Genomic DNA, 140948 nt, shown 5'->3' with positions numbered 1-140948 from the left:
TAGGTAACTTGTTCTAGCTCACCGGAACTAGCTAACCTGAACTAGCTCACCTGAACTAGCTAACCTGTTCTAGCTAACCTGAAGTAGCTAACCTGTTCTATCTCACCTGAACTAGCTAACCTGAACTAGCTAACCTGTTCTAGCTCACCTGAACTAGCTAACCTGAACTAGCTAACTGTTCTAGCTCACCTGAACTAGCTCACCTGAACTAGCTAACCTGTTCTAGCTAACCTGTTCTAGCTCACCTGAAGTAGCTAACCTGTTCTAGCTCACCTGAAGTAGTTAACCTGTTCTAGCTCACCTGAAGTAGCTAACCTGTTCTAGCTCACCTGAACTAGCTAACCTGAACTAGCTAACCTGAAGTAGCTAACCTGTTCTAGCTAACCTGAAGTAGCTAACCTGTTCTAGCTCACCTGAACTAGCTAACCTGAACTAGCTAACTGTTCTAGCTCACCTGAACTAGCTCACCTGAACTAGCTAACCTGTTCTAGCTCACCTGAAGTAGCTAACCTGTTCTAGCTCACCTGAACTAGCTAACCTGAACTAGCTAACCTGAACTAGCTAACCTGTTCTAGCTCACCTGAAGTAGCTAACCTGTTCTAGCTCACCTGAAGTAGCTAACCTGTTCTAGCTCACCTGAACTAGCTCACCTGAACTAGCTAACCTGTTGTAGCTAACCTGAAGTAGTTAACCTGTTCTAGCTCACCTGAACTAGCTAACCTAAACTAGTTAACCTGTTCTAGCTCACCTGAAGTAGCTAACCTGAACTAGCTAACTATTCTAGCTCACCTGAACTAGCTCACCTGAACTAGCTAACCTGTTCTAGCTCACCTGAACTAGCTAACCTGAAGTAGCTAACCTGTTCTAGCTCACCTGAACTAGCTAACCTGAACTAGCTCACCTGAACTAGCTCACCTGAACTAGCTAACCTGTTGTAGCTAACCTGAAGTAGTTAACCTGTTGTAGCTCACCTGAACTAGCTAACCTGAACTAGCTAACCTGTTCTAGCTCACCTGAAGTAGCTAACCTGTTCTAGCTCACCTGAACTAGCCAACCTGAACTAGCTAACCTGAACTAGCTAACCTGTTCTAGCTAACCTGTTCTAGCTCACCTGAACTAGCTAACCTGAACTAGCTAACCTGTTCTAGCTCACCTGAACTAGCTAACCTGAACTAGCTAACCTGTTCTAGCTCACCTGAACTAGCTAACTGTTGTAGCTAACCTGAACTAGCTCACCTGAACTAGCTAACTGTTCTAGCTCACCTGAACTAGCTCACCTGAACTAGCTAACCTGTTCTAGCTCACCTGAAGTAGCTAACCTGTTCTAGCTCACCTGAACTAGCTAACTTGAACTAGCTAACCTGTTCTAGCTCACCTGAACTAGCTAACCTGAAGTAGCTAACCTGTTCTAGCTCACCTGAACTAGCTAACCTGAACTAGCTAACCTGAACTAGCTAACCAGAACTAGCTAACTGTTCTAGCTCACCTGAACTAGCTAACTGTTCTGGCTCACCTGAACTAGCTAACCTGTTGTAACTCACCTGAACTAGCTAACCTGAACTAGCTAACTGTTCTAGCTCACCTGAACTAGCTAACTTGTTCTAGCTCACCGGAACTAGCTAACCTGAACTAGCTCACCTGAACTAGCTAACCTGTTCTAGCTAACCTGAAGTAGCTAACCTGTTCTATCTCACCTGAACTAGCTAACCTGAACTAGCTAACCTGTTCTAGCTCACCTGAACTAGCTAACCTGAACTAGCTAACTGTTCTAGCTCACCTGAACTAGCTCACCTGAACTAGCTAACCTGTTCTAGCTCACCTGAAGTAGCTAACCTGTTCTAGCTCACCTGAACTAGCTAACCTGAACTAGCTAACCTGTTGTAGCTAATCTGAAGTAGTTAACCTGTTCTAGCTCACCTGAACTAGCTAACCTGAACTAGTTAACCTGTTCTAGCTCACCTGAAGTAGCTAACCTGAACTAGCTAACTGTTCTAGCTCACCTGAACTAGCTCACCTGAACAAGCTCACCTGAAGTAGCTAACCTGAACTAGCTAACTGTTCTAGCTCACCTGAACTAGCTCACCTGAACTAGCTAACCTGAACTAGCTAACCTGAACTAGCTAACCTGTTCTAGCTCACCTGAACTAGCTAACCTGAAGTAGCTAACCTGTTCTAGCTCACCTGAACTAGCTAACCTGAAGTAGCTAACCTGTTCTAGCTCACCTGAAGTAGCTAACCTGTTCTAGCTCACCTGAACTAGCTAACCTGTTCTAGTTCACCTGAACTAGCTAACCTGAACTAGCTAACTGTTCTAGCTCACCTGAACTAGCTAACCTGTTGTAGCTAACCTGAAATAGTTAACCTGTTCTAGCTCACCTGAAGTAGCTTACCTGTTCTAGCTCACCTGAACTAGCTAACCTGAACTAGCTAACCTGAACTAGCTAACCTGTTCTAGCTAACCTGAAGTAGCTAACCTGTTCTAGCTTACCTGAACTAGCTAACCTGAACTAGCTAACTGTTCTAGCTCACCTGAACTAGCTCACCTGAACTAGCTAACCTCTTCTAGCTCACCTGAACTAGCTAACCTGTTCTAGCTCACCTTAACTAGCTAACCTGAACTAGCTAACCTGAACTAGCTAACCTGTTCTAGCTCACCTGAAGTAGCTAACCTGTTCTAGCTCACCTGAACTAGCCAACCTGAACTAGCTAACCTGTTCTAGCTCACCTGAACTAGCTAACCTGTTCTAGCTAACCTGAACTAGCTAACCTGTTCTAGCTAACCTGTTCTAGCTCACCTGAACTAGCTAACCTGAACTAGCTAACCTGTTCTAGCTCACCTGAACTAGCTAACCTGAACTAGCTAACCTGTTCTAGCCCACCTGAACTAGCTAACTGTTGTAGCTAACCTGAACTAGCTCACCTGAACTAGCTAACTGTTCTAGCTCACCTGACCTAGCTCACCTGAACTAGCTAACCTGTTCTAGCTAACCTGAAGTAGCTAACCTGTTCTAGCTCACCTGAACTAGCTAACCTGAACTAGCTAACGTGTTCTAGCTCACCTGAACTAGCTAATCTGAAGTAGCTTACCTGTTCTAGCTCACCTGAACTAGCTAACCTGAACTAGCTAACCTGAACTAGCTAACCAGAACTAGCTAACTGTTCTAGCTCACCTGAACTAGCTAACTGTTCTGGCTCACCTGAACTAGCTAACCTGTTGTAGCTCACCTGAACTACCTAACCTGAACTAGCTAACTGTTCTAGCTCACCTGAACTAGCTAACTTGTTCTGGCTCACCGGAACTAGCTAACCTGAACTAGCTCACCTGAACTAGCTAACCTGTTCTAGCTAACCTGAAGTAGCTAACCTGTTCTATCTCACCTGAACTACCTAACCTGAACTAGCTAACCTGTTCTAGCTCACCTGAACTAGCTAACCTGAACTAGCTAACTGTTCTAGCTCACCTGAACTAGCTCACCTGAACTAGCTAACCTGTTCTAGCTCACCTGAACTAGCTCACCTGAACTAGCTAACCTGTTGTAGCTAACCTGAAGTAGTTAACCTGTTCTAGCTCACCTGAAGTAGCTAACCTGTTCTAGCTCACCTGAACTAGCTAACCTGAACTAGCTAACCTGAAGTAGCTAACCTGTTCTAGCTAACCTGAAGTAGCTAACCTGTTCTAGATCACCTGAACTAGCTAACCTGAACTAGCTTACCTGTTCTAGCTCACCTGAACTAGCTAACCTGAACTAGCTAACTGTTCTAGCTCACCTGAACTAGCTCACCTGAACTAGCTAACCTGTTCTAGCTCACCTGAAGTAGCTAACCTGTTCTAGCTCACCTGAACTAGCTAACCTGAACTAGCTAACCTGTTGTAGCTAATCTGAAGTAGTTAACCTGTTCTAGCTCACCTGAACTAGCTAACCTGAACTAGTTAACCTGTTCTAGCTCACCTGAAGTAGCTAACCTGAACTAGCTAACTGTTCTAGCTCACCTGAACTAGCTCACCTGAACTAGCTCACCTGAAGTAGCTAACCTGAACTAGCTAACTGTTCTAGCTCACCTGAACTAGCTCACCTGAACTAGCTAACCTGAACTAGCTAACCTGAACTAGCTAACCTGTTCTAGCTCACCTGAACTAGCTAACCTGAAGTAGCTAACCTGTTCTAGCTCACCTGAACTAGCTAACCTGAAGTAGCTAACCTGTTCTAGCTCACCTGAATTAGCTAACCTGTTCTAGCTCACCTGAACTAGCTAACCTGTTCTAGTTCACCTGAACTAGCTAACCTGAACTAGCTAACTGTTCTAGCTCACCTGAACTAGCTAACCTGTTGTAGCTAACCTGAAGTAGTTAACCTGTTCTAGCTCACCTGAAGTAGCTAACCTGTTCTAGCTCACCTGAACTAGCTAACCTGAACTAGCTAACCTGAACTGGCTAACCTGTTCTAGCTAACCTGAAGTAGCTAACCTGTTCTAGCTCACCTGAACTAGCTAACCTGAACTAGCTAACTGTTCTAGCTCACCTGAACTAGCTCACCTGAACTAGCTAACCTGTTCTAGCTCACCTGAAGTAGCTAACCTGTTCTAGCTCACCTTAACTAGCTAACCTGAATTAGCTAACCTGAACTAGCTAACCTGTTCTAGCTCACCTGAAGTAGCTAACCTGTTCTAGCTCACCTGAAGTAGCTAACCTGTTCTAGCTCACCTGAACTAGCTAACCTGAACTAGCTAACCTGTTCTAGCTCACCTGAACTAGCTAACCTGTTCTAGCTAACCTGAACTAGCTAACCTGTTCTAGCTAACCTGTTCTAGCTCACCTGAACTAGCTAACCTGAACTAGCTAACCTGTTCTAGCTCACCTGAACTAGCTAACCTGAACTAACTAACCTGTTCTAGCTCACCTGAACTAGCTAACTGTTGTAGCTAACCTGAACTAGCTCACCTGAACTAGCTAACTGTTCTAGCTCACCTGACCTAGCTCACCTGAACTAGCTAACCTGTTCTAGCTAACCTGAAGTAGCTAACCTGTTCTAGCTCACCTGAACTAGCTAACCTGAACTAGCTAACCTGTTCTAGCTCACCTGAACTAGCTAACCTGAAGTAGCTAACCTGTTCTAGCTCACCTGAACTAGCTAACCTGAACTAGCTAACCTGAACTAGCTAACCAGAACTAGCTAACTGTTCTAGCTCACCTGAACTAGCTAACTGTTCTGGCTCACCTGAACTAGCTAACCTGTTGTAGCTCACCTGAACTACCTAACCTGAACTAGCTAACTGTTCTAGCTCACCTGAACTAGCTAACTTGTTCTAGCTCACCGGAACTAGCTAACCTGAACTAGCTCACCTGAACTAGCTAACCTGTTCTAGCTAACCTGAAGTAGCTAACCTGTTCTATCTCACCTGAACTAGCTAACCTGAACTAGCTAACCTGTTCTAGCTCACCTGAACTAGCTAACCTGAACTAGCTAACTGTTCTAGCTCACCTGAACTAGCTCACCTGAACTAGCTAACCTGTTCTAGCTAACCTGTTCTAGCTCACCTGAAGTAGCTAACCTGTTCTAGCTCACCTGAAGTAGCTAACCTGTTCTAGCTCACCTGAAGTAGCTAACCTGTTCTAGCTCACCTGAACTAGCTAACCTGAACTAGCTAACCTGTTCTAGCTCACCTGAACTAGCTAACCTGTTCTAGCTAACCTGAACTAGCTAACCTGTTCTAGCTAACCTGTTCTAGCTCACCTGAACTAGCTAACCTGAACTAGCTAACCTGTTCTAGCTCACCTGAACTAGCTAACCTGAACTAGCTAACCTGTTCTAGCTCACCTGAACTAGCTAACTGTTGTAGCTAACCTGAACTAGCTCACCTGAACTAGCTAACTGTTCTAGCTCACCTGACCTAGCTCACCTGAACTAGCTAACCTGTTCTAGCTAACCTGAAGTAGCTAACCTGTTCTAGCTCACCTGAACTAGCTAACCTGAACTAGCTAACCTGTTCTAGCTCACCTGAACTAGCTAACCTGAAGTAGCTAACCTGTTCTAGCTCACCTGAACTAGCTAACCTGAACTAGCTAACCTGAACTAGCTAACCAGAACTAGCTAACTGTTCTAGCTCACCTGAACTAGCTAACTGTTCTGGCTCACCTGAACTAGCTAACCTGTTGTAGCTCACCTGAACTACCTAACCTGAACTACCTAACTGTTCTAGCTCACCTGAACTAGGTAACTTGTTCTAGCTCACCGGAACTAGCTAACCTGAACTAGCTCACCTGAACTAGCTAACCTGTTCTAGCTAACCTGAAGTAGCTAACCTGTTCTATCTCACCTGAACTAGCTAACCTGAACTAGCTAACCTGTTCTAGCTCACCTGAACTAGCTAACCTGAACTAGCTAACTGTTCTAGCTCACCTGAACTAGCTCACCTGAACTAGCTAACCTGTTCTAGCTAACCTGTTCTAGCTCACCTGAAGTAGCTAACCTGTTCTAGCTCACCTGAAGTAGTTAACCTGTTCTAGCTCACCTGAAGTAGCTAACCTGTTCTAGCTCACCTGAACTAGCTAACCTGAACTAGCTAACCTGAAGTAGCTAACCTGTTCTAGCTAACCTGAAGTAGCTAACCTGTTCTAGCTCACCTGAACTAGCTAACCTGAACTAGCTAACTGTTCTAGCTCACCTGAACTAGCTCACCTGAACTAGCTAACCTGTTCTAGCTCACCTGAAGTAGCTAACCTGTTCTAGCTCACCTGAACTAGCTAACCTGAACTAGCTAACCTGAACTAGCTAACCTGTTCTAGCTCACCTGAAGTAGCTAACCTGTTCTAGCTCACCTGAAGTAGCTAACCTGTTCTAGCTCACCTGAACTAGCTAACCTGAACTAGCTCACCTGAAGTAGCTAACCTGTTCTAGCTCACCTGAACTAGCTAACCTGTTCTAGCTAACCTGAACTAGCTAACCTGTTCTAGCTAACTGTTCTAGCTCACCTGAACTAGCTAACCTGAACTAGCTAACCTGTTCTAGCTCACCTGAACTAGCTAACCTGAAGTAGCTAACCTGTTCTAGCTCACCTGAACTAGCTAACTGTTGTAGCTAACCTGAACTAGCTCACCTGAACTAGCTAACTGTTCTAGCTCACCTGACCTAGCTCACCTGAACTAGCTAACCTGTTCTAGCTAACCTGAAGTAGCTAACCTGTTCTAGCTCACCTGTACTAGCTAACTTGAACTAGCTAACCTTTTCTAGCTCACCTGAACTAGCTAACTGTTCTAGCTCACCTGAACTAGCTCACCTGAACTAGCTAACCTGTTCTAGCTCACCTGAACTAGCTCACCTGAACTAGCTAACCTGTTGTAGCTAACCTGAAGTAGTTAACCTGTTCTAGCTCACCTGAAGTAGCTAACCTGTTCTAGCTCACCTGAACTAGCTAACCTGAACTAGCTAACCTGAAGTAGCTAACCTGTTCTAGCTAACCTGAAGTAGCTAACCTGTTCTAGATCACCTGAACTAGCTAACCTGAACTAGCTTACCTGTTCTAGCTCACCTGAACTAGCTAACCTGAACTAGCTAACTGTTCTAGCTCACCTGAACTAGCTCACCTGAACTAGCTAACCTGTTCTAGCTCACCTGAAGTAGCTAACCTGTTCTAGCTCACCTGAACTAGCTAACCTGAACTAGCTAACCTGTTGTAGCTAATCTGAAGTAGTTAACCTGTTCTAGCTCACCTGAACTAGCTAACCTGAACTAGTTAACCTGTTCTAGCTCACCTGAAGTAGCTAACCTGAACTAGCTAACTGTTCTAGCTCACCTGAACTAGCTCACCTGAACTAGCTCACCTGAAGTAGCTAACCTGAACTAGCTAACTGTTCTAGCTCACCTGAACTAGCTCACCTGAACTAGCTAACCTGAACTAGCTAACCTGAACTAGCTAACCTGTTCTAGCTCACCTGAACTAGCTAACCTGAAGTAGCTAACCTGTTCTAGCTCACCTGAACTAGCTAACCTGAAGTAGCTAACCTGTTCTAGCTCACCTGAATTAGCTAACCTGTTCTAGCTCACCTGAACTAGCTAACCTGTTCTAGTTCACCTGAACTAGCTAACCTGAACTAGCTAACTGTTCTAGCTCACCTGAACTAGCTAACCTGTTGTAGCTAACCTGAAGTAGTTAACCTGTTCTAGCTCACCTGAAGTAGCTAACCTGTTCTAGCTCACCTGAACTAGCTAACCTGAACTAGCTAACCTGAACTGGCTAACCTGTTCTAGCTAACCTGAAGTAGCTAACCTGTTCTAGCTCACCTGAACTAGCTAACCTGAACTAGCTAACTGTTCTAGCTCACCTGAACTAGCTCACCTGAACTAGCTAACCTGTTCTAGCTCACCTGAAGTAGCTAACCTGTTCTAGCTCACCTTAACTAGCTAACCTGAATTAGCTAACCTGAACTAGCTAACCTGTTCTAGCTCACCTGAAGTAGCTAACCTGTTCTAGCTCACCTGAAGTAGCTAACCTGTTCTAGCTCACCTGAACTAGCTAACCTGAACTAGCTAACCTGTTCTAGCTCACCTGAACTAGCTAACCTGTTCTAGCTAACCTGAACTAGCTAACCTGTTCTAGCTAACCTGTTCTAGCTCACCTGAACTAGCTAACCTGAACTAGCTAACCTGTTCTAGCTCACCTGAACTAGCTAACCTGAACTAACTAACCTGTTCTAGCTCACCTGAACTAGCTAACTGTTGTAGCTAACCTGAACTAGCTCACCTGAACTAGCTAACTGTTCTAGCTCACCTGACCTAGCTCACCTGAACTAGCTAACCTGTTCTAGCTAACCTGAAGTAGCTAACCTGTTCTAGCTCACCTGAACTAGCTAACCTGAACTAGCTAACCTGTTCTAGCTCACCTGAACTAGCTAACCTGAAGTAGCTAACCTGTTCTAGCTCACCTGAACTAGCTAACCTGAACTAGCTAACCTGAACTAGCTAACCAGAACTAGCTAACTGTTCTAGCTCACCTGAACTAGCTAACTGTTCTGGCTCACCTGAACTAGCTAACCTGTTGTAGCTCACCTGAACTACCTAACCTGAACTAGCTAACTGTTCTAGCTCACCTGAACTAGCTAACTTGTTCTAGCTCACCGGAACTAGCTAACCTGAACTAGCTCACCTGAACTAGCTAACCTGTTCTAGCTAACCTGAAGTAGCTAACCTGTTCTATCTCACCTGAACTAGCTAACCTGAACTAGCTAACCTGTTCTAGCTCACCTGAACTAGCTAACCTGAACTAGCTAACTGTTCTAGCTCACCTGAACTAGCTCACCTGAACTAGCTAACCTGTTCTAGCTAACCTGTTCTAGCTCACCTGAAGTAGCTAACCTGTTCTAGCTCACCTGAAGTAGCTAACCTGTTCTAGCTCACCTGAAGTAGCTAACCTGTTCTAGCTCACCTGAACTAGCTAACCTGAACTAGCTAACCTGTTCTAGCTCACCTGAACTAGCTAACCTGTTCTAGCTAACCTGAACTAGCTAACCTGTTCTAGCTAACCTGTTCTAGCTCACCTGAACTAGCTAACCTGAACTAGCTAACCTGTTCTAGCTCACCTGAACTAGCTAACCTGAACTAGCTAACCTGTTCTAGCTCACCTGAACTAGCTAACTGTTGTAGCTAACCTGAACTAGCTCACCTGAACTAGCTAACTGTTCTAGCTCACCTGACCTAGCTCACCTGAACTAGCTAACCTGTTCTAGCTAACCTGAAGTAGCTAACCTGTTCTAGCTCACCTGAACTAGCTAACCTGAACTAGCTAACCTGTTCTAGCTCACCTGAACTAGCTAACCTGAAGTAGCTAACCTGTTCTAGCTCACCTGAACTAGCTAACCTGAACTAGCTAACCTGAACTAGCTAACCAGAACTAGCTAACTGTTCTAGCTCACCTGAACTAGCTAACTGTTCTGGCTCACCTGAACTAGCTAACCTGTTGTAGCTCACCTGAACTACCTAACCTGAACTACCTAACTGTTCTAGCTCACCTGAACTAGGTAACTTGTTCTAGCTCACCGGAACTAGCTAACCTGAACTAGCTCACCTGAACTAGCTAACCTGTTCTAGCTAACCTGAAGTAGCTAACCTGTTCTATCTCACCTGAACTAGCTAACCTGAACTAGCTAACCTGTTCTAGCTCACCTGAACTAGCTAACCTGAACTAGCTAACTGTTCTAGCTCACCTGAACTAGCTCACCTGAACTAGCTAACCTGTTCTAGCTAACCTGTTCTAGCTCACCTGAAGTAGCTAACCTGTTCTAGCTCACCTGAAGTAGTTAACCTGTTCTAGCTCACCTGAAGTAGCTAACCTGTTCTAGCTCACCTGAACTAGCTAACCTGAACTAGCTAACCTGAAGTAGCTAACCTGTTCTAGCTAACCTGAAGTAGCTAACCTGTTCTAGCTCACCTGAACTAGCTAACCTGAACTAGCTAACTGTTCTAGCTCACCTGAACTAGCTCACCTGAACTAGCTAACCTGTTCTAGCTCACCTGAAGTAGCTAACCTGTTCTAGCTCACCTGAACTAGCTAACCTGAACTAGCTAACCTGAACTAGCTAACCTGTTCTAGCTCACCTGAAGTAGCTAACCTGTTCTAGCTCACCTGAAGTAGCTAACCTGTTCTAGCTCACCTGAACTAGCTAACCTGAACTAGCTCACCTGAAGTAGCTAACCTGTTCTAGCTCACCTGAACTAGCTAACCTGTTCTAGCTAACCTGAACTAGCTAACCTGTTCTAGCTAACTGTTCTAGCTCACCTGAACTAGCTAACCTGAACTAGCTAACCTGTTCTAGCTCACCTGAACTAGCTAACCTGAAGTAGCTAACCTGTTCTAGCTCACCTGAACTAGCTAACTGTTGTAGCTAACCTGAACTAGCTCACCTGAACTAGCTAACTGTTCTAGCTCACCTGACCTAGCTCACCTGAACTAGCTAACCTGTTCTAGCTAACCTGAAGTAGCTAACCTGTTCTAGCTCACCTGTACTAGCTAACTTGAACTAGCTAACCTTTTCTAGCTCACCTGAACTAGCTAACCTGAAGTAGCTAACCTGTTCTAGCTCACCTGAACTAGCTAACCTGAACTAGCTAACCTGAACTAGCTAACCAGAACTAGCTAACTGTTCTAGCTCACCTGAACTAGCTAACTGTTCTGGCTCACCTGAACTAGCTAACCTGAACTAGCTAACTGTTCTAGCTAACCTGAACTAGCTAACCTGTTGTAGCTCACCTGAACTAGCTAACTTGAACTACCTAACTGTTCTAGCTCACCTGAACTAGCTAACTTGTTCTAGCTCACCGGAACTAGCTAACCTGAACTAGCTCACCTGAACTAGCTAACCTGTTCTAGCTAACCTGAAGTAGCTAACCTGTTCTAGCTCACCTGAACTAGCTAACCTGTTCTAGCTCACCTGAACTAGCTAACCTGAACTAGCTAACTGTTCTAGCTCACCTGAACTAGCTCACCTGAACTAGCTAACCTGTTCTAGCTCACCTGAAGTAGCTAACCTGTTCTAGCTCACCTGAACTAGCTAACCTGAACTAGCTAACCTGAACTAGCTAACCTGTTCTAGCTCACCTGAAGTAGCTAACCTGTTCTAGCTCACCTGAACTAGCTAACCTGAACTAGCTTACCTGAACTAGCTAACCTGTTCTAGCTCACCTGAACTAGCTAACCTGAACTAGCTAACTGTTCTAGCTCACCTGAACTAGCTCACCTGAACTAGCTAACCTGTTGTAGCTAACCTGAAGTAGTTAACCTGTTCTAGCTCACCTGAACTAGCTAACCTGAACTAGCTAACCTGTTCTAGCTCACCTGAAGTAGCTAACCTGTTCTAGCTCACCTGAACTAGGTAACCTGAACTAGTTAACTGTTCTAGCTCACCTGAACTAGCTCACCTGAACTAGCTAACCTGTTCTAGCTCACCTGAACTAGCTAACCTGAAGTAGCTAACCTGTTCTAGCTCACTTGAACTAGCCAACCTGAACTAGCTAACCTGAACTAGCTAACCTGTTCTAGCTCACCTGAACTAGCTAACCTGAAGTAGCTAACCTGTTCTAGCTCACCTGAAGTAGCTAACCTGTTCTAGCTCACCTGAACTAGCTAACCTGAACTAGCTAACCTGTTCTAGTTCACCTGAACTAGCTAACCTGAACTAGCTAACTGTTCTAGCTCACCTGAACTAGCTAACCTGTTGTAGCTAACCTGAAGTAGTTAACCTGTTCTAGCTCACCTGAAGTAGCTAACCTGTTCTAGCTCACCTGAAGTAGCTAACCTGTTCTAGCTCACCTGAAGTACTTAACCTGTTCTAGCTCACCTGAGCTAGCTAACCTGAACTAGCTAACCTGAACTAGCTAACCTGTTCTAAGCTCACCTGAACTAGCTAACCTGAACTAGCTAACTGTTCTAGCTCACCTGAACTAGCTAACCTGTTGTAGCTAACCTGAAGTAGTTAACCTGTTCTAGCTCACCTGAACTAGCTAACCTGAACTAGCTAACCTGTTCTAGCTCACCTGAACTAGCTCACCTGAACTAGCTAACCTGTTCTAGCTCACCTGAACTAGCTCACCGGAACTAGCTAACCTGTTGTAGCTCACCTGAACTAGCTAACTGTTCTGGCTCACCTGAACTAGCTAACCTGTTGTAACTCACCTGAACTAGCTAACCTGAACTAGCTAACTGTTCTAGCTCACCTGAACTAGCTAACTTGTTCTAGCTCACCGGAACTAGCTAACCTGAACTAGCTCACCTGAACTAGCTAACCTGTTCTAGCTAACCTGAAGTAGCTAACCTGTTCTATCTCACCTGAACTAGCTAACCTGAACTAGCTAACCTGTTCTAGCTCACCTGAACTAGCTAACCTGAACTAGCTAACTGTTCTAGCTCACCTGAACTAGCTCACCTGAACTAGCTAACCTGTTCTAGCTCACCTGAAGTAGCTAACCTGTTCTAGCTCACCTGAACTAGCTAACCTGAACTAGCTAACCTGTTGTAGCTAATCTGAAGTAGTTAACCTGTTCTAGCTCACCTGAACTAGCTAACCTGAACTAGTTAACCTGTTCTAGCTCACCTGAAGTAGCTAACCTGAACTAGCTAACTGTTCTAGCTCACCTGAACTAGCTCACCTGAACAAGCTCACCTGAACTAGCTAACCTGAACTAGCTAACTGTTCTAGCTCACCTGAACTAGCTCACCTGAACTAGCTAACCTGAACTAGCTAACCTGTTCTAGCTCACCTGAACTAGCTAACCTGAAGTAGCTAACCTGTTCTAGCTCACCTGAACTAGCTAACCTGAAGTAGCTAACCTGTTCTAGCTCACCTGAAGTAGCTAACCTGTTCTAGCTCACCTGAACTAGCTAACCTGTTCTAGTTCACCTGAACTAGCTAACCTGAACTAGCTAACTGTTCTAGCTCACCTGAACTAGCTAACCTGTTGTAGCTAACCTGAAGTAGTTAACCTGTTCTGGCTCACCTGACGTAGCTTACCTGTTCTAGCTCACCTGAACTAGCTAACCTGAACTAGCTAACCTGAACTAGCTAACCTGTTCTAGCTAACCTGAAGTAGCTAACCTGTTCTAGCTTACCTGAACTAGCTAACCTGAACTAGCTAACTGTTCTAGCTCACCTGAACTAGCTCACCTGAACTAGCTAACCTGTTCTAGCTCACCTGAACTAGCTAACCTGTTCTAGCTCACCTTAACTAGCTAACCTGAACTAGCTAACCTGAACTAGCTAACCTGTTCTAGCTCACCTGAAGTAGCTAACCTGTTCTAGCTCACCTGAACTAGCCAACCTGAACTAGCTAACCTGTTCTAGCTCACCTGAACTAGCTAACCTGTTCTAGCTAACCTGAACTAGCTAACCTGTTCTAGCTAACCTGTTCTAGCTCACCTGAACTAGCTAACCTGAACTAGCTAACCTGTTCTAGCTCACCTGAACTAGCTAACCTGAACTAGCTAACCTGTTCTAGCTCATCTGAACTAGCTAACTGTTGTAGCTAACCTGAACTAGCTCACCTGAACTAGCTAACTGTTCTAGCTCACCTGACCTAGCTCACCTGAACTAGCTAACCTGTTCTAGCTAACCTGAAGTAGCTAACCTGTTCTAGCTCACCTGAACTAGCTAACCTGAACTAGCTAACGTGTTCTAGCTCACCTGAACTAGCTAACCTGAAGTAGCTTACCTGTTCGAGCTCACCTGAACTAGCTAACCTGAACTAGCTAACCTGAACTAGCTAACCAGAACTAGCTAACTGTTCTAGCTCACCTGAACTAGCTAACTGTTCTGGCTCACCTGAACTAGCTAACCTGTTGTAGCTCACCTGAACTACCTAACCTGAACTAGCTAACTGTTCTAGCTCACCTGAACTAGCTAACTTGTTCTGGCTCACCGGAACTAGCTAACCTGAACTAGCTCACCTGAACTAGCTAACCTGTTCTAGCTAACCTGAAGTAGCTAACCTGTTCTATCTCACCTGAACTAGCTAACCTGAACTAGCTAACCTGTTCTAGCTCACCTGAACTAGCTAACCTGAACTAGCTAACTGTTCTAGCCCACCTGAACTAGCTCACCTGAACTAGCTAACCTGTTCTAGCTCACCTGAACTAGCTCACCTGAACTAGCTAACCTGTTGTAGCTAACCTGAAGTAGTTAACCTGTTCTAGCTCACCTGAAGTAGCTAACCTGTTCTAGCTCACCTGAACTAGCTAACCTGAACTAGCTCACCTGAAGTAGCTAACCTGTTCTAGCTAACCTGAAGTAGCTAACCTGTTCTAGCTCACCTGAACTAGCTAACCTGAACTAGCTAACCTGTTCTAGCTCACCTGAACTAGCTTACCTGAACTAGCTAACTGTTCTAGCTCACCTGAACTAGCTCACCTGAACTAGCTAACCTGTTCTAGCTCACCTGAAGTAGCTAACCTGTTCTAGCTCACCTGAACTAGCTAACCTGAACTAGCTAACCTGTTGTAGCTAATCTGAAGTAGTTAACCTGTTCTAGCTCACCTGAACTAGCTAACCTGAACTAGTTAACCTGTTCTAGCTCACCTGAAGTAGCTAACCTGAACTAGCTAACTGTTCTAGCTCACCTGAACTAGCTCACCTGAACTAGCTCACCTGAAGTAGCTAACCTGAACTAGCTAACTGTTCTAGCTCACCTGAACTAGCTCACCTGAACTAGCTAACCTGAACTAGCTAACCTGAACTAGCTAACCTGTTCTAGCTCACCTGAACTAGCTAACCTGAAGTAGCTAACCTGTTCTAGCTCACCTGAACTAGCTAACCTGAAGTAGCTAACCTGTTCTAGCTCACCTGAATTAGCTAACCTGTTCTAGCTCACCTGAACTAGCTAACCTGTTCTAGTTCACCTGAACTAGCTAACCTGAACTAGCTAACTGTTCTAGCTCACCTGAACTAGCTAACCTGTTGTAGCTAACCTGGAGTAGTTAACCTGTTCTAGCTCACCTGAAGTAGCTAACCTGTTCTAGCTCACCTGAACTAGCTAACCTGAACTAGCTAACCTGAACTAGCTAACCTGTTCTAGCTAACCTGAAGTAGCTAACCTGTTCTAGCTCACCTGAACTAGCTAACCTGAACTAGCTAACTGTTCTAGCTCACCTGAACTAGCTCACCTGAACTAGCTAACCTGTTCTAGCTCACCTGAAGTAGCTAACCTGTTCTAGCTCACCTTAACTAGCTAACCTGAACTAGCTAACCTGAACTAGCTAACCTGTTCTAGCTCACCTGAAGTAGCTAACCTGTTCTAGCTCACCTGAAGTAGCTAACCTGTTCTAGCTCACCTGAACTAGCTAACCTGAACTAGCTAACCTGTTCTAGCTCACCTGAACTAGCTAACCTGTTCTAGCTAACCTGAACTAGCTGACCTGTTCTAGCTAACCTGTTCTAGCTCACCTGAACTAGCTAACCTGAACTAGCTAACCTGTTCTAGCTCACCTGAACTAGCTAACCTGAACTAGCTAACCTGTTCTAGCTCACCTGAACTAGCTAACTGTTGTAGCTAACCTGAACTAGCTCACCTGAACTAGCTAACTGTTCTAGCTCACCTGACCTAGCTCACCTGAACTATCTAACCTGTTCTAGCTAACCTGAAGTAGCTAACCTGTTCTAGCTCACCTGAACTAGCTAACCTGAACTAGCTAACTGTTCTAGCTCACCTGAACTAGCTCACCTGAACTAGCTAACCTGTTCTAGCTCACCTGAAGTAGCTAACCTGTTCTAGCTCACCTTAACTAGCTAACCTGAACTAGCTAACCTGAACTAGCTAACCTGTTCTAGCTCACCTGAAGTAGCTAACCTGTTCTAGCTCACCTGAAGTAGCTAACCTGTTCTAGCTCACCTGAACTAGCTAACCTGAACTAGCTAACCTGTTCTAGCTCACCTGAACTAGCTAACCTGTTCTAGCTAACCTGAACTAGCTGACCTGTTCTAGCTAACCTGTTCTAGCTCACCTGAACTAGCTAACCTGAACTAGCTAACCTGTTCTAGCTCACCTGAACTAGCTAACCTGAACTAGCTAACCTGTTCTAGCTCACCTGAACTAGCTAACTGTTGTAGCTAACCTGAACTAGCTCACCTGAACTAGCTAACTGTTCTAGCTCACCTGACCTAGCTCACCTGAACTATCTAACCTGTTCTAGCTAACCTGAAGTAGCTAACCTGTTCTAGCTCACCTGAACTAGCTAACCTGAACTAGCTAACCTGAACTAGCTAACCAGAACTAGCTAACTGTTCTAGCTCACCTGAACTAGCTAACTGTTCTGGCTCACCTGAACTACCTAACCTGAACTAGCTAACTGTTCTAGCTCACCTGAACTAGCTAACTTGTTCTAGCTCACCTGAACTAGCTAACCTGTTCTAGTTCACCTGAACTAGCTAACCTGAACTAGCTAACTGTTCTAGCCCACCTGAACTAGCTCACCTGAACTAGCTAACCTGTTCTAGCTCACCTGAACTAGCTCACCTGAACTAGCTAACCTGTTGTAGCTAACCTGAAGTAGTTAACCTGTTCTAGCTAACCTGAACTAGCTAACCTGTTGTAGCTCACCTGAACTAGCTAACTTGAACTACCTAACTGTTCTAGCTCACCTGAACTAGCTAACTTGTTCTAGCTCACCGGAACTAGCTAACCCGAACTAGCTAACCTGTTCTAGCTAACCTGTTCTAGCTCACCTGAACTAGCTAACCTGAACTAGCTAACTGTTCTAGCTCACCTGAACTAGCTCACCTGAACTAGCTAACCTGTTCTAGCTCACCTGAAGTAGCTAACCTGTTCTAGCTCACCTGAACTAGGTAACCTGAACTAGTTAACTGTTCTAGCTCACCTGAACTAGCTCACCTGAACTAGCTAACCTGTTCTAGCTCACCTGAACTAGCTAACCTGAAGTAGCTAACCTGTTCTAGCTCACTTGAACTAGCTAACCTGAACTAGCTAACCTGAACTAGCTAACCTGTTCTAGCTCACCTGAACTAGCTAACCTGAAGTAGCTAACCTGTTCTAGCTCACCTGAACTAGCTAACCTGAAGTAGCTAACCTGTTCTAGCTCACCTGAAGTAGCTAACCTGTTCTAGCTCACCTGAACTAGCTAACCTGAACTAGCTAACCTGTTCTAGTTCACCTGAACTAGCTAACCTGAACTAGCTAACTGTTCTAGCTCACCTGAACTAGCTAACCTGTTGTAGCTAACCTGAAGTAGTTAACCTGTTCTAGCTCACCTGAAGTAGCTAACCTGTTCTAGCTCACCTGAAGTAGCTAACCTGTTCTAGCTCACCTGAAGTACTTAACCTGTTCTAGCTCACCTGAGCTAGCTAACCTGAACTAGCTAACCTGAACTAGCTAACCTGTTCTAAGCTCACCTGAACTAGCTAACCTGAACTAGCTAACTGTTCTAGCTCACCTGAACTAGCTAACCTGTTGTAGCTAACCTGAAGTAGTTAACCTGTTCTAGCTCACCTGAACTAGCTAACCTGAACTAGCTAACCTGTTCTAGCTAACCTGAAGTAGTTAACCTGTTCTAGCTAACCTGAACTAGCTAACCTGAACTAGCTAACCAGAACTAGCTAACTGTTCTAGCTCACCTGAACTAGCTAACTGTTCTGGCTCACCTGAACTAGCTAACCTGAACTAGCTAACTGTTCTAGCTAACCTGAACTAGCTAACCTGTTGTAGCTCACCTGAACTAGCTAACCTGAACTAGCTAACTGTTCTAGCTCACCGGAACTAGCTAACCTGAACTAGCTAACCTGAACTAGCTAACCTGTTCTAGCTAACCTGAAGTAGCTAACCTGTTCTAGCTCACCTGAACTAGCTAACCTGAACTAGCTAACTGTTCTAGCTCACCTGAACTAGCTAACCTGAACTAGCTAACTGTTCTAGCTCACCTGAACTAGCTCACCTGAACTAGCTAACCTGTTCTAGCTCACCTGAAGTAGCTAACCTGTTCTAGCTCACCTGAACTAGCTAACCTGAACTAGCTAACCTGTTCTAGCTCACCTGAAGTAGCTAACCTGTTCTAGCTCACCTGAACTAGCTAACCTGAACTAGCTTACCTGAACTAGCTAACCTGTTCTAGCTCACCTGAACTAGCTAACCTGAACTAGCTAACTGTTCTAGCTAACCTGAAGTAGTTAACCTGTTCTAGCTCACCTGAACTAGCTAACCTGAACTAGCTAACCTGTTCTAGCTCACCTGAAGTAGCTAACCTGTTCTAGCTCACCTGAACTAGGTAACCTGAACTAGCTAACTGTTCTAGCTCACCTGAACTAGCTCACCTGAACTAGCTAACCTGTTCTAGCTCACCTGAACTAGCTAACCTGAAGTAGCTAACCTGTTCTAGCTCACTTGAACTAGCTAACCTGAACTAGCTAACCTGAACTAGCTAACCTGTTCTAGCTCACCTGAACTAGCTAACCTGAAGTAGCTAACCTGTTCTAGCTCACCTGAACTAGCTAACCTGAAGTAGCTAACCTGTTCTAGCTCACCTGAAGTAGCTAACCTGTTCTAGCTCACCTGAACTAGCTAACCTGTTCTAGTTCACCTGAACTAGCTAACCTGAACTAGCTAACTGTTCTAGCTCACCTGAACTAGCTAACCTGTTGTAGCTAACCTGAAGTAGTTAACCTGTTCTAGCTCACCTGAAGTAGCTAACCTGTTCTAGCTCACCTGAAGTAGCTAACCTGTTCTAGCTCACCTGAAGTACTTAACCTGTTCTAGCTCACCTGAGCTAGCTAACCTGAACTAGCTAACCTGAACTAGCTAACCTGTTCTAAGCTCACCTGAACTAGCTAACCTGAACTAGCTAACTGTTCTAGCTCACCTGAACTAGCTAACCTGTTGTAGCTAACCTGAAGTAGTTAACCTGTTCTAGCTCACCTGAACTAGCTAACCTGAACTAGCTAACCTGTTCTAGCTCACCTGAAGTAGCTAACCTGTTCTAGCTCACCTGAACTAGCTCACCTGAACTAGCTAACCTGAACTAGCTAACTGTTCTAGCTAACCTGAACTAGCTAACCTGTACTAGCTCACCTGAAGTAGCTAACCTGAACTAGCTAACCTGTTCTAGCTCACCTGAACTAGCTAACCTGAACTAGCTAACTGTTCTAGCGCACCTGAACTAGGTCACCTGAACTAGCTAACCTGTTCTAGCTCACCTGAACTAGCTAACCTGAACTAGCTAACTGTTCTAGCTCACCTGAACTAGCTCACCTGAACTAGCTAACCTGTTCTAGCTAACCTGAACTAGCTAACCTGAACTAGCTAACCTGTTCTAGCTAACCTGAACTAGTTAACCTGAAGTAGCTAACCTGTTCTAGCTCACCTGAACTAGTTAACCTGAAGTAGCTAACCTGTTCTAGCTCACCTGAACTAGCTAACCTGAACTAGCTAACTGTTCTAGCTCACCTGAACTAGCTAACCTGTTGTAGCTAACCTGAAGTAGTTAACCTGTTCTAGCTCACCTGAACTAGCTAACCTGAACTAGCTAACCTGTTCTAGCTCACCTGAAGTAGCTAACCTGTTCTAGCTCACCTGAACTAGCTCACCTGAACTAGCTAACCTGAACTAGCTAACCTGTTCTAGCTCACCTGAAGTAGCTAACCTGTTCTAGCTCACCTGAAGTAGCTAACCTGAACTAGCTAACCTGAACTAGCTAACCTGTTCTAGCTCACCTGAAGTAGCTAACCTGTTCTAGCTCACCTGAAGTAGCTAACCTGTTCTAGCTCACCTGAACTAGCTAACCTGAACTAGCTAACCTGTTCTAGCTCACCTGAACTAGCTAACCGGTTCTAGCTAACCTGAACTAGCTAACCTGTTCTAGCTAACCTGTTCTAGCTCACCTGAACTAGCTAACCTGAACTAGCTAACCTGTTCTAGCTCACCTGAACTAGCTAACCTGAACTAGCTAACCTGTTCTAGCTCACCTGAACTAGCTAACTGTTGTAGCTAACCTGAACTAGCTCACCTGAACTAGCTAACTGTTCTAGCTCACCTGACCTAGCTCACCTGAACTAGCTAACCTGTTCTAGCTAACCTGAAGTAGCTAACCTGTTCTAGCTCACCTGAACTAGCTAACCTGAAGTAGCTAACCTGTTCTAGCTCACCTGAACTAGCTAACCTGAACTAGCTAACCTGAACTAGCTAACCAGAACTAGCTAACTGTTCTAGCTCACCTGAACTAGCTAACTGTTCTGGCTCACCTGAACTAGCTAACCTGTTGTAGCTCACCTGAACTACCTAACCTGAACTAGCTAACTGTTCTAGCTCACCTGAACTAGCTAACTTGTTCTAGCTCACCGGAACTAGCTAACCTGAACTAGCTCACCTGAACTAGCTAACCTGTTCTAGCTAACCTGAAGTAGCTAACCTGTTCTATCTCACCTGAACTAGCTAACCTGAACTAGCTAACCTGTACTAGCTAACCTGTTCTAGCTCACCTGAAGTAGCTAACCTGTTCTAGCTCACCTGAACTAGCTAACCTGAACTAGCTAACCTGAACTAGCTAACCTGTTCTAGCTCACCTGAAGTAGCTAACCTGTTCTAGCTCACCTGAAGTAGCTAACCTGTTCTAGCTCACCTGAACTAGCTAACCTGAACTAGCTAACCTGTTCTAGCTCACCTGAAGTAGCTAACCTGTTCTAGCTCACCTGAACTAGCTAACCTGTTCTAGCTAACCTGAACTAGCTAACCTGTTCTAGCTAACTGTTCTAGCTCACCTGAACTAGCTAACCTGAACTAGCTAACCTGTTCTAGCTCACCTGAACTAGCTAACCTGAAGTAGCTAACCTGTTCTAGCTCACCTGAACTAGCTAACTGTTGTAGCTAACCTGAACTAGCTCACCTGAACTAGCTAACTGTTCTAGCTCACCTGACCTAGCTCACCTGAACTAGCTAACCTGTTCTAGCTAACCTGAAGTAGCTAACCTGTTCTAGCTCACCTGTACTAGCTAACTTGAACTAGCTAACCTGTTCTAGCTCACCTGAACTAGCTAACCTGAAGTAGCTAACCTGTTCTAGCTCACCTGAACTAGCTAACCTGAACTAGCTAACCTGAACTAGCTAACCAGAACTAGCTAACTGTTCTAGCTCACCTGAACTAGCTAACTGTTCTGGCTCACCTGAACTAGCTAACCTGAACTAGCTAACTGTTCTAGCTAACCTGAACTAGCTAACCTGTTGTAGCTCACCTGAACTAGCTAACCTGAACTAGCTAACTGTTCTAGCTCACCTGAACTAGCTAACTTGTTCTAGCTCACCGGAACTAGCTAACCTGAACTAGCTCACCTGAACTAGCTAACCTGTTCTAGCTAACCTGAAGTAGCTAACCTGTTCTAGCTCACCTGAACTAGCTAACCTGAACTAGCTAACCTGTTCTAGCTCACCTGAACTAGCTAACCTGAACTAGCTAACTGTTCTAGCTCACCTGAACTAGCTCACCTGAACTAGCTAACCTGTTCTAGCTCACCTGAAGTAGCTAACCTGTTCTAGCTCACCTGAACTAGCTAACCTGAACTAGCTAACCTGAACTAGCTAACCTGTTCTCGCTCACCTGAAGTAGCTAACCTGTTCTAGCTCACCTGAACTAGCTAACCTGAACTAGCTTACCTGAACTAGCTAACCTGTTCTAGCTCACCTGAACTAGCTAACCTGAACTAGCTAACTGTTCTAGCTCACCTGAACTAGCTCACCTGAACTAGCTAACCTGTTGTAGCTAACCTGAAGTAGTTAACCTGTTCTAGCTCACCTGAACTAGCTAACCTGAACTAGCTAACCTGTTCTAGCTCACCTGAAGTAGCTAACCTGTTCTAGCTCACCTGAACTAGGTAACCTGAACTAGCTAACTGTTCTAGCTCACCTGAACTAGCTCACCTGAACTAGCTAACCTGTTCTAGCTCACCTGAACTAGCTAACCTGAAGTAGCTAACCTGTTCTAACTCACTTGAACTAGCTAACCTGAACTAGCTAACCTGAACTAGCTAACCTGTTCTAGCTCACCTGAACTAGCTAACCTGAAGTAGCTAACCTGTTCTAGCTCACCTGAACTAGCTAACCTGAAGTAGCTAACCTGTTCTAGCTCACCTGAAGTAGCTAACCTGTTCTAGCTCACCTGAACTAGCTAACCTGAACTAGCTAACCTGTTCTAGTTCACCTGAACTAGCTAACCTGAAGTAGCTAACCTGTTCTATCTCACCTGACCTAGCTAACCTGAACTAGCTAACCTGTTCTAGCTCACCTGAACTAGCTAACCTGAACTAGCTAACCTGTTCTAGCTCACCTGAAGTAGCTAACCTGTTCTAGCTCACCTGAAGTACTTAACCTGTTCTAGCTCACCTGAGCTAGCTAACCTGAACTAGCTAACCTGAACTAGCTAACCTGTTCTAAGCTCACCTGAACTAGCTAACCTGAACTAGCTAACTGTTCTAGCTCACCTGAACTAGCTAACCTGTTGTAGCTAACCTGAAGTAGTTAACCTGTTCTAGCTCACCTGAACTAGCTAACCTGAACTAGCTAACCTGTTCTAGCTCACCTGAAGTAGCTAACCTGTTCTAGCTCACCTGAACTAGGTAACCTGAACTAGCTAACTGTTCTAGCTCACCTGAACTAGCTCACCTGAACTAGCTAACCTGTTCTAGCTCACCTGAACTAGCTAACCTGAAGTAGCTCACCTGAACTAGCTAACCTGAACTAGCTAACTGTTCTAGCTAACCTGAACTAGCTAACCTGTACTAGCTCACCTGAAGTAGCTAACCTGAATTAGCTAACCTGTTCTAGCTCACCTGAACCAGCTAACCTGAACTAGCTAACTGTTCTAGCTCACCTGAACTAGCTCACCTGAACTAGCTAACCTGTTCTAGCTAACCTGAACCAGCTAACCTGAACTAGCTAACCTGTTCTAGCTCACCTGAACTAGCTCACCTGAACTAGCTCACCTGAACTAGCTAACTGTTCTTGAGGAAACAAAGGAGAATGGATTTTGTGTTTAAATAAGCCGTTTGAAGAGTTCTTTCGGCGAGTACAAACATTTCATTTATTTAAGTTTTCATATTTAATATTCTTGTAATTGAATTTCATTTATATCGAATCAATTATAACGAAATAAAATGACAAATATACTAAAAATTCTGTTGGTTCTGTTGGCGCCACTCCACGAAGTCAGCCACCAATGCCCTGTACCCCCCCTCATCACCCTCCCGGATACATGCCACAATCGCAGTGTCATCGGAGTACTTCTGTATGTGGCGTGTATCCGAGTTGTGCTTGAAGTCCGAGTGCGATGCCGGCGTGCTGCGGAGTTTGTAAATTCAATAATCCAAATTCTAAACTGACTACAGTTCCTCTAGGTGTCATTTAGCGATGTCACCGTCTTGATGGCCTCATGTTTCTGCCCATTTGGTCATAGAGGGTTGTTATACGGAGAGCTGGCGGTTCTGTCGGTGGAAACAGGAAACACTGTTGAGTGCTTCCTGCGGCGGCCGCTGTCATTTGTGTTTTCATGTGATTTTAATGCCATCCGACTATAATCATGGTTTATACCATATGGATGGGTGTCACTGTGGCTCAGGCGACCGTTGATTTTTGCGTGATGGTTTTCATACATTTTGAATTATGATGATGATTGTTTCACCAGTGACACAGAAGAAGTTGTGACGGTGAATATTCAGCCAATGAGACGACAGCACACACAGATTTAATTGTAATTCTCAGTCTTTGGTTTATTGTGCAGCAGGTGGCAGAATGATGGAGGCACAGCCCCCCCCAATACAGCAGCAGTGACACAAAACAAGCACACAAGACGAAGCAGTCAATTTGAAGAACCAACAACAACAACAAAAATCAACAGAGTCATGTGTAAACATATATTCTCTGAGATTAAGCACATAAAATGGACACAGGTTAATTCTCCACAATGCGATAACACAGACAAGAGAGTCAAACTGTACAGTTTCACTTTCTATTCATTCAACATTGAGCTAAACGCGCCTTAAAATTACATTTTTAGTTAGACATTAGACTAAAATATGGTTCTGGACAGATTTAAAGTGACTAATAAATAATAATAATAATAATAATATTAATGATAACAATAAGTAAATAAGTGTGAAATAGAATGTGTTGACAAAATTTTGATTGCAATTTTTTTAACTTTCATGTTTTGTGAGCTTCCATTTCAAAGCTTCTATTTCACACACAGCGGTGCCCTACTTGTCATAATCTTTCATTTTAAGACATACAGTGTGTTAAAATATGGTTCTAAAATCAAATAAATAGGCAATATATTAGATACATATTATACTTTGCATCCGATTTGCATTTTGAAGCAAAACACAAAAATGGCAGACAACTTATCATAAGCTATAGATTTCAAATGATTTTAAAGTTAAAAAAAAAAAATGGCTCTGGAGCAATCAAGTCTTCTGTCCTATTTATTTAGTATTGCCTAGTTTTGTGGCTTGACTTTGATGAGTTTCCAAGTAGGACACAAAACAGCAGCCAACTTGTCATAAACTCCTAATTTAGAGCTGAAACGCTGAAAGCCAAACTTTGATATTAGACCAAAATAAAACATCGGTTCCAGCTATTGAACATGTCCTGAATGGATAAACTTGGACTGAAAGGGTTTCAGGTGAAGGTTTTGGCATATTTTTTACTCTTTGGTTGGGTGATGTCATCATAAACAGATCAAAATAAGATGCTAATCAGTGCAATTTTCTCAGCAGTCTTCCGGTACTTTCTATTCTGCCTTTGTTTGTGCATAATTTCTATCCAGACATCATCTGGATGCTCAATTAACTTGTCAGGACTTCAGAGTGCTGTGGAGAGTCACTTATGCAAAGTGTTAAAATCAATCTTGGGAGGGAAAAAAAAAAAAGCAAAGTAAAACATTCGTACAGGAGCTTTTAGCATTTGTCTGGAAATTAAATGTGATCCCTGCTACTGAAGCTGTTCCATTTGCTTTATAACAGAAGAAACAGGAAATCGTTTTTTTTATCCCATCGGCCAGTTTTACACATCCAGCAGCAGATGCTGCCCTCTGTGGATGCATCCCAGGAATGATTTTACTACATATAATCAAAACAACTCAGACCTATAATAAAAATACATCATGTAGTGCAGGGGATAGGACAATGATCATATCGCCATCTAGTTGTTTTCTCAATGGGTGTCTGTCAACAATTTAAAGGAGCAGTTTTAAGTCAAGAATAGAAATCTATTGATTATCTCCCCTCAATGATGATTGAAAGTTAGGTGACATTTCTTAGTCCGTTAAAAAAACCATTTGGTCATCATTGTATGAATGAGAGTTTACCTGTTCCCTGAATGTTGCATGTGTCTACCTGAGTAGTAAAATGAAGATTCCAGTTTTAAAAAAAGGTCTAAATAATGTGATTTGTAATCTTGGATTACATGGTATAAACCATGTAATTTGTCATTTCTTCTTGTTTTTCTTATTTTAATAAAGAGGATTCAACACCATTTTGCTTTGACTCGTTTTCATGGGCTAACAAACTTCCACTGACTTTCCATCAACATTGGGGTGAGAAAATAAAGTGTTCATTTAAACCGTTGTAACAATTCAAAATGACCAAATATATACCTCTTCTTCTTCTCATCGCTGTCGAATATTGCACTCCTTCATTTTCAGATGTTCTCTACATTAGGAGAATGACAAAAAGAGGTGTTAGAAAACAAGGCAAAAATTTCCAGAAGTCAGACTGGACGAGATTGATGATTATTCTTTAAAAGCTTGCTCATCACCAGTGCATTCAATCTGAGGCGTCTCCCACTGGCCATCTGATTGACAGTGAATAACAGGATTGTAGCGCTGTGTGAACCCTTTGTCACATCGGTACCTAACGACGCTGTTGACAGGGTACTGTGCCAGTACGTGAGAATAAATTGCGGCGTTGGTCACATGCGGGGGCAGGCCGCAGAGCACTGAAGACAGAACCAGAGGACAGAGGGCACAATATCAAACCATTTATTGTCCCACAACATCTTGTAACCACACTTGACTGATCCGCACTGCTAAACAACCACACAGTCATAAAGTTGGTGTTGATGCTCGGTCTGAACCAACACACCTGTGCCTTTCTTGCAGGTAAACGGCAGCATCTCGGTGCAGAGCATGTCATCCCACCCACCACCTTGAGAGCAGGTTGCTGCAACACAGCGCCCTGCATCGGTATAACTTGGCCTGTTCGTCATCCAGTTCATATATTGCTGAGGAAGAGGAAGAATAAAAAACATACAACAGGTAAGAGAGACCACAACTTTTCAATCAACCTGTCTGTCTTTGGGTTTGTAAGATCGCAGGATTCACCAACACTTCTGTCACAACTCCCTTGTAAGTCAGTAAGTTTGTAATTCTTGGTTTTGGGAAATTCTCTGCTCATACATTATCTTTTCCCTGAAACATCCCGCTCTCTTCCCCCCTTTGAAATGTCCCAATGAACAAATAACAAAACACAGGTGTGATGATACTGCTTACCACTTGGGAGCCATCTACCCATTGGAAGAAAAATGAAATCATCCTGTCACTCATTCCAATCCATTGATGACTTTGTGTAAGTTCTGTGGGGAAAAGTGACTTTTTCATTCTCTCTGGGTCATCATTTTATGGACACAAACACACAACAAATTATGTACTTACTGCTGACAAAGGCTTGTTCTTCAGGGGTGTTTATTACTGCCAGATTGGCAAAGTCAGTCTGGCAAAAGAGCTCTGCATCCTCCCATGGCATTGGATGAGACATGTGAAGGTAGCAGTTCCCTTGAAACTTTGTCCATCCGCTGTCACACTGTTCATTATCTACAGCCATAAAACCAAATAGTCAGCATTCATTCACTGTCAGTTGCTCTGGAGAACCTGCTGTTGGTCTTTATTTGTTGAAGCTGTTTGCATACCCAACTGACAGCGTTCCCCTTCATAGCCAGGTAGGCATAAGCATTCGAAGGAGCCGCCGTTATCCATACAGGTGGCTCCGTTGACACAAGGGTTGCTGGAGCACACATCTCCACCTGCAAAAACAAAAAAAGTGTGATGAAAATATGATGCTAAAAATACCAGAACAGAAAAGCAGGTGATTCATAGACGATCAAGAATACCATAGTTTGCAAAGCAACCATAAAAAACACCCAAACTGCTCAGAGCAAAGAGTTTGGGAGAAACCAAATCAAACCAAAAAACAGCGAGACAAAATGTTGAATGCTGTCAGTTCTTAGAGAAAGGCAACAGTCAATTTAATACCTGCTAGTGTTCTTAGGCTTATGCTGGCAGACAGCAACACTATCCTGGACAATGCATGCAACAGCACCACATGGATTGTCAAAAGTTAATATACCTGTGCTAATGAGGTAAACTTCAACTATGCAAGCAACAGTTGTAGCTGCGATCTTGGGAGAATCCAGCAATGGGAAAACATACCTGAAGCACCTCCATTGTCATTACTGTCATCTCCAAAGTCGAATCCGCATACATTAGGATCAGCTGTTGTAGTGGTTGTTGTGGTTGTTGTGGTGGTTGGAGTGGTTGTTGTGGTTGTTGGAGTGGTTGTTGTGGTTGTTGGAGTGGTTGTTGTGGTTGTTGGAGTGGTTGTTGTGGTTGTTGGTGTGGTTGTTGTGGTTGTTGGAGTGGTTGTTGTGGTTGTTGGAGTGGTTGTTGTGGTTGTTGGAGTGGTTGTTGTGGTTGTTGGAGTGGTTGTTGTGGTTGTTGGAGTGGTTGTTGTGGTTGTTGGTGTGGTTGTTGTGGTTGTTGGAGTGGTTGTTGTGGTTGTTGGAGTGGTTGTTGTGGTTGTTGGTGTGGTTGTTGTGGTTGTTGGAGTGGTTGTTGTGGTTGTTGGAGTGGTTGTTGTAGTTGTTGGTGCTTGAGTGGTTGAACTAGAATCGTCACCGCCAGAGCCAGAGCCAGAGCCAGGATCAACTAAACCAACATCTAAATAAAAAAGTGAAGGGTTAGGGTCAACATTCACAGGCAGAATTTGTTCATTATTTCTTCTTGGTTTTCCAGTTTTGAACACATTAATAAGTGATGTTCTGCATATCTATGATGCCAAATCCAGCTTTATTTACAATGAGTAGAAGGCACGCTGTTAGTATTAAACAATTACTAGCAGTTAAAAAAGATCATTTTCCCTCGACAGTCAAGCATTTAGCATTTTACCTTTGTAACAGTATGCGTCATATTTGTTGGTCACAGGAGGGGAAGTAATCTGGGTGCTGTCAGCGTACACAGTGTGGACTCCTGCTTTTCCAGCTCCACAGTTTTCAGAGGGATTGTTGATTGGATACCGGACGCTTTTATCTGCTAGCCAGCCAGCACGGCATTTGTCAAAACCGGTTTTCCAGGCTGCGTAGAGCTGTGCCGTGGAGGCCAGACTGGCGTTCCGTGCTTCGCATTCAGAAGTAGCTTCATCATAGGTGAAACCGCCCACGGCGCCCACATGCATGACTTCCCCTGTTGACCATGTATGGATTAAATGTCAAGACGATGATACAACAACTACAAACAATATGTTTTATCAAAGGTATTGCATGGTGGTAGCTTATTATATTAAGCTTAGCCATGTTGATAAGACCTGTTGGGATTTTACAGTGGAAGAGTTTTTACCTTCAATCCCATCAATATAGCAGTACACATCATAGGTCTCAATTGCTGGCCTCAAACCATAAGATCGAACTCCAGGTCTAACCCCTAAATTTCCAGCACATTTGGGTCGAGGGAAAACAATGGGATACCTGAAAAAAGAGTACATATGATTATGCATTCTTTTGGGCAAGGATCTCTCAATATACTCAAAAATACAGAACATTTACCTGGAAGTCTGGTCCAAAATCCAACCTGCATCACATTGGTTGTACCCATCTTCATATGCTGCCTGCAACAGACCTGAAGTGGCAATGGTAGCTCCCATGTTGATGCAGACCAACTGGGCCTCCACAAAGGTGAAGGCGTAGCGTTGACCAGTCTTCCGATAATGGAAGACCACACCTGCACAGGAAAATTATTGAATTCTTGTGTGTTGGATTGTCTTTTCCATATTAGGAAGACTTCTAATTTTTGCATAACAATCAAGATTTCTGTCATGGATGATTTATTGACATCATAGAGATGCTGCCTGCAGCGGGTTGGGCATTGATGCTTTATGACAGCTTACCATTGCTTTCTGCATAGTTCTTTTCCACAACAGTAAACTGATCGTCATCTCCAGAATTCCCACTGCTTGTTTCCACAATTGTACCGTAGTCCTCGTCTATGTCATCGTCAGGGAACTCTGGAGAAAGCAATGTTGGAGAGAGTTTAGTAAAGTGAAGCTCAAGGGACTGAGTTTTCAGCGACCCTTGCAATTCAATGATATTAAACATCCAACTTCACAATAGAGGTTGAGCAGTTTATTCAGTCTCTCACTGTCAATGTCTTTGCATAAGAAAATACCGGCACCTTCAGTGAATTTCTTTGTATACCTACCTCTATAGCAGTAGGCATCATATTGCGAATTTGAATCTGGGTATCCTGTCTGGTTTCTGTGGACATAGACTGTTCTCACACCAACAGCACCACCTCCACACTGTGGCCGTGGAACATTGATGGGGTAGCGGACGCTGCCATCTGCCAGCCAGCCAGCATTACAGACATCCATCCCTCCCTGCCAGGCCAGGTAGAGCTGACCAGTAGTAGCCAATGCCGCTCCCTGGTGAAAGCATGCTATTGTTGCATTGCTCATGGAGTACTTTTCAGGAGTGGCGATGTAAAAGACTCTGCCTGTATCAGAGAATGGAGGGTAGATAAATTAAAAGGGGAACATCAAGAAATAACATAAAATCACATGTGAAGACATGGCAGTGTTCAGTGTACCCTTCATAGACTTTATGAAGCAGTAGGCATCATAGGTTTCATCCACGTTTCTCACTCCATATGACTTGATTCCAGTGGTGCCACCACAACTTGATTGAGGATCGTTGTTTGGGTACCTTGAGTTTAATAGAAATGCATCAGTATGAAAGACTCTACATCTTCAGACTCTGCTTATGGCACTGTGTTGTCTGGAAACAATACCGAAGGACGCTTAAACCAATGGATTGCCAATGGAAGAAACCTTTTTGGAAGAGTTGTTGCTCCCAGATTAAAGTCATATTCTGATTGCCAACAGGGTGCCTACTGTTTCCAACAGGAAGCGCGATTGCATTGAAGCGTATGAAAAAGTTAGCCGGCTTTTCTGTTTCCCATTGCTAATGAGTTTATCGTATCAGATACAGTTCAAGTCTTGGACACACTAGTCCATGAGCTAAAGCTGACCTTGAGGTTTGTATTGAACCAGTAATGCTAATGGTTAGAGCCAGTAGCTACACTGATAGCATAAAGTTGTTGAATCTTAAGTTACACTTACCTGACAGTGTGGTCATTAAGCCAGCCAGCATCACACTGGTGAAATCCCTCCTCGAAAGCTGCTTGGAGCTGTTCAGGTGAAGCTACGACGGCGTTGTTAAATTCACATGATATCTCGGCCTGGTTGTAGGTCAAAGCGTAGCGTCCCAAGAGAGACCGGTAGTGGAACACAATACCTGTAGAGACAGACAGGATTTGAAATTGTCTTTTTTTGTTGTTGTTTTGTTTTGTTATAATTTTTAACTATAAACTGATGGATATAATCTATTAATAATAACTAAAAATGCACTGAAATTATGGATAACTTATAAGAGTAATGAAAACAGCTTTTTCATATACTTTTGTTATCTGCTGTGTATCTGTTTTTTTAGGGTTAGGGTTTATAGTTCATATTAAATAAGCCTGCAAGAATATTATCGTAAATGAAAGGAACTGCATGAAACATTGCTGAACACGTTTTTTCCCCTTGTATACTCAGGAGACTATTTCTAAGCTGATACGGTAAGACAGATTTTTACCTTCAACCTGCACGTATACAAAGTCGTGGTTGTCCTCAATGTCATATTGGATCTCACAGCGGTAGAACCCAGCGTCGCTGTACCGGAGCCCAGATATTGAGATGGTGGCATTTGATGGGTTTGCGGGGTACTCCACTAGACTGACTCTGTTCACGTAATTCTCGCTGATTCTCATCGTTCCTGCCATTGCCACAAGGATAGTTGTGACCTTTTCTTTGGTGATGATGCTCCATTTAATACGGTGTTCCAGGTTGTTTAGGCCTGCTTGGCCCTGGGGTGAGGAGTCCTACATGTGGAACACATGAAACTCATTTTAACACACATTTCTCAGGAAATAATCTGCGAATATGTGAAATGTTTGCACGATTAGGGGAAATGTAAAAGAACAAGAAACAAAATTTGGGTCCAACAACACACAACACACTTTTCTTGACAGAGATACTACGACAAATCCTCAGTAAACTGTATTGAGTCTAGTTGAAATTCTTCCAGAATTCAAAGCAATCTCATGATCACACACCTGAAAAGTGCATGGCAGGATCAAGGTTCCTCCCAGTGAAGGATGCAGTGCCTCCTCCGCAGGAATGGTCACGGTCAACACGTCGCTCGCTGTAGCAGAGGTCAGGAAGAGTTAAGAAATCTCTTGCTAATTGTGGTAATTGATCTTTTATGAGTCTCTAATCAATGTAAGACATTGTTAGGTTGTCTTTGATATGTTCTTACCAGCATCTGAGATGACGGGGAGAACCAGGAACAGCAAGACTATCCACCTCGACATCTTGTACCTGAAAAAAAATTCAAGTATGATTTTGAGTCAAGCTGTGAAAGTATGAAATCAATTTTACTGCAAGTTTCAGATATGCAGACTCACGTTTGGAGGAACATGAATTCAAAAATTTAAAGACATGTATTGATATCATGTTAAGATTGCAATTTTTCAGGTCTATCTGAACAATCACTTAAATATTGTTCTTCTTTCAGAAAATATTTAACTTGAGAGAAGGGTCAAAAGTGGCAAGTCAGAGTTGTTCTTTAATTAGTTTCTCATGTCTGTGGTTAGAGTGATCTCTTTTCATGCAGCTTTAGGACAAATAATATCTTCATCTAACGGAAAACTGACAGGATGATGTTGAAGGAGAGTGAAAAATCCAGAAAATACCCTCAGAATTCATCCGTCTTTATCAAAATATGTGGAAAAACTCAAAAGATTTTTTTTTTCTTTCTACAAAAGCAACACATATCTGTGCATCTCTAGTCTTACAACCGTTTCTTATTTTAACAGCCGAAAACAAGGAGCACCAGTTGCATAAAACTCCATCTGAAAAACACTTCCTACTCCTCCTTCTTTTAGTAGTGAAAGAACTTATTAAAAAAAAACTTGTATAGTCTGAAATGAGCACATTGGAGGTCCACACCTCTGTTATGTCTGTTCTATATGGAGTCACGTCTTATTTCAGCTAAACGTGTAAGCTTTGTTAGAAGCTTTAATTTAGTGCTTTAGAGCTCAGTGGGCACATTATATCCTCTCAAATATCGAACAGTTTTTTGGGGTTTTTTACAAGACAAACTTCTATATTTTTCAATAACTTTTAGGTGTTTAAGTAAAAATGTGAGAAATACATTAGAATAACGCTATTTTTAACTATATAAAAGCCTCTACTCCACTGCCAGGGAGTTTTTTTTGTGGTTTTATTATCTTGTTTGTGTTCATGTTTTACACTACCACAGCACAGAATTAGATTAGTTCAGCTTGAAGGTACCAGAGAAGAAGTTTCAATCTTCATCTAAAACCTGAAGCAACAGCATCCCAGGAATAATAATGCAACCAGAGAGACGCAAACATTCAGGCAAGTGAGGCATGATGGGAGGAAGTGAGGTCATGACAGAGATGTCATCACGAACTGTTATTAAAATACATCATCAGATGTATTTCTCATGCTTACTAAGGTCTAAAAACTTAAGAGCTCACATATATGAAATATTTGTACATCACTTGTGGACAGGTTTTAGAGATTATCTGAAGTTTATGATATTTTCAGTCTTTATATCTTCTGAAATATGAAGAAAAATAATAATATTGTGTTGTGATGTCAAACACAAATCAGTTTAATTTCTTTTGCAAAAAAAAAAAAAATCCTTTTAAAAAGGTTTTTCATACTGAAGAATTACAAATAAACTTTTAATATTTTCTCATAAAATAAATAAAACCCAACGATGGAACAAAGTCTGTAACTTACCTCTGGTAAAGGTGAAGTGAACTTCTTCTTCAGTGGTGTGTTTGTGGTCTGCTGAGATCCAGCTCGGAGTTTAAACGTCCCACTGAGCGGCGGCTGCGAGCTCAGGGTGTGTGTGCGGAGGAATGTTACTGCCTCCTTCAAAATAAAAGCAGACGCCTGCTTCCGATAGATCTCAAAGGCAGAGCTGCTGAAGGTGATGGAGTGAGGAGAACTGCTGCCTGAGATATGAGCGTTCAGGTATTATGTAGTCCACTCTGACGCGTCATCACACTCCGTCTTCCACGCCCCTTTCCCCCACTGTCAACGTGCGATGGGTGGTCAGTGCATGAAGAACTAACACTTCCTGCTACGGCTGTGATTAACGGCGAGTGCATCACATTCCCTAATGGAACAGTACAGGTTCAATATGTTTCGCTTTTTGTAAAGTGAACAAATCAGCCTAGTTTCTGATCTTATCTCACAGCGGCAGAAAAATTCTGATCAAATGTGATAATGCAGAGAGGCAGGGTTCACCCTGGAAAAGACCCCAGCTCATGACCCTCTTTAGGAGGGAGATAATCAGCATCTTAGCATATAAACTGCGAAGTGGGCTTTTTTTATGTATGTTTTGGTACAACATTGTTTTATATTAACCTTTTATTTTATTCTTATAAAAATAATATAAAATATATATATATAATAATATAAATATATATAAATATATGTATTTATAAATTTATATTTTATATACATATATATATTTTAATTATATATTTTTTATGTATGAATATAAATATATATAAAATATAAAAATATTTTTTTATATTAACCTTTTATATTAACCTTTCGCACAAGACATTACGGAGGTTCTGGGTTCCAGTCCAGGCTGCTTTGGGTTTCCTATTCAGATCATTTTGGGATGTGGGGGCTTCATGGGTCAGTGGACCTAAGGGAATGACTGCACTACCTGATATCTTACAGGTCAAAACATCAACCAACAGAACGGGACAACTTTGATCCAACTTTAGGGCCACTGAAGGGGTGAGGAATGAGGAGTATGCTGAAGGTGAGGTATATGATGTACTTGTGCTCTCCCTATCTCACTGACCTCATTTAAAGTCCAGTAATGTACAATATCTGCAGTAACGGCCCCTCCTGGTCCAGAATACCAACAGGTATCGGTGGCTGTGCTTCCCATTGGTGCCCCCCCCTGTTAAATCTAAATCCGGCTGTCATGGAGGCTTCAGGGTCAATTTAGTTTCTTCTTCGTCTGTTTCTTAATCTGCTCCATCAATAAAGACCCAAAAACAGACATAAATAATCCGAGACACGACTAATGACGTCTGTTATTCTAAAGAGAGTGGAAAAGTGACGGATTGCTGAAGCGGGTCTCGACAAATTTGTCAAACGAACGATTGGTTGAATGAGGTCAGTGAGATACTGAGAGTACAGCGTACACCTCACCTCTGCAGCATTCTAACCATTCCTCACCCCGTAAATGTGTTGGTTTAATGTTATCCAGTTGTGTTTTGACCTGTGACCTGTGACCTCCTCCTCCATTACCCATCCTTTAATCTTCACATACATACTAGTCATGTCATTAAATCATGGCTTTGATGATGTGCAAACTGTAATTAAAAGTCAGTGCAATGATTTAAAAATCTTTTTAACCCTATATGAAATTTAAAATAGCACAAAAAACATTGAAAGTGAAAAACATTTATATTTTTATTTAGAATCTGATGCCTGCGACTCGTTTCAGGAGAAACTTCCCCTGCAGGTCGGGCGAGTCATCGCCGCGACTGGAAGCATTTTGCTACAAATTCCCATAGCATTTTTAGGAAATACAAACATTTATACCAATTAGCTTTTACTTTAAGAATTCTGACTTATCTATCACAAATAATCAGCTAATAGCTCAAGCTAATCTACAAAATTACAGTCCATTCTGACATTTGTGTCAGAATGAACTGTAATTATTAGGATTATGAGTTTGGCTACTGCTCACTATTGACTCAACAATGGTACAAGTACTTTGAATTCTAAGCCAGTACCAGCGGGTTCCTATTTTTGGTGCTTCACTCTCTTTGTAATTACACTCACTCCCACTTCGATGCAGGAATCGCTTCAGATGAACGCTGATCAAAGACCTGCAGCTGCAGAAACACGTTTAGTCGGTTAACAAAAGAGCTGATAAAGCTTTCCAGTAAAGCCAACAGGTGCAGGTTGGAGAATTGAACCAGGACTGAAATTATCCCATCAAAATAAATAGTTCAATAACCATCGAACACATTATATTTAATCAACTGGAAAAACAGACAACGCCCAAATCAATTAAAACTATGATATATTATCAATAGGAAATATTCATTAAAAGGTAGAGTAACAAACATATAACACCTAAAATAGCATTATAGATCTATCTATTGATGATAATTTAGAGATTTTAGAGAAAGACAACCGTTCATTCATATTTACATTCCCATTTGTGGTCCCGTCATTGGACAGCAACAATTGTTCTCTTTATTTTAATATTTCTTCATTATTTTCTTCATCTTCTTTATTATTCTTTATTATGTTATTATATTTCTTTATTATTTTCTTTATTATTCTTTATTATGTTATTATATTTCTTTATTATTTTCTTCATCTTCTTTATTATTTTTTATTATTATTCTTTATTATGTTATTTTATTTCTTTATTATTTTCTTCATCCTCTTTATTATTTTCTTTATTATTCTTTATTATGTCATTATATTTCTTTATTATTTTCTTTATCTTCTTTATTATTTTCTTTATTATTCTTTATTATATTATTATTACATTTCTTTAATATTTTCCTTATTATTATTTTTTTATATTACACTTTATTGACACGTGATGTAATAAAATAATCTGTGTTATTCAAAAGACAATAATCCAATCATTCTAGATTTTATTTCATTTACCCAGACATGAAACTTTATTTAACACAATCTACATCTTACATAGCAGTTAATTATTGTTATTTTACATTCCAGGTTGTACTGCTGCAGTCGGTTTCTCTTGTTTGCTGAGTTTCTGTTGTTTGACACATCTGATAAAAATAAATCAGATACGATTGACTGATTTCAAACAAACAAGCTTGTTAAACTTCCCAAAGTGAGCGCGATGACCCTCGAGCTTGTAGGGTCAAAGAGCGACATGTGTTCACCAGGCACACGTGTCTTTTTAATATACCAATAACAAGTTTTGTATTATCTCTAATCTTTGCTGAAGTCAATAATGAAGCTGAATTGACGGACGGAAAGGAATCGCCGTCCCCAAGTAGAGAGGGAGAGAAACGGGAAAGTCACAGCAGAGAATTCAAACTATGACAACAAAACGTTTAATTAGGAGCCTCCAACATCCTCCAGATGGTGGCATCTAGTTCCTGCCTCCGAGGATGTTCCTGTCTTCTCCTTCTTCATAAAGTTCACATAAAGCAAGAGGAATTTTTTAAAAAGTATATAATTTTCATTATTCCTCATTACCTACATGATATTCATGTCTGACTGGTTCATCCTTAGGTCTCCGACGTAATTACAATCTCGCATTTAGTTTCAGAATACTGATGAATATGTAGATAATCTGTAATGGATTTAATCTCTGGTGCAATAAAAGTATCAGAAGATTAAGATTGTCAGAAAATCTTGAACTCTGATCTTTGCAAATAACATCCCACAGATTCATATGAAGAAATTCTTTTTCTGTGGGTATAAAACGCAATTTTAAAATAATTTTGAAAGTCAGGCATCAGAGATCGCACTAAATATTTCCATTTACGAAACAGCGTGTAAATAACATCAGTATGGATGGGAAGGGAGACTTAGATTTTGCCGAATGAACTGTCAAATTCATTTTATTTTACATACTTCAACATGTTTTCTGAAAAATGGAGATGTCAATTGTTATTTTCATGAATTTCGGGCAAAATTTAAACCTTCTGCTTTCTTAAACATGGATTTCAGACGCGACATCGCGTTTTAGAGAGGATAACTTGATCACGTGACTTCTCAGCTGTACTTCAAACACTTGAAAACACCTAATTGTAGTTTTTTTGGCCCAGTGTGAGCAAACAGTTTCTGTATTTGAAGGCCACGTTCCACGTGGAGGGTAGCTTTTGTGATCATTCTGGAGGTGGGAGGTTTTCATCAGGATCGTTTTGATATTTATTGATTTTCTTTATCAAATACTGTTTTTCTGATAAGTAGTCATGATGCCTCGATCAAAGTCATGGGACGACTCCTTTTGACCATTTCCTTCTTAAACATACTCATAACTCATTAAAAGGCGGAGGCAGCATGACCGGAGTCAATGACATGCCGGAGGTGGGGGAGTTCACCAGATAAGCGGTGAGGGAGGCCGATGCTCGCCGTTCCGCAGCGGTTTATCGCCGCCTCCATTATGCAGTGAGGGAAACCCGCCGTCATCGGCTGTCGACACGAATAGCACGCCTGCACACGCCAACCTGATGAGGAGGGTAAGGAGGCACAATGGACTCCAGGCCTAATGACCTCAGATTGGTGTTAATCCTGGTCTCTGGTGGAGAGTGATGTCACAGCTCCGTCACAGAAATTATACTGCTTACATTTTTGTTGGTTTTCATCTCTGATAAATATAATATCATTATTTTGATTCATTACGAAACAAACATCATGTCTCACAAAACTGCCATGCAAATTTCCAAATCCCTTGAGTCACAGCAACAATAGTAAAGCATTACGTAGCTGCATTTAATTTATAAAGTACATACTTTTTAAAGTTAAGTCAAAATAATAAAAGAGCTTGACGGGAAAAAAATGAAACAAGAAGAAAATAAGAGAAAACAACAACCCTCGATTAAAACAACCCCAAATCAAATTCAAATATGTGTTACAATTTGTTTGACAGTGGTGTTTCCATTTCTCTAAGTTTAACAATCTTCTCCAAAACATGGGAAGTACTTTTGAGTTTTCTGTCTCTGTTTACTTCATTTAACAACCGAAATATTTGAGGTCTTTGCAAAGAAATGTCTGTTTGTTTTTTGTCAGGTGAATTGGTTTTATGAAAATGAAATTTATTCAACTGACAGATTGGTAATATCGCCTGATCCATGTCACAGTTACTCTTGTTTGAATATGAGAATGAGAACTTTTCTTTTTCCATGTCAAATAACACATTGAAAGATGTGAAGAAAAGCAGAGATATATCATCCCTTTAGAGAAATGGCACTTAAAAAAACTGATGAGAAAAGGATTCAGCTAAAAACATTCCGGTAAAAAAATACTTTAGATAGATAGATAGATAGATAGATAGATAGATAGATAGATAGATAGATAGATAGATAGATAGATAGATAGATAGATAGATAGATAGATAGATAGATAGATAGATAGATAGATAGATAGATAGATAGATAGATAGATAGATAGATAGATAGATAGATAGATAGATAGATAGATAGATAGATAGATAGATAGATAGATAGATAGATAGATACTTTATTAATCCCGGAGGAAATTGCATTATGCGTTATGCATAATGCATTATGCGTTATGCATTATGCATTATGCGTTTTGAAAGGAATAAATTGCAAGGACATTTGATATGAATCTCCTTTAACATAGCATTTATAACTCCTTATGTATGATAAAATATGGATTATTCCCATTTGAATTCCAGCTCTGAGATGAATTTATTTCTGATGTATTTGTTATGATTACTGTATACTGTATATTATAACAAGAGGAGTCTTGAACACTAGAGGTCGCTATGCAAAACACCTGACTGCAGTGTGGGGCCACAAATTCTTTATTATAGAATAAATAACAGATAACAAATGCAAAAAATAAAACCACACAAATTGATCAAATAAAATTTTACAGTATTTTTTTGTGTTCATCAATATTAGGAATGCTTACTTAAAGATTACTCATCAAAGGAAGCATTATTTTAAATATAGGAAGAAAAAAAAATCAGATTTCTTTAAATTTACTACCAGGCGGAAAAATAGTAGTTTGGGATGAAATAATCATTCATATCTGGTAGGAGTTTAAAATAAAATTGTGTTTTTAATGGTGTAAAGCTGAACTACAAGCCCAGAAACTGCAGCTATACTATGAGCGTTTGGTGAATTTAGTCGTTGATGATTGGTCGGTGTTGCTTTTATGTCACGCCTCCGTGACATTATCCTTGTTTCTCATTGGTCGTTTTAGACGTCGTCATACGTGCGTCACCAGGAATACATTGTGTTCGGTTTCGCGTACAAACTGTCAAGAGTAGAGGAAGCGAGCTGATGGCAGCGGTGCCAACCCTCCGGCGTACACTGTGAGTTCAGTTGTTCGCAGGTTGTTCGAATAACATCGACACACTTTCAATATAAAGAGGTTTAATCTTCGTAAAAGACATTTAGTATTTGCTTCAAGTTCGCACAAAATGGCACTGGAGGACTTGTTTACATTGCGGTACGAACCGAGATACTAGCTAGATAGTAACATTAGCTAATATTAGCTAAATGTGTTCGGCACTGCTAAAAGCTAAACGCATACATTTCGTGAAATAACATGATTAAACTCTAACATATGTGTTTTATAGTAAACATATATTACGTGATAACGTAGTGAAATTATCCAATACTCTTTTTTTTTTGGCTAACTTGCAGTTTGTTGCTCGTTAACCTTAAACTTGTTGCTGTCAAGTACATTTTACGATAGCATCAATCAGCGGTGACGCTTAGTAGTCCTGGTTACTGCCTGATTATTTTTAGTTTATTTACCTCCTGCTCTTTCTTGGATTCCTAAAGCTAAATCTGTCTGTCCCTCTTCCAACGGCAACATCAGGTGCAGCCATGTTAACGTTTTTTGACCCTCAAAGACCTGTTCACTGAACTTGTGACGTGTTCTTAACGGCAAATTCTTTTTAAAATGATGGTATTTTGTTTCTAATTTACCTTTATAACCTAAAAAAAACAAAAAAACAATGACAGTTTAGTGCAAGCCCTAAGTTACAATTAAACAGGAATAAATCTGTGAAATGATGACTTGAATGCATGATGTGTTTGACACGTTTACGTCACAAAAACCTCTTGTTTATTTGAGATTCTCAGTCATTTTGTTATTCAGCTGGAAGTCTAAATCTTGATGTAAATCACAGTTGATGTTTTGTAACTCCAGATTATGGAGTCAGGGATAAATTAGTAACAGAAGGGTAAGAGCCTGGGGCAGTTGTTGCTCAAAAACATGTCTATGTCTCCTTTAAGTGATTAGTTCAAATGTAATTTTTGTTTCCTGAGCAGCTTAGCACAGTGCGAGTGGAACAAAGATGAGCATTGAAATCGTTTAAAAATAATTTGACAAACTGTCACATTTAATGACATGAGAAGAAATCAACAGTGCTAGTGTCAATGATTCACTTGTCTTCTGGATGTAGAATTAACTAACTTTTTCCAAAACAGAACTTTTGTTTGGAGATTACTAGTTCTTATTTCTTGGTGATGTTCTGCCCCAAAAATCTGCCCTTTTAAAAGAACATTTCACACACACTAAAAGAAAAAAATTTCTCCCTTCATGCCAAGTGTAAGTTTCTAGCTCCTTCAAACTTTTGTACTTCTCTACAGTAATGTAAGCAGTTATGATACAGTCTCCTAAACGACTAACAAACAAGGTGGCTTGTTTTCAACCACAAAAGACAACCAAAAACAAACGTAAAACCGGCCCCTGCAGCTTCTACATCGTAATCAAGAACCCTCAAGATCTCAGAATGGCAATTAGTTGAAGTGTTCTCACTGTGCCATTGCATGGAACTTCTAAAAATATCAGTATTAAGTTCCCATTTGCCTATGGACCTGCATGTATAAATAGAGATGAGTGAGAGTTCAGTATATTTTATACTATATATAGTATGTATGGTAATGTAAATGAAAGTTACTCAGTAACACGGATGATTTGTTGCCCTTGCAGGACATTTTCCTCATAAAGGATTGGACTGTCAATAGATAATCGCCGCTGCTCGCTGACCACTTCTGAATCACCAACCTTGTCATGAGATGTGAATTTTCCAAATAAAGAAGGAGAAACCGGAGCAACAAACAGGACTGAGGAGCCAACGCCAACATCTGCCACAACATTTAATGCTTGAGCGTCGCTCTTTCATTCTGGACGTCTGCCTCAAACGACTTCATTCACTGGTTCTGCCATCCAGCCCAGGCAGGGTGGACCCGTCCGTCTCCGTCAGCGGCCCACTCCAGCGGTGTGTTGGTGTACAATGGCACCGTGGGACGCTGAGGGTTGCCGTGGGGTATTGTGATGTCAGAGCCCAACAGCCCGGGCGAGAGCGGGCGTGGCGCTCCCAGATTCTTCGTGGGTTGCGAGGACGATGAGACCGAGGTCCTGGAGGACAGCGTGAAGACAGACATGGATGTTTATGTGGACGACGAAGACACAGACTCGGTGAGAGAACATCTTCTATCATCTGTTTCTTTACTTAACCGCTACTGATAGCTGGAAATTAACTTTTTAGACTGGATTGTTGAATATTACCTCATGCAGATCTAAACTTTATGGCATTTTAATATAAGCAGCCCTTTTTATGCACCATCAGTTCCTCACAGATCCTACTGTCGCTCTCTTCTCTCCTCGTTTAGCCCCCAGAGCAACAGATCATCGTGGGGATCTGCTGCATGATGAAGAAGTCCAAGTCCAAGCCGATGACCCAGATCCTGGAGCGGCTGTGCAGGTTCGAGTACATCACCGTGGTGATCTTTCCAGAAGACGTCATCCTCAGCGAGCCGGTGGACCGATGGCCTCTGTGCGACTGCCTCATCTCCTTCCACTCAAAGGGTAAACACAGACACCAGCACACACACACACAGACGCACACGCACGCATACACACACACACACACACACACACACACACACACACACACACACACACAGAGCACACACACGCAGCACACAGATAGGATCTCAAGGTAAATGTGAATTCTGTTAAATGTGCTTCCTACACACCTGATATTAATGTCAGGTTTGATAGCCTTATCAAACAGAGTAATTGCAGGTTCTGTCTTCTATTTACACACCAAACAGAGTGGCAGGCTTCAGGTGCAGCAACCTGATCACAGCTCTGTCCCTGTGCTTTTTCTAAATCACATTGTTTCAGGGTTGACTTTACAATGAGCACATTGGCAGGCAGGCGTTAAATTTAAGTCATTAATAGCACAGCTATGCTGCAGGGCTTGTGCCAGTTACTTCCATTGATAAAGACATACTTGACATTTACTTTTCCAGGACAGGAATAGGGATCAAAACTTCCAAAAGAATGAATTTCGGCCCTTTGAATTACTTGTTAGTCACTGCAGGAACGTCTGGAGTTGATCAGATAAAACTGATGGTGGCCTGAATGAACCGGTTCGATTTGTAAGAAAACAGATTTATTATGGACCTAAAATAATTAACATTCTAATCCACTGCCTGAAAACAAACAGGCATGGATTGACAAATATTTCTGTTTTGTCATCTTGCAGGGAAAAAGTGATCTAATGTCTCACAATAACAGCACAGCTGTATTTTGAATATGAGCTCTTTTTTTTTTCTCTGCCTTGATCCAGGATTCCCATTGGATAAGGCAGTGAGCTATGCCAAACTGAGGAACCCTCTGCACATAAATGACCTGAACATGCAGTACTACATACAGGACAGGTACTCCAGCTGACCAAACTATGCTCGCATTTCTGCTATCGGTTCAAAAATACTGATGCATTGTCAGATGTTCTGACTCAACCAGCCTCATTTTTGTTTTGTCCAACAGGAGAGAAGTGTATCGAATCCTGCAGGAGGAGGGCATTGATCTTCCGCGTTACGCTGTGTTGAACCGCGACCCAGACAAACCAGAAGGTAAGTCTGTCGGATCCATACGACTGATCTGTTATCTCATCTAGGACTGTCCAAGCTTCTCGTACAAGTTTAAAATACTTTTCCTTTCCTTTTTCTTTTTCCTTCATCCTGAAAAAAAATATGAAAAATTTAAATAAATCCAAGCAGCAATAGAAAGAAACTCTTAGATTTCTTACAGTGCAGCACCCAGACGAACATCAGTTACCATGGAGATTACATCTTCACCTGTGTTGGTTGGTTGGTTTGATTTTTAGCAGGATGATACAAAAAAATACTGGATGGACTTCCATGAAACTTAGTGGGAAGATGTTGCAGAAAAGAGAGAAAAGAGGCAGTTTGGATGGAGGGGCAAAAAACCGTTGAAGAGGTCAGGGAAAGATCAGGCGAGCCTACAGAACGCTTAGGTTGAGTCTGTGCCCAGACTGATTAGATGTCTCTGCCCTTTAAGGAGTTTTTTTTAGCCACTAATGTACATTGGTCACATGGCTCAGAGATCAGAGCTGCTTTGTCGCGCTCAAGAATAGCCGTGTGTGTGTGTGTGTGTGTGTGTGTGTTATAAGGACAAATCAAACGTGATTTCATTGTGTGTGTGTGTCTCAGAGTGTAACCTGGTGGAAGGAGAGGATCACGTGGAGGTGAACGGGGAGATCTTCCAGAAGCCTTTTGTGGAGAAACCCGTCTGCGCCGAGGACCACAACGTCTACATCTACTACCCCACCTCCGCCGGGGGGGGCAGCCAGCGTCTGTTCAGAAAGGTTTACTTTTTTTTTTTAGTCTGTAAATCAGAACGTGCGTCATTAAATAGATGAGATAACACTGTTAACTGACTACAAGAACCACCCTTAAATCGTCCCGTCAATACCAGTTTGCTGTTGCCATGACAATCACTTTCAGTCATTTTGCCGACCCCTGGTTGTCTGTGTTGTAGCTCTAGCACACATGTGTCAAACTCAAGGCCCGGGGGCCAAATGTGGCCCTCCACATCATTTAATGTGGCCCACGCATAAAAGGTCAGAGTGTCTAAAAATTAGCTGGTAAACTACATTTCCCACAATGCAGTAATTCAGCCCATTTAAACTCCAACAAAAACACACTATGACTATTTCAAACAAAGTTAACGTCCTAACTTGTGTCTGATGTTATTTTTCTTTATTGATTGATAGTTTGATCCTTGATTGATGGAGTTCTGTGGGGCGGTTTTTTATAACCTGATAAAGTAAAAGGATTTATGTTATAAAAGATTAACATATTTTTTTGTGTAACTATAATGATTGTAACTTGAATAAGTAATAAATCCTTTATTAGTATTAATTTATTATTTATTTAATTTGTTATTTAACATTAAGGAGTAGTTACATTTATTTTACATTACATTGAGTTACTTTAGTTACATTTATAAGTTACATCTGGCCCTTTGAGGACAGCCATGATGCTGATGTGACCTTGGATGAAAATGAGTTTGACCGCCCCGATCTGTTAGCTGTAATGAACGTTTGGACTCTTTCTGTTACCCTTTAAAGTCCCTGTTCTGTCCTGAAGTAACGGCGCTCTTGTTGTCTCTGGAAACAGGCCCATGGCAGGTCTTCACATTTTCCTTTTCATTCATTTAGAAGTAATAGCTGTTCGGCCCAGGCGTTAACCTGAAAGTACGACATGAATCAAGCGCGCTGCTGTCAAACGCGTCGATCCAGAAGTCGGCTCAGATCCTGATGGACTTCACAGAGACGATTCACAGGCGAACGGCGACGCTATGAGAATCAAGGCGTTTTGTTTCTCTCCTCAGATCGGAAGTCGGAGCAGCGTGTACTCGCCCGAGAGCAGCGTGAGGAAGACGGGTTCTTACATCTACGAAGAGTTCATGCCGACAGATGGAACCGATGTGAAGGTAGGAGTACAGAGAGTGTACGGTACAGATGATGAACAGCTGTGTTCAGGTCTGTTGTGTGTGTTTCCTGTCACCAGGTGTACACCGTGGGGCCGGACTACGCTCATGCCGAGGCCCGGAAGTCTCCAGCTCTGGACGGGAAGGTGGAGCGGGACAGCGAGGGGAAGGAGGTCCGCTACCCCGTCATGCTGTCGGCCATGGAGAAGCTGGTCGCCCGGAAGGTCTGCCTGGCCTTCAAGGTGAGCGGAGACCTGGTCTCCATGAGGTCTGGATTGTCCCCGTTTACACGAGCAACCCACTCAGTCCTGTTTTTACCACGCAGCAAACCGTGTGCGGCTTCGACCTGCTCCGAGCCAACGGACACTCGTACGTGTGCGACGTCAACGGCTTCAGCTTCGTGAAGAACTCCATGAAATATTACGACGACTGCGCCAAGATCCTCGGGTACCACGTCTGTTTTTAACCATTTCTCTCTTTTCCTCTGTTTATTTACTGCGGCAGATTTGTTGATTGAAATTTGTGTGTTTTTTTTTCTGCAGCAACCTCGTGATGCGTGAGCTGGCCCCTCAGTTTCAGATCCCCTGGTCCATCCCCACGGAGGCTGAGGACATCCCCATCGTTCCCACTACATCAGGCACCATGTGAGTGTAAAACCATGTAGAGGAGTGTTTTATGTTTCATTCATTCAGAGAAAACCGAGACAAAACAAACTGAATTGTTAAAAACCCCAAATCTGTTGTGACTCCGGTTTGTTCCTGATGTTTCTGTCTTTTCTCCGACCCCCCCCCCCGACCCCCAGGATGGAGCTGCGCTGTGTCATCGCCATCATCAGACACGGAGACCGAACGCCCAAACAGAAGATGAAGATGGAAGTTCGTAACCCGATGTAGGTCACGTCTGTTTGCTTCCTCTTGGATCAAACGACTTGTTAAAAACCTCGGACTCACGTTTGACTCGTCTTCATTCAGGTTCTTCGATCTATTTGAAAAATACGGAGGATATAAAACGGGGAAATTAAAGCTGAAGAAGCCAAAACAACTGCAGGTAAAAACAAATCGGAAGTTTTAATTTGTTAAAGCGGCTGATCTGTAAGATTTCTGACGCCTCCTTTTTCTGAACTTAAACAGGAGGTGCTGGACATCACGCGGCAGCTGTTAGCCGATCTGGGGCAGCACAACGACTGTGAGATAGAAGAGAAGAAGTCCAAACTGGAGCAGCTGAAAACGGTTCTGGAAATGTGAGCCGACAAAGCCTCGATTCAGTTTTACTGATTTGGTGTTTTTATATCTAGCTGATGCCGTATCTGTTGTTACTGAAGGTACGGACACTTCTCTGGGATCAACAGGAAGGTGCAGCTCACCTACCTGCCCCACGGGCAGCCCAAGACCTCCAGTGAGGAAGAAGGTAGGACCGAGTCATGTTTACACACTCAACCTCACGTAAATCCTGAGGTGGCGGTGAAACAGCGGTGCCCCGGTTCTGCTCCTCAGACACTCGTAAGGAGGGTCCGTCGCTGCTGCTGGTGCTGAAGTGGGGAGGGGAGCTGACCCCTGCCGGCAGGGTGCAGGCTGAGGAGCTGGGAAGGGCCTTCCGCTGTATGTACCCCGGAGGTCAAGGTGAGACGCGCACGACTTTAAATCACACTTGTACAAAAATATTTCACGCTAGTTCAGGGAGGAAAAAATTTCACGATTATTTGAGACGATGGTAAAGATAATACTGAGGATGAACGGATGGAGCTTCCATTCAGATCCCCTTCACTGCAACCTCTGAACTGCAGGGAGCTGCTTCAGTGTTCGCTGGGTTTACTACTGCTGCAACATAAAAAAAATCATTTGTTTTTGTCAAATATAGATGTTCAACATAGCTATTTATTCATATTTAAATTATTTTGGCTATCAAAAAGCCTGTTCTTTGTGTTGTTTTTGTTGTATCATAGAAGTAAACAACTGTTTAGATGTTGGAGGCGTCACTAAAGCTTAAATACAGTTTTGATCAACTCACCTCCGTGTACAAAAATATTGTTTTCTCTGGTTTTTTTGGTCAGAAACTTATTTTTTTTGCTACCGATAACTAAAGAACCCAAGAGTAACAAATGTTTTTTCCCTGATGAAAGAAGACAGTCGATAGTTTCACTGTGTGTACAATCATAGAACTCAATATTCTGAAAGATCAGTCCAAACGCTCGAAAACACTGGAAATATGGGGGACTTCTGCTCCGGCAATTAATGTCATCATGAAAATAAATATCTACGCTCCTGGTAATGGATGTAAATTTACACTTTAATATTATGTCATCTTCTTTAAAGCGCCAACATATTTTTTTGCAGCACCTTTTCATCACCCCTGACACTGTTGTGTGTTTTAGGAGACTATGCTGGATTCCCAGGCTGCGGTTTGCTGCGGCTCCACAGCACCTACAGACACGACCTGAAGATTTACGCGTCCGATGAGGGCAGGGTTCAGATGACAGCCGCCGCCTTCGCTAAGGTTTGCTGCTTTAAGAGCTCTGAAAGATATAAATATGTATTTTTATTTTTTAATTTTAATTTATTTGTTTTATTTATTTTTTATTTTATTAAAATTATATATATATATATATATATAAAAATATCTTATGTTTTTATTTTATATCTTTTTGTCACCGGTTCTTCTTCCTATGGCTGGTGACGACTTTTGCTTCACAAATCCATGATTATTTCTTCTGTATTTCTCCTAACTGTGTGTGCGTGTGTGTGTGTTTGTGGATCAGGGCCTGCTGGCGCTGGAGGGCGAGCTCACACCCATCCTGGTGCAGATGGTGAAGAGCGCCAACATGAACGGGCTGCTGGACAACGACAGCGACTCGCTGAGCAGCTGCCAGCATCGCGTCAAAGCGCGGCTGCACGAGATTCTGCAGAAGGACCGCGACTTCATCGAGGAAGACTACGACAGGGTGACTGACGGACCGTTAGGATCAGTCAGCGGGGCGAGAGACGGCCGTCGTCACATTGTTTGTGTGTGTGTGTGTGTGTGACAGCTGGCGCCCACCTGCAGCGCCTCGCTGGTGAATTCCATGAAGATCGTCCAGAACCCGGTGGCCGTGTGTGACCAGGTGTACGCCCTCATCCAGAGCCTCACCTCCCAGATCCGCAAGAGGATGGAGGACCCCAAGTCAGCCGGTGAGAGACGGGGTTTAGCTTTTCATTGTTTCACCGGTACTGGTCCGTGGGTCAGTCGGTCTGTGGGTCAGTCGGTACCGGGTCACACAGGAAGAATCCAGAACTTCCATTATTTCTGTTCTATTTCTGATGTGATTCTGAGTCATGTTTTTCTTTCATTATTATTTAGAAAGAGCCCTTTCAAGTAGCAATGTCACAATCTGTTGCATTCAGTCTCAAGCACACATATATACGTATATACAATGACATTATCAGATAAATAGTTATGTATCTCCTAATGAAATATTTATGTGGTTCTTTCAAATGTGTTTAACATTTTATGTGAACATTGGTGTGAATTATTTACAAAAAGAACGTGGGTAGCTTTCACTTTAAAAGAAAAAGAGTAAGAAAACCAAGAAAAAGAAGAAAAATAAACAAAAAAACAAAAACTTAGGTCGATAAAGCAGTTTTCTTAACCTTTTTTCAATAATTTAAGAGAAGCCCAGTCTTATAGGTATGATATTCTCAGTCCATTTCCTCCAGATTCTGTAAACTCTGTCTTTCTGGATTTTGGTTTTGTTTTAAATGAGTGGATTCTCTCCTCCACGTCTGTCTATGACTCACTCTTGACGCTTGTGGAGATGCTTGCCTCGGTCACATGACTACCTTCTTAAAGGGGCCGCTCCGGCCGCTAACACAGAATACATCACCGCTAAACTGTTGTGATGTTACAAAGATGCTGCTAATAAAGTTGATTTCACATTGGATTCACGTTTCTTAAACTTACTTTATTAATATTATTATATTTAGAGAAAAAAAAATGTGATCCATGAAAATATTGCATAAAAATGGTTACGGACCACTGACTTAACAAATGTAGAACACATCCAGGTGGCTGTTTTTGTTTGATATGCAGCGATTAAATTTTTTTTTTTGTTGGTTCGTTGATTGACACCCCCCCCCACCCACCAGACCTGCAGCTGTACCACAGCGAGACCCTGGAGCTGATGCTGCAGCGCTGGTCCAAGCTGGAGAAAGACTTCCGCATGAAGAACGGTCGCTACGACATCAGCAAGATCCCCGACATCTACGACTGCGTGAAGTACGACGTCATCCACAACGCCTCGCTGGGCCTGGAGGACACGCTGGAGCTGTTCAGGCTGTCTCGCGCTTTGGCCGACATCGTCATTCCACAGGTGGGGGGAGGGGGGGCAAACATGTCCTTGTGCTCTCTTTTTAATAACCTCACAAACAGAAACTTCAGTTGATAGGTTTAGAAATGAACTCTGATCCTGTGTAAATATCTGTGGAAAAACAAATTTCAGAGTTGTAGACTTGAAATGTAAAAGCCAGCAGAGGCTTTCTGGTATTTTTAGGATGTTTGTGAATGTGGTTGCAGGAATACGGCATCAGCAAAGCAGAGAAACTGGACATCGCGTACGCCTACTGCCTCCCGCTGGTCAGAAAGATCCAGCTGGACCTGCAGAGGACCCACGAGGACGAGTCCGTCAACAAGCTGCACCCCCTGTGAGCCCCCGGGATCGATTGTTCATGTCTGTTCAGGAGGAGATCCGTGATGTTTTGTAGAGCGTGTGAAACTGATGTGTGTGTTTCTCAGGTACTCTCGTGGAGTGATGTCACCCGGACGCCACGTCAGGACGCGTTTGTACTTCACCAGCGAGAGTCACGTCCACTCGCTGCTCAGCATTTTCCGCTACGGATGTTTGCTGGACGTAAGCGGACGGATGATCCCGCAGAAATGTGAACGTCGCTCAGACGGGTGTCAGATGTGAAAGTGTGTGTGTGTGTGTGTGTATGCGACAGGAGGAGAAGGACCAGCAGTGGAAGCGCGCCATGGATTACCTTTGCGCCGTTTCTGAACTCAACTACATGACACAGATCGTCATCATGCTGTACGAAGACAACAATAAGGTAGAGTTCTGCAGCGGTTCACCTAATGTCATCTGGAGTTACAGTGTTCTCCATTATACATCCGTTTTTATAAAAAATAGATCATTTTCGCAAAAAAGAAAATACACGGAAAAATGAAAATAAAGTTTTGATCATTTTACTCCATTTTATGTTTGTCTGCCACAAATATTGGAACCATAAAAACACTAGTATGAAGTGTAAAGCACATATCGTGTTACTGTACAATTAGTCTATTATTATTATTATTATTACTAGCCTGTAGCAACCCCCGTGACCCACAATGAGGAAGAAGCAGCAGAAGTCAAGACGGCAATGTTTTTTCTGCTTTAAATTATGGAAATGTTTATCTTCGGTTTATCCTGGAGACGAGTTCATTCGACTTACGTCGTTTTGTTTTTTTTTACTTACATCCCGTCTCCTGGAACCTGATTAACGACGCGATCTGAGGTTTACCTGTTTATTGTTATTTTTTTGACTCGCCACACGTTTTGTATCACAAATTTATTTATTGTTCTTTTCAGACCCACTGATACCGGTCACAAGGTTTCCATTACCGTAATCCCTCGTAACTCGTGGTTAATGCGTTTGGGTAGTATAAAAAAGTTGCAGGAGGAGCCGTGCATCTTGAAGCACGAATGAGCGAGGGATGACTGTATTCGCTCCTTTTATTTTGAAGCTGAGAGAATCTTCCATCGCGTCAGAGATGCTGTGGTTTAACCCCTGCAGGACATTTCCTCTGAGGAGCGTTTCCACGTGGAGCTTCACTTCAGCCCCGGCGTCAAAGGCGTGGAGGAGGAGGAGAACGCGCCCACCGGCTTCGGCTTCAGGCCAGCTTCAGCAGAAGTCGCTCGCCAGGTAGAGTCAACTTCAGAAGAGCTTCATTTTTGTCACAATGCCTTCATCCTGCAGATATCCGAGAGTGTCTTCTTCTTCTTCTTCTTCTCGTTCTTGTTCTTGTTGTTGTTGTTCTTCTTCTTTTTCTTCTTCACCACCTTCACCTTTTTCTTCTTCTTCTTCTTCTTCACTCAGAATCGGGGGAAGCAGACGGATCCCGGCAGCCTGGAGGACCTCCTGAGAGACGAGACTGACCGCGCAGTGCCACTGTCTGAGCCAATCACCATCCAGAGGAGGTCGCCGCTCATTCGCAACCATAAGACCGGATCCATGGAGGTGACTCACACTCTGTGTGTGTGTGTGTGTGTGTGTGTGTGTGTGTGTGTGTGTGTGTGTGTGTGTGTGTGTGTGTGTGTGTGTGTGTGTGTGAGATCAGAGCTGCTTCAGTTCGTTGAGATCAGAGCTGCTTCAGTTCGTTGTGTGATTAGTTATGTCTTAACTTTGACCTGCTCTCATCAGCATCACCTTTACCACCCCCCCCACCCCACAGGTTCTGTCAGAGACGTCATCCTCTAAAGTCGGCAGCTACCGTCTCTTCTCCCTCTGCTCGCGTCAGTCACCGGAGATGAAGCAAAGCGGATTAGGTAGGTGCTTTTAAAGCCCCGGTTTCCATGACGACCACATGTATAGATGACAGTGTGAAATTGTTTCTGAGTGGGCAGGATGAGCTGGGCTCGACTCGATGACCTTTTCGCTGGAGACGAGGCATCGTCGTTAGTTCGAACCAGAACTCTGACGGCTGTTTTTGCCGTGTGTGTGTGTGTGTGTGTGTGTGTGTGTGTGTGTGTGTGTGGAACGCGTGCAGGTGTGCACACTACATACGTGTGCTCAGTGATGCGTTCACTTGCTTGTGTAGAAAACTCTTCACCAAGCAAATGACTGACTGATGATGAAACGGTTGTTGCGTTTTAGAGCCTCTTTTATTATCGGGATTTAAAATGATTCCAAATTCTTAAATTCAATCTTCAATTTTCCGGTTGTGTTTCATCCAGAAACGAGTCCCTTCACATCTTTTTTTCACTACTCAGAATGAGTGTGAACTCACGTTCCGCTGCTCTGCTGAGCTGTCCCAACATTTGTTAACCCTTTAAAATCCCAGTGAAAAGACGCCTCTGCAACCGTTCAGCTCTGACGGTCGCCGCTGCTAAAAAGAAAAATCCACCCCGAGTTGCATTTTATGTGTCGGGTTTGTTTTTATTAGTTTCCTCAGATGTAATGATGCATATCTCACACACTATACTCACTATTTTCACTAATCTTAATGCACATTTTTAACCCAACAAACGGTTTTGTGTTTGAGAAGTTTCTGAATGTTCTACTCTACTCTTGTTTCCATGGAAACAGCATTTTTGAGGTGCGTTTGATGTGTAGTTATCTCATCTAACCAACATTATGGCTTCACCTACTTAATATTCACAGCTACGTCTGCCTTTATAATACTTAGATTTTTGAACACAAACATTTTCTTTAAATATTCCTGAGGTGACTTGAAGTTCTCCATCACTCATAACTAATCAACACGACTGGATTTGTTGAATCGTGGATAAATAGGACTGAATCTATATGTGACATTCATCTCCTGATGGTTCTGAGTGAGTTGTGTTAAATCACACACGATCTGTGCAGAACGTCGGTGTCCGTCTCTGTTTTAACCGTTTCTTTTTGCAGCTGCTGGTTTAGTTGTGGTTCAGCCATCTCACAGGAACAACTTTAACATCCAAACCAATCTGTTCATCTCCATTTTCTCTCTCTCTCTCTCTGCTGCTCTGTGCTTGGACGTACTAACGCTAAAACGAGTCACACTGGACGTCACGAATGATCGGGAAAAGGATTTTTCAGGGTGGATTTTTCTTTTCAGCCTCTCAGAAGCACAGAGACGCCAGAATGAGATGCATGTTCTCTCTCGTGCAGTATGTCTGTTTCTGTTTTCCTGTCTCTTTTTTTTCCTCTCTCTCTCTTTCTGTCTTTCTCTAGTCATTTAAAGTAACAGCATGTTATATGTAGCAGTCACTAACCCCCCCGCCCCCCTCGCAGGCTCTCAGTGTGCCGGGCTCTTCAGCACCACCGTCCTAGGTGGCTCCTCTAGCGCCCCTAACCTGCAGGACTACGCTCGCGCTCAGCGCAAAAAATTCTCCACCGGCAGTCTGTCCTACAAAGACGGTACGTGTTCGAGAGTGACCCGCGCAGAGTTAGCACACAGTTAGCATCACGGCCCCAGGGCCGCCTGAGCACACTGACACGTCACTGTAGATCAGTCTGGAATGAGATGAGAACAACTATGTGTGTGTAGACATATATGACAGTCATGGTTTGAGGCATCTCTGTGTTTTTTAGAGCTCATGCACATTCGAGCACATTCCATCTTTTTTTTTTTCTTTTTCCAAACCATTTTGAGTCAGATTTGTTTTTTTGGAGCTTTGTATGCATCCCAGTCAAGCTCCTAAACTGGAACCAGGAAAACCCAAAATCCAGAGTTAATCCTGAGTGCATAAAGCACATTTTAATAGAAGGAACCGCACCCCGTCTCCTTCAGAAACAGTTGCACCGTTAGCATTAGATCAGGGGGGGTCAAACTAATTTTCACCAAGGGCCACATCAACAACATGGCTGTCCTCAAAGGGCCAGATGTAGCTAATAAATGTAACTCAATGTAATGTAACATAAATGTAACTACTCATTAATGTTAAATAACTGAATTTATTACTTGTTCAAGTTACAAACATTACAGTTACACAGAAAAAATGTTTTTTGTTTGTCTGTTTTAACATACAGTATTTTCCGCACTATTAGGCGCAACTAAAAGCCTTTAATTTTCTCAAAAACCAACAGTGCGCCTTAAAATCCAGTGCGTCTTATGTACGAAAAAAAGTTTTAAAATAGGCCATTCATTGAAGGTGCGCCTTAAATTGCGGAAAATACTGTCAATCTTTTTAATTTATCAGGTTATTAAACCCACAGAACTCCATCGATCAAAGATCAAACTATCAAAGAATAAAGAAAAATAACGTCAAACACAAGTTAGGACATCAACTTTGTTCAAAATTGTGCATTGTGGGAAATGTAGTTTTGCTCAAAGCACACTTTTTACCTTTTTTTTTTTTTTTTAAGACACTGACCTTTAATGCTCTCGTGGGCCACATATAACAATACGGTGGGCCACATTTGGCCCCCGGGCCTCTGAATTTATTACTTGTTCAAGTTACAAACATTACAGTTACACAGAAAAAATGTTTTTTGTTTGTCTGTTTTAACATACAGTATTTTCCGCACTATTAGGCGCAACTAAAAGCCTTTAATTTTCTCAAAAACCAACAGTGCGCCTTAAAATCCAGTGCGTCTTATGTACGAAAAAAAGTTTTAAAATAGGCCATTCATTGAAGGTGCGCCTTAAATTGCGGAAAATACTGTCAATCTTTTTAATTTATCAGGTTATTAAACCCACAGAACTCCATCGATCAAAGATCAAACTATCAAAGAATAAAGAAAAATAACGTCAAACACAAGTTAGGACATCAACTTTGTTCAAAATTGTGCATTGTGGGAAATGTAGTTTTGCTCAAAGCACACTTTTTACCTTTTTTTTTTTTTTTTAAGACACTGACCTTTAATGCTCTCGTGGGCCACATATAACAATACGGTGGGCCACATTTGGCCCCCGGGCCTTGAGTTTCACACGTGTGCATTAGATGGTCCACGATGACACATGCCTGGTCTCCTTTTATCCATGTTGGTCTTGCTAACTGAAAATTCCAAATCCACTTTTAATATGTAATTTACCCACTGTTATTTTAAGGCAAGCTGAAGACCTTTTAAAGGCTGTCTGGTTAGCTAGCTCCTCCCCCAGGTCCTGGTGAAAGCTTCTTATTGGCTGGGCAGCTTGAAGACGTTCAGTTTTACATCTTACTTAATGACACACACGTTAGTTTGGATGTTTAATGTGTGTAAGGATCTGAAGAGCGTCATTAAACCCAGGACTCAGATGTGTTTAACCAAACTCTAACATAGTACAGTATGTACTAGAATACTTGTGGCTAAACAAGTGAACAATAAAGTTTTTTTGTCAGTTTTTAACGTTACTTAGAGCTCATATGTAGTTTTTTTTTCAGACATTCTGCATCCTGCTTTTATGAAGCAACTTCTTCATCCATGTGTGTCCATGACCTGCCCCTCATTCTCAAACTTCATGACCTTTCCATGTGTGTGTGTGTTTTATTTTGTAATGCAATGTATTTCTTTTCTTTTTATTTATCTGCATGATCCATGGCTGCACTGACTTCCTGTTACAATCTGCTGGGCGACAGACTTTTTGTCATGTTGACACGCTGAGGAGATTCTTTGCTTTTTAAACGGTACAACCGAGAAACGCTGGCGATACTCGACTCCTGAATCGACTGTTTTGACTCAAAAAGCAGAAACCGAACGTCTCATTTTTCACTGTTTGTTCATGCATGGTAAAGTAAGGAAGCAGCAGCATTTAGCCATGACGTTAGTGAAAAGGATTCATCGGATATTGGATATTTAATATCCAGCTTGGTGTCGTCTGCTTGGCTCTGACGGAGTCGGTGACGTCGTTCTCTGTTTGTCCTGTAGGTGTCGCTGTTGTCTCATCTTTGTCTCCTCTCAGCTGCCATCCTCCTGCTTGTTGTCATCTCGCCGTCGGTCATCCATCTTGTTTCACTTCTATTCCTAGAAGCAAAGGAGGGATTTGTGTTCACAACGTAGTCAGTGGCTCCATCCTCTCCGACGATTAAATGTTGTCGTCATTTTGAAAGAAAAGAGCGGCTGTCTTTTCCGTGGCGATGCAGAAAATAGAGACTTAGTGACGTTGGTGTTCAGGAAATGAGAATTCGGTCTGAAAACAGATTGTTGCATCCCGTGCGCTTTTCGTCTCCTCAGTTGAAGCATTTTCATCTCACCTCGTCACCAGGAGATGTTCCATCCATGTCCCCATCTTCCACCATCAGATATGTCTGTTTTAACACTCGAGTCAGTCAGGACGTCCTGAAACACATCAGTCTGATCCAAAACCCACGCTTCCTGACACAGTAGGAGTTTGCTTGGTTCTCCATTTCTTTCACCCACATCAGGAAGAGAGACCAGGGGTTTCAGAATTAAACATCACACACAAGTCAACTGTGGCTCAAAGTAACAGTTAGTGATTTTTATTTTTTTTTATTTCCTCAGAGTTGTTGTCTATGCCGGCAGTAAAACGATTTTCTGTGTCGTTTGCAAAGCATCCGACTAATGGTACGTCTGCTTCTTTCAAGTATTTTTCCACTTCACCTCCCTTCGTCTTGCATGTCTTCAAGCTTTTATTTATTGGGGTTGTTTTTTTTCCACATGGCCCTCCAAGCATTCCGGGTTTCAGTTTTTGTTTTCTAATGATTTTTAAAAAATTTGTTTGTGACCCATATGCTTCGGACTCTTACTTTTCTAACACTACCTGACATTTTTCTTCCTAACCAGGGTTCCCACTGGTCATTTGAATTTGTGATTTATCGAGAAATTAGGCGACGACGAACGTCATCAAAAGCCACAGAATCGTCTCAACGATTACAGCTGTGATAAAAGATATCAGCAGGGATTAGTGGGAATCATATCTAACATATAATCATTTAACACTTTTTACCAGGTGTCTGTTCAGTTCAAAGGCCTTTAATTCTAACCAGTAGTCAAAAGAACAGTTCACTGAAAATAAAATTTCTTCGGCCACATTTCTGGAGCTTGACGAGAAAATGTTGTGGCTTCTTCCTGCACGCGTTTAAGTATCATGAAAACTGAAATGAACGGAACTCAAAATGACTCCATGTGGTTTGTGCACCTTCCGCTGACTTGGGTGTGCAGTATCAGGTTTGAAATCGGCGCGTACGCTGACGACTTCAGCATTATTAGGGTGAAATTCCAATCTTTTCCAATCAATTTTGTGTCTCAGGCCTTCCAGAGACTTTTGATTACGCTGCACAAGCTGTATGGAGTCACGTTTTTAAGTTCCTCTGACGCTCAGCGATGAACAGATAACGATCCATCCTTCTGTTTTTGAGTGTGAACTGTTCCTTTAACGTCCTTTTTACTACTTTTGACCGTAGCTAATAGCGTTATTTTTCTTATTTAAGTGTGTCGTAACCAACATTCACTAAAATCATTTGGTTACTACTGCAACACTTGTTCTCTGAGTTGCAAAGGTCAGATGTCTGCAATGGGACACGACCCCCAAAACGCTTGAGAATACACTCGAAGGGGGCGTGCCTTTTTTAGTGAGAGAATGCGTTTTAGTTGTGTTAATAGCTAAACAGTTAATAGCTAATAGGATTTTACAGATTAGCAAACAATTAATCAGTCTTGTGCCGCGATAGCGATCTATTCGCTAGACATGCAGAGGAGTTTTTACATGACGGTGGCTGCAGGGATTAACAGGAAACTCTTCAGAAGTCAGACATCTAATCATCATCGGTTTTTTGGCATCGTCACTTCCATCCGCGAAGTCACTCCGCATTTATTTTCTCATCTTTAAAATGCCTGATTGTTTCAACCCCATCGACACAAATTTGGGATTTGACACATGAAACCTAAAGTATATTGAAGTTTCACGATGCAGTACATTAAGAGTCTGTGGTGCATTCATGTGTTGTCAATGCAATCAGAAAAATGAGTTCCTGATGAGGAAACTCTGCTAGACAACATTCAGGTTGTAGATGCAGGAACATGGCAAAAATAAACGTCTCATTGATGTCTTTGAAACGTTCCCATTAATTCATACAACAAAGGGCCATTTTTATTGCTCTCACGTGTTTTGTAATCAGGCTATAAGTTTTAAATGATTCCTTGACCAGATATTTAATGCACATTAAGGCAAAAAGGGAAGCATGAAGTCTGGTAGAAAAGGAATTTGTCCATATAAAACAGGGTATCATCTGCAAAAAGAGTCTCCAGCGAACGGGTCTTAAAGATGTGCATCTCATATTTGGTTCCCTTATTTCGCTTTTTCTTTACGTTTTTAGCCACATTTCATTGATTCTCATGTCAGTCTGCTCTCATTTACCTGTAAACGAGGAATACAGCCCATAATGAGTCCTACGGGGGGGGGGGGGGCATTAGGATGTTTTGCTCATGTTGTGTTCTCAAGTTTACTGCCAGAGTTCTCTCATCCAAAATCAGAAGCCAAATGTTTTAATCAAGATTTTTCTGAAAATTAATCTGAACTTAGTTATTTAAATAATTTTTGACAAAATACAGAAACATAAAATGACCTCGTGGGCAGAAATGTCTGTTGATCAAAAATGAGCAGCGTTTTCCTTCAGTTAAGCCTGTTATCATCTTACTTCGGTTTAAAAACGGGAGCATAATAAAAACAAAACTCCGATGATCAAAATCAAGGTGAACCAGGGGTGGGAACCCTGCTCGCCATCCTGCATACAGCCTCTAAACGGATCACCGTTACTCCGTGGGTGAGTGTGAGCATGTGAGCACAGTGGAGAACATCAAACACACCTCTTGCCATCGCCGTCGAGGGTGTGTGTGCGCAGCTCATCGTCAGGATGACACATGAATGTTTAACTCTTCCCCTACTCCCCACCCATCCACTACCACCCCCAAATACGACTACTCTCCAGCAGGGGAAGGGTTAAAGCATGGATCATCCCATCTCACACAGACGGCACTCCCATTCGTAGGCTCACACATGCTTGTCCATGTCCCCAGAGCACAGGAATGTGATCACGTGACCTGTTTAGGACCTGCTGATGGTGACGAATGCGATGAATGAAGAAATGCGGTTTGTCGGGGCGACTGTTTTTTTGGGGTGATTGCTTCGGACACGACTGGTCACACATGTTTGGGTCAATCTCAGCTGAAACGGGAGAGTTTTGGTGGTTTCTGTTTAGGAATAAGAGTTTTTTGATTGGTTAACTGTCTGACTGGCATTCAAGAGCTTGTTAAGCGAGAGTGATCACCGATCAACCAGATCGTTGATGTGCGAATGGATGCGAATTAGGCATCAACATCATTGCATTATAACGATTATTTGAATTAAACGCGATTATATCTATTGTTAATCTGTATAAAAAGAGCCGGACCAAACAAGAAATGACGTATTTCCATTTTGCTGTCGATGCCCGGTCTTGTCATTGATGTCAGGCGGTTTCTCTCATTCTGATTGGAGGATTAAATTAGCTTTCAGCGCCGCAGCGACCTGTCGATGAGCATCGATGGAGTGTTTTTTTGTTTCCAAGCCAGAGAAAAAGGTCAAAAGCACAAAATATAAATCTATCCTCCATCCAGTTTTCAGATTCTTCCTGGGATTCAGATGATAAACCAATCGTAAAGCACCAATAAACGCTTCTGCTCGTCAGTCGTGTTGTGATTGACGCCCCCCCCCCCCGATGCCGGTACAGAAAGCCTCCCACGCCCTTCATCCGTGTGTTTGTTCACCACAGGAACACAAGACGACACGTCGGCCGTAGCAGCGGCTCCACCCCTGTGGTGCGCCGCCAAAGGTACGACAGACCCCCACCCCCCCTCCCTCCGTAGTTTGTCGTGTGGTTGTCATCACGGCTGTAGCCGTACCTGCTAGCGGGGGCCATTCTGGAGTTATCTTTGCACATTTAACAGCTTCCTGCCGTGTTGCTTCACAGAGCTGGCTGCCAAACCCCCCTCCCCCCCCGCCGCCACGGGTTTGCTCCTCGGTGGGTTCTCTCGCATCGGATCGATTGTTAGACAAGAAAGACATTTAAAGTCAAGTGGAGAGACCACTGGGGGGCAAAGTGACGTCATATTTTTAGTGTCTTGCTGGAGCAGAGTGTGATTTTTTTATCACAGGAAGCTGCTTGAAATGATTTGCTGCTGTGTTTTGTTTTTTGTTTTTTGACGTTTCGCTGTTTGACAGCCGAGACGAGACGCTGGCTGCCTCAGAACCTTCACCTCTCCTCAGTCCTGATCCATCGCTCATTCTCCTCTCTCTCTCTCGCTCTCTTTTCACTCTTGTTTCTCCAGGAAGCTCATTTATACCTGCATGATAAAATTAAAAATATCCTCAAAGTTGTTGGAATAAGGAATATTCCCGATATAATGCAACAATTATATCTTTGTAATTAAGTGTCTCAAAATAGCAGTTTGGCACATAAAAATAAAGTGTTAAAAAAATAGATAATATCGTGGCGGAATTTTCTCAACTGTTTCAAAATATTTCAGATTTTTAGATAAGTTAAGTTTCTCGTTATTTTTGAGACGTTCTCGCAACATTAGCACCATCTAAAAATAAGAAGCCTCAAATTGACGAATTTTCTCCAAAAATTTCTCAGAATTATTAATTTGAGAAACTATGATCTTATTATTAATAGTGTATTCTGTTAAAAAATATAGCAGCCCACTAGGTGGCGCTGTCACCTCACAGCTAGAAGGTTCGATTCCTTACCTTGTGGAGTTTAAATTGTCCGTAGGCGTGAGTGAGTGTGTGTGGTGGTTTGTCTTTCGTGTGGCTGCCGCGATGCACTGGCGACACGTCCGGGGTGTACCCTGCCTCTCGCCCATAGTCAGCTGGGATAGGCTTCAGCAACTCCCGTGACCCGGATGAAGACGAGACGATTACAGTCGTCTCGTCTTCAAGAGAATGGATAGATGTCAATAAATATTTTGAGAAACTAATAATTTCTTACGATTTCTCGCAATTCTTAAACAAAAACGCTAATTATTGAACTCGAGCTTTAATTTCTTTGGGATTATTTCAGCACAAATGGGCTTCCGTAATCTCCTCTAATCTCACCGTACTTGAACCATTCTCACATTTCCTCCCTGCTCCCGGCTCATGTTCCTGTTGTTTCCTTTCTGTTTGTACTGCTGCTCCTCCTCCTCTTCCTCCTCAGAGCCGCTGCAGCGCCACCATGTGGCCCAGTTGTTGAGGTGTTTCTCCACCGACCTCAGCCTGGGCCGCCACCTCTCTCTGGACGGGGCGCTCGCCCACCACCTCCACCTGTGCTCCTACCACCTCCGTCTCTTCCGAAACTGGCTCATCTCCGGCCAAGGGCCCCTAGAGTACCTCCACGGTCAGCCCCCTGGCCCCGCCCTCCGCCCCCTGCGTCCCCCCACGCCCTGTTTCTCATGGTTTCCTTGGGGCTGTGCTTGTTGACCCTCATGCTTTTGCCTCGTGATGTTTCTGCATGTTGCCTGTTTCTGTGGGTGTGCAGGTTTCTGGCTGGACTGGCCTGAGCTGTTGGGGAGTTCTTGGCCTTACTTTGTGACCTTTAGACCCCCCCTGTGGCAGACCGTAGCTCCTCCCCCCACTCCCACCCACCCCCTCTTTCCTCCAGTCTGTAAACTCTCAACAATCAGAGTTTGATTCTTTTTTAGGATCTCAAATTCTTCAAAATTATTACCCAGAAGTCATATTTATTCCTAATTAATTGTTAGTAATTTAATTATTGAAATTATTAATTTAATTAATAATGATTTATTAAAATGAACTATTATTATTATTATTATTATTATAATTATTATTATTATTATTAATAATAATAATAAAAATGTTGTTATTGTTGTTGTTGTTATTATTATTAATTAATATTATAATACATTGTTAATAATTACTTATTCATTATTATTCCTCATTAATTTTTAAACCTGTTGACTAGTCTCTGTTAATCCTGTAGGTAATCAAATTTCCCCGTCAAATGTTTTCGTCTGAAAAACAATCATTACAGAATGTATTAATCGTCTGTCAACAGAATTAGAAAACTTACTATTTCAATTTAATTTGGTGCATTTCATATTTTTCATTAGGGATGAAAGTATTATATAAATACACCTGTTGTTTAACTTCATAAAAAAAGAGCCTGAACCTCTCATTCATGAAAATAATACAGCAATGAAGTCAAAACATTTGACGTCTTATTGAGACTTATGTCACAGCAAAAAAAAACATTAATTCTGTTAAACCCCAAAAAATGTAGTTTGTTTATTGTCAACTCAGAAGAACTGCCGTTAGTCGTAATGTTTCACACAATAACACAAACTTTTCACGCTGGAACGTTGACGATTGAGCCCATAAATTTTGGGATGGCGGGGTTTGACCACGTGGGGAGAGCTCAAACAGGAAATCACATTTTCTAACATCTAGGAAAAAAATCCCGTTGATCTCCCAACACTCTTCTCTCGGCTTCAGGACTCACAGATCTGCGTTTCCCCACTATGACTCCGGATTCATCATCTTTACCAGCGTCCGCTGGTGTTTTCCAGACCGTCGGACGCCTGCAGGTCTACATATCAGACCTCAGTGGGAGAGGAGCGGAAATATTCTGTCATCTTGTTCAACTTTCTTCCTGATTCATCTTCTTTTTTTTTCCAGGACACTTTGCTATTTTTGGGCCGTTTGGCGCATCAATTCACAAGAAGCTCAAACACGTTTACGCCCCAAAATATCGTTATTAATACGACACAAATAGTGATAAGTCATCTTAAAGAACCTCCATCAAGATGAAATATTCCGCTCTACTTCCTGCAGATGTTCTGACCCTCCGTGTTTCCATCAGTTCTGATCTTCGGAGGCTGTTTTTTTTTTATATATATATACTGTATATATAAATCTGAATGCCAGTTTCCCTCCAGACTTTTAACCAGCATGCGTTTCCTGCTTGTTTGATGTCCGTTTCGGCGCCTTTGGCCCTCTGTGATCGTGAGCGCAGTGGAAAAAAAAGCCCGTCGTTTTGAGGTTTGAGGCGCTGGTGGGCGAGCTGTGGTCTGACGCTTTGTGACTGATGGAATGGTTGTGTACTAACAGCGGATGAACGCGTCGGACCCGACGGCTTGGTTAGAGCCGCAGCTTCTGAGACTGAGCAGAAAAAGGCTGACGCTTCTGCATTTATTTCATTTTTAAAAGATCTGCTTGCATTTGCAAAAAAAAACCAAAAAAAAAAAAACCACACCAGATGTTTGAGATGTGTAGACTTGTTTCCGTTTGATCTGGTGTCTTGTTGTCATGGCGTCCAGCATGGTTTTGTTGCAAACGTTTGCCTGCGTGGGAGTAAAAAAAAATAAACCCCTAGAGGCCGGCAGGAGGTCGGTGACGGATCGGGATCCGCTCGGGGGGAAAAAACCGCGAGCAGGATGTTTTCAGAGCGCCGTGACTCGTTTTGTGTGTGTCGGGTGACGCCTGTGCCGCCCGCTCTGACTCGGGGCTGACTCGCCCCCGCGGGCGTGTTGTGTGTGTGTGTGTGTGTGTGTCCTCCCCCTGACGCAGGCTTCGAAGGCTGCTCCATGGTGCCGTCCATCTACCCGCTGGAGACGCTGCACAACTCGCTGTCGCTGAAGCAGGTCAACGCCTTCCTGAGCAGCGTGTGCGAGAGCGCCGGCGACCCGCGGACCCGCACCACCAGAGGTGGGGAATCGAACTCGCGTCCGTCATACTGCATACGCCCTAAAGCCACATCAGCATAATCAAAGTAACTCATAAATGTAACTACAGTATTTTCCGCACTATAAAGTACACTGGATTATAAGGCGCACTGGATTATAAAGCGCGTTGTTGGTGTTTTATAGAAAATGAAACGCTTTTGGGAGCGCCTTAAAGTGCGGAAAATACTGTAAATGTAACTCAATGTAATGTAAAATAAACGTAACTACTCCTTAATGTTAAGTAACTAAATTTATTAAGTTAAAAATGTTAGTTACACAGAAAAAAAAAGTTTGCTTGTTGGTCTGTTTTAACGTAAATCCTTTTATAACTTCTTTGTCAATGTTAAAATTGTGCATTGTGGGAAATGTAGTTTTTTGGTCAGGGCACACTTTTGACCGACAGTAATCCTTTGCGTGTTCGCGCTTCAAGATGCGCGGCTTCACTACATCGCGGATTTTTAGTAGGTAGTCACGTGATACCATGCACGCGTTCTATTGGCTGACAGCATCCAGAAGTGTGCTGCGTTCACAGACTCACGGAACGCAGCACGCCTCCGTGTGTTAAAGTTTATCAGAGTGTTCTTCTTCTTCTCCTGCAGCTCTCTCCGCCATGCTGGGCGCTCACAACCAGCCGCTGGTGGACTCCTGCATCCCCCAGAGAGTCCTGTCCTCCTCCATCTCCCTCCGGTCGCGTTCCGACCGCCCCCCCTGGTGTGAGTGTCGCAGTCGTCATCGGATAAATCCGACGTCTATTTATAGAACTCGGATTGTGGTCTCACCGTTGCCGTGGTTTCTGTTCTGCTCCTCCAGACAGCAGCGGTCCGTCCAGCACCGTCTCCAGCGCCGGGCCGTCCTCCCCCACCACCGCCGACACCTCGCCGCACTTCAGCTTCAGCGATAAGATCTCGCTCACCCCCCAGAGCAGCGAGGAGACGCACTCGTCCCAGAACGTCTCCTCCCAGCCGGGTGGGGGCGGCGAGTCGGACGCCCTGAAGCCGGGCGAGGTTCCCCTGACGCCCAACAACTCCCCCGAGGAGGACAACGAACTCTCCTCTCATCCCGACCAACCCGAATCCTCCCTGGAGGGGTCGGACGTTCTCCCCGAAACGGATCTGAGGTCGCCCTGTTCGGGGTTACCCGAGCTCGCCCTGGGGCGGATGGAGGGCTACTGCCTCCCGGGGTCGCTGCCCGTGCTGCTGGAGCTGCGGGAGAGCAGCAGCGAAGCGGGCTCCAGCTCCCAGACCCCCCAGTCCCCGGAGGGGCCCGACGAGTTCTTCGACACGCAGGAGTCCATCGAGCTGTGGATGGAGAGCCAGGAGGGCCCCCACCGTCCGGACACGCCCCTGGAGGTGGGGGCCACACACGCAGCCGAACCTTAGCCTGACGGATGCTACTGTGACCTCCACTGAGTTGCTGCCCCCCCCCCCCCCGAGCCTCCCCGTCCCCTCAAACGCCACAATGGGGGGGTTGATTAGTGCAGATTCATGACTTTTAAAGGGACAGTTCACCCAGAAATAAAAGGAAACTCACGACAAAGAGACCAGAGTGACGATTCCACCGGTGACACGAGATGCTGCAGCGCCTTTCCGGTGTTATTTTGGGTCGGAAACCTGAAGTTGGTCGCCATGGGCAACAAGAATGAACTGACAGCTCATGGCTTTTTATTTTTGTGTGAACTGTTGCTTCAAAAAAGTCCCACTATTGATCCATCGGGGAGATCATGAGCCTTCTTTGATCGATCAGGAGTCCACCTCTTGAACTCAAGGGTTCTGTTATCATTACTTGTTTGTTTGTTTTTGCACAAGCGTTCGTCGATTATTATTATTTTTGGCCACTAGGGGGCAGAAATTACCAAAGACCCACAGCCTGACCTGTTTGAACCCAACAAAGCTGTGAGAGCGAAGATCAAAATCTTCCAGAAGCGGGGGAGCGTCTGCATCGACGCGATGAAAGTCTTAAAAGTCATTTCAGCTCCTCCGGGTTAGCCAGCTAGCCGTTAGCGGCGGCGTAGAGCCTCAAGCGGGATAAAGAGGTGGTGATTTTCACCGGTGGAGTATTCAGCCACTGTTACCTGAAAGCTGTTGATACACGTCAATCGTACGTTTTTGTCTTTCTGACCTTAAACTGAAGCAGCTGTCATGAAATGTTTCGTGGCAATCAAGCGAAGAGGCGTCGGTTACAAATATGAAAAATGCAGAAAACTACACGGCGGCAGTACAATCTGTAACTCGACATCATAAGCTAGCGTCTGTCCTGTGCTCAGCTTCTGTATTAAATACTTTCATCTGTGATTTCTCAAATTAAAGCTGGACGATGAGGCAAATCATCGCGTTCGAGCTCCGAAATCCTGAAGCCTCATCAAAGATTTAATATAAGCAGAATGAATTAATAGAGGAAATAATATTTATTTTGAAAAAGTATCGTAAAAAAATAAAGAAATCTGGTATTTTGTTACCCACATTGCATATTTAATTGTACCATAGTTGCTGTTTATTTTTATTTTTTTGTAATTTCACCTCAATGACGTGGGGAAATATCTAACAGCAAAGCTATCGTTTAGTCCGTAAGCAAACCGGATGGGGCATTTCACATTAAATGTGCTTTTATTGTGGCGAGTAGCCATGTAGCAGGTGTGTAATGGGGGGGGGGAGGGGGCGGGGTCTACACACGCTTGAGGAAAACGATTCAGGTAGAGTTTGCTAAAGAGCAAATGTGTGTTACTGTTGGGATCATGTCACGTGTCGTCGTACTGTAAAGGCTGGTCCGGCTATGTTTGTGTACGTTTGTGGTCACATGATCTGGTTGTTGTGTTGCAGATGTTCGTTTAAAGGGTCCGTTCTCTCAAATTGGTCTTTTTTTATACTTCCTGTTATGATTTTTCATCACGTTACGACGTCTGAGTGACATTCCTGTCTGCGTTCACCAATTAAACTATAAAAGTCGTTGGTGACGCTCCCGACTCGTCACTGCCCTCTTGTGGAGGCGACTTAAACTGACAGATTTACGCTAAAACTATTTTTACATCCGGATTCCGGCGTAGCTGAGAAAATCCGTGCGGTTTGTCTGAGCTGACCCTTTATAACCCTTTGTAACGCTTTCAATTCCACCTTATAATCACCGAGGGTGAACCATCTATGATCCAGTGGAGACTCGCAGCTTAACCGTGTGAATGTGTTTCTAGAAACATGCACAATAAACTGTAAAACATTAGCAATGTTACAAAATACAGCTGTTGGGAATGTTGTTTCGGTGTCACAGTTTCTGTTCTGTTAAAATAAACCAACTGAATAAAATGATCAACTTTAAAACAAAAAAACCTGTATGTTTGTGTGGCTAGATGAATGTTTTCAAATTTCCTACAGTGTGTGGAGACACCTGAACGTCACATCTGTACTAGACGTTCAACCAGCATCATTTTCTTCTGGTTTGAGTGATTAAAAAGCAAAGACGAGGCCTTTTTTCTTTTTTTTTTCCATCTGCAAATGTTTTATTGGTCTCAACCAAACACTTTCCCCTTTCAGCAACATATCTGTTTTCTACTTTACTTTTTTGAGCATTTAAAGAGAGAGAGAAGAGAGAGAATATTGCACTTAAAACGAGATGAAAGTAGAATCATGAAGCAGAAAGGAGGAGGAGGAAGAAATAAAAACCATCACGTCTTTCTTTACATGAGCCTCCTCGGTACCAGACGGCGTAGTTTTCTCTCGATATACATCTTTTAAAATAGCATTTTTAATGTTAAGTCAGAATTTCTTTTTAGCTATTACAATACAGGAGAACTCCAAAGGTACACATGCACGTACAAGCAGGGCGAGCTGATCGGTCTGAACGATGATCGGTCTCACATTCCATGTGTGTTTTTGTTTTGTTTTTGTGCAGCAGTTATGAGCGAGTGAGTGTGTGTTCAGCTTGTGTGAAGAGTCAGATTAAACAAAAAAACAAAAAACGTGAATGCAGTTTCATCACAGAAGCTTTTAGTGGATCTTCTCACGTGATCTAAGTTTAGGTTTGATTGTGTTCCAAACACTTCTGGAACTTGCTGAACTTGTTTCAGAGGGCAAGATAAAGGAGGGGATGTTTTAAATGTCGTAAAACCAATCCTCATCTTCCTCCACGATTTAATGCCGTGATGCATTTGTTGCTGTGAAGCTCAATTTTCATATCAGGTTAATCTGAATTATCTCACTGCCCGCTTTTTTTTTTTTAACTCTGCAGAAAAGAAGCCAGTCGGGACGTAACGCAGGCCTCCCTTTAATCGTTACTGCTCGTGTGATTGCTGAGTCAGCGCATGATGCACAGTAACCAAGGCAACCGGGAGTTGAAAAGTCCTCCAGGGAGAACGTAAAGGTAATCTGCATCTTCACATTCAAACTGGAGCCGCTCGGGTTTTGTTGGGGGCGGGGGGATATGCTCCCAGCAGCCCCTCTGGTTTTTATGAAGTCATCACTTTTAAAGACATGCATCTGTTGTTCATGCATCGCTCGATGAGTCGGGAATAAAATATCACGCGCGGGAATATCTGGGGGGTTTTTTACGCCGGATCATAATATAGCAACCAGGTGAGGCGTGTTGTTCGTCGTTTGGTGGTTAGTTGGTTTTTTTTCCTGGTTAAAATGTATTAAATCATTCAAAAATATTTTAAAAAATCAATATTAAATTAAAACACATTTACACATACTATTAAGTTTATAAAGTGTTATCTGGAAACATCCACATATCCCCACTGAAAGCTAAGAATGAATTCAATTAAAGTAGAATAGATGCAATTAATTGAGGTGATTGAAGCTAAAAAAAAAATCACAATAATTAAAAGTAAACAGGTGCACTGGCGTCACACCCAGAGTGTATCCTGCCTCACGCCCCCAGTACGCTGGGATAGGCTCCGGCAACTCCGCGAAAGCGGAAGAAGATGGTACTGAAAAACAATAAAAAAACAAATTAAAAAAAGTAAATAAAATAAAGTTACAATGCCTTGATTATATATTTTATGTTTCTAAAACTTAAAAAAAATAAGTTAAAACTGCTGTAATTTTGCACATCGGTTTTTATTTGTGCTTCTTCGAGCGGCGGCTCCAGGAAATTTCAAACGCGACGACTGAAATACTGAGTTGGTGCTTTAAAAAGTGCCGTTTCGTACTCGATATTCACATCTGTGACGTCTCGACGACAAAACTCAATGACAGAGAAGCTCGCCTCTCCACCCCGGAGCCATGTTGGATGTAAAAACACCTTCAGTTTCCATGACAACGACGACAACAAACGCAGGACAGAAAGGCACACGTTGGGGGGGGGGGACAGTCTCACTCGAAACAGCCAATCACAATCGCTCCACGCTACCACATGTTCCTAAAGTTGTAGCAGAATACATTCTTCATCAGCTTTTGTATAAAGATCTTCTCAGCGCAGCGACTGATATGAGGTTCATGTGCGAACAGAGAGCTGCTCCGCGTGTAAATATATAGAAACGATCATTTCCTGGTACTATTATCACTTCCTGCCTTCAGGATCCTCTGTGATATGTCGACTGTAAATACATCACGGACTACAGAAACAATTATTTACTGTAGGAAATAACAGCCACTGAGAAATTGTCACCGTAACGATTGATTTTTAGAATATATTTCACTACGATACATATTTTTTTTCCCTACTTCTACCGCATATATACCGAAAAGACATATTGAAACGACCGCTGGGGTCGACTGGACTGTTTTCTACCTCGCTATGTCAGTAGGAGGAACAAAGTTCAACATGAGGACGATTTTAGGAGAAAGACAGGAAGGTTAAAAACGGTAAAATCGATCAGAATTTGCCACCTGGAAGTTGTTGGGATTTCTTTATCAGCAAAATTTTCACTCTGTATCCGAAAAAGTTGGGACATTCTGTAAAATGTGACAAAAACAGAATATCTGAAACCATTTTAACATCTGGTTCAATCGAAAGAGACTTCCGATATGTCGTCAGTAACCTACGAATATCTCTTCTTTGTGTTGAATTTGATTGGATTTAGCTTTAAAATGATTCCGCATATCATTATATTCTGTTTTTAAAAGACATTTTAAAAATAGTCCCAGCATTTTGGAATCAGGGTTGTATTAAATCGATCAGCTATGATTCTCTTGCGTGTTGCTGACTTTAAGGTGCGCAGATTTGTGCTTTGACTCAAGCCAATTAGAAAACAAGCACTGGGTCAACTCCATCGACTCAAAGGGTTGGAAAAAGTTGCGTTCTCCCTTTCAAAGGGACGAGAAATAATATCAAAGTGGACGACATACAAACGGTGAAAGACATTACGAGCTCAGAAATGAATGAGAATCTAGAAAAACAATCGACAGTTATCCGGATGTGTTTGCACGTTTGGTGAAGGACCCCAAACGCAATCAGACACACATCGGGTGATAAAGAAGAGCATTTAGAAACAGATCTACTCCAGAGAGGAACAGACGATCGAAGGAGCTTAAAACTCGATCTTGCAGGCGGGGAAGGACTCGTCCTGCATGACCACGGTGCTGCTGGAGGCCAGGACCATGATGTTGAGCTCCTGCTGCTTCTCGTGGGTCTGCTGGTACCAGTCCCGGGTCACCTCCGTGTCATGGGTGGGGATCAGGGTCACCTAAGAAGAGGAATTATTTTTATTCAATGAACTTCAGAGTAGAAGGACGTAGCCAACTCTTAGCCAAAAGCCAGACCAGGTACCTGTAGGTTCGTTCCCCACTGGGCTTTGCCTTCCAACAGAGCGTCAAGCACCGCTCGACTCGGTTCGCCGCTGGCTCCGTCGTTTCCGCTCACCACATAGTACGCAGAGCGGATGCGTTTGAAAAACTCCTGGTCCACATTCTTGGCACTGCAGTGGTTGGGAATGTAAGCCAGGTCCACATAAATGGGAAGACCAGGAGCAGCCGAAGAGCCAGACTTCTGAGAACCTGAGTGGGGAAACAAAACCATTGTGTCACAAAGTAAACGCAATCTTTTACCTTCTAAAATTTACTTTCCTCACCTGAACTGCTCTTGACGCCATTAACCACGCTCTTGCTGGGGTTGTAGCTTGACCGAGAGAGGTCATCATCTTTGGAGCCCTGTCCGTCTGATAGGCGAGACATACGCGAGCTCTTGTCGGCGTCCTTCTTCTTCAGAGAGGCGCTGCGAGGAGATGTCGTCTGCTTTACGGGCATGGGAGACCTCTTGCGCCGGGCTGGAGATGACGATTTGGTTTTCCCCAGACCTTTTTTTAAGCCCTTGGCTTTTAGCTCTTTCTTGACGGAAACATTATCCAAAGACTCGGGATCCACCATACAAACGTCTGGGCGTGGCGGGTGAGGGTAAGGGTCCCTGACAGGAGCAGGAGGAGGGTCGCGGGCGGAGGAACGATGGCTGCCCACGCCAGTGGCGGTTAATTTGTCAAAGGGCATGTAGTCGGCATCGGCATCCTCGTCCGAATCCATGTTGCCTCCACCGGTGGCTGGGGGGTAGTCTTCAGTTCCAGGAAGCAGATCGGAGTCTGACTGAGAAGGTAAAGACTCACTGACAGAAGTGGGGGGCGTGTCCTCCGTAGCCAGACCTAGCGCTGCCGACATGCCGCCGGCTTGGTGGAGAGAGCTGCTCTGTGACTGGGGGTGATGGGCCGGTTGGTTTGCCCTCCTTTTTATCGATAAATCGTGCTCATCGCCTTGCGATTGGTCACTTCTTCCCCCTTGCTCCTCATCATCCTCATCGCTGGAGAAATGCCGCATAATTGGGTTGATGAAAGATGGCGACAAGTCGTCTTGGCGTTGCCTGCACTCCGAGGAGGAATACCCTGGAGAGGTGCGACTGATGTAAGACGCTCCCATGGGTTCATCACCGCCGAGGTCCTGATCGCTGTCGTCGTCGTCTTCGTCATCCTGCCCTCCCCGGCTGCACTCCTCGGTGTAGAAAGGTGTGCGCAGTGGCTGGTCGGGTGAAGTGAGCGAAAGTGGGCGGGACGGGTGCTCTGGCTCCATTTCGCGCTCTTCTTCAAACTCATCATCATGACGGTAGTGGGGAGGGGAGTCCCCTGGTACCATCCCCATTGGAGGCTTTGACACCTCCCACTCGTAGGAGCTCTTGTAACCCGTCATCCCCTCCCTGGACTCCACCTTGGCTGCCCCTGAGGACACACCGCTGACTGCTGCTCCAGAAAGAAGGTTGGACCTTGAGCTAACCTCTGTGGGACCATTGGCTGTGTCCGGTTTGCTAACTAGGAGAGGTGAAGGCATGTAGGAGCCAAGAACATCCGGAAGTGCCCCAGTGGTCTTTTCACTGGCAGTTGAGGAAACAGGTTTATCAGAAAATGGGAAACCCCCAACCATGCTGCTGGAAGGTGATTTACGAGTCATCTCACACATGTACACCTCTTCGTCCTCTTCTTCGCTGCTGTCAGTCTCCTCAAAGTAATGCTTTCCTTCTATGTCTGGGCGTGGTGAGGAAGTAACACCAAACAGAGCGGCACTAGCAGCTTCTTTGTCCTTGGAGAGATCTGCAGATTCAGAGAACAGTCCTCCTGAAGCCCCAAAACCAACAACTGTGTCCATCTTGGGCCCTTCAGGCCATTTGGGCTTATAGAAACACTCCATCTTGGGGCTTTTGTCTCCACCTAATGACACCGCTTGCTCCTTCATGTCCTTGGCAAAGGCAGTAGATGAAAGTGAGGGGAAGGATTTAATCTCCTCAAATGGACTCGTGGGTGAGAATTGGGCTAAACTGGAGCTGGACTCAGCTGCAGTTGTGATCTGTTTTTCAGATACTTCTAGATAGTCATCTTTGGCAGCAGCACCGCTGGAAAATGGTGACTCCATGACCAGTGAGTGTTCATCTTTAAAGGAGGAATACTCAAAGAGAGGCTCGGCAGGGGTTTCCAGCTCCTCTCCAAATTGACGGCTGGTGGATCGGGAGCCTGAAGTGGAAGAGGAGTAGCTGTAGGCCGAAGAGGAGGAGTATCCTGGAGCAGCAGTGGTTGTGTACTGAAAACTTGTGTCCACTGCTTCCTTACTTAGATGATCGGGCGTCTCCTTATTCTCAAAGTCCAGATCGGGGCAGTCATTTTGGTAATAACTTTCCCCTGACTTAGAGGTGAAATCTTTACTCTTGTCCATCACCTGACCAGACAAAAAGGACTCTTTCCCACCACTTCCATACGAGTACTCCAACCCCGAAGAGAGGCCGGAGAAACCTGTAGCCCCTAAGTCCTCTGTCCGTCCACTGAAGGATGACGAGTCCATCTTAGAACTATCCTCAGTCTTTGTGACTGATTTAGAATCAATTTCTTTCAAACTCGGTTTCCCCTGACTGTCAAAGCCGTATCCCGCCATGGAAACCATAAATTCAGGCTTGTTTGAGACAAACGTTTCACTGATTGGACTTCTTGCACCTTTCTCAGACTTCTCTCGGGCACCTTTCTCCATATCGGAATCAACACCACCATCATCTTCCTCCTCCTCCTCCTCTTCATCTTCCTCTGCCTCATCATCTTCATCGACAACTTCATCATCATCGTAGTCCTCCTCGTCCCTTGCTGTGAGTTTTGTCATATCAACCTCAAAACACTCTCCTTTCTCGGAGGACTTTGCTTCAGCAGATGTTGAGTGTATCTGAGTTTTTGTGTCTGTTTGGTTGCTTAAACAGGATGAGGCTTCGGGTCTGTCGGCCATTGGGCCACCCATCCCATATTCAAACATCTTTCCTTCGGCTTCTTTTTCAAATGAGGGTATGCCCGTAGTGCTTTTGGAGTCGATCCATGATGGGGCGGAGGGTTCTTTTCCATAAGCAACAGCAGATCCTTTCTGTTCTGACATTGTGTCTCTTGTTGACGACTGATGCTCTTGTGTCTGCTGAACTTCCTCACCCTTCTTGATGTCCTTCTCCACCTGATCTAAGGACTCCTGACGATATGAGTCAGAGTCCACTGAGCTTGTTTTACTGTCATAAATGTCACTATAAGAGAATGTTTTTCCATGGACATACGGTGTGTCTTGTCTTATATATACAGCTTTTTCTTTGCCCTCCTTCTCCGGGAAATTATACAAACTGAAATGAACACTTTTTTCGGGCTCTTTCACATTGGTATCTTTTTTCTCTGGGCTGTCATTTTTCAAACCTGCTTTGCTTTGCTCTGTGGAAAAGGGCTTTGACTCTACCCTGTTTAGGAACTCATCATCTTGCTCATAATCCTCTTCCTCTTCCTCTTCATCTGAGTACATTATTTGCGGCTTTTGTTTTTCCCCTTGGTTAAATGACACCTTTGTCGTGTCTGATCCCTTTAATTCTGCTTCTTTTTGGGCAGGCTTTGACTCAAAGGCGTAATCATCATCCAAAAAGCACCCTTCCTTTGCCTCCATTAGCTTGACCTTAACAGTAGGCTGAAGATCTTTTTTGGCATAACGCTCGTCTTCCTCCTCGCTGTCTTCAGGAGATCCTTCCGACTCTTCAAATGGCGTCTTGTCACCTGGAAGACCGATAACGGAGGTGTTGTCTGAGATGGTGACTGATTTATCTGTTTTCTGGGAGAAAGCTTTAACATCGGTCACAGCTTCAGCCTCCTCTTCTGTCTTGAAGGGTTTCTCTTCTGTTGGGGAGTAGCCACCACTGGTACGAACGGAATGCGTGGGTGAGGTCAGTTTCATGGTGCTGTCATCTGGACTTAGACATCGTTCTTCGCTGTCCTGCCTGGAGTGGGACTCTAACCCAGGGGAGAACGATGGAGGAGGTGAAACGGGTTTCGTCATGAATCCCTTTTCACCAAAGAGGTCTTCATCGTCTTTGATGGCCTGGGTGGGAGAGTACTGACTGGTACTGAAGGGAGGAGGAGAGAAAATGGCAGAGGCATGTTTCTCCTTCTCCTGAAGCATTATGGAGGTTGCGTGTTCATAACCTTCTTGGAGTTTACCCAGAGGAATGTCAACATTTGGAGTCTGATCCTCATCATCATCTTCTTCTTCGTCTTCTTCTTCATGGACTGATTTGATCTTTGAATCAGCCTCCATCTCAGGAATACTGGGTTGGTACTCATCAGAAGATGGAGACTTGAAGCATTTGTCGTCCTCCAGAGAGGAAGTGGGTGAGATGGTTCCTGCTGAGTGAAGGTAGTCCTTTCCGTGGATGGTCTCAGCACGTAAGGGAATACTGTGGGTGGGGTCAATCATGAGGGCGTTCCGCCCACCTTCCTCTGTCTGAGGTGCTGTTACAGAAGCTACTGACTGGTCCTCAGCTACAGATGTGGCAAAAGATGAGAGTTTGTCATATTCTGTGATGGATGTTGCCGAGGAGATGTGCTCCTCCTCTGCGAGAGGAGCAGTAATGATAGCAGGGTAAGGTGCAAGCTCAGGTTCATGTCCTCCCAAGAAGGCTTTGGGCTTGACATCTGTAGCAGACATGGCAGAGCTCTTCATCTCTTTTATACCATGCATGGCGTCAAAGGTTCCAGGTACGTCAGGGACCGAGATGTCATTGGAGGCCACGTCGTAGCGTAGCTGTGGGATCCTTTCTTCTGTTTCCTCGTGGATCTCCTCATCAGAGATGGTCTGTTCCGTCTCGGAGTAACCAGGAATGGTCTCATCTTGGATGAAAGAAAATTGCTCTGAGGCAGTAGCTGCAATGGGTCCAGACAGCGCTGAAGTTGAGAAAGGTTTATGTTCACCGGGTTTGGTGTCCCACTGTCTTTCCTGTTTATACTTCAGGACCTCATCGTCTTCTGTTCCTTCAAATTCAGCTTTTTCAATGACATCACCCTCCTCCTCCGAGCTGTCACTCTTCTTTGATCTGTCTTTTTTGTCGTCTTTAATGGCATATTTGTCATATTTTTCCATTTTCTCCTCTTCATACTTCCTGTCAAAACCATCACTTGCTTCCTTTGTTACAGTGGCTAGGACCTGTTCCGATGTACCCTTGTCTTTGCCGTCCCATGTAACCGGGGACTTGGGTGAAGCAGATTTTGTCTCAGTGGCTGTAAGTTTGACTTTCTCTTCAGGGAAAATTAAGGAAGACATTTTAGTATCCGTGTACAAAGAATGCCCAGACATCACGTCATTCTGGATCGGAACACTCTTGACTTTGGACATCTCCTCTTGCTTGAGAACCTCAAAGTCCTCGGTGAGGTCCTCTGGAGAGGAAACAATGGACCTGTCAGCCAAAGCTGCTGCCGCGACCTCTTCAGGAATGTTCTTTGGGACAGGTGTCTTCTTATTTGCTTCCTCTTTAACGGCTTTATTCTTGTCAGTCTTGGGTTTAGTCTGAGTCTTAGCCTTATGCAGAGTCTTTCTCACTTCGGGGGTGAGAGGCTTCAGGTCTGGTTTGGTCATTTTTCTCAGCTCTGGTTTACCTGAGTCCTTCTTTTTCTCCTCCTTGACTTTTTTCTCTTCTTTTCTTATATTCTCATCCTTTTTTACCTCACGTTTCTCTTTCTTGATTTCCTTTTTTTCTTTGTCTTTCTTTTCATCCATCTTGGAAACTTTCTCCTGCTTGGAAGTTTTTTCCTTGGTTATTTTCTTTTTTTCTGACTTTTTTTCTGACTTTTTCTCTGACGGAGGGGCCACTTCACTGTTTTTCTGTTGTTTGGTTGCTTTTAGACTTTCACTTTTTGGTTTCTTCTCTTCTTTCTTTTCTACTTTATTCTCTTTAGCGGTGTCACTCTTGGCTTCTTCCTCCTGTCCACTGCTTTCTTTCTTTGTTGACTTAGAATGTGGTTTTGGTGAAGATTTGAGGCTCTCTTTGCTGTCAGTTCTCGATCTCATTTTTGTCTGCTTGATAATGGGTGGAGGTGCACCGGCTGATATGTCTTTGTGGGTTGCCACTGGGTATCTCAGAAAGTCCAGGTGTTTCATCTTCTCAAGGCCTTCAAAGATTTTATTCTGAGGTGCATTTCCAGGGAAGAGGACCCTCACTATCTTTTCTGTTGGACGGTGAGGTATCCAAACAATGAGGGCGGCAACTGACGTCAAATAAGGGACAGATATCTCTCCTTCTTTTCCATTGGACATCATAATCCCCGTCTTGGCTTTGCTGTTTCCAGCCCATTTCTGCATGAGAAACTGCATCTCTTTGCTCTCTTTCACAGGATTTAAGACATACATGTCTAACTTTCCCACACCAAGTTTGTGGAATAGTGTGATTGGTTCAATGGTGTTGCTAACCACTCTGTGAACAGGCTCTGGTGTGACCCCAAGCTTGTTAAGGTATTGCAATGTAAGAGAAGCTTCCTCAATGCTTCTCTTCACTTTCAGTGTGGACTCTGGCATCCGAAGTTTTTCTGGGACATTAAAAAATACAATCCCGAGCTCAGGGGAGATTAAGTTCTTCATCCAATCGCTGTTGCTGCTGGAGCCGGATCCTTGGTTATGCTCCTCCTCTTGTTCAGCGATTTTTCTTTGGAACAAGCCATTGATACCAGGGAGGTTGTCTGCACCAATGTGGGTGAGCAGAACAGAGTCAATCCTGTCCAGATGGCGGACCAGCTTCCAGAAACAAGACTTCCGTTCTGATCCCCCATCCACCAGGATGTTGAACCCATTGACGGCGAACAGAGCAGAGTCACCCCTGCCTCCGGGGAAGATGTAGCAACATGGTTTGGATAGCTTTAGAAAACCTCCAGAGGTCGGGGGCTCTAGTAGGTCGAAGGAAGACGGAATGTCCACTGTCTCTGAGACATATTCAGTGAATTCTGTCACTCCATCCATGTTGGGGAGGTGGGGTTCAGGGTTTAGACGGTATTCCAGATTTTGTAGGAACTGCTGCTCCTGGCTTTGGCCAAGGGAGCTCCAGCCCCCGTCTCCCTGACAGCAAACGGTAAGCTTGGAGAGTTGCTCTGATGAGGCCTTGGACAGGAGTTCAATCACCTGGAAACACAGTTTTATGAAAGACAAACTAAAAGAACTGTGCCAGTATGTGTGTTTGATCATTTCAAGGTGGTTTCTACAAATACAAAGCAAAGACATTTGTGAGTAGATGATAGGCAGCTTACCTCAGGGCTGGAGATGATGTCAGAGAAGTGTTGCCAGGTGAAGGTTCCACCTTGTAGTAAGATATCGCCTCCGTGTTCAGAGCTCTGGCCGCTCAGTATCAGCAACTTATTCCCAGAAAAATCTGTGATCAGAGAGCGAATCTGGAAAGAGTACAGAACAATTACTACGAGGATTTATGACATTAAGTTCTTGCAAATTTCTTGCCAAATATTCCTGATTCACAATTTCTCTCTGGAGACTTTAATCACGCCCCCCCGTCCTCCACTCTGCCCACCTTCACCCAGTACGTTACTTGGTTCACCAGAGACAGTAAAATACTGGACCTGTGCTATGCCAACACCAAGGAGGCATACATATCATCACCCCTCCCCCCCTGGGAAGAGCAGACCACAACCTGGTTCATCTCCTGCCCGTCTACAAGCCTCTTGTGGAAAGGCAACCAGCTGTGTCCCGCACTGTGAGGAGATGGTCCGACGAGGCTGAAGACGCTTTGAAGGACTGTTTCCACAGAACAGAGTGGGATTTATTCTGTGACTCTCATGGGGAGGACATTGACAGTCTCACAAACACCGTCACAGACTACAGTAACTTCTGTGTGGATAACACCGTACCCACCAGGACTGTACGGTGTTACCCCAACAACAAACCCTGGATCACCCCTGACATTAAGGTCCTTCTTAAGGAGAAGAAAAGGGCCTTTAGGTCTGGAAACAAGGACGAGCTGAAGGCTGTCCAGAGGGAGCTGAGAACATGTACAGGAGGAAGATGGAGGACCAGCTGCAGCAGAACAACGTCAGCGAGGTGTGGAGGGGCCTGAAGACCATCTCAGGCCATAAAAGACCCGACCATCAGGTCACTGGGGACCAGAAGTGGGCAGATAACCTAAACAAATTTTTCAATAGATTCGATCAGGCATCCACGCCCCCCCCAGCCCAGCCCTCCAACGCTCCTCCCCCTCCCCCTCTACAACAATCAGCTCACGGCCACCCCCCACTGCTCAGGTAATGTTACAGCCACCCCCTACAGTTCACCTCTTCAACCCACCCCCCACACCCACACCCCCCAGCACACAGTCCCCCTGCTCCACCCTGTCCCTCACTGAGTCCCAGGTGAGAAACCAGCTCCGGAGGATAAAGACGAGGAAGGCTGCGGGTCCAGACGGCATCAGCTCCAGGCTCCTGAAATCCTGCGCAGACCAGCTGTGTGGGATTGTTGGACACATGTTCAACATGAGCCTGAAGCTGGGAAGGGTTCCACAGCTGTGGAAAACGTCCTGCTTGGTTCCCGTGCTCAAGACCCCGCATCCCAAGGACCTAAACAGCTACAGGCCGATGAAGACCCTGGAGCGTTTGGCCCTCTGTCATCTCCGCCCCCTGGTGAGCCCATCACTGGACCCACTCCAGTTCGCTTACCAGCCTGCCATCGGGGTGGATGACGCCGTCATTTTCCTCCTAGACCGAGCACTGTCCCACTTGGAGAGGCCTGGGAGCACTGTGAGGATCATGTTTTTTGATTTCTCCAGTGCTTTCAATACGATACAACCGGCACTGTTGAGGGACAAACTGGAGATCACTGGGTTGGACCACCACCTCACGGACTGGATATTGGACTATTTGACCAATCGCCTGCAGTTCATGAGGACCCGGGACTGTGTGTCGAACACAGTTGTCTGCAGCACGGGGGCACCACAGGGAACGTTTCTGGCTCCGTTCCTGTTCACCCTGTATACTGCAGACTTCTCCTACAACTCCCCCACATGTCACCTGCAGAAGTTCTCTGACGACTCTGCAATCGTCGGCCTCATCACCGATGGGGACGACAGAGAGTACAGAGAACTGACTCAGGACTTTGTGGACTGGTGCCAGCGGAACCGCCTCCAGATCAACGCAGGTAAAACCAAGGAGCTGGTGTTGGATTTCAGCAGGCGATCACTCTGCCCGGTTACACCGGTGAATATCCAGGGTACGGACATCGAGGTGGTGTCCTCTTACAAGTACCTGGGTGTTCACCTCAACAATAAACTGGACTGGAGCACCAACACCCACTCTCTGTATAAAAAGGGTCAAAGCAGACTCTATCTGCTCCGGAGGCTGAGGTCTTTTGGAGTGCGGGGGTCGCTCCTAAAGACCTTTTATGACACAGTTGTAGCCTCAGCTATTTTTCATGGGGTGGTCTGCTGGGGCATCAGCATCACTGCGGCCGACAGGAAGAGACTGGACAGGCTGATTAAGAAGGCGGGTTCTGTCTTAGGATGCTCCCTGGACTCATTGGGGGTGGCGGTGGAGAGGAGGATGACAACCAAGCTGTCATCGATGATGAAGAACCACTCCCACCCTCTACAGGGCACACTGAGATCACTGGAGAGCTCCTTCAGCGATAGGTTGCTTCACCCGAGATGCGTGAGGGAACGCTATCGCAGGTCCTTCCTGCCCACGGCCGTCAGACTGTACAACCAGCAGTCCTCCCAGCAGACCACTCAAAGAACTCAAAAAACTCAGGAAACTCTAAGAACTCACCAAACTCCAAGAACAAAACGTTCTAATTCTGGATGAACAATGTAATCTTCAGCCTGTAATGTATATTTTTGATGTGTGAATATAACTGTAAATTCTGATAATATGATATATGTTAATATGTTTCCAATATGTGAATATGTAAATTTCATATGGTTTAGATGTTAATATGTATGTATATTTCCAAACTCGTCATTACCCTGCAGTGTTTGATACGTCATCCTGGGTCTCACCTCTGAGACGGCGCTCTCCTCCGATGGGTTCACCAACACCGCCGTCTGGAGGACGTCGCTCTGATAGCGGAGAATCCTCTGACCTGCAGGAAACCGCAAAATAGAGATAAGAAGGAAATGTGTGAGGGCTTCCAGGACAGATAGAGAAGAATAGACATCGCCGAATGATGGTACAAGAAATGCTCGTTGGTTTTATTACAGACTCACGTAATATATACAGGTAGACCTTGAATTATGTCGTTAAATGATTCCAGGAGACGTGACATAAGTCGAAAAACGACGAAAGTTGAATTAAGCTGAAAATAATCATTGCCAGTTTTGTACTGAATTTTACTTATGAATGCATTTTCAAGAATATTTGGTTAATATAAATCTATTTTAAGCTTACAAACAATTCAATTTTAGCTTTTAATATTTTATCTTTTAATACGTTGCCGTCTCTTCGTCAGCCACTTCTTCCTCGTTGCGGGTCACGGAGGTTGCTACGGACTAAAAATAATGATATTATATGTTTTTATCCTTATTTATTGTACACTAACATGATATTATGTGCTTTTAACGGTTTACTAGTGATTTTCCGATTTGAATATTTTGGCGGACAGACGTAAAGTGGAGTAAAACGACGTAAACTTGATTTTTGTTTTTCCACGTTTTTTGGGGGGGTTTTTTGAGAATCAACGTATAATTGAGAACTCAAAACGACGTAATCCGAGGTTTACATGTATATGCGCACAGTATATGTATGTATAATGAAAACTGGAGGCATGCATGACTGCAACATCCATCCGTCGATGGTCGTCCATCACATAGACGCATAAACATCCTCATTGTTTTGCAGACTTGCCATCTTCCTCATCCATTGATCCTCAGCTAAAAACCCACTGGGGAGTTTAATCCTGGAAATTCTCTCCTCCATGCACACAATCACAACAATACTACAAAAAAGAATATAATCCTTCAGCCATATTCCTCATTGGCTGTTGCTATGGTGAGGCTTTTCTGGCTGTTGCTGCTAGCTGAGTTACACTGACCCAGTCTTGGATGAGGGAGACGCATTGCAGCATTTCTGTCGGAGGGAGGGGGGAGGCATGTGCTTGAGCGTGTGCACACAGCATCGCCAAGCACTGGAGGTGAAGACGAGCGCCGAAGCAGCAGCATTACCGGGACAGAGGGCGCTTCATCAGAGGGTCTATTTTTAGCACAAAAGATGTTGATGCTTCAAAAACAGTGACAGAATCACAGGCAAGGTGAAGAGCGAAAGGTCGGAGGTCGTTAAGAAACACAGACGGTGTTCGTTTGCCTGTTTTATCAGCGATTTATGAGGCGGTTTATGTAAATGAATGGATGTCATCAAACCAGCAGCATGTTTATGGAGTAAACAGCCAGTAAACAACCAATGGCTCAGCTGGGAGACGGATTAGCTTCACATTCTGCTCAGAAATATGTTTACAGTCTGATGTTTGACAAACAAATGGACAACAAGTGGCGTCACATCTAAAAGAAGTGTGAAGATAAGATGAGATAGTCCTTTATAAGTCCCACTAATAAAGGAAATTTCCATCGTTTCACATCTAATCTAAGTGAAAAAACAATACGACATTTTATTGTGATGAGTTTGTTGATGAAGCCTGGAAAACCTCCAGGGTATATTCACAAAACCAGGAGGAAGTCACTTCATTCCGGGTTTTTATGGAGGGTTTTTTTTTGCATTGATTTGACACAAACCTGAATTTTTAAGGGCGTTTAAATTGATATTTGAGTCGCCTTCTAAAACAGATGGATTTGCAAGTTCCTGGCCAAAGCGACGCGAATGAGAAAAGAAAAGACTGGAATCATGCAATTGCAATTGTCAAATTCCAAAATATTTCTATCCCAATTCATCAACAATTGATCTCAACTCAATCATTTGTCATATTAACATCCTGAAGGAAAAATCCAGACTATAATGACAAATTTTTAAACTAATGTCGCTAATATATTATGTTCGTTCTTTATTAAGCATTTCCTTCATTATTCATTACATCCACACATCTCATTGGTATAAAAACATTTGGCCTCTTCTGACAATTTACATTATTTACATCTATTAATCATTGGATGTTTGGATCAACAGTTTATCAAAAAAACTATGATAGACACAGTAATATTTCAGAATTAAAACTGGGTTTATTGGACTAACAGAAGAGTTTTAAAAAATGCATAAAAACAAAATCAGATATAAATATTTGTCATTTTGTTGATTTGAATACCTGTAAATTCTTAGTTCTGGTTAACTGGACACAACTCTGACTTGTTGAGTTCATCAAGCCTGAACCTGACTGACAGGTTCATCTAATCCTGACCAAAGGTGTTTAAGGTGCTGAATGGCTGTTGCTCCTCTTTGACTCTCATGTGAAGAGTGTGAACATGGGAGCCTCAAAACAACTCTCAAGTGACCTGAAAGAAAAGATTGTTCAACATCAGGTTTTAGGAGGAAGACACAAAAAGTCCTCAGAAGTTCTAGCTGTCAGGTTCCACGGTGAGGAACATAGTGAGGAACTAGAGGAACACAAACGCAAGTCTGGTTAAGGCCAGAAGTGGCAGGCCAAGAAAAGTATCAGAGAGACAAAGGTGAAGGATAGAACGGTCAAAGACGCCCAAAAGATGAGTTGTTGGGTCGAAACAAGGGGCGACAGAGGAAAAAACAAGACAAACACTCAAATCTGGTGGTGTTCCCATCATGCAGTGGGGCTGTGTGTCCAGTGCAGCTACTGGGAATGCTGGTCATGCTGAGGGTCTCATTGGGTTCCAGTCAGAGTCAAAAGATTCTTGAACAATGTTCACCAGTCAGTCACAAAGTAGAAGTTAGTTCACCAAGACAAGAACCCAAAACACTGATCAGAGTCTACTGAAGCGCTCATGTAGCGGAACAAGTAGAACGTTCTGGAACGGCCATCCCAGTCCACACCTGAATATTATTGATTTAAAGCTGGAAACCATCAAATCAACTGAACTGGAGATGTTTTGTAAAGAAGAACGATCAAAAACACCTTCAATCACAATCCAGACCCTCTTTAGAAACTACAGGAGGGGTTTAGAGGCTGTTACTTCTGGTAAAAGAGGGCTCGAATAAATATTGATGTGATTTTTTTTTTCCCCCTGTTTTGGTGGCCAAATTTTTGCACCTATCTAATTTTGTTTAGATGCATTTGTCACAGCGACAGCGAACACTCTCCGTGTGTGAGCGGCCAATCAGAAGCATCGCTCCTCCAAGTCGTTAACACGTCCAGAGACAATCTGCTGGAACGCCGTTTGTGTGCCGACACATCGTTCAGACGGTCATCGTGGATAAATCTCAACACGCGTAGCGTTCCTCTCTTTGGGACGAGCACCACCGACCAATCAGGGAGCAGAGAGGTTGGGCAGAAAGTGAAGACACCTCCCTCCCACCCAAAAACGTGCGATATCGGTGAATGTGGGCGAGAATTTCTTGTCCTTTTTTTTACGAGACCCTGGAAAGTCAACCCTGTTACTTCCTCTTTGGAGACATGCAGAGTTTCAACGAGTCAGAGCTGAAAATACTCCCTGGGTTGCCGTGCCAACGCCTTTTATTACAATCAGGTTGTATTTCGAGCTTCTGATGGGGTGCCAACGACACGTTTTCTGCCCACCCTGGTGTTTTTAGGCTCGGCGTATATGTCACTCTGAGTCACTCCAGACGACACCAGCCTCCTCCCTCGTGTGAACCTCGGTTATAAATACGGCCGGGAAGCGCCGCCGCCGCTCAGGAGCGTATTTAATCCATCTCGACAGATACAAGATATCCCAAAACCCACTCGGTTCATCTCCATCTACCTCGGCTTTCAGATTGATTCCAAAAGAACCCCCTCCAGCAAACCCAACCGAGACATAGAGGAAGATTTTTGGCCTCAGGAGATCTGAGGAACCAAATAATCTGGTGTTTATTCCATCGACACATCGCTGCTGAAGCTTCCGTTCAACCCGACCAGCTTCGTTCGTTCATTCCGTCTACATCAGCAGTTTCCCTCTAAAAGTGATCAATAAAAGCGATGAGATTTCTTTGTTTCTGGAACAAACTGACACGGGTTGGTGGGAAACGTTTTAGTGTTCAATCGGACTGTAGAAAACTCTTCCTCTAACGTTTCCTGCCACCTTTTCCAGACCAAACCAACTCTTTCCTGTTCTGCATCAGTCGTCAAACTGAGCAAACTTGAAAGTCACGCCTAAAACAAAGAAAAAATCCTCCCTCACAAAACCAGCGAGGACAGAATATTTTATCTGCTTGAACATTCAACACAACCAACAAGTGACGATGAGGTGTGAGAGAAAAACCTGCTGCTGCTGGCAGAGAAACATGAAGGTTTGGCTCCAAGGTACCCAATAGTTTCACCTCCATCTGGATCCAGAACAGTTCTGAATCTCCTCCCAGGTCCAGGTTTTACATTTAAACCCCTGTTCTATATCTTCTTCTTCTTTTCCTTTCGGCTTTTCCCTTCAGGGGTCGCCACAGCGAATCAGTGTCCTCCATCTAACCCTGTCTTCTGCATCCTCTTCTGTCACACCAACTACCTTCATGTCCTCTTTCACTACATCCATAAACCTCCTCTTTGGTCTTCCTCTAGGCCTCCTGCCTGGCAGTTCCAACGTCAGCATCCTTCTACCAATATATTCACTATTATTACTGGAGATTTTGCATCTTTGTAAAGAAAAGATTATGAAATGTTGGGGTTACGGATTAAATCCCTGAACTCCATCGGATCGGCTTCAATCGTCTGCTTTTGGCTTGTTCTTTTGAATTTTTGATCCCGATGTAGCCAAATTTTTGCCAGTCAATGGGAAATATGGACGCTTTAGAGATTTCTACTCCCAAGCTAGTAGAACCAACAAAAAAAGTTTCTTCACGGAAGACATCAAACCGGCATCAGACAACGCAACGTTATGGTGAACCCTGAGGGGAATAATCTAATATAATCTAATCTAATCTAAGGCTGGATTAGGTGATGTGGCGCCACTGAGGAGGAGAGGCGTCGCCACTCGACTCCATCCGTATCGGATCTCCACCGATCGTTTCCACCGCGCCAAAGGAGAAAAGCATCTCCGCGCTCCACCCAGCTCCATCCTGCTGAGGTCAGCACTCAGCCTCACCCACCCTGATGCATTCTGGGAGTTCACACCACTGGATTCACCGGTGGGTGTTTATCTGCAGTCCTCACCTCAAATCAGTGTTTAAATCATCTTGTAGTCGGCAAAGAAATCAACTGGAAAATTAAAATATAACAAAAAAATAATATTTCCTGCACCGATTACTTGACAGAGATGGTGAGATGATTAGTTATTGTTTTGCTGTTTGTTTGTTTTTGTGATCAGAAGCTAAACTTTTTTAGGAATAAATGATTAATTGAGAAAATTATCAGCAGATTAATCAATACTGTCAATGTCATTGAAAGTCTTTTAATTAATTATTAATTTTAATTATTTTAATAAGGAAAAGTTTTGCTGATCAGCAAATGGATCAGTTGTTTCAGCTCCACTGAAGAATACGCTTGGATTTCTGGGAAATGATGCAATTATTCTTTCAATTTTATTCTATATAATTTTACCTAAAACTTAATCAATCTGAACAATAATGAATCAATACTAACAAATCAACAGGAGAAAATGTTTTCAATTTAAAAGAGAAAAAACAAAAACATGTCAGACTGTGTCTGAATGAGATTTCAATGATTATCAATTTAGTTCTTGATCACTTTCATTGATTGATAAATTGATGATCCTGCATCAGCAGCCGTAGAAGAAGAAGAATCGTGTAAATAAACTCGGGGTGACATCCTCCATATTTGTGGACGCTCTCCGCTGCCAGCTCTATTTTTAGACGCTGGGGTCTGATTGGTTGCATAAGCCTGAGTTTATTCCAGAAAAGAGGGAAACGTCCACAGGATGGACCGATCCAGACCAAAGCAAACGCTGACAGACGGCGACGGGTCTCAGCTGCTGCCTTCAGGTCAGTTTAAAAAAAAAAAATCAGGTGACCTAAATTCACTGAGCTGAACGCGGCGTGGAGATAAATGAGCAGCAACTGTTGTCGGAGGTGTGAACGTGAGTCAGACTGGATCTGATGCCCCCACAGCCAAACGGTCACCAGGGGGCCGGACCAAAGGCCCGAGTGTGCAAAGGTCGCGACCCACCCCGAGGAGGTTTTCAAAAGAAAAGCGTCAAATCTCTACGTTGGAGATATTACATCAAGAAAATGTTTGGATTCTTTCCCAGAATGTTCATAGTCACAGCTCCACTTTATTATTAACAATTAAATCTAACTTTATTTAATTAAATTCTTCTAATCCAAACCTTAAAACAAATTGTATGACGGAAAATTACATTTAAAAAAAACAAAACATACATACATACATACATATATATATATATATATATATATATATATATATATATATATATATATATATATATGTATATATATATGTATGTATATATATATATATATACATACATACATACACACCTTTCATGGAATTTTTAATCTTTTTTGCCATAAATCTGAATATTTATGTAAATTATTTTTACTTTACAATTAAAAAAAACCTACTTTGTGTTCTTTCTTTTCTTTTCTTTTTTTTTAACCTTATTAAAGTTTTTAAACAGGTAAAATCAGGAAATGACTTTCAGAAATTTTATTTAAAAATTTCAATAAGTCAGAAACAGGTATTTGAAGTATATTTAAAGATAAAAATATTTAAAGAGAAAAATGAAGAATAATTTCCTCTGACGCGTCAGTATTTCCATCCAGGCTGGCCATAGTGTACCCCCCATACATCCTGCGTGTGTACATGTTACTATGCTGAAGGATGGCAGCGACATGGATGTAAATATCTCTACTCACAGTCTCAGATTCCTCCACTGATAATCTGCATGCAGGCTGCTGCTCCGGATTAACGCTGCGGTTATGAAACACGCATCCAGATCCGATCCGGTTCGGAATCGGTTCCGTTCGGTTCGGTCCGCGAATCCTCTCCTATCTGATCCGGGAGGTGCGCATCCGATCAGCCTCCGTCCTTCAGCGGATGCTGGAGCGGAGGGAGGGGCGGTGATGCTGCTGCCGCTCCGGTGAGGATGAGGATGAAGGCTGGTCGGCCTGGAGCCGCTCACACCTACACTCCCGTGATGCGTTCAGGGACTCCTCGTACATTCCAGTGACGGACTGTTTTTGAGGTTTTTCCAGATGCAAGCACCAAGAACTGAAGTGATTTTTGGTATTTATGAAGTTTTCCCGTTTTTATATCGTCATTTCTTTCACAATTAAAAAATTTTTGATTCATTTTTGTATTTTTATTTTTTCTGATATGAGTGTATCTGGTTCTAAAAGTTACATATGACCCGTCAGGAGCCACCGTTAACGTTAATATTCTCCCAAACAGCAGCTGCTGTGACTCAAACTAAAATAGACTTGTGTAAACTCTGAATCATTAGACGAACACAGACGGATGTCATGACTTCACGTCCCAGAAGATGTCTAGACGTGTGTGACTCTGTTCTTTAAATAACATCTGATTTCTGCCTGTTTGATGCAGAAATAGACTCAAAAGTCATTTTGTCCCATTGAGGCTCCTGTCGCTCGCCGCAGTCAGGATTGAGCATCTTTTCGATGGTCTTTTAAGGTGGAATTAGATTCTACATCTCTTTATGAAACATCAGTTTTGATTGGTTAGATGTTGGCTGGGAACGATGTCGGTGTGTCGTTTCCTTCCCGTCTCAGATGGCCGGCGGCCTCCTCTGAATGTCAGGCAGCTGCGAGCCGCGTGGCCCCGATGGCCGTCCGGCCGCGCCCTTCATGCCAGACATGCCTTTTGTCTTCCCCTTGAATCCCAGCTATTCCATCGGCCGTCCTCTCCTCCCTCCTCGTCTTCCCACAAACGGAAGGTCGAGGTCACATAGTCTCCAGGATTGGCAGACTTTTCCTGGGACTTATTTGCCACTTTCGAGAGGCAGGGGACACTCTGGGCACAACGCCACTGCACCGCAGAGCCACATGAAAGACGAACAACCACTCAAGCATTGGAACAATACATTTTCCTGAAGTGGATGTTTTTTATGAAGGGGAGAGGAAGTTGGGGAACCTGGAGGGAACCAACGCAAACAAGGGAAGAACAGGATTGGAACCCACAACCTCCTAGCTGTGAGGTGACAGCGATACTCACTGCCGTCCTAATTAAATAATTTAAGGAGTAAAAACAAAAATTCCAGCCGGGTCAGGCCCCAAAAATGATCCAAAATCCTTTTTTTAGAGGAGGAGCGTTGGATTATTTGGGCCAAAATGTCTTTTTTGTAACTATTTTAGCTCCTCAAGCTGTTAGCTTTAGCTTTTCTGTCACATGTGTGTGTGTGTGTGTGTGTGTGTCAGTGTGTGTGTGTGTGTGTGTGTGTGTGTGTGTGTGTCAGTGTCTGTGATCAAGTCCACATGAAGGACACTGCTGACCCAATATTCAGTCGTCGCTGCACATAATCTGAGGGATCAATAAACGGGGGTGAATTATTAACGAGCCCTCGTCGCCCTGAACCACACCCAGAACGGACGCTGGATTTGGGGCGTGTCGTCCAGATCTCTGGTTCCACAGTGGACGAGGTCCGTGATTGGACGACGTCCCCGCCTGTCAAACTCTGAATCATGTCGATCGATCTCCCGATCACACCTGCGATGTGTAGGTTATTGGCTCTTGTGTGATTGAGGCCTGAGATGGAAATCAATGACAACCGTCCTATCACCCCACCCTGAGGTGAAGCATGACATGAACCACACTGAAGCTCCGCCCCTTTTGTGGAGATCGCACGTCCCTTCCCCCCTCCCCCTTTTGTCTCTCGTCTGTACGTGAGGAGAATGTGTGTGTGAACGTGTGTGTCCGGTGCGTTCAGGGTCTGGGAAATTACTGCTCTGCTTCCTGACAGCGTTTGTGTCGCAGACATCAATCATCCGAGCCTCAACGCGTCGACCCTGAACGCCTCACACACCTACGATTTTATAAATATTTAACTATATAACATAGAATAATCAATAAATCCTGCATATTATTCTTATTTAGTCACTTATTAAAATTGTGTTCACACACACACACACACACACACACACACACACACACACACACACACACACACACACACACACTGCAGGTGGAATTCGTTCTGGGTGATTGAACCTGAACACCTCCCGTCTCTACTCAGATAAATGAGGGTTGCGCTCCAATGACTTCCCATAATGCAGCAGTCTGTTTTCATGCTACACCTGAGGGTCACATCCCATTTAGTTGAGCTGTAACAGGAAGTTAGCCTTTAGCATTTAGCATTTACCTCTGCACCTCAACTTTTCTCGCCATGTTAGCGAAAACGTTCATCTCCAGATTGACGACCTCTGACCTGCAGTGACTCATTTGCATGAAAAGCTGAATAAATGGGCGGGGCTAGGTAACCCAAATAGACAGGTCTATGACTCCCACGGTCATTCCAGCTGTATTAGCATTCATTAAAACTTAAAACGACAACCCAAACCGATCTTCTTCCGATTCGAGCACAACAATGAACAATAAAACTGAATTATTGCCCCATATTGATCACAGGTATCGCTCCTTTAGACCTTTATTAATTGCTCCACGTGGGCGACAGCTGCAGTCATGGAGGCTATTCCTGCCACCCTCCTCCTCCTCCTTTACCTCTCCTGGGGTGAAATGTGAGACTTCCTGTTGCCAGACTGTCTCTGCTCCCCATCCGTCAATAAAGACATCGTCTGCTGCCGGAGACGAGATGCTGAGGGACCGACGGGCTAATGGACAGCGCGTGATGGATGCTCTGATTACCTGCGTGTCGTTCCGTATCCGTTTCGTCGTGACGTAACGACTTCAGAGACGCGTCAACGACGCCTCTGGGAAGCCGCCGGCGTCTTCAGGGAGTTTAGAAGACTCTTTATCCTCTAATAAATATATTCAACCTCATCAGGAAGACAGACAGCCAATTAAAGACCGACATCATAAATACTATCTGGAACGGGTGGATTGACGCCTAACACACAGCGATAAGAGTCATTATACAGGAAGTCCTCAAGATACAAACATTTGTAGATACAAACAACCGCACGCCGTTATGTCCGACTTCTGTAGTTCCTCTTTCTGCCACAACCCCTGCCGAGCAGCGTAACATTAACACCCCATAGATTCAGATGTTATGTGTCATGATAACATCACTCGGCAGATCTCAGACTCAGTGAACAGTTTGCTCTGATGTCACTTCCTGTGATCTGTTGGTCTTTCCTGTTGGCGTCATCTGCAGCATTTTCTTTCTTTTCTCCACGTCTCTGTGAACTTCTGAGCGGGAAAAGAACCCACAATGCATTTCTGTTCACGGAGACGTTCACCAACACAGAAACTGACGACAAGTCAGGTCAGTTTCTAGAAACTGTGTTTGTAAGTTGAGGACTTCCTGTATATTCCTGTACATCTGTCTCGTCTGAAGTCCAGGAAGTAATCTCCACCTGAACTTCCTGCTGTCTGAGTGTTCGTGACTCATACAGTACACCGTCTATCGGGGGGGGGGGGCTGCCCTTTAGCCTGCCTGACTTCACCCACGTCACGGGGTTCAGGTCTGGGGGGGTCGTTCTAGCAGCGGTTGGTGTCTGAGGCGCTGCTGGTGCTGATGATGATGATGAAGAAGCTCTGATCATCGGCCCTGCATCTAAATCCGTCTCTCAGCTGATGAACGTTTCCTATTTTAGGATTTATGGACAAATTTAGACCCAGAACACGGGGGGGGGGGGCGGGGGGGGGGCGGGAAAATCAGTCACAATAAAAGAACGGAAGCCGATCGCTCCTCCGCCTTCCTTTCTCTTTGTGTGAGGCTGTCGGCCATGATGACTGTGCAAACCTCCACATATTAGTATTCAAGACACACGGCGTGTGTGTGTGTGTGTGTGTGTGTGTGTGTGTGTGTGTGTGTGTGTGTGTATGAAACACACACACACACACACAGAAGCACGACGAGATCTGCTGGACGATGGATCAAAACGGTGAACCTGCTATTTAAAACCTGACCTTTGGGTGCTGGCAGGCAACACAGACTGGACCCCCTACCCCATACACACGCACACACACACACACACACACACACACACACACACACACACACACACACACACACCTGAACTGTGAACTCTGAGATCCATCAGACCCGTATTTATTATTAAAACGGGTTCGGCATGAACGTTTCCACAGAGTTCAGCATCTTTTGATGGACAGGACGGCGTCTCCCACGGCTCCTAATGGCACCTTTGATCCATAATTACCCCCCCCCCACCTTCAACATTAGATGCACCCCCCCCCACCCCTCCGTCAACTACCATCGATTTCGGATTCCGTTCATGCATTTTGAGCCAAAGCAACTCCTCTTGTTTTGCACCAGTAACACATTATGTACTTCTAGTTTGGAGTCAATCCCACACACGATGTTCTGCTGCCACGGCAACCGCATCATCCACACACACACACAGTGATTGGCATTATGATGCAACAGGACACCTATATGTTATATAATGTGATAGGTAGGAGCTTCCTGGATAATCTCTCTCGTCACTGAAGGGCTTAAACGGAAAAAATCCTGACAGGATGATTTTCCGTCTGCTCGTCTGCGGCTTTGCAGAATCAAATCCTGTGTGTGTGTGTGTGTGTGTGTGTGTGTGTGTGTCTGCTGTGGGCTGACACACACACACACACACACACACACACCTCTGCCTGTAGTTTACTCCTGAAACCAGATTGCATTTCAAACTGTGCAATCCAAGAGCAAACAGAGTAATCAGCAGCGTCCGTGTGGTCGGGCCGCGGTGCTGCTGGTAGAAACGGTTTAAATCCGTTTATTTAAACAAATCGATTATTCAGATTTAAACTAGAAATCCATTCAGTTCTGGTTTTATTTATTCCTGTTGACCTGTTTCATCCAGACTACATTTCCTTCGAGTCTCGCTCTGTTTTAAAAAAAACCAAAACCCATCGCCGGAGGAGGAGGAAAGAGGAATCTGGAGGAGAGATGGACGGATGAGGCGAGGCGAAGGTTATTTAACAGGAAGGATAATTAATGTTACACGCTGAATTATTCATGTCTGTGGCGCCAGAGGAGAAGAAGAACAAGATGTTTGAAGGATGGAAGCGAGGTGGCAAAAAAAACAACAAGCCAGGATAAAATCAAAGCCAAGCTGAGGATGAGGAGGGGAGACGGTTACCGGGACGATGACGTCATGTAAAGCCAGAGGAGAGGAGTCAATCTGAAGCCGTGGAATAACAGAACAGCTCCGTGAGGGAGGGGCTGCGACCCCAGGTTTCATCCCACCCCCCCTCACATAAATCACACCCTTATTGATCCCAGCCCGACATGCAGTCCTGATCAATACGGCCGCTTTGCTTCCAAAGCGATGCAGACGAGAGAGGACGAGCGACGAGACAATGCTCACGACGGTTGAGCTGAGCCCGGTCACGGTCGCACTGACCTTTGACCTCTGAGGAGAACTGGGCGGTGTGTCGGGTCTCAAACAGCTGCAGCTCCCGGTTCAGGTCACAAACGTCCAGATCCACGTTCCAGGACAGCAAACCTGTCAAACACACCAGAGCGATGGAACGGCTTCACAGATTTCATGACACCAGGAGAGAAGAATTTAAGACTGGACCACAAAAATAGCGTTTTACTTTATTCTTTTTAATTTTATTTAATTTAATTTAATTTAATTTGAAAAAGTGAAAAAGTTGAAGAAGGATTTAGGACTGGATCCAATAAACAACTTTTTAAAGAACTTTTTTACTTTATTATTTGTAATTTAATTTAATTTAATTTAATTTAATTTAATTTAATTTAATTTAATTTAATTTAATTTAATTTAATTTAATTTAATTTAATTTAATTTAATTTAATTTTATTTTATTTTATTTTATTGAATTAAAAATAATAAAGTAAAAAATTGAAGAAGAATTTAGGACTGGATCCAATAAACACTTTTTTTTTAAAATTATTTTATTATTTTTATTACTTTATTATTATTATTTTTACTTTATTATCTATTTAATAGAAGTTAAATCCTCCTGAATGTTTGACTTCTACTGATGAACCTTCTGATTTTTGAGCTCCTCTAAAGTCATCTAAACGTGAACCTAGTAAGAAACTAAACATTTTAAAATTTAACATTTTTGACATTTATTTGATTTTGATCAAATAAACAGTTCAAAGTTTGAGGAGACGTTTGACTTTAAATCTGAGATATTTGTACGTCAGTTACGTATTTTTTACTTACTTTCGCCCGATTGTGTTCCGTAAGGAAATATTTGATTTTTGACGTTTTCAACTCCACGTTAGTGAATAAAACACATTTAAATCTTCTATTAATCAGTAATAATATATAAAATACAGTTAAACAGGAAACTGAGACGCACCGTCAGCGCTTTAACTTTTAAAACATTTCACTCAGGACTTTATTTAAGCGATAAAACGATTCCATTTGTATTTTGACACAACTTTAAAAACCAGACGAGAACGTTTTAACTCGTGAATTCATTCCGCGCCGATCGACAATGACGTCACACCTTCATCGGTTACGTCGCCACCTATTTGAGGTGTCGTCTGACTGAACGGATGTAACAACAGGTTAGCAGGCGACGCTCCAGCTGCATCCACCCCCCCCATGATGACCGGACCCCCACCCTGCAGCATCCTGTCTGACCGCTCCCATCCGGAGGCCTCACCTTGTGCGATCTGACTCCTGGCGGCGTCGAGGTGATGTCCGGTGGCGATCTCTCCGATCACGATCAGCAGGCGACAGTGTGTGTGTCGTCCGGCGCGCTGAACACACTCCTCCGGCTCTGCCGAGGCAGCCGCTGCGATTTCCATGGTAACAGCACCGCTAGCGGACGCTGAGCCCTTTTCCATCTCCATGACAACTGCATCCCGAGCAGAGCACCATGACGGTGCAGGATGAGGTGGAAGGGGCCTGGGTGGGCGTGCTTCATGGGAAGGGAGAGCGTTTGATTGGACGGCGGGGGATGTGGCTATCTGATGTCGAGGCGTGTGATTGGACGAAATGAGAAGAAGGCTGTGAGGCTTTAAGTTGATTTTATTTCCTATGTGACGAGGAGGAGGACATGACTTCACATCAATGAGGAATTAAAGACGAGATGATATTTAAAGAGGTCACCAACGATCACAAATATAAAAAATGAATATAATTCTGGTGTTTAAATATAATCTGGGTTGTTGAGTGCGTTTAGTGTGGTATTCTGAGCCCCTCGTGTTCTTTTTTGGTTCCAACAAAGGATAAAAATGAGACGTTTGTGGCCCACAAAGGTTCTATTTATATCAGTGTCACTGGTGGTACCAGGCAATGTGCTTCGGCTGCTAATCGACACCTCTTTGTTCCCGCCGCCTGCAAAACAAGGGTCTGCTTGTGCAGAGAGTGGAAGTGACAACAGAGGATCTCACAAAGGTGCAGCAAATAAAAAAAATATTCAAGTTTAATAAGCAAATAATAAAATTCAAGAGGACTGAGGAAGTACTAAAATGTACAAAACAACTAAAGAAAAAGTGAAATTTTTAGATGACTGAATTAGAGATTGAGTATTTAATTTTGTAAAAAATATAATGGCAAAATTGACTTTAAACTGCTTGAATCTCTACATTATATTTACGTCCACTGTGGAATTAATCAAAAATGTATTAACCGATTATTTTTTTTTAAAAATTTTATTTTTGCAGGACTGGATTTTCACACCTAAATCATTTAAAGTCTTGAATTAAATTCTTAAATAAAATTTCTTAAATTAAATTCTGAGAATTAAATTCATGAAACAGTTTTTCTGCTTCTTCAACTCTGTAAAAAAAAAAACAAAAAACTGCAGGACCTCGAGTTCTGCAGGAACACCTGTTTTGGGGGTCACGTGGGTCAGGAGGTCATGTGATCGTTGCTTGAGTTCTCCATCAAGCACCAAGTTCTCCAACAACATTATCTTTGATGTCAGGTGCCTAAAGTCTACACCTTTCTCGTGACGCCATCATTAATCTAACCGTCCAGGATGGAGGCTGCTGGTGCAGCAGTGACGTCATATCAGTGTTAATCGATCATTGATTTGGCTCCTCTCTTTTAAATCTCCTCGGGGTGACGCGTGTCACCAGGAGTGACTCAGCAGTCCTGTCGGAGACACTTCGCAGCCTCTCCTGCCCTCTGCTGGCCGGAGAGGGAACTGCAGCCAATAAACACACAGCACGTGCAGCCTGAGAAGGTCAATCACAGGTAAATGACTTCAGTTAACTAGTTGGGTATAACCAGATATAACTAGTTCAATGCAAAGAAAATCAAACTTGCTTTAAAAAAAATTAAAAGATGTATATTTTATTAAATAAAAGAAAAATATAGAAAAGGTACACATAACAGACAAAAACATTGAAATTTAACATTTGAAGTTAAAACAGACAAATGCATTAAAATCCATTAATATAGCTGTAATCTGGAGTAATGTTGTTTTAACATAAAATGATGATTCCAAAGCCAAAGATTGATTAATAAAAGACTAAAACATAAACTGTCACTCATGTATATAAAGTCCTTTTATTACATCTTTGCATTTATTTTACTTTTATGACCACTTATGCTTTGCAGCCTCGTAAAGGAGCTGGAGTCGATCCCTGCTGGCGTTGAGTTTGAGTTGAGATGCATTCTGGGTCGGTACCAGGTCCTCATAAACCAGGATTCACACCCGCTGGCAGATCCAACACACACACACACACACACACACACACACATACACACACACTGCTCCAGTCCTGGATCAGAACCCAGATTCTCCATCAATCAAATTCAAATTTTATTTCATTTTCAAATTTTAAAGTCTAGCATGATAATAAAATACTTTTCATCCTGCATGAATTGTTTCTTCTTCTTTTTTTTTGTCTCCTGCAGCTGCAGCGAATTTAAAACACAAAAAAAACCCCACATTTGATCTAAATCTGACAACAGAAACAAAAACAATTTTAAAACTGAACCATGAATCTTATGAATTAAACATAGCCTCCAACAAAAAAATGATGTTTTTTGTTGGGGGTGGGGGTGGGGGACATGTGGGGGGCCCCTTACATGTTGAAATGAAACCTACGCCCTTGTTTGTAATCAATCACTCCAATTCATCCCATTTAAATATGACTTCACTTTAAATTGCATTTTTTTAAAAAAGAAACTTTCCTTTTTAATGATGAATAATTCAAACGTTTTGGCTCCACGTTTGACTCCAGACAAATCGGGGTTTTGTGTGGAGTGTGTGTGACACAAAAAAAATGCCTTTGCATCTTTACGTGCCATGCGTGTGTATTCCACACCCTGACTCTCAGCTAAACAGAGGCGGGGACGCACCGGGTGATGTTCGGATGATCATCGCTGCCAAAACCGGGGGGAGGAAAAAGTGAACCAGAATCGGGGGGAACCGGAGCGAGGACAGATTGATTCCTAAGGTAAAAAAAACAAACAAAAAACTGGTTATCTTTCATTTTGCATTACCGTGAAATAACCGTTTCGGGATGAGGGCGCACGGATGCGCCTCCGGTCTGTCATCCAACCACCTACCCCCTCCCTCAAGCAGAGGTGGCCAAGATTAGACATTTTGGGATGTGGCTGCGCCTTTTTATGAACGTGGATGTGCAAAAAAAAAAAAAAAAAAAAAAAAGACGACGTGGGTGCTGAACTTTACCAGCCGGTAAGATCGGATGCGGGGAGATCGGATGTCCACCTGCATCCAAATGCGTAAAGATGCGTTTCTGTTCCTTGTCTTCGTCGGAATCTCCTCCAGCTTGCTCGTTTTAGCAGGAGTCGTGATTGCATTGTTCCCGTTTCCGTGCGCTCATGTTGGGATGATGCTCAGTGATGATGTCCCTGCTGTAAACCTTGTGGTCAGGCCCCGCGGATGCTGATGATGCTGATGCTGCTGCTGTCTGGCAGGATGCACCTTCATCTGACTTACAGGGGCAGACAAACCCCAAAATATACATGAAAAAAATATTGCAAGACAAAAAAAATCACTATGCTGCTCCAAAAATCAGCATTTTTGTGAATTCTAGAATGAAAATTCTGCTTTAGAATGTTTTAATCCTTATTATGGTGGTGATATTTCTCATATTTTATACCTGTGCACCTCCTAATATGCATTTATTGCTGAAGTCTTCACTCATGATGCTTTATTTTTTCTTTATTTACTCCAGGAGGTTGTTGGATCCGTGCCTTATCTTTTCTCCTGCAGCCCCAATCAGTCAATCAATGATTATTGCCCTTTTTTTTTTTTTTTTTACTTTGCTGCCACTTTCTCTCTGAATTTGCATAAACTGCTGGGTTACAGGAAAATATGGTGTCTCCATGGAAACTGAGGCTGTCATATGATGATGACAAAGTGATGTTAATATAAAATTCTGAGCATCCTCCCCATTAGTATTTGATTATGAAATGCATCTAATCTGATACGAGCTTCTTCTTCCCCCCGTTTCAGTGTTTTAAAAAAGAAGCGGCATCACACAGGGTGGAAACAGAAGCAGAGCATCATCAGGGCGGATATTTTATTTTATATTATCTATGTTAAAAATAGCCCAGACGCACATTCAGCCTGTGCTCCCGGTTTGCCCTTCGGAGTGATCCAGAGTGATCATTAAGATGTGAAATCAGTGAGCAGCAGAGAATGACACGCCGTCACACTGAGTGAATGTTAGCCGAGGGGAATGATGGTGAAAGTTGAACCGTGTCTTATTTTTTTCTGGTGTCCCTGAAAGCGTCTCAAGGACCCATGAAGGACTCTGGGGCCCCACTGTGGGACGTACTGGCCTAGATTTTTCTCTTTAACACAATTTATCATTACCTGTGTCAAGCAGGTAATATTTTTGCCTCTGCCGGTTTGTTTGTCTCTCTGTTAGCAGGAATATTCAGAAAGTTAGGAATGGATTTTTTTTTTTTGAGAAGTAGGATATTACTCAAGTGTAGATCCATTAGATTCTAGCGCTGATCTTATCTGGATTCAGATTTCTTTTAAGAATTCCACGGCCAAAGATTTCTCTTATGATATAATCAAATGATGGAATTAAATGAAGCGAATAGCTATTTAATAGCTGTTTTATTTATCTATCCATCCATTTTCTTTGTAGACAAGGTGACCGTAATCGTCTGGGTTAAAGGAGATTCTTCTGCTTTTGTGGGTTATTTTGTTTTATTTAGAATGTAATAAGACATTATTAATAATGTCTTATTACTGTATGTACCACGCATAGTGCTTCTAACAATTGTTAGAAGCACTATGCGTGGTACATACAGTGAAAATAATAATATAGAATTTATAAATGTCAATGTAGATAAATTAAATTGAAAAGAAGTTATTATGAAATGGATCAATTTAAATATATATCAATATTATTCAGCTGCAAGTAATGAATAAATATCATAAAATCAATAATAACAGAAAACACGTACCAAATTCCGACAAACGATAAGTTAAAAACAAAAGTACTGAAACCATAAAACTAATGGGTATTTTGTCGTGACGTCATCACGTCAATGGGTCAACGGACCAATGAGATCGCGTTCCACAAGTTTTGCCGGGAGGAGCGGATCTTTTGTCGGAGTTCGAGTGTTTTTACCTGCGAAAATAATTTAATGCGTCAGCTGGAAGAATAAAAATATAAATTAATGCGTATGATTTTTATTAAATACGTCATTCCAGGTTAGTTCTGACTTTTATTTTTAGTTATTTACAACAACAAGCTTTGTTTTTGAGCGCAGCATCGGCTGCTAACCGGTGCTTTTAGCTAGCATGCTAACGCTTACCAATAACTTGTTTACTGCTTCTTGGCTAGCTGAGCACTTCCGGTCTTCCGCCCCCGGCCTGAGCCCATGGATCCCGCGGGGAGTGAGCTGGACTCCAGCCTGCCTCAGACCGACAACCCGTGTCTGATCGTGGAGGATTCTCAGCCGGACAGCGTCGCTTTGGAGGATGATCCCGAGAGCAGCTACCGGGCTCTGCTGGCCCGACGCCTGTCCAGCCTGCAGCCCACGTCCCGCAGCCCGGTTCTGGTAGGATGCGACCCGGGTTTAGGGGTTCTGGTGGGGTGATCGTGATCCACCTGCAGGACTAGATCACATTTTAGAAGTCCTGCAGGTCAGCAGTGGAGGAGGGGATGCAGGTCCTTTTCAATTCAATTAAAAATACTTTATTTGTTTCTAAGGGGCAATTAAAGGCACTTAAAGCGGCAGTACTGGTGCAAAAGACAGGATTGGTGCACAAAAAGGAAATGCAAAGTACAAAAACCTATAACTGAGATAGTCTAAATATTATAAATTAATTGTGTGCACACGTTTTGATCTTTTCATTAATGTAGTAGAAGAAAAAAGGCAATATTTTCTGTTGAGACTGAGTCGCAGTGAAATTAGTAACAAAGCGGATTATTGATGATTAATGATATGAAAGCTGATCATGAGTCTATTACACGTCTAGAACAGAACCGGAGAGACTCCCAGAGAAGCACACATCTCATCTGAATGCAAAATATTCTCTATGTTTGTTCTGGTCCAATAGTTTTTACCCCCGTTGTGTCATCCTTCTCTACCTGGTCCAACACGTAACAGTTTCTGCTTTTGTCTCACGAACATGAAATAACGGATCCTATCTTTAGAAAAAGGAAAAAGCGATTAATGATGATGCTTTGTTGATGCGAGCGACAATTTGTCCTCTTCCAGGAACTCATAACCTCCCCACCAGGAAGCAGATGCTCTCAGTCTGACAGCCAATCAGAGAGCTCCCAGACCAACAGCCAGGATGAACCCAGTCAGTGATTTTTAACAACATGGATGTGGTGTTGATCTCTGATTTCTTTTTTATCCTGTGTTTAAATTACGCTGTTTTTTATTATTATTACTATTATTATTTAGGTGTTCTGGCAGCGGCCAATCCCAGTTCAGCATTCCAGGAGGAGAGTCAAGTTCAAAATGTTTGCCCTCCTCCCAACAAGAAGACGTAAGCGTTTTGCTGGATGTTTCTGCCGATTGGTGACGCTCGAGCTGAGACAGACGTCGTCTTGTTTTCTCAGGTGTCCAACAGAAGACAATGAATTGGAATCTGGAGCCGATTCTACAACACAATGCGTTCAGTCGGAAAGTAAGACACGTGACGTTCCATCGTTGTTAATGCAGTAGATAAAGACGGAATTTTAATTTTCTGGGTCAAACACGCCTTTGAAGAAGATCGTATTTTTTTCTTTAAAGCTTAAAAATGACCTCATCAGCACAATGTAATCTCTGCCTCAGGTGGAACGTCTCAGTTAGTCTTCCTGGAGCTCTCTCAGAGTCAGGATCTGCACAGCGAAGCGGTGAACAGCCAGGAGGAGGAAGACGTCGTCAATCAGCCAGACGGTGAGAAAGTCACTGAATCTAGTGTGAATACTGGTGGTGGTGGGGGGGGTGGGGGGGGGCGCAGAAAAGATGGTAATGTCTTCCAGAAACGGTGTTCATCTGTTAAGAATCATCTTAAACCGTTATTTTATCCGAATTAGTTTTTATGTTGTTCCGTTAGCGTCGTGATCTATAAATGTATTTGTTAGCTTGAAATACGGTTTGGAAAGTCTGGAAAGTTGGTTGTAAAAATATTTTCAGTCACCAGCTGCCGATGACGTCCGACGGGGACGTTCTGGTCAGGCTTCTAATCATGAAATTTAACATCATGACGACTGATCCAGATGAGGATGTAAAGGTTGCGGCAGTTCATGATGTCAAAGGTCAGGGTGTCGGACAAAGTCCACCAAAGGAGATGGATTGGTACAAAGCGCCGGCAGTGAAGGGGTTAATTCAGTTTGGTGTGAAACTGGTGAGTGAACCGGACGCCGCGGGTGGGAAGGAGTGAAAGTGGGTCGTCGGTTGGGTCACAGTGTGTGAAGAGAGGATGATATAGCCCAAAGACACTGGACCACAAAGGCGCTAGAATCTAGTTTTTCATCAGAAATATTCAGGTTGTTTTCAGCTCCGGCTCGTTTTTTCTACATTTTTAACCCTTTTCAGTCACGATGTGAAGAAGTAGAAGATAATTCTTTCCATTTATCTCCGTTCAAGCAGCGTTTGACCCTTAATTTACTCAGCGTTTGAGTCTGAATTAACCAGTGTGCACTTCCATCAGCAGCGAAGCAGAACTCCTCCGAGGGCGGCGACGGCAGAGCGCTGAGGTAACCGCGCCGTCTTTGAACGCAGCGTTGTTGTTGTTGTTTTTTCGATGCGTAGATTCCGGCGCTGAGTGGGCGTCTCTTTCCTTCCACTCCTGCAGATCTGAGGTCAGCTCCAGCAGCTCGCTGGGCGGCGTCCAGGCCGCGGTGCGTTCAAAGACCGTCCGACCGTCTGAGCAGGACCGGCAGGAGTGTGAGATCCCGTCGTCGCAGGAAGATCTGTTTGACACCGATAAGACGGGTAAACCGGTCTCGTTCGGGTTCAGCTTCCGTCGTGATGTCGGGTTGAAGGTCAGACGTCCGTCTTTGTCCCGTCTGTCTGCAGTGGACAGCACCGTGTCGGAGCCCGAGCAGCACCTGAACGCCACGCCGGCCCACACGCTGCGGCTGCTGCACCTGTCGGGACAGGGAACGCTGGTGCAGGAGAGTCTGTCCCAGTGAGTCTGAGCGCCCCCGTCCTCCTGTCCGCACTCGAAGCAGACGGCGAATAAACGAGTCTCCCCTTTCCCTCCCCAGGAGCTCTCTCGACTGCGTCGCCCCCACCCCGGATAACTCCACCCACACGCCTTTAATCGTCCCCAGCTCGCCGACCGAACAGGAACACGACCCCGGTGGGCGACTCGACCTCCTCCGGGTTTCTGGATTCCGTCTGAGAGGACGAGCTAACGCTAATGCTAACGCTATCGCTCCTCTGCTCCCCCAGGTGCCGACGAGCCGATGGACACGTCGCTCCCCCCCGAAGACCTGGCGGGGCAGGAGAGGGAGGAGGAGGAGCCGATGGACACGGAGTCCGCCTCCAAGCCACAACCGTCCGCCTCCACTCCCGTATCCCAGAGTGCACCTGGTTTCACGTTAGCCAAACTGCCGTTACCGTCGCAGCCGGAGTTCTCTCACGTGAGTAAAGTTTGCTCTAATGCTCTAAGACCGTGTAGCCACAGTGGCGTTCTTATTTTTACGGGAAAAAGGCTAAAACTGACAACTTTTTCGCTCGCTAGCGCCGCTATTTCCGCATTCCGACGGAATCGTCCTTTTTGTTATTGATTGATCAGAGATCGACTCAAACACTCAGGGTTGGGCGTTGACCTCCTGTGAATTTCCCGGTTTGGGATTGGTCCGTTTCGCTCACACGGGCGTGTCTCCTCAGGACGTGTTTGTCCCGACTCAGAGCCAGGGGGCGCCGCCACCGCTGGAAAAGAAGACGCCGCCGCCGCCCCCGGAGTGTTTCGTGTCTCCGCTGCAGCTCTCCCTGAACACCGACCCCAGCCCCCCGGCCCCCACGTCTCAGCGTCTGGAGGATGACAGCCAGGCCACGCAGATCGAGGAGTTGGACGAGGCCCCCCCCGGCGTGGACACCAGCGACTCCGTGACGCCGCGCGGCGACAAACCCAACGGCGTCCCTTCGGAACCGCGAAGCGCCGCCGGTTTCCGAGCGTCAAAACCCGACGGCGAATGTCGAACGACATCCCAGAATGTTCAGAACATGAATGTAAAAGGCGAAGCGGGCGCCGCCGACGCGGTTTCCCGCTCCCAACCGAAGGGGGGGTCGCCTGAGTCGACGGGGAACAGCTGTGTTCAGGAGACGCCCAGCAGTTTGCCCTCGCAGTCCGTGATCGAGGCGAAGGGATCCGCCGACCCCCCAGGAGGGGAGGCGGCGGAATCGTCGCAGACGTGTGGAGCCGACGACGACCAATCGGTCGCAGGGAAGCTGGAGGATGAAGAGGAGGGGGTGATGGAGGAGGAGGGGAGCGCGGTGGACGGGGGGGGGTCGGGATTGGCTCTGGTTCTGTCCCAGAGCGAGCTGCTGACGCCTGAGCCGATGGAGGAGGAGGAGGACGGCGGCGACGGCGTCGTCATCGTCGTGGTGTCGGACAGCGAACGAGACTCCCAGAAAGACGTCACGCTGCCCAAAAGCCTCCAGCCAATCAGAGACGAGCAAACCGTCTCCACCAACGGACACCATTTGCCGGCTCAGACCAAAACGGTCCACCTGGTCTCTGATAGGCTGTCGCAGACCGAGAAGGCGGGACCTGAACCCGAAGGCCTGAAAGAGAAGAGTCTGAGTGACAGCTCAGGAGGTGAGATGGGGGGGGGGTTGGAATCCGGTTTAAGAGCTGAAACCGGTTTAGATGTGAACGCAAATTCTGAAGTCATCCATCGTTTCGGAGACGCTGACCTCTGACCTCTGATCTCTGTCCTACAGAAATCTCCTTCCACTTCACACTCCCCAAAGAAGGGGAGCTGATTGGCCCCGTCGTCGGCGCCACGCCCCCCCTCATCAACCAGCTGAAGCAGACGCTGAGACACAGCACCCCCATCGGTGGGTTCCTCACCCCTTTATTCTAAACGACGCGTCGGGTCGACCTGACGACGACTTCCTGTCTCTTTTCTCCGCAGAGATCACTTCCTTTTCCCAGAAGTCGGACGCAGCGGGCGACGTCTCGGCCGGCGCCGTCTCGTCGGGCGACAGCGGGGGGGAGTCGGCTGGGGGGAAGGCAGAGGGGAAGCTGAGCTTGAGGATGAAGCTGGTGACCCCCGTGGAGGAGGGCAGCTCGGATCGCTTCAGCCTGCAGAGTAAGAGCGGCGGCTTCCCTTCGCGCTGACGCTCTCTCGGTTACGCCATGGTTGCCATGGTGACGCGGCGTGTCTTTCTTTCTCCAGAGCCGGTTCTGCCGGAGGAGGACGGACCCGGAGTCAAGGTTACCTCCGTTTCCAACGCCGTGAGCAGGTGACCTGGAGGCGTTCTGCTTTTTAAATCGTTTCAATCTGTCCAGGACGAAACCAAAACCAACACGTTCACGCTTTATTTTCCCAGCAGCCCCTCTGTTTTCAGCCGCGTCAGGCAGGCGCACAGACAACAACAGGATGCAAAGGACGCCACGGCGGTCAGGTGAGCCCAGGGTAAAACAAAACGTGTAAGAGCGAAACCTTCGGGTTGTCTGGACTCAGGTTTTAGTTCTGGTTCTGACCCAGGAAGTAGAACCGGATTTAAACGGTAACGATGTCACCGTCTGACCCGCAGGGGGCGCCACGTGTCCGGTAGAGTCTGGTAAAAATAGTTTCACCCCAACGTCGTCTATTTCAGGAGACAGAAGTAGGACTGTGTGTGTGTGTGTGTGTGTGTGTGTGTGTGTGTGTGTGTGTGTGTGTGTGTGTGTGTGTGTGTGTGACCTACTTTTTCAGTCTGGCTGTGTGTTTCCTCCACTCTCCTGGGACACGATGAGCTTCAGACAAATTGAAGTCATTTCACCTATTTGTGACCCCTCCCTCTTCGAAGCGGCTCTCACCTGTGCGCCGATGCTAACACTAATGCTAACACCGATGCTACCTTCCCGTAGCGCGTCTGTCGGACCTTAGCGTCACGTTTGCGATGTTTCTTTTCTGCAGAGGGAAGCTGTTCGCGTCGCCGCACCCGACCTCCCAGGCATCGTTGGTGGGATGCAACAGCCTTCCCAACAGCCAATCAGAGCCCTCGCTGCAGGAGTCATTGGCGCAGCCTAAGGATCCTCCTCCAGGCCCCGTCCAGCATTCCGGAGACAGACGAGCTCCGGATCCACCGGCGCCGGTCAGACAGAGGATCTTGACCAACATCAACGCCTCCAGTCCGTCCAGCAAGGTCAGATACGGCTACGCTAACTCATGCTAACTAGCTAATGCTGCTAGCTTGTTACCCCATATGGGTACGGCGGCGGCGTTGACCTCCCTGTCCCGTGCGTTGCAGCTCTGCCAGCGGTCGGTGTCCCAGCAGACCGGCTTCGACGCCGCGGCGCTGCGCTCCCCCGCCGACAGGGTAGGCCAATCCGCATCCAACGTGGACGAGGAAGTCCCGCCTCCCGTTTGAACGCCGTCCAATTCACTGCCTTTCTCTCTCAAAGGGCGGACACGAGTCTCCGCCCTCTCGACGTACCGCCGGCCCCTCCCACCGCAGACACGTGCGCACCATCCAGGAAGTGCGGACGACGATCACGCGGATCGTCACCGACGTATATTACGAGGACGGAAAAGAGGTGGATCGCAAAGTCTCAGAGGTGACGACGCGTTTCCTGCCACGTACAAGCAAAACCTTGGTTTTCGAACACTTTGGACATCGAACAAATTGGAATTTGACCAAAAAAAATTCTGAAATTTTTTTTTTGTCTTAGAAGTTGAACAAAATTTGAAAGTCGAAACGCGAAACAAACGCCTTTTTCTCGCCCACAAGCGCCAGAAAAGGGAAGAAAAGTCGAGAGAAAACGTGACGATAATGTGTTTTTTGTTTTGGTTCACTGTTACGTAGACGTTTCCTTCCTTCCTCCCGTTTGCTTCTTTCTTTTACATTTCTTTGATATGTTTCATTCCTATACAATTTGATATATAAATGACGTTATGAAATAACATATTATGTTGAAAAAAAGTCGTTTTCTAGCGTCTTTGGAACGGATTAAGACCATTTACGCTATTTGTAACGGGAAAAAAATGTATTTGGAATTCGAACAAATCGCTATTCGAACGAATTGTGGTCGGAAACCGAGGTTTGCCTGTATATACAGTGCTGAAAACACTGACCGACCCGCCGTTGTGGATCGGACTTGGCCGGATTTGACGGGGTGGCGTGATGTCATCAGGAGAGCGAGGACCCGGTGGTGGACTGCCAGGTGCTGGACAGCGACGCGTCGCCGTGCCGCACCATCAGCAGCTCCCTGACCTCCGGCGACCTCGCCGACATCAGCTCGCTGTCGTCCAAAGCGTCGGGGACCGGCAGCAGCGCCGGCGCCGCCAGGCCGGACTTCGTCGCGCCGCCCAAACGAGGCGCCAAACCCATCAGGTATAAACCCCGCCCCCCTCACCCCTGTCCCCCCTTCCTGTCTGCGCCGGTCGCCTGCCGCTCCTTCCTCCTTCCTGGACTTCCTAACTCCTTCCTGTCTCAGTGATTGGCTGATCCCGCTGAGGGGGGGCAGGTTGCTCACCGGCGTAGATCGGATCCGACCGGCGCCTGTGCAACCTGACATGCCCCCCCACACCCCCCTTCCTCCCCCATTCGTCCCCTCTGTGTGTCCGCAGTCCGAGGAGGGGAGGCGGGCATCAACAGAGGGGTCAAAGGGGTCACAGGGCGGGGTCAGCGCTGACAGTGGACAGAGGCTACGGCACCCTGGGGTCCAGGGCCTTCGCCCCCCCGCTGAACCCCAGAGGGAGGGCCAGAAGGGGCCGGCCCCCGTCACGCTCCCCCCTGTCCAGGTGAGTCCTCTGAGGCTCCACCTGCAGCAGATCCACACCCACTCTGGTTTCACTCTTTCTCACTTATTACTAATGTTTCTGTTCAGAGCTGCAACTAATAATCAATAACTAATCATCTATTTGTTTGTTTGTCAGACTTTTTTTTTTTTAATTTTTGGTGTGTGTAAAAAAAAAAAAGCCTTTCAAGCTAACATATAATTATGTACACACAGGGGCCTGTGTGTACAGGCCCCTGTAATACACACAACCACACACTAGGGGGCGGGAGCGGGAATCGAACTGCCGATCTGCAGTTTTCTTCATCTTTTGGAGATATTTTATATTTATATTTGATAGAAAATTTTATTTATGATATAAAAATGTATATAAATATATTTATATTTAATATATTTACATAAATTTTATATTTTTATATTTTATTTTATATTTTGTATATTACATAAAAATGTATAAATTTAATACAAATTTTTATATTTTATATATTGGAGATACAGTTCCCCCATATTTCTAATCAATTTATTTCTTTAATCAGTCAGAAAAGGCGGGAACCTTTGAATGTCCGCCTGACGCTGACCAGACTGTTTCTCTCTCTAAGAAGAGGCGGCGTCTCGCTGCAGCGCCTGGCGCCGCCTCCGTCCTCCTCGGAGGACGAGCCCTACATCCGCGCGCTCCCCCCACGCCTCCTCCCCATCAGCCCGACGGACGCCGAGCCCCCCGGCCGCTCGGACTCCCTCCGCTCGTCGTTGTCGGAGGAGGAGGAGGAGGACGCCGGCGGCGGCGCGGCGGGCAGCAGCTTCGTGGGTCTGCGCGTGGTCGCCAAGTGGTCGTCCAACGGGTACTTCTACTCGGGACGCATCGTCGGCGACGCCGGCGAGGGGCGCTTCCGGATGCGCTTCGACGACGGATACGAGTGCGAGGTGGCGGGGAAGGACATTCTGCTTTGCGACCCCATCCCCCTGGAGACCGAGGTCACCGCCCTGCTGGAGGACGAGTACTTCAGCATAGGTGAGGGGGAGGAGCTACACGTGTGGAGCGGTCACTTCCTGTCGTTTCTCCGGCTGCTTCCATCAATAAAGACACTTAAATGTTTTTTTCCGCATTATAAGGCGGACAAAACGACAGTGCGCCTTATAACCCAGTGCACTTTATAACCCAGTGCGCCTTATAATCCAGTGCGCCTTATAATCCAGTGCGCCTTATAACCCAGTGCGCCTTATAATCCAGTGCGCTTTATAATCCAGTGCGCATAAATACATGCATCACCGCTACACGGACCGAAACACTATACTGTCACGGAATATCCGATCAGACGTATTGATCGCCTGGTCTTCCCGCAGGGGTCGTCAGGGGCCACAAGACGGAGGGGCCCGAGTTGTTCTACAGCGTGGAGAGGGACGGCCAGAGGCAGTGGTACAACCGCACCGCCATCATCCTGTCGCTGGAGCAGGGCAACAAGCTGCGGGAGCAGCACAGCCTGGGGCCCTACGAGCCCTCCGCCCCCCTGGCCAAGGCGTCCGACATCAGCCTGGGTAAGACTCCACCCCCACCCCCACCCCTATCCCCCTACCCCGAAGCGGGACCCTTGGATCGTAATCCTCACCCCCCGGATGTCCATGTTCTCCTCAGACAACCTGGTGGAGGGGAAGAGGAGGCGCAGAGGAGCCGGGGGGGAGAACACGCCCAATCGCAGCTCATCCAGCGGCCCCCGCACCCCCGGCCCTTCCGGCAAGAGGAAGCTGATGACGTCCGAGGACGACCGGACGCCGGCCAAGAGGGGCCGCAGGGGCCCCGGTGCTCAAGCCGGTACGGCGCCGCCCTCAGGAAAACCGTGACTCCGCCCTTTTTAATTTTTTTAATTTATTTTTTTAATCGATCAGAAGATGTTTTTCTTCACTTAATTTTATTGACGTAATTTTTTTTTTTTTTAAATAATTTTTTTTTAACTACTCAACTTGTATTTTTAATGACGATGAACTGAAGTTATATTTTTAATGTGTGTTTTTATGTGGATGGACTTTTGATGCAACGTATTTATGGATTCGACTGGTTTTCAGTGTTTTAACTGTTCCGTTAAATTAACTCAAGTAAAGTTCCAGAACCTCTTTTTAATCATCTATTAAAAAAAAAAAAAAGTTCCAGTTATCGGAAGTTCTACCAAAAATAAGCGAGAACTTAAAAATAAAAATTCCGATCCCCTGGGATGTACCAACAGAAACAGGGGTTTCAACAGAATCGCCGCGTAATCAATGAAACTGACCGAGTTGATGAAATTTTATGAAATATATCCAATAAAAATGTCAATTTCTGGTCTCCATGGTTACCAGTCACCCACTCTGGAGGTAGACGCCTCCTGCTCTGTCATGTTTTAACGTTTTATCCCCGTTTTTGCTCCATGATGCTGCGTTTAAAGCCTTGTTTTCTGTCTGAATCTATTGAAGTAAAGCCCGACTGATTCTAAGTGATGTCTGACGCTCTCTGCCGGTCGGAGGCGTTAATGTGTGATTCTTGTGTTGAACGTAACGGAGACGTTGCTGCGATCCGTCCTCTGCTGCTCATCCGGTAACTAAAGACACACACCGGTGTTGGGCCACTGGTGGAGGGAAGGGAGTGTGTATTTCTTTTAAAAGTCATGGGTGAGCTGCTGGTGACCTTTGACCTATCGTTCCATCCCGATCCGACATCCCCAGCGGTTTTCCCGACCTTTCTTTCTGTTCCCAGCCCAGCGGCTCGGAGTGTGCAACACCTCCGGCAGCGGCACCGACCTCCCCGGGCGGAGCTGCGACGTGGAGGAGACTCACGGCCCGCTGCCCCAGAATGCATCACTCTTCATGGGCTTCGCCTTCATGCTGACCGCCTCGTCCGAGATCGACCGGCTGAGCAACAAGCTCTCCGGCGACGAAGAGGAAGGTGAGGAGGAAACGAAGGTCAGGAAGTTTGTTGTTAAAAGATGTGAATAGATCCTTCTTTTTGTCACCCCCCCCACAGAGTACGTTCAGACGGGTCCATATAATAAAGCGTACACAGAGTCCCAGCTGCAGGCGGGGGGAGGCTTCGTCCTGCCGGACTTCAACGAAGAGCAGGTAGGAACTACATTCCTACCGCGATTACAAATTGAAAGAACGAGATCCGGTGTCACTGGTGTATCAATCCGCCGCCCCCTTTAAAGAACGAGATCCGGTCTCACTGGTGTATCAATCCGCCGCCCCCTTTAAAGAACGAGATCCGGTCTCACTGGTGTATCAATCCTCCGCCCCCTTTAAAGAACGAGATCCGGTCTCACTGGTGTATCAATCCGCCGCCCCCTTTAAAGAACGAGATCCGGTCTCACTGGTGTTGTATCCATACGCCCACTAGTGGTGGTGTCCTGAAGCACGGCTCGTATCTCGATGATCTCCTGTTCGAACCAGATGTGGAATTAACTAGTTCTGTTGTAGAATAAAACGGGGCGATGTTGCCTGACGCCCCCCCCCTGTGGTCTTCCTGCCTCCCCCTCAGTGTAAGGCGGCCTACCAGAGTCTGCTGATCGCTGACCAACACTGTCGCACCAGGAAGTACCTGCTGTGTCTGGCCAGCGGCGTTCCGTGCGTGTCGCACATCTGGGTGCGAGACTGCTGCAGAGACAACAAGCTGCTCAACTACAGGAACTACCTGCTGCCCGCCGGCGTGGGATCGGACGGCGCCATCGTAGAATGGTAGGGAGTAACCGGAGGGGTGGGGAGGGGGGTTGTGAAGGTTCTCAGATGACACCCTTTTTCCCATCAGGCATTCTCGCTGCAGCCCCTTCAAAGCCCTGCGGGTCCTGCTGGTGTTCGACGAGCCGGTGGATCTGTGGGCGCAGCTGATCGCCATGGGCGGGGGTTCCTCTGTGCGACAGTGCCTGACAGACTCAGGTACCCCCACCCACCCACCTCGACACCACATCCACATCAGATGCACTGTAAAAATAAATAAATGTTTTGTCCGTCTGCAGACATTCCTGCTGACAAGTACGACGTGGTGGTGACGGACGGCGCCTGTCCGCCGCCGCTGGAGCAAACGGCGACGTCACATGACGTCCCGCTGGTGTCGCCCGAGTGGCTCATCCAGAGCGTCGTCCACGGGGAGCGCCTGGGATTCCACAGCGAGCCTCAGTATCGCCACGACTACGCCTCGTAATCCCACGCCTCGGACCACATTAAGTGTTGCTTGCATGCCTCTGCTGTACATACCATAATCCCCTCGGTTTTTATGCCAGAATAAAAAGTGATCCACGTTTCATTTCAGATCATTTATTATTCCCGCTGACACACACACACACGGGCGTCGTATATACATTTTTTACAAGGAGGGACGATTCGGGAGGAGCTCTAGCATCGCCATGGGAACGAACCGGAGGAAGCTACTTCAGTTTAACGTTAAGGAAGTCTCTGAAATGTACTTCCTGTGGACTTTAAGCTGAGTTTCTTCTCACCAGGAGAGCTGGATGTCTCTCAAACGCTGAAACGAAAGTACGTTAAAGACGTTTTATCTTCCGATCAGAGAAGCTCTGGACTCCTCCTACGCGTTTAGACGCGTCCTACCTCCCCAGGGTGCCTCCGGCCTGCGTGTAGTACTTGTTGTAGTCCAGCCTCAGCAGCAGCTGAGCCAGATCCGAGTTGATCTGATGGTTCCTGACGCTGGACAGGATCTTAAACAGCAAGAAGGACTGGCGTCTGAAGCCCTGACGGTGGGAGGAGCGACGCGGCGTTACGCAAACGCACCTTCACGCCTTCTGATGTTTGACGAGGAGACGGGCGGTACCTTCACCAGGATGTCCAGCTGAGCCGTCCCCCTGTCGTCCAGCGACGCAACGCTCTGACTGACCAGCGAGCAGAAGTTCTGACACAGCTCCAGGATCTCCGTCAGACAGTGAAACACCTGGAGACGTAGGGGTTAAAGAGCGTGAGGACGACGGGGTTTCTTCACGCCTGACCAGACGTGGGTGAGAGATGACTACCGGCTTCAGCAGGATGAAGGACTGGGCCAGCAGGTTGCTCAGGAAGTGGTCGTGGGCCAACCGGATGCTCTCGAAGTCTCTGGTGGAGTTGATCTGCTGCAGCAGCTGAGAGAACTGAGACTCCAACACGTCCACCTGCAGGCGGGCGACAGGAAACGGCGCCGCCGCGCGCGAACGCGATCAAGCTCCTGTTTCCACATCAATGTCATCAATCCTGGGTTGTTGTTTTAAATGTGAGACTTTCAAATCCTCGCATTGGTCTCCAGACTATTTCAGATTACAGGTAGTCCTCAACATACAAACACGACTGGTTCCTAGAAGTTGTTCATAAGTTGAATTGTTCGTAAATCATTAATTATGAAATTTCGATGCATAATCACCATCTGTGGGCATTTAAATGTCGTTACTACTCCAAATACTAAAGTAATGTCGTTACTACTCTAAATACTAAAGTAATGTCGTTACTACTCTAAATACTAAAGTAATGTTACTACTGTAAATAATAAAGTAATGTCATTACTACTTTAAATAATAAAGTACTGTCATTACTACTAAAGTACTAAGAGTAACCAGAAATTAGGACATAAAAACAACCAAGAATAAATGAAATTACAGGTTCAGGTTTCAGTCGTTCTTGATTATACATCGTTTTTCAAAAAAAAATTTTTTACTTTTTTCTACTTTAAATACGACGTATTTTCCCTCACCTGCAGGTAGTACTGCAGGTTGTCGATCAGGAAGGCCATGTGGTTGCGTAGCCTCCACTTGACGGCGTCCGTCTGGCTGGACTTGAGGTGTTTCCTCTGCATCTGCAGAGCCCAGCAGTGCTGCAGCTGCGACTGGACGCGCCTCACGCTCAGCAGGTAGCGGAACACGATGTTGTACCTGAAGAGACGAACCACAGGGGGCGCCGTCAGCGGCCGAACCCGACGGGGTTTCACCAGCGATGGAGTAACGACACCAAAACCCACTTCTCCAAGACGGCGGGCGTGAAGAGGATGTGCAGGGGCCACTGCACCTTGTAGGCGAGGCCGAGAGCCGCCCAGCCTGTGGGCGGGACCTCGCGAGGGGAGGTGTCTTGCGGGGGAGTGGCTCCGTCTCTGGGGCCCGTCGCCTCTGAAACAGTAATAACTGGTTGAAGCAGCAGAATGAAGCGGGAACAGGAGGCTGCGGCCACCGGAGCCACCTTTGCCGTCCTTCCCCTGGTGGTCCACGGTGAGGTGCAGCAGAGGCAGCAGGTTGTCGTCGTCCAGGAGGACCTTGTGCGCCGCCTGCTGGAACGCCACGTTAACGTCTGCGGGGGCGGGAAACACACGGGGTTAATCCTCCAGCTCCTCCCACACACGCTCCGATGGAGGCGGCGCCGCAGCGGGGTGGAGACCCCCTCCTCGGACGTTACCGTGCTCGGTGACGGCCGTCGGAGGCGTCTTCAGCATGTGCTGCGCGTGATCGATGAAGACCTGGTAGAGCTCGCCGCGGCCCAGCAGGTAGAAGTCCTTGATGATCTGGAAGGAAACGCAAAATGTCACGAGAATTCGCGTTTTTACGACTTCTAAACCGACATCGCTCGGTGAGAACCTTCAGCTGCTCCAGCAGGTCCGACTCCTCCACCATCAACGTCCAGAGATGCTGCAAGTCAGACAGACGGGGGTCACATGTCAGGTTCCCTTTGGTTCGCGTTTGGCAGACCAAAGCAATCGCTGCCGGCTCACCTCGGCCACCGTACTCCTGATGCAATCGATCAGGTTTTCAAAATCCACCAGGCTGAACAGAGGCTGCTGCTTGAGGCGGTGCAGCTCTGCAGCGAACATGTCCTCCTGGTGCTTCAGGATGGAGCCTGAGATCCACAGAACGATCGCGTTTTAATCTCTTCACGGTAACGTAACGACGAATAATCCAGATTACCTGCCCTGGACGGGCTGTGGTTGTGGTTTTCAAACATCTGGACCGATTCCCCCACGAAGAGGATCTTCTCAGCCACCCGGATGGGAATGTAGGAGGGCAGCATCTCCGTCCGGAGGGAGAACTGCTGCAGAGACGGAGCCAACATGTTCTCCTCCTCGATCAGCCTCTGCAACACAACCCAGCAGGAGGTGAAGAAGAGGGGAACCCCCCCTCCAGAGGCGTGTCGTGTCGGGAGCGCTCACCAGGTCCTGAAGCTCTCGGAGCTGCTTCCCGCTCAAACCCCCCAGCCCCAGGTCTTCCTCTTCCTCCTCCTGGTTGGCGGCGGCCCCGCCGGCGCTGGGACCCTGCTTCACGAAGAACTCCTCGCTCTGGTCCAGCAGCAACCCGTGGAGCATCCAAGCTGCGAGCTGCTTATACATCACGCCGTGACACACGGCAAGAATCCTGCAGAACGTGTGGGAAAAAAAACAAAGAAAAGGTTTTCCGATGTCAGTGTGACGGGAAAATAGAGATGATTTGATGAGACAGAGGACGTCACGGCGTGACTTAAAGAAGAGAGAAATTCAAAGAAAATGGGGGATTATTTATGAAACTTTCCGTTTTGTCATTATCTAAATATTTCAGCTGAACTTTTTCAGAAGATTTTCCCCAAACGGAGCCGACTTACTTCTCCAAAGCCATGCGAACCGGAGGAAGACCCCCACAGCTGTGCTTATAAACCGTCTCCAGGATCTGACAGCCGTGGATCTGAAGCAGAGACACGGTCACAGACAATTCATCAGCAGGAGCTAATCAATGCGAATCATTTATTGTTTCCATACCTTCTGCGATTTTATCGTCTCCACCACCACCATCACCGACGGGAACAGTAACTGGAACTGAACACACACCAGGATGTTGAACTTCCAGATTCCCGATGTGACCGACACAAACCTGCAAAGAGAAGTTTTCTCCTCGCTTTACCTGATCGAGCTTGTAGTTCACGTGAGATATCGTCAGGTGTGGATCCCCGAGGAACTGAAACACAACAGATTTCCATGAGCATCCCGACATGTGCTGTACGGTTTATTTCTACTGGCGTTGCCGTGGTGATACCTCCTGTTCCAGGTCCAGCAGCGCCTGTCTGTACGGCTGCAGGATGGAGTCCAAACCTGTGCAGAAAGCCCTCAAGTAGATCCCATGGAGGCTCGTCTGGTTGGGCTGGTTGGTGTGATGCTCCTGAGGAACACACCATTCTGTTTATTATGGGAGAAATACACCCGTGAAGTCACGGCTGGGAGAAATGGGACGGGACCCACCTGTTGGTGCACGTGGCCCGTGTGTTGCTCTATGAACTCTGTGAAGCGGATGTAGTCTGAGCCCAGTTTGGACAGTCGGTTGAGGACACTGGTCTCACTGGGATGAAGGAAAGGAAGGTCCTGGGACACCTGTGGGAGGAACCAGTGTGTGAGTGTGTGTGTGTGTGTGTGTGTGTGTGTGTGTGTGTGTGTGTGTGTGTGTGTGTGTGTGTGTGTGTGTGTGTGTGTGTGTGTGTGTGTGTGTGTGTGTGTGTTCCTTCCACTCCTTTAACCAGTTTAACCCAGAAACAAAATGGTGAACTGGCCCTTTAAATTATCTGAAGCTGTTAAAGCTAACGGGACGTTATGCTAGCATGGACGTATTTCTACGTTTCCGGCAAATACAATGACATAATTTTATTATATTTAGAAATATTAAGTTTAAAAATAAATAAATAACAATAAATAATTAACAATAAAATAACTATAACATTTTTTCCCCTTTTAGACGTATTATCGAACATGTCAGTGTTGAATTTGAAGGCCATTCATCGTTACTTCCGGTTTACCTGCAGACCCGTGCGTTTGTTCCAGGTGAAAATCGTCCCCGGATATCCGCTCAGCGCCAGCAGCAGCTCGTGGATCATGTTAAACGTCTTTAATTTGATTTTAAACCTAAACTCTAGCGGTGAAAGACCGTCAACCAAAACAAACTGGCGCCCATCTGTCTCAGGCTGATTGCGTCACGACGCAAAGCATCACGGGATATATTTTCTTTTCCTGAATTCAGCTATTCCACAGATTCTTATAATAATAATAATATTTATAATAATAATAATAATTATTATTATTATTATTATTGTTGTTGTTGTTGTTGTTGTTATAATAATAATAATTATTATTATTATTTAGAGTTTTTTTTTAGACAAAAACACTTGTACAGATATTGAATTTAATATATGCTGTTTAATTTTCTCTGGAAAAACAAAACATTAAATTTGAAAAAAAAATCATAATGAATGACTATTAAAATGGTGGATTGAATGTTTTAAATTTCGCTACTCTTAACAAAACTTTAAAATCAATTGGGCCAAACATTTCCTTAAAAAATCCCATCTCCATTCGGAATTACATTCTCAATTATATTTCTCTAGGTTTGGTGGTTTACATTTTATATTAGGCTGCAACTACAATGTAGACCAACTCAGAAAACTCTCCTTATTTCGGAAAAACTAGTTATATGGCTTACATAGATAGATCTAGTTCTAAAAAATAAAAAAAAACTAGTTTCCTGGCTTGGCCCCTGGTATATAGGCACATTTTTTTTATCCCTGTATGTATATGATATGGATTAATCGGGATGTATTTTACAAAAATAAATCTTTATACTGTACTTCTCTAATTGGTGTAACAAATGGATTACACCGGTAATTCAACTTTTTTATTGTACTAGCCAATTTATGTTATATTCAGATTTTCTTAAATACATTTAAATTTGCAGCCACATGTAAAGAATATGAAAAAATTTTGATGCTGTACCGAAGGGTATATGTAAGATAAGCTAAAATTCAAATGAAGTATATGTGTGTTTCTAAAGTGTCATAATCTACCTTAGAAGTGCTGCACCCGAATGTACTGACAAACACATCCTGTTCCGGTTAATCACCTACTGCAGACAGCTGCAGCCTTGATGACGATTAGAATGTTCCAACATAGATAACCACAGGTTAACTCCCGACATGCAGAAAAACATCTTTTTATTCTTGACCTTGTGTGTAATCCAAACTGTTACAGCGCCTGCACGTGTCTTTATCTAACCCTGCTCTATCCATTTTTTAATAAAAGAAAGCAGCCGGGTGGGACAGAGTCAGAGTCTACTTCGAGTCTACACCTCTTCTGTGTCTCTCCCTGCTGCAGCTGGTAAAACTTTGAAACCTCTCTGGGTGCCTTTGTCTGATGACCCTGGTCTAGCTTAGAACAGTTTTTGAGTGAGTGTTTGAGATTTAGACCCAACATTTCTCTGGTGCCGAAACCCGGGACCCAAGACCTGGACTTCAAATCGACGCGGGAACGCGAAGGCCTCGAACCAAACCACATTCCGTCAAACCACGTTCGTCACTCCGAAGGAGGCCAAACTCGACTTCCTGCGCCGAGGAGAAGCTCCGGTGACGGGTCCCCCCGCGAACCAGGGCAACATCAGACAAGGTAAAATCTAACGAATAAAAAGAATTCAAGTGAAATTTTGTTGTGTTACAAGGCTGGACCACAAAATACCAATTTAAACAATCAAGAGAGCTCCTAATAGGTTCAGTCCGTCCGGGACGACTGACCGGGCCCCCTCCCACGTAAAGTAACTCGTGAGAGCTGGAAAAAAGGGGTACCTATTGAGTTGAGTTAGGACCTGAATCTTGCATTCACGGCTGTGCGTGTCGAGTTCCAGGAACCGACCCACGGTGTCTCAAACTGATTCCGCAGCAAAAGACGTTAAAAGTCGGTGAAGACCGACGCAGTGTGTCTTCGGTGCAACGTTTCCGCGTACTAGAGTTGACTATAAAGAAACCCCAAAATTTTAAGAATCAAACGTTGGTCCAGCCTTCACAGAAAATACGTTAAAAGCCCAGAGAAGGAAAAGTGCACTATAAAACAGTTCGAACCCAAAAGTGTTAAAATCATTGTTTCATGTCATGTCTGTCTTCGATGTGTCCACTGCTTGGCTATAAACGCGAAAGTTAAGAGTGAATGATAAACTAACATCGGATCAGCGGATCCATTCTGTGCTGTGTGGCAGATTGTGTCTGTGGACTAGCGTTTGTTCGTTCACACGCGTCACCCGTTCACGTGCCGGCGCCACCCATACACACATAGTCACACACATACACATAAACATTTACACCATGGGACAGACCCAAGCAAAAGACATCGCAACCAAACCCGACGTCCGCTTTATGCAACAATATCATGCGGACTCCTGTAAATTTCTGGAAAAATGGATTAAGAAACATGGATTCGACCCATGTTTGAAAAACTCTGAGGAAATGACAGAATTGGTCCGAAGACTGCGAGAAGAGCGAAAGAAAAAATTGAGGAAAGGAAAGAAAACGAATGTGAAAGATGAGGAGCTGAAAATGGCCAAACTTTGGCTCGAACAAAGCACAAAAAGAGTCCTCGCCATCCGAGAGAAAGACGAGAAAAAGAAGGCAAAACAGTCAGCCACGATGGCTGCGCTGCGCATCTCCCCAGACTACGAGACAACGCCCAAACAGCCATCCGAACACTCGATTGAAGCAAGTGATCGCCACGAAAGACAAAGCAAGTCTGATGAGAAACAGGAAGATCCTCAGAGCACCCTCGAGGGGCGGACCCAAACGAACCGCCCCCGAAGAAATGCCAACCCACTCCTCCCTGATGATAGCTCACCCTCCCTCACCCGCCATGCCCGCAGGCAGCAAGAACGCTTGTATCCTGAGCTGCCACAAGAGGGCATGCAAACCTCACCCCAACGAATGAACAACCCCTTCGCCACCAGTAGCCCTCCAGCATACACAGGCAGCCCGCAGTTTCAACCACTCCCCAAGGCCGACGGCCCCCTCTCATGGCTCGAAAGCCCAGCCCAAACAACTGGAGCCGTCACCCAATACCCCATGTTCGCCGTGGCAAATCTGGCCTACACAGGCCAGCCGGATGGCCAGCCGCCAACCATCCTGGTGCACCGCCCATGGACTCAGCGGGAATGTGCCGAAGCCTGCAAGGGCCTTGGGGACGTCGAAAATAACCCCACAGAATGGACAATGAACTTCCGCAGCCTGGCTCTTAGCTACCACCTCAACGGCAGAGAAATGGAAAGCGCCCTTAGAATGGCTCTAGGACATCGTTGGAGCAGAGTGCGAGGCCCCTTCAACCCGAGCGGACCCGATGGCTCCTCCCTCCCACACGACTCAGACGACCTGGCTGGAAGGACAGCAGCAGTCCTCCACAGAGTGGAACAAACCTTCAGAAAAGTCCCAGACTACTCCAAGATCCGCCAGTGCCGCCAGAAACCCTCTGAGTCTGTAGAGGAATACAGAGACCGCCTGGAAGAGGTCTTTAAAGCCAATAGCGGCCTCCAAGATGACCAAAACCCAAATGGTGCTTACCAAAGTCAACTTAAGAGTCACCTCATGGATGGCATGCAAGATACCATTCGAGGATTCATCCAGAGACACCTCATTACCTGGAGGACTGCCACAGTCCAGGAAATCGTCCAGTGGGCACACTAACATCCTCGTGGAGTGCCCCACAGCTGAGTGTAACACACCCATCTTCCCAGTTCGAAAGGCAGACTCTACTACGTGGCACCTGGTCCATGATCTCTGAGCAGTCAACCAAGCCATCGTCTAGCGAGTCCCGTGCGTTCCGGATCCACATACTCTACTGAATAAGCTCCGCCCAGAGCACTCAAACATGTCATCACTGACTCCGGGGTCCTGGCCCTGCCCAACTACAAAAAACCCTTCACCCAAACGGTAGATTGCAAAAGCGGCTTCATGACATCTGTCCTCCTCCGACCCCATGGCCAAAAGCTCAAGCCAATAGCCTACTACTCCAGGAAAATGGACCCTGTCGCCTCTGCTACCCCCATGTGTTCAGGCCATTTGTGCTGCCACCATGGCTATCACCATGTCAGCCGCATTGGTCCTGTTCCACCCTCTGACCCTACTTGTTAACCATGCAATTGACATTTTGCTCACCCAAACCAAAATGTCCTTCCTCTCACCAGCTCGACATCTCACCGTCACCGCTACATTGCTCTCACAGCCCCATTTAACCATCAAATGTTGCGGCACCCTGAACCCAGCTACACTATTGCCTACTGCCGAAGATGGTGACCCACACGACTGCCAAGAACATACGTCCATCTGTTGTAAGCCCCGAAAAGGTCTCCAGGACACACCACTTTCGACTGGTCATATTGTGTTTGTTGATGGCTCCTCTTCCAAAGCCCCTGATGGAACGAACCACACTGGCTATGCCGTAGTCACACAAACCTCTACCCTAAAGTCTGGAAAACTGCCTGGCAATTGGTCAGCCCAAGCTGCAGAATTAACGGCCCTCACAGAAGCATGCAGACTTTTTCGTGGAGATGACGTCACCATCTATACGGACAGCCAATATGCCTTCTCCACACTCTACATTTTTGCCGCCCAATGGGCCAGGCGCGGGATGAAGACCTCCTCGGGCCGACCCGTCATGCATGCCAAGCTCCTCCAAGACCTTTTGGAGGCCGTCCTCCTACCCAGAACCACAGCAGTTTGCAAATGTGCTGCCCATACGTCAGGCACCGACCCAGTCTCCCTAGGCAATGCCAAGGCTGATGCAGACGCAAAGATTGCGGCCAAACACGCCGTCTCCATGCACCTCCATCAAGCCTCCAAACTGCGTGTTCCTCAATCGATCCCCCTTGAAGTCCTTAAAGACATGCAATCGGCTGCCCCGGACAAAGAAAAGACCTCGTGGATGCTGTCTGGTGCTACCATCACCAACGACCTTCACTATGTTGATACGAAACCATGCATTCCCCGCAGCTTGTTCCACACGATTGCTGTGCTGAGTCATGGCAGAAGCCATGTCTCAACAGGAGGGATGATATCAATAGTGGAACAAGCCTTTCATATGTCACAAGGCCTCCAAACTTTCTTCAAAAACTTTTGTAGGAACTGCATCACATGCTGCCGCCACAACAGCCAAGGCAACGTTAGACCAAAACGAGGACAACATCCAGTCGGCTCCTACCTGTTTGAAATCATGCACATGGACTTCATCGAGCTTAAAACAGTCCAAAACTACAAGTACTGCCTCGTGTTGATTGACACACTAACCAAATGGGTCGAACTAGTCCCATCCAGACATGCAGACGCACTCACAGTTGCCAAAGCCTTATGCAAACACATCATCTCAGAACACGGTATACCACGCGTCATTCGTAGCGACAATGGTAGACACTTCGTCAACGAAGTTGTCCAAAACATAAGTAAACACCTTGGCAACGAACTAAAACATCACTGTGCGTATCACCCGCAAAGTGCAGGCCTAGTTGAAAGAACAAACGGTATGGTCAAATTGCGACTCCGCAAAACCATGGAAGAAACCAAAAAACCATGGCCAGAGTGTTTAGACTTAGTCAAAACATACATGCGCATCACACCCACAAACACAGGTCTGACACCATTCGAAGCGGTACACGGCCGACCATTCAACCTCCCACTGTGGGAAGGTCAAACGGTACAAGAACAAATAGGGCAGCTCGATCCCCTGACAGAATGGCTGTGCAAACTCTTTGAAAAAAGAGAAATCCAAAGAGCAAATGATCTGCCCCCTTCCTCTTTATCTCTGTCGCCTACACAGGAGCTGCTGAGACCTGGGGACCTGATCTTGCTTAAGGTGATCAAGAGAAAAAACTGGTCAAGTCCTAAGTGGGACGGGCCCTACAGAGTATTGATCACCACCCCCACGGCTGTCAAGATTGCTGAACGAGACACGTGGATACACCAGTCCCATTGCAAGAAGGTCCAAGAATTACAATGAAGGTCCAGCAACTCCTGGTAACAACCATTGGACTCCTGATGGCCACTCCAACTAACCAGCAGAACATCCAAGCAAAAATCTGGGGGGGACGAGTACAAAGCAACAGAATGCCCAACCACCACCAGCTATGATAGAGGTGTTCAACCTTACACATACTGTGAATCCTGCTGTACCTACATCCCAGACGAGAACTCCACCATCATCGATGCTATGCGTACCATGACAAATCTTCGCTGCGCCATGTCCGTGGACCCTCACCCCCAAGCCGGCTGGCTCGATTGGCTCTTCTCTGGCACATGGTCCCAGGTGCTGGTAAAACTCATCTTTCCCTTTGTCGCCGTCGTCATCCTCTTCCTCCTGACATGTGCCTTTTGCCCGTGTTGTGTGATGCCCATGTCTAAACGCATGGTGAGCCAGATGTTCGTTGCCCACCTCCATGCTTACAACCTTGTCAAAATCGAGGACATTGACTCTGACATTGACGAGGGACTATCCTCTGTCTAAAGGACTCTCTCCTTCGTCGGGGGAGCAGGCACCCGCCTGGTCCCCTGCTGCGTGGTATAGCCACCACCAAGCACCCGTCGCAACTTAAGCGATTGTGGCGCCTTCGGTCAGGCTCACCCTTTTCCCACAGGTCATCCAGGTCATGAGACTGCCGCTCCACGCGGAGGGTAGGAGGGGAATTTTCCCTAACTGTGCATTTTTCCATGTTCCCATTCCAAATTGCTTAGGGTTTTTCGCCCCTCCCTGGGTTGGCCACCTGTATGTAAAAGTTTCTCCAATGACGACACGATAAAAAGCTTTCGAGACAAGTTGTGTTTGATGTTTAGAAACCTACAACAGGAGGGAAATGTAAGATAAGCTAAAATTCAAATGAAGTATATGTGTGTTTCTAAAGTGTCATAATCTACCTTAGAAGTGCTGCACCCGAATGTACTGACAAACACATCCTGTTCCAGTTAATCACCTACTGCAGACAGCTGCAACCTGATGACGATTAGAATGTTCCAACATAGATAACCACAGGTTAACTCCCGACATGCAGAAAAACATCTTTTTATTCTTGACCTTGTGTGTGATCCAAACTGTTACGGCGCCTGCGCGCGTCTTTATCTAACCCTGCTCTATCCATTTTTTAATAAAAGAAAGCAGCCGGGTAAAACTTTAAAACCTCTCTGGGTGCCTTTGTCTGATGACCCTGGTCTAGTTTAGAACAGTTTTTGAGTAAGTGTTCGAGATTTAGACCCAACATTTCAAAAATGTCATTCAGAAATGTTGGTTCTAATGTTCTGCCTGTTCCACAATTCTGTTGAAACAGTGGTAGGAAGTATCGGTTTCACTCCTTCTGAAAATAGTAAAACAAATATAAAGGAATATAAAGGTAAAGGGTTATCTCATCTTATAAGCTCCTTATTTAAAAAAAAAAAAGTATATCTGTTCCACAAGTTGTTTCATACTGGAATTATTTTGTAAATGATAACAACTGAAAAAAAGTATGGATAATTCACAATAAGGTTTTTGTGACAAATGAAAGAAGTTTATTGGGGGATTTTATCATAAATTTTACCCTGCAACCGACTGTTATAAAGTTTTCAGAAGAAACATTATTGCGAACTGTTCTTTCTGAGGAAAACATCCCATTCTGGATCTGTACACATTGTACGTCATTTTGGAAGGACTTCAGCAGCTTCGTCATAGGAAAATGTTGCATTTTGCTTTTTTGAAAAGCAAAAAAAAAGAAAAAGGAAGAAGAAAATTACATTTTTTCTTATAAACCTTTAAATTTTCCAGGTAAAGTTTTGCATTCATAATGTTAACAATGAGCAAAGACCTGTGTTCAGGCCTGATACTCTGGGATACATAAAGGTAATCAGAGGTTCACTCGACAAAAAAGACTTTCTAAACTTTAAACATTTCTGTCATTTACAAATTGTTTGAAAGTATGCAATAATTATATGTTCATTGCACACTTTTATTCTGGTTATTCATTTTGTAATAAAGTACTTAAAAAATATTCTTGTAATGCAGTACTAAACATTTAATTAAGGTTCAAAGTATAAAGAACCACAAACAGTGAAATTGAGGTCAAAATAAACATAAAATAACAAAAAAAAAATTGTAAAATAAGTAAGAAAAGTTAATTTTTAAAACAATTACAATATTGAGACAACTGTACTGTCTGAGAGGTAAACTATTTTCACTTTATCAGTTTTGTGGAGAAACTTCACATGTTTTTCTTTCAAAACCCTACTGCACTGAGATGATCGTTTATATAGTTCACACAGAGAGAATAAAGGTTTTGTGTTACTCCATCTAAACATTTAGAAAAAATATGTCATTTGAAAAAGAATAAAAAGGTTATTTAAGATCATATCGGTGTGCAGTGTACGGTCTACTGCCCTTCATGTGGATGCCAAACCAAATGTTTAATCTTATGAGAGGAGCAGGTAGCAGAACTTTGGTTGAAATCCAGTCATGAAAATCTTTCCAGAAAGTTTAAGAATAAATTCAGTAAAAACATTTTGGTCTCAATGTGAGAAAAACAGAATAAGTCCTTTAAGGTACTATCTGCATGGAAAATGACTCTTTACAGGTGATAACAGTGATTCAAGTTTGGGTGCATAAGCATATAACAGCATATGATATGTTATGTGATATATTATATTATTATTACTGTGTATATATATGTTATATGTACATACATGTCAGGAAGGCCTCATGTTATCACATCTAAACACAAAAGTGCAATATATAGGAATAAGCTATAGGTTATTGTACCTAACAATTTATATAAATCACACCAGATACTGATATTAGTTCAGGTTTAATTTGTTTATCACTCCATTTTGAACTATTTTCAAATCATAAAAAAGCAGAAAAAGTGAAGTAAAGGTAAAACAAGTACGGTAGTGTTAAATAAATCAGTGATGCACTTAACTTACTCTTAACTGACCTCATCCTGGAAGGACAGGAGGAACATAGTATTCAAAACAAACAGTGATACATGAGAGACAATAGCAGGAGTTGAAGACATTATTTTATGAAAGAAGTTTGTGAGGGTGGTTTCACATAATGTTTATCATCAAAACACGAGATGTAACGACTGCATTGTTTGGGGGTCAAAGGTGAGACAGACCCCTGTCTCCTGGAGAGTTTCACAGTCGTTCACATAGAGTGGAGTGAAACCCACAACAATGCCTGTCGTTTACATGATGCTCATTAGGCTTTCAGCCTTTAATGAGTTGTACGACGTGAGGCAAGAGTCAAGGCGTGACTTTGATGGCTGTTGTTGTGTTGACAAACTCAGAAGAGGATAAATATCTGCAGTCCCCACCAGTCACTCACAATCTGAGGATATCTCGTGTGTGGAGCATCATGTCTTCAAGCCTGAAAACTTTACTCAACCTGCTGCCTGTTTGCCCCCCGAAGAATCAAGGTATGGAACTTTAATTTATAAATTACACATTATAGATTAAAGAGAGATGAGTTATTTTAAAAAGACTGAAAAGTAACTACATCCGTTTTGATTTCAGACACTTACATCAGTTTATTTTTATTGCTTTTGAGTTGTAGTTTTCCTTTTTGTTAAAAAAAAGTCAGATGTGATCAGTAAAAATCAGGTTTCAGTTCCGCACTCATTCAGACGGTGGCGATCACGAGTTTGCATATTACTAAATAAATCATAGAAGAAGAAATTAAATCCGGTGTCGGATCTGGTAAATGTAGTCCACTTGTAGTCCACTTCCGCTAAAAGTCAGTGTCGAGTGTTCTGCGTCACCAGTCGGTCATGTAGCTAGCTAAAACCCCCAACGGAGAGCGCTTGGTACGTCTTTTTTTAAAAGTATTTAACACGTTTCTTAAAAAATTATGGGAATTAATTTACGTTACTAATGATTTTTTAACGAATAAAGTATTTTATTAATTATTATCAGCGCGGCTGAACGTCGCTTCGTTGCGAGTCGGCTAACTTACCGAGAGTTGCTAAAGTGAGAAACATCAACTGGTTAGCTTAACTCGGTTAGTATTCACAACCTTCTCTAACCAAACGAGTCAGGCGTTAACTAATGAAGGAGGTTTAACGGAATTGAAGTTAATCTGAGGGAGCTAGCTGTGTTAACTTTGGTGCTACTGTCGTGTTTGTTGTCGCAGGGATGGCGGGGGAGAGGAGCAGCCCGGACACCGTGTCGGACTACCTGGACCAGAACCCGCGGCTGGCCCAGTGGACCGACACCCTGAGGGGGTTCTGTGAGACCAACAAGCAGTGGGTCGCCAGGAGGGAATTCATCCTCAGGAACATCGAGGGTTTCCCCACCGTGGAGCCCGGAGTGGCCAACAGCAGTCTGGACAGGCTGCTGTCTCTGTCCATGGTCTGGTCCAACCACGTGTTCCTGGGATGCAGGTAGGACGGGTTGATTGATGAGGGTAACACCCAGAAAGAGCAGGTGGAGATGTGTTAATGATGAGTGTTTCTGCCTTTCTTTCTTTCTTTCTTTCAGCTATCCACCTGCTGTCATGGAGAAGATTAAAGGTATGGGCGAGGGCATCGTCGTCCACGATGCCCGCGTTCAGAAGGCGACAGCCGATGGAGTCGTGTCCCGAGGGAAGCGGAGTGCCGGCGCCATGGGTGAGAAAGCTGTTTGTGTGATTGAATGATCTTTTAACGGTAACACAATCTGAAGCAGTGATGTTTCACTTGTTGCTCTGGTGAGACGTAAAACGCCTGACACGACACAGGCGAGACGGGTCACCAGTCCACCTGATTATCATACGAATGAGACAAGAGAAGCGACGTCAGCAACAACGACAAAAAAAAACGAGCCTTCGTTGTTCTGTCTGGGTGTTTGCGTGTGACTTGAACGACTTTCGTCGCTCAGAGAGATAAAAAACAACAACAACAACTCATCGCTTCAGTTTCAGATGTCGAGGATTACCGTTTGTGAGCAGAGGAGATTTAGGGTTTCTATTATTTTAGTTCATATCTGAAAACACACCAATCAGGCTTGCTTTGCCTGTTTTCTTTCTTTTAAATTTTTGCTTTCCGTGTCTCCATAGCAACAACTTAGGCAACCAGGCAACTATCTTAGTCTTTATAGTTTTATTTGCAGACTCACTGTCTTCACCATACTACACATTTGAATTAATTCTCTTTAAAACAGGAATCACTATTTTATTTTGTTCACTAATGTCTTACACTCACGCTGTCCTTCCTGTTGTCATTCTCAGAAGGCGACGTTGACGCCTGTGTGAAAAGAGCCAGAAGAGATCAGAGCGAACACGACGGTCGTCCGGCCGGCAGGACGTCCCAGAGGCCCGCGGGTCAGAAATCGGGACCCTCCCCACAAGCGCCGGCGGAGAACCAGCCCTTCTTCAACCGCCTGTACAAGGCGGTGGCGTGGAAGCTGGTGTCGGCGGGCGGCTTCGGCCCCAACCTGGACCATTTTGAAATCCTCCGCAGCTGCGTGGAGTCGTGCAAACAGACCCTGACCTGTGTGTTCGTGCCGCTGAAGGACATCATGGGGCTCCCCGCCGGCCGCACGCAGAAGGAAGGCCACGTGTGTGAGATCCGCTGTCAGACAGTTTACCTGGGGACCGGGTACGGCCGCGACGAGTCGGCCGCCAAAGCCATGGCCTCCAAAGAGGCCCTGAAGGTGTTTCAGGGGCGCAAAGTGACAGTAAAGATCTGCCGGCGGAGGTACAAAGGGAAAGACGTGGAGGATCTGATGCTGCTGGACGAGCAGCCGCGGAGCCAGGCCTTCCCCCCCGCGCTCAGCTACCCCTTCCAGAAGGAGCAGCTGGACGCGTCGTCCTAGAGAAGGTTTGGAGAAGTTCGTCACGGCGTGGGGACCAGACTGTTTGAACATTCTAGCTCCGTGTTTGTGACCACAGTTAGTTCGATTAGAGGAATATTGTTAAACATCCCCAACACAACTAGAATGATTCCTGTGATCCGGCTTTAAGTTAAAGGTTAAAGTTGAGCTGAACAGGAGACGGAGACGTCTGATGTTTATTTATTATTCTCTGTTGTTGAAGGTTTCAGTTAAACGATCACACGATGGCGTTAAATATTCCTTTTAATCCTCCGTTCGCTTCCGTTGTTTCAGCTGGAAAAGGAAAAATGTTTGGCTCAGCCTGATTTCAATGATTTAAAACGGATTTTGAAATGATTTTTTTTCTTCCTTTTCTTTAATAAAGAAGGGTCAAAATAACAAAAAGTGTTTGATTTGGTTTTGCTTAGCGTTCTTATCCCGAAACGACAACGCTGGGAACGAACGTCGATGTGATTTTTACTTTTTTTTTGTCCCAACAAACCTGAAGTTGACTGTTAGATGTCGGATTTGAACGTTATTCTAGCTACTAATCGTACTTAAGACGCTAAATTTTTTTTTGGGACAATTTCAAGTTTCTGAAATTTTTCTCAGTTTTCTTATTTGGATTTAAAAAAAAAAAAAGTAAGCAGGTGATTTAAAAATGAACCCCTAAAAGTTCTGACTGTACTTTTGAAGTCTCATGTTGTCCATGAAGTGAAGCTACTAATTTGGGCGTTGATATTAACACAAATGTTTGAACACAGTGTGTACAGATGTGTGTGTGTGTGAGGGTCCAGTGCTGCTGTAAAGTGGTCCGCTTGTTCTTTGGTTCTGTTTTCTAGCCTGGGTTGATCAGGGTGTAACGAACCCCCCCACTGTTTCACGCTAACATACGTTTCTACCAGTGGTCTTGTTTCATATATTTTTAAATAAAGGATTTAACAGACTGGATGCCTGTTTGGTTTTCATTTCCACAGTGGACGACGCTCCATCATGATGCTGAAGATAACTATGAATGATGACAGTCTGAAATATCCCTCGCTCCTCTGGTGGAAGGAGAATAGTTTTGTTTGCAGTAGTACCACAGTGTAAAAAAACTGTTAAAATTAACTTATAACCATAATCCACATGTAATTATTTCTATTTTGTATTAATAATAATGTATTAATAATCTAATAATAAAATAAAAAATTAAAGTTGCACTGCAGCAAAACGTTCAGTGTTTACAGAGAATCTAGTAAAAGTTAACATTTAAAAGTTAAAATTAATAAAGTACTGTATATTAAAATGAACTTTTTGTAGTTCTCAGGTTTGACCACCAGATGGCAGCACGGTTTCTACTTGATAGAAACCTGTTTGCTTGTGCTTCTAAAGCAAATAAATAAACAAAGAGCTACTTTCATGCTGAGCTTCTTCTTCTTCTTCTTCTTCTTACATTTTATTTCTGGAGAGGCAAAACTCGCAATTTACGTGACCAGGAAGAGGAGAATTGAAAACAATACTGTTCCAGAAGCAGCTACTGTTTTTTGCTGTAACATCAGATGTCACTTAAAACTGGAATTTAGTTTCTATAAAATGACAAAAGACCTGAATAACTTTAGGAACATATGGTGTCACAAAGATGTCCTATGCACTTTAGTTGATGATCAACTCACTCTTGCAAATTTCCTGATATAATGCACTGATTTTTAAATTGTATTTCTTTTTATTGGTTTTTAGAATTTTTGAAACACTTTCATCTAATGTAAAATTGTAAAATGTTTTAGTGTGATTAAAGTGTTTTTTGCAAAAATCAAAATCAAAAATCTCCTCTCTGTCCAGGTGTTCCTCAGGGAGTGATCACCAGGTAGTGAGGTGTTCAGGCTCTATTTTAGCATCGGACAACAGAGTTTTCTGGAGTAGGGGCCTGTTGGTCAGGATGCCTGGTGACCTGGGGTTTATTCATTTTTAGTTCTTTTTTTAACCCACTTCTCATTTTCTGATCTTTCATGAGTAAATCCTGTGGTTTTTGTCTTTTGAAAGTTATTTTCTGATATTAATTCAGGTCAGATCCATCACGACTGAGCCCCTCGTGCTCACGGCCCCCAGCGTCATCTGTTCTGCACGTATTGAACGGTTTACCCAATGTCTCATTTCAGACGCCATCGTTTGTCACCTGCTGCCCCCCTCCATCCATCACGCTCCCCAATCCTCCTCCTCCTGCTGACCCCCCCTCCAATCCGTCACTCCTGAGGCCTCCATCAAACTAACACTTGTGAGTCGATTGGCTGATTTGCTGCAGGTCTGAAGTGTTTCCACGCAGACAATCTGAGTCGCAATCAATCGATTTCCTGAAGAATCAATAGCAAATTCCGGCTGTCTGGAGGAAACATTGCTGCTCAGGAAATCCAATCGACGATGGTTAAATTTTGACCGAGCCGCCCTGAACACCTCATATGTTTGGGTGGACATCCAGACCTGCAGGGGGCGCTGCAGAAAACCCCATCAAGGTGTTGTAATTGTCACGGTTTGATGTTGGGGTCCTAATCCTGCTCATAGTGTCTTAAAATCACTTCTAAATATTTCCACTTTGAAAACCCGGTGGTCGAAGCAGAGTTTTAATTTTTAATTTAATTTAATTATTCATTTTTAAGCCTTTAATTGTGATTTATGACGTCACAGCCGGTTTGAAAGACGATCACTGCTTCAAGATAATCTGGATCTGGGAAATTAAAATCTATATTTGAAAGTTGTCTTTTAAAAAAAAAAATTGATTGTTTTCTCTTTTTTTTGGTTTATTAGCACATTTACCAATAAATCGTACAGATCTTGGTCATGATGATGATCAATCACTGTTTTCATCAGAAACACATCAGAATCTGGTTTCAGATTATATATTCACGTCATGTGATGGTAATTCAGACTGACTCCAGATCAGATCGTATCTGAACTCGTGTGGATTCACTTCGGTGTCAAATTTGGATCAAACTTCTATCAAGGAATGAGATGCTGGAGCGTCGCCGTGGCAACAGATGTGACTGGTTCCCTCCTCTGCAGCTGGATTAAGTTTTAGAACACCCCTCACACACACACACACACACACACACACACACACACACACACACACACACACACACACACACACACACACACACACGCACACGCACACGCACACGCGCACACGCACGCGCACGCGCGCGCACGTCACGAGATTGACTCCACCTCTTTACAAAACAAGATGATGCACAGTTTATTATCATCCATCTGAAACATCTCAGGCTCAAAACACACATTTGGGATTCGAACAAAGTTCTTTTTTTTCTTTTTTTTTACATGACAACAGTGATCAGACATAACGTGTATTTACAGGGAGCTAATATTCTCTCTCCAGTCCATCATCGTGTCGTTACAGAGTTTTCCTGTGATAAAATAAAACATATTCACATTAAACTGCTATGGCTCCTGTGCGTAAAAGGATTGGCACTAACCGCACCCTCCGCCGCGTCTTTAGAAATAACTACAAAAGAACCGAGTGACAGCTTCGGAATACATTCACCCCCACCCCCCCCCCCTCACACACACACACACCCACCCCCGCAGAGACTCATAAGCACTTCAGCAGGAAAAAGTTGCAGAAAGCTCCCCGGGGACAGTCGCACATCTTCCCTATCCGAGCTCCTTTCCTCACGGCGCACTGCTCCCCGACGTCACACTGAGATGGAAGCAACAAGAACACACGACTGAGTCTCTTCTTCCGCCCACGACACGCACCAATCTGCACATTTATAATATGATTTGACACAATTATTTAATCGGGCCTATCGGTACCGTACCATGGGGACTTGGCCGAATTTCTTCTCCCAGGAAGGCAGACGTTTCGCCTGCAGCTTCTCCAGAACTTCTTGGAGAGCTCCAAGCTGTCAGGAAATATAGAAATAGTGCAAAAATAATACTTGGATGTTGGAGAAGAAAAGCATCATATGCAAAAAAATTTTTTTACGCACAAGTAAATAGATTTATAGCCAAAATACGCACAGCGATTAATGGATCAAACAAATGCGCACAGGAAAAATCTTTCATTTTAAAGTTGAATTAATTAATTAATTAATCACACAACATAACTAATTTCAAAAGTAAAGTTCACATCCACAACATCATGTCATAAAAATCACCGATTAAACTTCTGTTATTGGTTTAAAAACAATCTTTGCGTCTTTACGCACGGATCGGACGCGTCCGTCTTACCAGCTGCTTCTCGCTGGTCAGGTTCGGACCTTTGGGGTAGAAATCCCGCAGAGCTCTGGGGCTCAGCTCCTCTTCGGACTCCAACACTTCTCCTTCAGCCGCGCCGGTGTTGAGTAGCAGCAGCGCGCAGAGGAGCGCGCTGCGGAGCATCGCGGAGCTCTGCCTGGTCCCGGTGCGCCGCATCGTGTGGCCCTGTCCCCGGCTCAAATACCCGCTCCTCCGCTCCTCCACCTTTTTATCTGACTCCCGCCATCTGCTCGCTCCACCTTATCCTTTGATTTTTTATTTTTTTCCCCCCTCTCCTCTCTCCAAGCCACGCGTAAAAAGCTGACTGGGGTGAGTCATCGCGTAAAAGTTGCTGGGCAAAAAAAAAAAGTCAACAACAACAACAACAACAACAACAACAGGAACAACTGTGAGGGGTTGAAAGCTTGTGACGTCATTTCTGTTCAGTTTGACTGACTGACAGCAGAATTGTGTGATTGAACATTTAGTCATGACGTCATGGATTACGTAACAGTAGAGATATCTTCTAATCTCTCACCACTGATGTTCACTTTTTATTCTTTCAGCAGCTTTATATTTACAGGATTTTTATTTTTAGAGCAGTTTTAACTCTCAGAATTCACCTTTGATCGGATGCTAAAAGGGATGAAGTAATTTAAGTGGGTTGTAATCAAACTATTTGCTGGGGGAAATTGTGTTTCATTAAATCGTTGTTTAAAAGATGATCATGTTTTTTTACAAAAAGAAGAAAAAGAAGGAGGAGAACACTCCATAAAACTGTTGCCTTCATTGTGAAAATTTGTTTATAAGGAAAAAAGAAAAAGTTAGGAATGAATTTGGGTTCTAGAAAGGAACAGAGACGTTTTGGGTGTTGATCCGGATCAACATCTGGATCCAGACTGTTTTTACAGGTGTGTGAACCAGATACACTTCCTGAGATTTCCTCGTCTAACTTCTTGGATCATGCTTCAAAATGACGTCACTGTAAAATCTAACACACATCAGGGTCTGACGTGGATCCACGTGTTCTGGATCAAATTCAAAATATGAGTTTAAAATAATAATAAAACATGTTCTGAAGCCCACAGCTGGAATAAACCAACAGGAGGAGAAGCAGGAGGAGGAGGACTGTGACTCATGTTTCTCTCCCTCCTTCTGATGACGGCGTTGGATCTCATTCATAACCACCAGGCGATCTCATCCACACACACACCTGTTCATTAAGTCCTGGTGGCTCAGCTGGAACCGCTCCCTGGTCTGATTTTATTATCTCAGGCCGCCGTCCGATCGATTGATCCGTGGAGTAAACATGTTCAGAGTCGGCTGACCCAACAATCCTCAATCCCCTTTTTTTGTTGAAACAGCTGCTTGTGTGAGATTCACCTTCATGACATCACGAATAATTTATAAGTCAGTGCATGAAATGGAAAAAAAAAATCTATCATGTATTTACCAGAATAATAAGTCAAATTGGTATAATTCTTGCACAAAATGCAAGAAAAATGTCATTTAAAACACTTGAGTGGGCGGACCCAGACATGTGAGCCCCGCCCACCATGCCCCGCCCACCAGCAGAGGTAATAACCGTGGCATAGGGGGTGGGGGCCATGTTTCCGTCAGCGGTAATTTGCTCGGGTGGCAGTGATGTAATTAGTGTAGGGGCTTTTCGGGGATTACAGTTTGAGCGATTCTGTAATCCAGAATATGAACATCTGACCTTCAGGAATAAAACCATGAAGCAAAGATCGTCTGTTTGGTTCGAGAGTTTGATTTGGTAGTTTTACATTAAGGGAAGAGCAGAAAGTGAGGGATTGATGAAAAACAGACGGATTGATAGAAATAAACCAGCCTTAATTACCCCGGCCCCCCCACCCCCCCATGAAGACGGAGCGTCTGATGAACAAAGAGCGACTTGTTGGATGAAGATGTCGTCAGAGCTGCTCTGTCTCCATCCTCCCTTCGGTTGGAGATCAGACGGCTCCCCAGCTGAGTCGGGTGTCGGTTCCACTAGTGACTCATCACTAATTGCTTTATCTGGAGTCTCACAAGTCGATGACATAAGAGTGATTAATGAGCCTCATTACTGTACTGGTGTCAGGCGGATTTAAACTTTAAATCATGGATGGAGCCGTCATCTGCGTGGACGTTTCACAGCCTCTTCCTCCCTCTCAGCCTGAAACGGCGTGAAGCTTTAGTCGACTGAAATCACAGAAGTCGTCAGGGAGCGTTTAGCGCGGAATCGGCATCCTGTGGGTTCCTTCAGTGCTTTTTAGTGTTTTAGCTTTTTAGTGCTAAAACATTTACAAGTTTAAATGTAATAATCCCACAAACGTGACAGGGTTAGGGTTAAATTAGGGCTAGGGTCAAAGTTAAATTCAGGTTAAATTAGGTTGAGAGCAAGGGTTTAGGGTTAGGGTTATGTTAGGGTTATGTTAGGGTTAGGGCTAGGGTGAAGTGTTAGGGTTAGGGGTTACAATTTGGATTAGGGTTAGATTAGGACTAGGTTAGAGTTAGGGTTAGAGTCAGGGTTAGGATTACAGTTGGGGATAGGTTTAGGGTTAAGTTTAGGTTATGGCGAGGGTTACGGTTAGGGGTTAAGGTTAGGGTTCTGGGTTAGGGTTTGTGTTAAGGTATGAGTTAGGGTTAAATTAGGGTTAGGGCCAAGGTTTAGGGTCAGGATTAGGGGTTAAGGTTAGAGGTCAAAGTTGGTGTTGGGGTCAGGTTAGAGTTAGGGTTAGAGTCAGGGTTAGGGTTAAGTTTGGGTTAGGGCTGTGGTTAAGTTAGGGCTATGGTTAGGGGTTAAGGTTAGGGGTCAAAGTTTGGGTTAGGGTTAGGTTAGGGTTAGGTCAGGTTAGAGTTAGGGTTAGAGTCAGGGTTAGGGTTAAATTTGGGTTATGGCTAGGGTTAAGTTAGGGTTAGGGGTTAAGGTTAAAGGTCAAAGTTTGGGTTAGGGTTAGGTTAGGGTTAGGTTAGGGTTAGGTCAGGTTAGAGTTAGGGTTAGAGTCAGGGTTAGGATTACCATTGGGGTTAGGGTTAGGTTAGGGTAGGAAATGAGGAAAATTGGGAAATTAGGTATTTGTGGCATTATTACATTTAAAGCTGCAAATTTTTATTACATTTTTGGGATTAACACACCCCTTTAGTTAAATTTAAGTCAAATCAACAAAGTTTTCTTAAATGTCCTCTCTGAGCCGCGGAGGTCATCCAAAAAAGATCTCTTAAATTTAGATCCCAAAACACGCCCCGACATTTATTGTCCTCATACTAAACCGACTTCGCGGAGCCCCCTCCGGCCCAATCGGAGCGCTCGAGCAGCTGCTGACGGCCTCCTGTCACAAAGAATCCCCTCACCCGGCCCGTCTTTATTCCACACAATCTGCATCATTAATAAACACCTAGAGGGAAAAGCATCTGTTTTAAACCTGCGTGGGTGGAGAAGATGATTAATGCAAAAAAAAAAACCTCTGACAGCTCCTGCTTTTAAATCGTAACCATAAGACCCTTAATGGCCGTCCGGAACGCCGAAGACAACAGGACGTCTCAGGCGTGGGCTGCAGAAGTCCGCTTTAACCCGTCTGTCATGTTCCTGAACATCTGAAGTGTATTTTGGGGATGTTGAACACACTTTGATCCTCCCACGCTGGGATTAAGATTTCAACTTTTATGTAGGCTTCACCGAAAGAAATAGAACGCCTAATGAAAACCAGAATATCAAAGACGAGATGTAATGATAAACTATTCATGAGGAAAAACCTGCCGTTTGTCATTTCCTTTTGAACCCTAAAGACAAAGCGCCGCTCTGAGCTCGCTCGCTCGGGAAATAGCCCCCGCTGGACGAGTCGCTTCTGTCAGCCCGGCATCCTTCGGAGGTGCTCTTGTGCGTCACTGTGAGGTAATTAAGGGTTGTGGGTTCACGACCTTTTCTGCCTCTGTCTGCCTACACGGCTTACGTTTGTCCTTAAATAATGAACACTGTTCTCCGTCGTGTAATTGCAGAGCAGAGAAACAGTATGGTGACAGTTCTGCTTCCTTTGTTTTTGCGGCAGATACATGAGGTTTTGTGCACGACTACACAACGACACAAAAACACAGACGGAACAGAATTAGATTCTTAGATAACTTTATTTGGGTTCTATTGTTACTTCTGTGCAGATTGAAACTGCTCAACAATATTTATTGTTTAATTTAAAGGAACAGTTCAACCAAATATTCTAATTCGCTCATAATCCACGCTTTTTGCACACTGATGGAAAGTCGGATGAAGTTTCTAGACTGCAAAATATCTCTGGAGGTTGATGGTGAACTGATGCTGCAGCATCTTCATTAGCTGAGGTGGTCTTTGTCCCATCCAAGAGCAGATGAACACGTAGTCCTCTACCTACAAACACCTAGCGGTTCCTAGAGGTTGTTCATAAGTTGAATTGTTCGTAAGTCGTTATTTAGGAACAATTCAATGAAGAGGCTGTAGCATCTTCATTAGCTGAGGTGGATCTTCGTCCCATCCAAGAGCAGATGAACACGTAGTCCTCAACCTACAAACACCTAGCGGTTCCTAGAGGTTGTTCATAAGTTGAATTGTTCGTAAGTCATTATTTACGAACAATTCAATGAAGAGGCTGTAGCGTCTTCATTAGCTGAGGTGGATCTTCGTCCCATCCAAGAGCAGATGAACACGTAGTCCTCAACCTACAAACACCTAGCGGTTCCTAGAGGTTGTTCATAAGTTGAATTGTTCGTAAGTCGTTATTTACGAACAATTCAATGAAGAGGCTGTAGCATCTTCATTAGCTGAGGTGGATCTTCGTCCCATCCAAGAGCAGATGAACACGTAGTCCTCAACCTACAAACACCTAGCGGTTCCTAGAGGTTGTTCATAAGTTGAATTGTTCGTAAGTCGTTATTTACGAACAATTCAATGAAGAGGCTGTAGCATCTTCATTAGCTGAGGCGGATCTTCGTCCCATCCAAGAGCAGATGAACACGTAGTCCTCAATTTACAAACACCTAGAGGTTCCTAGAGGTTGTTCATAAATTGAATTGTTCGTAAGTCGCTGTGTGTTAAATTTCAATTTATAATCTCCATTTGAGGTCATTTAAATGTCATTACTATGATGATATGTCATATCCGCCGTATCTGTTCACTTTGCCATACTCATACTTAACTGGCTTTGTCTTTCTTTCTTTTTTGGTTTTCATCTCATGTACATTTCTGGTTTTCTGTTACTGCCATATTCTGGATTCATTGCACCCGGTCTTGTTATCCTTGATCGTCTCGTTTGGCATTCAGCTGATCATTTGTTCCACCTGAACCTCAACCTAATTTAACCTGTGACTTCCTGTTCTGGGTACTTAAACGTCTTCACTGCAGTGGAGCCCCGTCACAGTGTTGATCAGTATTCGTTTGTGCAGAGAACCGCGTATGCCAATCGTTATTGTTACTTCCTTGACTTTTTCCGTACAACCACGAGATTGCCCAGCCTTGTTTCGGAATAAAGGTATTTGATTTTGACTTTGACTCTCCCAACTGGTTCCTTCAGAGGCCGTTTCAATTACTACTCTATTAAAGTTCTGTTCCCTAAGACTGCCCAGAAACAATTACAGGACATAGAAATAACACATAATGAAATAAAATACTGTTGTATTGTAATGTAACTTACCTTTAGACTCCAACCTCCGGGTTGTGGACCGGTCACTCTTGACGCTTGCCTCGGTCACATGACTACCCTATTAAAGGGGCTGCTAACACAGAGTACATTACCGCTAAACTGAAAGTCCCGAGCTAGCAGAACCAACAGAACCACCTGGTTTTTTTTTTCTTTCTGCTGGTCGTATTATTTTATTTGTTGTATTTATCCACCACACCTTAAAGGACGGTCCGTGAAAATGTTGTCTAACGTTAAACCAGTCTGTGGCAGGAAAAAATGGTTGGGATCTATTGTTTTAGAGTGAGGGAAGAGGAGGAGGAGGGAGGAGTTATTGGGGTCAGAGTCAGAGTTGTCATCAGAGAGTTGGTCAATACTACCAGTATCTTCATGACCCTTTGCTTTATCATCAATGATAAACAGTAAAGTATCCAAGGTAGAAAGCCTGACGCTCTGGGACAACAACAACAAGGCGAGACAAGTGTTGGAGCTGCACAAAAGCAGAGGTGCTGCCCCCGCGGGGGTTGTGGCAGAAAGGGGAACTGCAGTAGTGGGATTTGACGGCGGATTTGATTATTCGAATCCACAAATGTTCGTAAGTTGGATGTCCATATCTTGAGGACTAGCTGTACTAACAGAAAATCATTCCCAACCGGGTCTCTAAATTACTTTTGAGCACCTGAGTCATGATTTCTGATGAGTCCCATTTTCCAACGACGCCAAACCAGCAGCGCGTTTTAAAACCGTCGAGACGGGGTCATGTTTACCATCACCTCGTCTTTGAACAACATTCTGTGAGCGTTTGGGAACTGAAGAGACCAAATCCTTTGGTTTTAAAGTGAATCGTTCAGCCATTCTCACTCCGGTTCACCTCAGGCTCTCCTTTGTTGTGTTTTCTGTTTCATAAAGCTTCAAACATCTTCAGTGGGAGAAAAGTCAGACCTTCATTTCTTTACAGTCTCAGATTTTTTCTTTCAGCTGCGAGGTCACGCAGGAGCAGATAAAAATGAAACTATAAATGTAACTCAAAGCAATACTTTCAAATTGTGTGTTTTAAAGACATAATGGTTCACGTAGGATTCACCCTCCGAGCTCCGGGGAATATGACAACTGACGAACATCTAAAGAATCCACTGGTCCTCGAACGATGGGCTTTTTAGTGTATTAAATAAAAGTTTACGATAAGCATGATTTTAACCACGCCAGGTGGCGCTAGCGGCCTTGTTGCGCTACATTTTCGCCCGCTTTTAAAAAAGTTGTTGGAGTCTTTCAAGCAATGTGAATGTCGTTACACAACAGATCTTTATAGCGTCCTGAACGTCTCCTTGGAGTCCTGATCTGAGGTTCTTGTCGCTGTTGGGGTGGGGGGTGGTGGTGGGGGGGGACAAAGTCCCGAGTGAAGAGAAAATCAATGAAGTCAGAACTATTTTCAGACGTTTCAGCCACGAGGTTGGAAGTCAAAGTGACAAGAGAAGCCTTCTGGAAGAACAGAGTCAAAGTACAGACAGAACGTTTTCATCATTTAACACCAGGAGGGGAGGGGGGGCATTTTACATCTGGACCCGAGTGGAAGGTCGTTTACGGGTTCGCAGAAAAATGTTAGAAAAATGTTGAAAGAAAGAAATGTTCAGTAATGACCTGTCATATAATAATAGTAATAGTACATCAAATTAAAAACACCAATAAATAAAAAATAATTACATATACACAAAAATTATATTTTTATATAAATAATATAAATATATATTATTTTTATTATGTATATATATATATATATAATAAAAATGTATAATAAAAACAAAAACAATATTTTCTGAATAATTCAATGAGAAAGAAAGAACCAGAGGATCTGAAGAGTGTCACTAGACCATAAATCAGTAGATATTTATTCATTTACCGTCCAGTCAGATGTATTTATATACATACTGACAGTCTGAGGTCATGTGCTGACTTGTAGGTTAATAATTTATCCAGCTGCTCAGAGTCGTCCTCAGAAAGAGGGTCAACAACATGAATGAATCCACTTTTTTTTTAAATGGAGTCTTCCTCTTCTTCTTTCTTTTGTCGAGACAATTTCATTTCCGTTGAGCCGTGAAGCTCCTGGATTGTTGTGTTCGTGACTAAACTTTGTCCACAGGAGTCTCTGGAGCCCACTTCCACAGGAGACCCATGTGAAGACAGGAGGACGAGGAGGAGGAGGTGAGAGATGTGTCACCAGGAGGAAAAGATCACGTCGAGCCTCCAAATAACGCTGGCGACGAACTTTCAAGACATTTTCTAGAGAGACAAAGGAAAGATCTGTTGTGGTGAATTTGCGTCATCTTGCAGCACGAAGAGACAAGTAATCAGCCTGAAAACACTGTCTGTGGATCAATGGAGGCAATCAGTGGACCAATAATGAGGAAGAGGGGCGAATAAAATAGGGCTCCGGCGCTGAAAATGATTGTGATTGTGATGAAATTTACCAGGAAAACAAAAGAAAATATGCTTCCAAATGATAAAATTGACAGTTTATTGATCAGTGTGTGTCAGGAATGAATCGACTCTTTCGGCATCAATTCCAGGGAAAGTTTAGATCAATAAGGAAGCTTGTAAATCATGAACCGATGAAGGAGAGGGGGCCAAACCTCCCAGTAAACACCGTCCAGGTCAGAATCTTAGGTTCCTCTTTTAGAATATTCTAGTCAGCTGTTTTTTTCCCCAACTTGGTGGTGTCTAGGTGGGTGGGGAGGTGGTGGTGGTGGTGATGGTGGGGGTCACGGTTCTTCACATTTCTTCCTCCCACGTACCTGAAATGTGTGGCAGGCTGGACAAAAACGAAGACGCCAGGTTCAGATGATGATGTGGAGGTGGAGGGGGTCAGTATGAGGGGGGTGGGGGGTGGAGACATGCATCTGTGAAAGACGAGAATAATTCATCTAAAAATCATTGGGGGGGGATGGGGGGTCACAGAGTTCCAGAATTCCGCAGCTGCAGATGGAAAACCCTGGTCGTCCAAATACTTTTGGCCATGTAATGTAAGTACATACAGGATGTTGTATCTGTCTGTCCAATCAAAATCCTCCATTTCCTGCTGATGTGGTCATGTGACCAGTCACTGAACATCTTTTTTTTTTGTTCTCCACACGTCTTTCGCACTTCCTCACGAAAGCAGCTGCCGTCCAATAAGAGTCTAAAACTAATTATGGGCTGTAAATAATTCATCCTGCTGTCAGAGGCGTCGTAACGACTCGCATTAGTCACCCAGGATTTTCTGTTTGCTTTCTGTTTTCAGTCAAACTAGAGTAATGTCCTGGTGGAGAAACGACCTCAGGCCTAAAGGTCAGCAGTGACCAGCCTGAATATCACCATTAATGAAGGAAATAAAACATTTAAATCAGCTGATGCTGATATTCAGTGACATTTCATCATTCAGTCATGACCGCCGATGCATTCACATGTGAAATGTTTTATAAAATGTCAAAGTGGAGACTGGGCTGCCTTTATTTACTGAGCTGTCACTTCTCTTTTGCATACTGGCTGCTCACCGATAGATCATGTGACGTAAACAGAGGAGCGTCATCTATCTGACAAGTCGGGTTTTTCATTTTAAAAGCCTTTT

The 140948-nt window shown here is 44.4% G+C and overlaps 7 protein-coding genes across 29 annotated transcripts; 3 read left to right on the top strand and 4 right to left on the bottom strand.

Annotated features, from left to right (window-relative positions):
* Positions 1–26056: 26056 nt before the first annotated feature.
* LOC137595872 (aggrecan core protein-like) lies at positions 26057–32202 on the bottom strand. Its single transcript, XM_068316233.1, has 18 exons — positions 32148–32202; positions 31945–32033; positions 31425–31710; positions 30908–31082; positions 30376–30491; positions 29989–30282; positions 29678–29794; positions 29337–29511; positions 29131–29258; positions 28684–28977; positions 28388–28455; positions 27866–27917; positions 27429–27542; positions 27175–27333; positions 27013–27095; positions 26606–26744; positions 26280–26459; positions 26057–26173 (listed from the first exon to the last, which is right to left on the bottom strand). Exons 1-18 carry the CDS (start codon positions 32200–32202, stop codon positions 26163–26165), a joined length of 2535 nt encoding a protein of 844 aa, XP_068172334.1. The 3' UTR covers positions 26057–26162.
* Positions 32203–39868: 7666 nt separating this feature from the next.
* ppip5k1a (diphosphoinositol pentakisphosphate kinase 1a) lies at positions 39869–67145 on the top strand. Of its 11 annotated transcripts, XM_068322334.1 has the most exons (32): positions 39869–39968; positions 41600–42088; positions 42283–42478; positions 43248–43338; positions 43448–43533; positions 44134–44288; positions 45317–45418; positions 45496–45657; positions 45741–45862; positions 45958–46059; positions 46218–46304; positions 46387–46462; positions 46546–46655; positions 46737–46822; positions 46909–47034; positions 47787–47908; positions 48171–48353; positions 48438–48579; positions 49534–49757; positions 49961–50088; positions 50180–50294; positions 50386–50493; positions 51220–51348; positions 51523–51663; positions 51878–51971; positions 53422–53547; positions 56572–56634; positions 59820–59879; positions 61245–61424; positions 63614–63751; positions 64368–64481; positions 64579–67145. In XM_068322334.1, exons 2-32 carry the CDS (start codon positions 41945–41947, stop codon positions 65145–65147), a joined length of 4281 nt encoding a protein of 1426 aa, XP_068178435.1. In that variant the 5' UTR covers positions 39869–39968; positions 41600–41944; the 3' UTR covers positions 65148–67145. The 11 variants fall into 11 exon arrangements, with proteins under 11 accessions (XP_068178435.1, XP_068178438.1, XP_068178440.1 ...); XM_068322337.1 differs by lacking the exon at positions 56572–56634; XM_068322339.1 differs by lacking the exon at positions 53422–53547 and having other exon boundaries at positions 64579–67144.
* Positions 67146–69701: 2556 nt separating this feature from the next.
* On the bottom strand, positions 69702–94455 carry map1aa (microtubule-associated protein 1Aa). Its single transcript, XM_068317581.1, has 7 exons — positions 94260–94455; positions 93017–93118; positions 80485–80567; positions 77738–77878; positions 70766–77612; positions 70465–70691; positions 69702–70381 (listed from the first exon to the last, which is right to left on the bottom strand). The coding sequence occupies exons 1-7, from the start codon at positions 94447–94449 to the stop codon at positions 70226–70228; spliced, it is 7746 nt and encodes a 2581-aa protein (XP_068173682.1). The 5' UTR covers positions 94450–94455; the 3' UTR covers positions 69702–70225.
* Positions 94456–96856: 2401 nt separating this feature from the next.
* On the top strand, positions 96857–111120 carry tp53bp1 (tumor protein p53 binding protein, 1). Of its 8 annotated transcripts, none has more exons than XM_068316124.1 (29): positions 96857–97011; positions 99388–99604; positions 100268–100355; positions 100460–100544; positions 100618–100685; positions 100835–100939; positions 101697–101742; positions 101841–101980; positions 102065–102176; positions 102256–102350; positions 102443–102633; positions 102884–103814; positions 103940–104056; positions 104134–104310; positions 104398–104464; positions 104552–104626; positions 105124–105352; positions 105458–105526; positions 105612–105764; positions 106341–106540; positions 106777–106950; positions 107546–107955; positions 108288–108479; positions 108577–108753; positions 109669–109857; positions 109936–110030; positions 110446–110642; positions 110713–110840; positions 110921–111120. In XM_068316124.1, exons 2-29 carry the CDS (start codon positions 99425–99427, stop codon positions 111103–111105), a joined length of 4875 nt encoding a protein of 1624 aa, XP_068172225.1. In that variant the 5' UTR covers positions 96857–97011; positions 99388–99424; the 3' UTR covers positions 111106–111120. The 8 variants fall into 8 exon arrangements, with proteins under 8 accessions (XP_068172225.1, XP_068172240.1, XP_068172255.1 ...); XM_068316139.1 differs by lacking the exon at positions 96857–97011 and adding an exon at positions 99121–99254 and having other exon boundaries at positions 101700–101742; XM_068316154.1 differs by lacking the exon at positions 96857–97011 and adding an exon at positions 99121–99254 and having other exon boundaries at positions 104555–104626; positions 107549–107955.
* A 167-nt stretch (positions 111121–111287) lies between these two features.
* On the bottom strand, positions 111288–115844 carry tubgcp4 (tubulin gamma complex component 4). 6 transcript variants are annotated; one of them, XR_011035468.1, is made up of 18 exons: positions 115677–115844; positions 115129–115257; positions 114926–115048; positions 114794–114847; positions 114652–114708; positions 114498–114577; positions 114073–114274; positions 113831–113996; positions 113638–113762; positions 113504–113554; positions 113325–113430; positions 113112–113219; positions 112944–113041; positions 112633–112810; positions 111926–112060; positions 111730–111846; positions 111510–111649; positions 111288–111426 (listed from the first exon to the last, which is right to left on the bottom strand). XR_011035468.1 is itself a non-coding variant. In XM_068316185.1 (18 exons), exons 1-18 carry the CDS (start codon positions 115752–115754, stop codon positions 111420–111422), a joined length of 2001 nt encoding a protein of 666 aa, XP_068172286.1. In that variant the 5' UTR covers positions 115755–115844; the 3' UTR covers positions 111288–111419. The 6 variants fall into 6 exon arrangements, 5 of the variants coding, with proteins under 5 accessions (XP_068172286.1, XP_068172297.1, XP_068172305.1 ...); XM_068316185.1 differs by having other exon boundaries at positions 112897–113041; XM_068316196.1 differs by lacking the exon at positions 111288–111426 and having other exon boundaries at positions 111486–111649.
* Positions 115845–125414: 9570 nt separating this feature from the next.
* Positions 125415–128422, top strand: cdkn2aip (CDKN2A interacting protein). Its single transcript, XM_068314283.1, has 4 exons — positions 125415–125491; positions 125818–126067; positions 126165–126292; positions 126892–128422. The coding sequence occupies exons 2-4, from the start codon at positions 125820–125822 to the stop codon at positions 127476–127478; spliced, it is 963 nt and encodes a 320-aa protein (XP_068170384.1). The 5' UTR covers positions 125415–125491; positions 125818–125819; the 3' UTR covers positions 127479–128422.
* Positions 128423–131035: 2613 nt separating this feature from the next.
* cart3 (cocaine- and amphetamine-regulated transcript 3) lies at positions 131036–131929 on the bottom strand. The gene is made up of 3 exons (XM_068316751.1): positions 131700–131929; positions 131288–131371; positions 131036–131166 (listed from the first exon to the last, which is right to left on the bottom strand). The coding sequence occupies exons 1-3, from the start codon at positions 131880–131882 to the stop codon at positions 131059–131061; spliced, it is 375 nt and encodes a 124-aa protein (XP_068172852.1). The 5' UTR covers positions 131883–131929; the 3' UTR covers positions 131036–131058.
* Positions 131930–140948: the final 9019 nt, after the last annotated feature.

This window comes from Antennarius striatus, chromosome 1 (genome assembly GCF_040054535.1).
Source record: "Antennarius striatus isolate MH-2024 chromosome 1, ASM4005453v1, whole genome shotgun sequence".
In the NCBI taxonomy this organism is placed as follows: domain Eukaryota; kingdom Metazoa; phylum Chordata; class Actinopteri; order Lophiiformes; family Antennariidae; genus Antennarius; species Antennarius striatus.
Note: the sequence above shows the minus strand (reverse complement) of the source record. Positions and strands in the feature narration are given on the sequence as shown.

Excerpts from the sequence above, each read along its gene's own strand:
- LOC137595872 (XM_068316233.1), bottom strand. The coding sequence starts at position 32,202 with ATGTCGAGGTGGATAGTCTTGCTGTTCCTGGTTCTCCCCGTCATCTCA. Across the intron at positions 29,512-29,677 it reads GAACTATGCAGAAAGCAATG|GTGTGGTCTTCCATTATCGG; the intron begins GTAAGCTGTCAT and ends TTTCCTGTGCAG. Across the intron at positions 28,456-28,683 it reads TGACGCATACTGTTACAAAG|ATGTTGGTTTAGTTGATCCT; the intron begins GTAAAATGCTAA and ends TTTTTTATTTAG.
- ppip5k1a (XM_068322334.1), top strand. The coding sequence starts at position 41,945 with ATGTCAGAGCCCAACAGCCCGGGCGAGAGCGGGCGTGGCGCTCCCAGA. Across the intron at positions 45,658-45,740 it reads AGGTCTGCCTGGCCTTCAAG|CAAACCGTGTGCGGCTTCGA; the intron begins GTGAGCGGAGAC and ends TTTACCACGCAG. Across the intron at positions 47,035-47,786 it reads TATGTACCCCGGAGGTCAAG|GAGACTATGCTGGATTCCCA; the intron begins GTGAGACGCGCA and ends TGTGTGTTTTAG.
- map1aa (XM_068317581.1), bottom strand. The coding sequence starts at position 94,449 with ATGGAGATGGAAAAGGGCTCAGCGTCCGCTAGCGGTGCTGTTACCATG. Across the intron at positions 77,879-80,484 it reads AGGAGAGCGCCGTCTCAGAG|ATTCGCTCTCTGATCACAGA; the intron begins GTGAGACCCAGG and ends TACTCTTTCCAG. Across the intron at positions 77,613-77,737 it reads ACATCATCTCCAGCCCTGAG|GTGATTGAACTCCTGTCCAA; the intron begins GTAAGCTGCCTA and ends CTGTGTTTCCAG.
- tp53bp1 (XM_068316124.1), top strand. The coding sequence starts at position 99,425 with ATGGATCCCGCGGGGAGTGAGCTGGACTCCAGCCTGCCTCAGACCGAC. Across the intron at positions 103,815-103,939 it reads TCTGAGTGACAGCTCAGGAG|AAATCTCCTTCCACTTCACA; the intron begins GTGAGATGGGGG and ends TCTGTCCTACAG. Across the intron at positions 106,541-106,776 it reads CGAGGCGCCAAACCCATCAG|TCCGAGGAGGGGAGGCGGGC; the intron begins GTATAAACCCCG and ends GTGTGTCCGCAG.
- tubgcp4 (XM_068316185.1), bottom strand. The coding sequence starts at position 115,754 with ATGATCCACGAGCTGCTGCTGGCGCTGAGCGGATATCCGGGGACGATT. Across the intron at positions 115,258-115,676 it reads ACAAACGCACGGGTCTGCAG|GTGTCCCAGGACCTTCCTTT; the intron begins GTAAACCGGAAG and ends TTCCTCCCACAG. Across the intron at positions 113,997-114,072 it reads TCCGAGAGCTTCAGGACCTG|AGGCTGATCGAGGAGGAGAA; the intron begins GTGAGCGCTCCC and ends GTTGTGTTGCAG.
- cdkn2aip (XM_068314283.1), top strand. The coding sequence starts at position 125,820 with ATGGCGGGGGAGAGGAGCAGCCCGGACACCGTGTCGGACTACCTGGAC. Across the intron at positions 126,068-126,164 it reads CACGTGTTCCTGGGATGCAG|CTATCCACCTGCTGTCATGG; the intron begins GTAGGACGGGTT and ends TCTTTCTTTCAG. Across the intron at positions 126,293-126,891 it reads GCGGAGTGCCGGCGCCATGG|AAGGCGACGTTGACGCCTGT; the intron begins GTGAGAAAGCTG and ends TGTCATTCTCAG.
- cart3 (XM_068316751.1), bottom strand. The coding sequence starts at position 131,882 with ATGCGGCGCACCGGGACCAGGCAGAGCTCCGCGATGCTCCGCAGCGCG. Across the intron at positions 131,372-131,699 it reads TGACCAGCGAGAAGCAGCTG|CTTGGAGCTCTCCAAGAAGT; the intron begins GTAAGACGGACG and ends ATTTCCTGACAG. Across the intron at positions 131,167-131,287 it reads AATTCGGCCAAGTCCCCATG|TGTGACGTCGGGGAGCAGTG; the intron begins GTACGGTACCGA and ends CTTCCATCTCAG.